The 116,768-nt window shown below is 32.7% G+C and overlaps 1 protein-coding gene across 8 annotated transcripts; it reads right to left on the bottom strand.

The window, feature by feature from the left end:
• Positions 1 to 30,773: 30,773 nt before the first annotated feature.
• Positions 30,774 to 114,959, bottom strand: LOC114326396 (putative uncharacterized protein DDB_G0286901). Of its 8 annotated transcripts, XM_050648684.1 has the most exons (16): positions 114,553 to 114,959; positions 104,121 to 104,232; positions 94,947 to 95,023; positions 90,370 to 90,484; positions 90,149 to 90,225; positions 86,396 to 86,510; positions 86,174 to 86,250; positions 82,151 to 82,265; positions 73,952 to 74,028; positions 59,355 to 59,448; positions 50,160 to 50,236; positions 49,032 to 49,128; positions 44,938 to 45,014; positions 41,260 to 41,358; positions 34,480 to 34,578; positions 30,850 to 30,891 (listed from the first exon to the last, which is right to left on the bottom strand). In XM_050648684.1, exons 1-13 carry the CDS (start codon positions 114,863 to 114,865, stop codon positions 44,948 to 44,950), a joined length of 1,413 nt encoding a protein of 470 aa, XP_050504641.1. In that variant the 5' UTR covers positions 114,866 to 114,959; the 3' UTR covers positions 30,850 to 30,891; positions 34,480 to 34,578; positions 41,260 to 41,358; positions 44,938 to 44,947. The 8 variants fall into 8 exon arrangements, with proteins under 8 accessions (XP_050504639.1, XP_050504642.1, XP_050504644.1 ...); XM_050648682.1 differs by lacking the exon at positions 34,480 to 34,578 and having other exon boundaries at positions 30,774 to 30,891; positions 41,260 to 41,391; XM_050648685.1 differs by lacking the exon at positions 41,260 to 41,358 and having other exon boundaries at positions 30,774 to 30,891; positions 34,480 to 34,611.
• Positions 114,960 to 116,768: the final 1,809 nt, after the last annotated feature.

The raw sequence follows: 116,768 nt of genomic DNA, 5'->3' as shown, positions 1-116,768 counted from the left end.
TGAAATCGCTATAAAATAAATACACTATTATATAAAGAAGGATTAAATAAATATGTATTCATTTTACATAATAAGGTAAACAATATGTTCTAGTTTTCAAATTAGATTTAGCAGAAATCATTGACAAATATTCTTATACGTGGTGAAATACAAAAGAAAATTACGATTTTCTCGTATTTTTTAAAAATGCACAACACTATATTTTTGTTTTTTTTTTAATATTGCATGTATAATACTTTTTCATTTTTATGAAACATTTCCTATACCTAAACTCATTACTTTCCCAAACATTCTTAGTTTTCTTCAAATTTCGAGAATACCTTTAATTTTTGTGTTAGCCTTGTGTAACAATACAGGGTGTCCCGAAAAGATTGGTCATAAATTATACCACACAGTCTGGGGTCAAAAATAGTTCGATTGAACCTAACTTACCTTAGTACAAATGTGTTCATAAAAAAAGTTACAGCCCTTTAAAGTTACAAAATGAAAATCGATTTTTTTCAATATATCGAAAACTATTAGAGATTCTTTATAGAAAATGAACATGTTGTATTATTCTTATGCCAGGAGTATCTTAAAACAAAATTATAGTGAAATTGTATACCCCATAAAAAATGTATGGGGATTTTGTTCCCTTAAACCCCCCCCCCCCCCAGCTTTTGTGTTCATTCCAATTAATTCATTATTGTGGTACCGTTAGCTAAACACAACGTTTTTAAAACTTTTTGTCTCCTAGTATTTTTTCGCCAGTTTTTATCGAGATGCGGCTTCTTTTTCAATATATTTACGTAAAAATTGTATGGGGGTTTTGTTCCTTTAAACCCCCCAAATGTTTGTATACGTTCCAATTAAACTATTATTGTGGTACCATTAGTTAAACACAATGTTTTTAAAACTTTTGCTTCTTAGTCTTTTTTTCATAAGTCGCCTTTTATTGAGATGTAGCTTCTTTTTCAAAATATACATAAAAATGTAAATTATAAATAAATTTTCAGATTATTAACAGGTCTCTATAATCGTACTTAACCATATACAAATATGTGGTGGATTCGACAAATATTCAAAATATCTCGATAAACACTGGCTTATCGAAGAAGTACTAAGAGGCAAAATTTTTTTAAAAACATTGTGTTTAACTAATGGTGTCACAGTAATAATTTAATTGGAACGTACACAAAAGTATGGGGGGGGGTTTAAGGGAACAAAACCCCCCATAAAATTTTTATGGGGTGCACAAATTTCACTTAAATTTTTTTTAAAATGTTGCTGCCATAAAAATGCCACATGCTCATTTTCAATAAAAATCTCTGAGAGTTTTCGATATATGAAAAAAATCGATTTTCATTTTGTAACTTCAAAGGGCTGTAACTTTTTTTGTGTGCACTACTGTATGTAGGTAAGTGAGATTCAATCAACCTATATTTTTGACCCCAGAATCTGTGGTATAATTTATGACCAATCTTTTAATTGTATAACAAAATTGTTTTTATTTAATAAATAACTTTTTAATTATTACAGATGTAATTTTGTTACATTACTACAGAAGAAAAAGTTATTTCTGCTTATAAAAATTGAAGGTATTCCCGAAATTTGAAAAAAAACTAAAACTATCTCGGAAAATAATGAGTTTAGGTACATGACACGCTTCATAAAAATGAAAGAGTATTTATTCGCGATGAAAAACAAAGTAGCTGACCTCTGGTGGAATAAATTTAAACTACTATAAGTGGTATAAACAAACCAGAAAATTGTTGATTTGAATGGAATTTGGTCACTATTAAAAAATTTTTAGTAAATTTAAGCATTATGAGTACATTAAAATATTTTAAATCAAATCGGTATTGTTCTATTCCTCAATTGAATGTTTGTTTATACCATTTATATCGGCCATTTTCTTGCATTCGACCTGCCCTCTATATTCCGTTTCAATCGCGAATTATAAACGCAATATTTTGAAAAATATTATATAAGGTTGTACATTTAAAGAATACGAGAAAATCGTAATTTTCTTTTGTAGTTCACCCTATATACGAATATTGGCAATGATTTCTGTTTTAAACTTAATTTGAAAACTAGAACATGTTATTTACCTTGTTATATAAAATTTATTTATTCCTTCTTTATATACAGTGTGTTTACATCCTATCAAACCGCATATTGTAAGAATAGCAATTATGGGAGGAATATAAATATGATAAAATACACAGGGTGTCCTATTTAAACAATTATATATTTCCTTTACCACGTAGTTATTAATCACCAATATTTAATTATTGCCAATATTTTTTCTAAATAACTTTTTTTTGGATATTCTGTACCATAATGGAATTGTCGACCAATGTTGCATTAAAAACTGCTCCTTTATGTTGTGAACAATGTTGGGCTTAAACCTTCTCCTTGTCCCAGACCTTCTTTCATTGAAATTGCTACTCATTATTTTTCTGACTGATTAAACGATTGTGATCGTTTTTATAAACGCTTTTCATTGTTTTAATCATTTTATTACTGACTCCCATTTTCTTCAGTATAATCCATAAATAAAAGAATATAAAATGGACTTAAATTGACACACCTAGGGTCACTTGCACTTTTAACTACACGCGCTGGCGTATTTTGCACGCCAGATATAAGAATTCTACTGTAAATATATACTTTTTACTTACTTAAGCCGTCCTCTTGTACCTTACGGTGTCGAGGTAAGTGGAGAAATCAGACGTCTCCATGCCTTTCGGTCAGTATCGTCTTTCTGCTTCTCTCCACCCAATATTCCTTTTTACGCAATCCTTTCGAATATCAGCGTTCCACGTTCTTGCTGGCCTGCCTCTTCTTCGTTTGTTGTCGGATGGCGCTTTCCATACCCTCTTTACAGTTCTACCTTCATTCATTCTCGCTATATGTCCGAACCACGATAACTGTTTCGTTTTAAGTCTGTCTAAGGTCCTTCCAATACCGCACCTTTCACGTACGTCTTCATTTCTTATACGATCACGTCTGGTCACCCCGGATACCGCACGTAAAGATCGCATTTCGCATGCTTGAATTTTACTACGGATGTTGTCATTCACTGTCCACGTTTCAATACCGTAGAGTAGCACCGGCTCGTATACAGTTTGAAACACTTTCATTTTTGTTTTCAGGCTTACGTCTTTCTTCCTAATAAAACTTTTATTTAGTGCATAGTATAATTTTGTTGCACTCATTACCCTGCTGTTTATTTCTGGTTCTATATTTCCTTCTCCATTCATTGTTGATCCTAAATACTTGAAGTCATCTACTTGTGCAATGGTCTCATTATTCAGCTTTAGATTTATATTTTCTTGAGTTTTCGATATTACTAAAGCTTCTGTTTTTTCAATATTTATTTTCATCCCAAATTTCTTAAAGACTTCATTCCAAACATTTACATTCACTTGCAAGTCTTTTTCTGATTTTGCCACAATTACCAGGTCATCGGCATAATATATCAACTCTGACACGTGAACTTGTTGAAGTTTATACACCCCTACCCTAGTTCTTTTTACCTTACCCCTGCATTCTTTTGCAATTTCGTCCATTAGAGTGATGAATAACAAAGGACTCAGAACACCATCTTGTCTTACACCTGTCCTTGTGTAGAATTCTAGAGATGAGCGATTGTTCGTGCTTACATTATTACGTCTACATTTATATATACTCTTTCTTGCTTGGATTAACTTCGGTTTCACAATTCTACGGTTTAATATTTCCCAGATCTTGTTACGTGGCGCCCGATCAAATGCTTTTTCCAAGTCCACAATACATAGAAACAACTTAACGTTATGTTGTAGGGCTTTTTCTGATAACTGTCTCACCGTGAATATGAGATCGGTTTTACCTCGCCCTGGCCTAAAGCCGCATTGGCTGTCATCCAGTGTGGCCTCGATATTTTCTCACAGCTTTTTCTCTAGTATTATTTCGTAGATTTTACTAGCAACTACCAACAATGATATTCTTCTGTAGTTAGAACACTTATGTTTATCACCTTTTTTGTGTAATGGTAGAATAATGGCAAGTGTCCAGTCTCTAGGTATGCATCCGGTATGCCAACAGTTCCTTATGATCTTCCATAGTAATTGTAATCCTTCTCCTTCCATATATTTAATTAGCTCAGCCTTAATATTATCGTGTCCTGCAGCCTTGCCATTTTTTAATTTTAAAATTGCTTTCATATATTCTTCGTATGTTATATCATCATTATCTTTTTTTTTTGAGTGAATTTGATGGCCTTGGCCGAGCCAATTAGCCAGACATTTTGTTGTTTTATCTTGTTGTTGATTTTATCATTATCTTGTTGTTCATTTAAATTGTACTCCTCCCTGTCATTCTCTATTTCGTTGTTGTCTCCCATTAATAATTCCATAAAATGTTCTCGCCATCTTTCGGTAATCTCTTCATTTTTTTTAATAATATGTTACCATCTTTGTCCTCTAAACCTGTTACTCCTTTTGATTTCTTTTGTTTTAGGTTTTTTAGGGTCCTATCTATAGAGCAACGTCGCGTTACCCTTACCACAGTATAAAGAGGCACAGTAGAACCACTCTCCGAAAAATTGGAAGTAAAATATGTAGTCGCGCATGGCGACCGCGCAATGTTGACAGTCGATTTTGCCCCACTCTCGCATTGCTAGTCGCATAGAAACGTACGGATTTTAACAGGGAAAACCCGCATCCACCACTGGTGAATTACCAATTGCGTACCGTCGGTATTACTTCTTGAGATCAAAGCGCCGACAGAGGAGTGATTTTACTGTGGAACCTCTATACAGGGTGAGGCAGATAAAGGGTCTATTAGAAATATCTCGAGAACTAAAGCTAAGAGAATCATGAAAATTGGAATACAAGGGTTTTGAGGTATGAACTATTTAATGAAAATATTTTCTTCTCTTTTCTACTTCCGGTTATAATGGAAGTTGATTGTAACTTCGTTTTTTTTTAATGGGACACCCTGTATATTTTTACATTTTTGGATCCTCCTCGATTTCTTCTTTCTTAAAATATAAGGTTTTGTAATATTATACAGGGTAGGTTAAAAGATAATTACGTTTTCTTATTAATTTCGTAGCAACATTCACACCCTGTAGGATTGTAGTAGTTTGGCATAATAAACTGTATTGATGTTCAAATAATTTTTAATATAGTCTACTATTGTTAAGAGTTATTGGTATAGTTAAATTTTTCATTTTAATATACAGGGTTGGTCGAAACTCGAAATGAGTATTTTCTGAGTTTTCTTAAATGGAACACCCTGTATTTTAGTATTATAATGAAATGTTATTTTATGGTACTTTTTAATTTCTTAAGCATTCCCTATACCTAATTTCTTTAATTTTTGAGTTATTGATGATTCAAACCAAACATTAATTGCAACACAAAATAGGTGAAATTGTATTAGGTTGGCCGTGAAAATATTCAGTCACAAATAATTTTTTGGAAATTAATACATATTAATCTATACTGATACTTAAAATTGCCAATAGTGGTTGAGGTATCAAAATACCATCGAAGTTAAAATTGTTGGTGCGATTAACAATTAAGCACAAACTAAAGCAGTTAGGTAAAGGGAATGCTTAAGAAGTAAAAAGTACCATGAAATATCATTTCATTACAATACTAAAATATAGGATGTTCCATTTAAGAAAACTCAGAAAATACTCATTCCGAGTTTCGACCCACCCTGTATACTAAAATTAAAAATTTAGCTACACTAATAATTGTTAACAATAGTAGTTTATACTAAAAATCATTTGAACATAAATAGAGTTTATTATGTCAAACTACTACAATCCTACAGGGTGTGAATATTGCTACGAAATTAATAAGAAAACGTAATTATCTTTTAACCGACCCTGTATGATCTTACAAAACCTTATATTTTAAGAAAGAAGAAATCGAGGAGAATCCAAAAATGTAAAAATATACAGGGTGTCCCATAAAAAACGAAGTTATAAGCAACTTCCGGTATAACCGGAAGTACCAAATAGATGAAAATATTTTCATTAAATAGATCAGTCTTCAAAACCCCCTTATTCCAATTTTCATAATTCAGTTTTCTTTAGTTCTCGAGATATTTCTAATAGGCCCTTTATCTGCCTCACCCTATATACTGTGCCCTTACTATCACTTTCCATTTTATTTCCAAATTCTTCCCATTGACGATTCTTAGCTTCTTTAATTTTATTTTTAACCATTATTCTCTGTTCCTTATATTCTTGATAATTACCTTCACGTTTATTGCTTATATACTTTTTCCACAATTTTTTATTCTTCGAAACTTCCAATTTTATGTCATTATTCCACCAAGCTGTACCTTTCAGATATCTTCCTTTCGTTACACCACATACTTTACTCCCAGTTGCATACACCAGCTCCTTAAAAATATTCCATAACATTTCTATAAAATCCTCATTATTCCAATTTGTTTTTCGTATTTCTTCATTTAATTTACGACAGTATTCTTTTCTAATATTTTCAGACTTAAGATTGTATACTTTAATACTTGTTGTATAAGTACATCTTTCAAGTGTTTTTTTTAGTCATTGTGGCACAGAATATATTTTCTTTATAAACAATACTTTTTCTCATTTTTTTCTCAAAAAATCACATTTTAAAAATTTTTTATTAGTAATTTTATTTTTCAAGGAATCAGATTCCAGTTAGAAATCCAAATTGACTTACTGAGAAGGAACTCAAAGCATCCGCTGATGCCGTATATGGTTTGTAACAAACAACTAAGTGTTAAAAAAAAATAAACAAAATTGCTATTTTTAAGTGGCGTATAAAGTACGCCACGCGTGTACTTATGTTATAACTTGATGCGCGGGTAGTTAAAGGTTAATGGATGGTGTAACAGAAATAACAACAACTTCTAAACTGCCCTAAGGGAGGAAAACGTAATTCCAGCAGTAAACGTAAGCGGCTATATAATAATCGTTTAGAAATGTTACATTTAAATAGTTTTTATTGGTCAATAATTTTCTGTACAAAAAAGTCTTATTTCACAAAAAAAATTGTATTAATTTTCAAAAAGTTACATGCTATTGTTTTATAGACAATATGATTATTGTAAATCTATAGACGAAAAAATCTCAATATAAACTTATTTTTTTAAGTATACAACTTTTTACAATATAAAAAGTACAAAATTATGTAAACAGTGAATAAATAACATGTAGCGCTAACATAAATAAAATATAGTGATGAGCGCGCTAATAACCGGCAAAATAACACAAATGATGGAAAACACAATACATTGCGAAACAAAAAGAGATGAAACTAGTGGAGCTGGAAATTATCGTTATAAACGTATAAATAATTAACATTACATTACATAGTTTCCCATTTTTAGACGTCTGTGACAGGAGTCTTTTATAAAATTCTACTGTCGCAGTGACAGTTGTCATACTCCTCTGATACGTTTAAAAGTGGGAAACTATGTAATGTAATGTTAATTTATACGTTTATAACGATAATTTCCACCTTTACTAGTTTCATCTCTTTTTGTTTCGCAATGTATTGTGTTTTCCATCGTTTGCGTTATTTTGCCGGTTATTAGCGAGCTTATCACTGTAGGTATAAAGCCAATAATACTAGAAATAAAAAATAAAATACAAATAAAAATTCAAAAAAATATTACACTTAATATTTACATTCAATAGAATTTTTTTATTTTTATTATGTACATGTAAATAGGCACTCACTGCATATAGATCAATAATTGTTGATGAATCGAAAAATAATTAAAAAAAAACGACAGATAGGATAAGAAGATTAGTTCCTGTCAGGTTCCTGCCTGTTTTTTCAGCGAAATATCTGGAGAAGGACAAAACGGTCACAGGGCTCTACAGTCTATTCCATGAATATACGACTGTTTTGGATTATTGCGACAACGAATATTTTAAAATGTAACATAAGACGTACGGAAGTATACTCCGTCTAATATACTTACCGTTGCACGTCATCCGCGTCATAGCCCGTGACGTCACATGATACCAACACAAAATATTTAGGCGGTAGGTATGTTCTTTTTTAGAATGCTTTTGCCGAGTACACTGGAATTACAGCCACTAGAGATATTTTATTATATACGCGCAGAAATAATATTTGAAGATTTCTATTAATGTTAAAGAAATACACAATAATATGTTTCGTTTAATTTGTATAAATGGATTGTAAAGCGTTTTTATGAAGCACATTTGTTCGGAACACACTGTAACTGTAATCGAACGAAGGTGACATTTTGGCATAAATTGGTAACATTTATTTGACAGTTGCGGTATTGACACTTTAGATTTGTTTTTATTCTTTACTCTAAGTATTTGCTTTATTATATTTATTGTTTTTATTATTTACTTTACGGTAAGATTACAACTTAATTCTAATTTTCTATTTCTAATATTTTTATTTATTTACATGAATATTAATTTGTTTTGTTGTATAATCCAAGTTTGCAATAATTATGTGATATATTTGATTTAAAACGGATTCAAGATTTTTTATACTTTGGCAACAATGTCAACTTAGATCTCTGACATAGATAATGACGTTCTGAAGCTATTTCCTTGTGGCATTTTTATAATCAACTATTTTCAATGGGAAATAAGCCACAATTTTAACAAACAATGATTTTATTAACGTTTCAACGCCCAGTCGGGAGTCGTTGTCAAAATACAAAATAATACTGCCGTAAAGTGAGGCTACTTTGTGACACTTTTTTAGGTTTTGTGAGGATATAGTACATACACTTTCGGTTTATTATAATTTTAAAAATATCACCTGAAAGCTCAATATTTCCATGTTCAGTGACAACTAGAATGCGCTATATGTTATAGAAATCAAGAAAATGTCAAAAAAAGTTGTCACAAAGTCGCCCCATGGGTGGGGATTTCTTTGTGACACGTAAGTTTTTCTGCGATATTTATATGGAATTCTAACTGTGGCACAAAGAAACACCGGTACATTTTTTACAAAAAACATTTTAATGTTAAATGGACGTAACATATTGTGTTAAAATATAAATTTATGTACTTTGGTAGAAATATCTTCTAAAAGTTCTTCTTCAAAAGTCAAAGTTTTCACGCTAACCTAAAATCACCTGTTTTGACGATGATCAAATTAGCTGTGGCATTTTTTTTATTTTATTTATTAAACACCAATAAGATGCTTAAGGACATTACAATCTGATCAAATAATGTGATCAATGAGCAACTTATTTCTAACCTAAATTACTACTAAAAAACTTAAGACTAAGGACAAACTCGATAGTACCCCCTAGGTTCTGTTAATATATTGCACAAATTTTAACTTGTAACATCACTTGCACCGTGCAGTATTTTTCACTTAACTAACTCGAAGGGTTTCTTCCTCTTGAGTCTTCTAGCTAGATCCGTGTTGTCGAGGAGCTGGATGGCCTCAACATTGACGTGTTGAAGAAGTCGTTGTTCGTGACTCTTGGCAAATTTTTCTATGGCCTTGTTAACAGTATCCATGTCTAGGTCCCTATGGAGATCACTGTTCCTATAGTACCATGGTGCGTTGACAATGCTCCTTAGCACTTTGTTTTGGAATCGTTGAATGATAATTAAATTTGTATTACTAGCGCAGCCCCATAGTTGGATGCCATATGTCCATATAGGTTTTATAATCTGTTTATACAAAAGTATTTTATTGTAGATCGAGAGAGTGGATTGTCTTCCCAATAGCCAATAAATTTTTTTATACTTCATGTTAAGCTGTTCTCGTTTCTTTTTAACATGGGCCTTCCAGCGCAGCCTAGCGTCTAGTGTAATACCCAAATGCTTTGCGGTGTCGGCATATGGTATCTGAGTATTATTTAAGTTAACAGGAATGTGTTGATTTTTCTTGTTTGTAAAATTTATATGCACTGACTTCATTTCGTTTAATTTAATTCGCCAGCGTTTAGTCCACTCGTTAAGTCTGTTAAGAGATATTTGTAATTTTCTTGCTGCTTCTTCATGGTCTTCACCTACGGCTAAGACGGCAGTGTCATCAGCAAAGGTAGCTATTGTATTATGTTGTACTTCAGGGATATCACTAGTGTATAATAGGTATAGGACCGGTCCTATCACACTACCTTGTGGTACCCCTGCATTGATTTCCTTTAGTTCCGAGTAGGCTTCTTCTTGCTTAACCCTAAAAACTCTCTCTGATATATAAGATTCCAATAATTCTGTGTATTGTCTTGACAAAATCCTGCTTAATTTGTACTTAAGTCCTTCGTGCCATACCTTATCAAAAGCTTGCGCCACGTCGAGGAAGACAGCGGAGCAAACTTTCTTTCCTTCTAGCGACCTCTCTATTATATCCGTTATTCTATGGACTTGGTCGATAGTTGAATGACTTTCTCGAAACCCAAACTGGTGTGATGGAATTAGAGCCTTAGCATCTATGAGAGGTTTCAACCTTTTCAGCAAAAGCTTCTCGTACAGCTTTGAAATTACGGGTAGCAATGAAATCGGTCTGTACGATGATACTGTATTTGGTTGTTTTCCAGGTTTAGGGATCATTATGACCTCAGCCACTTTCCATATCTTGGGAATATATCTTAATCTGAACGAGGCATTTATGAGATATGTCAGTTTTACTATGGCTTTTCTAGGAAGTTGTTTTAAGATTTCCCCAGTAATTAAGTCAAACCCAGGTGCTTTCTTGGGATTGATGTTTGATTTAATTTCGTCGGCCACTTCTTTTGGGGTGACTAGTTTAATTTCACCTTCTTCCTGTGTGGCATTTTCCCATTGCAGTGTGTTATCACCTTCATTTGGCTGGAATGTTTCCTCGAGATATTCAGCAAATTTATTAGCCTTCTCTAAATTGCTTTTTGCCCAGCTTACATCTGTATTTCTTAGTGGGAAATTTTGCATTATCGGTCGTTTTAATTTCTTAGTGGCTCTCCAGAGGGAATAATCAGTTATGCTATCATTTGTCAATTCTCTTAGATAGTTACTAATTGATTCGTTTTTATTTTTTTTAATTTCTCTTTTAAGCTGTTGTGTAGCATTATTTAGTTTTGTTTTATCAGATGGAGCTCTAGAGCGTTGCCAGATCCTTCTGAGTTTTCTTTTCTCTTCGATTAGCTTTCTAATTTCTTTAGGGTAATTATTACCTTTAACTCTGTGAATCAGTTCAGGTGAGTTCTTCCAAGCGGCTTGTTGAACTTGTTTAACAAAACATTCCGTTTCTTCATCAAGTTCATATCTAGTTTTTAGTGGAACTTTGAGATTGATTGTTTCTTCTAAGTGAAGCTGAAAACTCCGCCAATCTGTTAGCCTATTAGTCAGTTTAGGAGGTGGCTGGCTTTGAATAACAGTATCACTAACTGTGAGAAGGATGGGTGAATGATCGGAGTTCATGTCCCAAGCTTCCTCAATATGTAAATAATTAACAGAAATATTTCTAGTTATAAAAAAATCAATCAGGTCTGGAATTTTGTTGGAATCAGTAGGCCAATAAGTCGGTTTACCTGTTGAAAGTGTTTCACATTTTAATTGCTTAACTGCCTGCAAGAGTTCCTTCCCCTTTGTTGTAATTAACCTAGAACCCTAATGGGTGTGCTTGGCATTAAAATCACCACCAATTATAAATCGTTTGCCATGTCTATTCAAAAATTCTAGATATTGATCTTTTTTGAGGTTATGTTTTGGTGGAGAGTAGACAGCAGTAACGATAAGCTCAAAAGACTTTGTTTTAACACATACTGAAGTAGCTTGGAACATTTCTGTTTTGTAGCATATTTCTTGATGATGTCTAATTGTTTCTTTTATTATGATAGCACTACCACCTCTGGCTGTAATATCCGGATGTAAGGTATGGTATACTTTAAATCCTTTAAAATGAATGTAGGTTTCATATGTAAAGTGTGTTTCAGAAATGAGACAAATGTCTATTTTTTCAATGTCTAGGACAGTCTGCAGTTCTTGTTGATGCTGCATACCTGTGGCATGATGAGCGAAGTTGCACTAGGAACTTGGTTATTGTTCCCTAGATAGTGCACATAGTGAAATAAAACATTTTAATTATTCCAGCATTTCTAATGGCTCGGCCAAGTTAATAAGTTTAACTTTAGATACCACTGTCACAAAGTAACCATATGTGTCACAAAGTAGCCTCACTTTACGGTACTAAATAATACTGAATTATTATTTTGTATTTTAATGTTAATAAAATCATTTTTTGGTAATATTGTGGCTTATTTCCCATTGAAAATAGTTGATAGATGAAAATAGTTGATGACGTGCAACGGTAAGTAAATTAGACAAACTATAGATTAAAAAAATATTTTCTTTTAATTGGAATAATTATTAGGACAATTTACTTTCATGCTTCTTATGTTGCACGGTAAAATCTTCGTTGTAGAGATAATCTAAAACAGTCGTATATTCATGGAATAGACTACTATACCGGATTATTGGGCCGCTTATACGCCGAACTGCTGAAAAAACTGCCCCATTTGTCGAAGAAAAAGTCGTCTTCCACCATGACAACGCACCAACAGCGCAACCTGCGCCTTCGTCACGGCCAAATCGGTCGAATTGAGCTACTAAACGCTGCCTCACGCACCCTTTTATACAGATTTTGCCCCGTGTCACTTTGTTTTTGTTTCCAAAGTTGAAAGTCACTCGCCGAGCAGAAATTGAGTCGAATGAGGAGAAGTCGTTCATCGCCACCATGGAGACCTACTTTGCACACCTCGAGAAAACGTATTTCTCAGACTGGTTAAAGAAGCTAGAGCTTCGCTAGGTTAAATATCTTGAGCTAAGAGGAGATTGTTAAGAAATAAATCGGTAGTTTTTTTACATTTATGTTTTTTTTTGTAGTCTAAGGGCTTCTTGACATGCTTTCTAACCAATGAGTCGGCGAATACAATTTCCTGGTTTTTGGTAGTTGCAGTGACAAGAAACGTCGATCTACGACAAGACTTTTATCCACTAAAATTTAAAAAGAATGAATGTTAATTAAAAAACGGAACGTGACACTCTGGGAGTGACAGTGAATGGGAAAGTATATCTTTCTTATCGTCTACGCACGGAGCGGTGGTTTTTATTTTAATTTACTTTATTCTATTTAATTTTATTTCTATTTCATCCATAAAGGCTCCATTAACAAACTTCAAGTCTTTGAAATGTGGTGCATGCGTGAATGCTTAGAATATCATTGACGGACAGTCAGAAATGAGGAAGTGTTAAGAAGAGAAGGCTTCCAGGATAGGAAACTTTTTGATTATTTAAAAAGTAAGAAGACTGCATATGAAACATATTACTAGGAGAGCGATACACTTTTCAGCAACTGGTACTCGAAGGAAAGATAAAGTGTAAGAGATGTCTAAGGCTGCACCTACAGTGGATCCGTATTTCTCTGATCCGATCCGACGTCGGTTTGAAAAACAAATTCAAGGTATTAAAGCGTGGTGCCTACACTGCCGTGGGAAGCCCGATAGACGAAGCAACGAAGCACTAAAAAGCCCAAAACCTAGGAATTTTGTGCAGTAAGATGAATCGTCATGGAACTTTTTGCATTCGATTAGAGAGAATGTCAGGCAACTTTGTGAACTAAATTCATCTAGGGCAAAAAATTTTAAGTGCATCTCGAAGAGGTGAAAATGAAAAATTTAGAACTTGGGAAATATTGACGGAAATGAGTTAAATTTTTATAATCTGGGGTTTTGGGGATCGCTGAGCACGAATTTCATATCAGCGATGGTCTCCAAGGTACCTGGTGCCCACGGTGGAGCTCGTCGCCTAGAGTTTTACGTTATAATCATTAAAAATCACTCAATATCCATTACTCGGGGGTTTTTGGGGTCGCCGGCCACGAATTTAATGTTGGCGATGGCATCCAAGATACCTGGTGCCCAGGGTAGAACTCGCCGCCTAGAGTTTTTAGTTATAATTATCCAAAATCAGCCAAAAACTATTACCCTTGGGGTTTTGGGGATCGCTGAGTACGAATTTCATGTCGGCGATGGTCTCCAAGGTACCTGGTGCCCAGTGTGGGACTCGTCGTCTGGAGTTTTATGTTATAATAATTAAAAATCAGTCAATATCTATTACACGGCGGTTTTTGGAGTCGCTGACCACGAATTTAATGTCGGCGATGGTCTCCAAGATACCTGGTGCCTAAAGTGGAACTCGTCGCCAGGAGTTTTTAGTTATAATTATTCAAAATTAGTCAAAAACTATTACCCTGGTGGTTTAGAGGGTTCCTGAGTACGATTTTCATGTCGGCGATGGTGCCCAAAGTACCTGGTGCCAAGGGTTGGAACTCGTTGCCTTGCGTTTTATGTTATAACCATTCAAAATCAGTCAATAACCATTACTCGGGGGGTTTTTGGAGTCGCTAAAGACAATTTAATGTTGGCAGTGGTCTCCAAGGTACCTGGTTTCCAGGGTGCAACTCGTCGCCTAGAGTTTTATGTCATAATTATTCAAAATCGGTGAAAAACCATTAATCCGGGGGTTTTGGGGGTCGATTAGTACGAATTTCATGTCGGTGATGGTCTCTAACCCGTTGTCCTAGGTGAGCGACGGAAAACGACGCGACGCGATGCGATACGTTGCGATGCGATGCGACCAGTAATTCACGCGATGTGTGGCTTATGTAGCGTCGCATTGCGTCGCTTTCCATCACTCAAACCAGGACAAACGTAACGATGTCAATTATTCATTCCTATTCTTAAGTGTGGGGAAGTATACGGCAGTGTTACTAGAAAATTCATATTTTAAATACTTAGCTAAAAAATTCCATAAACGAAAAAGAAATACAACAAATGTCATATATTTAGAACGAGTTAATTTGGAGAGTTTAATCATTTATATCCGAAATTAATAAAATAATCCACGTTGGTTTAAAGAGTATTGTGGCTTATTCACTTTCGATTATATCATTGCAGCTGTTAAACTCAGTATTAATAACTGAGCTATCAATAACTATCAATAAGTAATTTTCAAAAACCAAATTCTATTGAGGAGAGGCTGTTACTGACTTTAAGGTGTGTTAATGAAAAAACACTGGTACTATATAGTTATTATTAGTTTTTATTTATTTAATAAACTATTGCGTAGCATAATTTGAATTGAAAAAGCAATGGGGCGTCACACTGTGTCGTGTCTCGTCGCGAACAAATCAAGTTCGCACATCGTCGCGTCTTGTCGTAGACTGATTAACCCGAAAACGTAGGCCATACACAAATACAACCATTACTTGATATTTTCGCGTCGCGTCGTGTCGCGTTTGTCGTTCACCTAGGACAACGGGTAAGTTACCTGGTGCCCAGGGTGAAACTCGTCGCCTGGAGTTTTATGTTGTAACCATTCAAAACCAGTCAATAACCGTTACTAGGGGGTTTTTGGGGTCTCTGAGTACAAAGTTCATGTCGGCGATGGTCTCCAAAGTACCTGGTGCCTAGGGTGGAACTCGTCGCCTGCAGTTTTATGTTATATTCATTCAAAATCAGTCAATATCCATAAATTCTGTGTTTTGGGGGTCGCTAAATATATTTTTTTATTGATAATTTTTCTTAAAACACTTTTATATTATATCCTAAAGAATTACCTATTTAAAAATTATTTTAAAATTTTGTCGCTTTTAAAGCAGTTGTCGTTAAATTTTGACACTAATGACATTTATGAAATTTTGACATAATTGGCATTTCAAGGGTAATTGAGTTATATCAGCGATTTTTTGTGTTTTCTGCGGTATTATTTTAATTTTTAGATTTCTAGTCTGCTTTTATATAAAAAAAAAAGTATTAGTATAATATAATGTTGATGGATTACCGTTGAAGGCCGATATGCTCAACCAAAAAAGAAGATGTATATGGTGATTTTTCTATTGACTTTCTTGGGTGTGAATCTGTCTTTTTATTTTACTGCTCCTGGTTTAAAAACAAAGCATAGTATATATGTGAATACCTCCAAGCTACACTTTTATGTAGTGTTGTTCTTTTAAAAATTTTTAATTAATTATAAAAAAACATCTAAAAAGTGATACCGTATTTAAAGCAAAGTAAGTTTTAATGTTGGTGTTTTGAAAAAGTCATATATTTTATACTTATTAGTTTTGTTAATTACAGAATAAATAATATTATAATATCAAGCCGTTTAAGATTGGTATTAAGGGAATTTTCATTATCTACAGTCTATAGCTGCGCTGTTTTATAATTTTGGTTTTCGAAATTGCCTTAAAGACCATCGCCAACATGAAATTGGTGGCCAGCGACACCTAAAACCTTCATAGTAATGGTTATTGACTGATTTTGTATGATTATACCATAAACCTCCAGGCGACGAGTTCCACCCTGGGCACCAGGTACCTTGGAGACCATCACCGTCATGAAATTCATGTTCAGCGACCCCCAAAACTCCCCGAGTAATGGTTTTAAATGATTTGTAATAATTATATCATAAAACACCAGAAGACGGGTTCCACTTTGGGCACCTGGTACCTTGGAGACCATCGAACACATGAAATTATTGTTCAGCGACCCCCAAAATCCTCAGAGTAATGGTTATTGACTGATTTTTAATGATTATAACATAAAACTCCAGGCGACGAGTTCCACCCTGGGCACCAGGTACACAGGAGACCATCGCCGCAAGAGACCCCCAAAACCCCCGCGTAATGGTTTTAAATGATTTGGGATAATTATAAAATAATACTCCAGACGACGAGCTCCACACTGGGCACCAGGTATCTTGGAGACAATCGACCACATGAAACTTTTGTTCAGCGACCCCCAAAACCCTCAGAGTAATGGTTATTGACTGATTTTGAATGATTATAACATAAAACTCCAGGCAACGAGTTCCACCCTGGGCACCAGGTATCTTGGAGACCATCGCCAACACTAAATTCGTGGCCGGCGACCCCAAGAACCCCCGAGTAATGGATATTGACTGATTTTTAATGATTATAACGCAAAACTCTAGGCGACGAGTTCCACCGTGAGCACCAGGTACCTTGGAGACCATCGCCGACATAAAATTCGTGCTCAGCGATCCCCAAAACCCCCGATTATAAAAATTCAACTCATTTCCATCAATATTGCCCGAGTTCTAAATTTTTCATTTTCACCTCTTCGAGATGCACTTTTAAAATGCATTTTCTTATGCACAAAAATTTTTGCCCTAGATGAATATAGTTCACAAAGTTGCCTGACACTCTCTCTAATCGAATGCAAAAAGTTGCATGACGATTCATCTTACTGCACAAAATTCCTAGGTTTAATGCTTCGTTGCTTCGTCTACGATCCGATATCGGGCGATTGATATGAGAAGCTACAGCAGAGAAGAAGATCGGATCGGAGAAACACGGATCCAATGTAGGTGCACACTAAGATGTAAAAAGATGTCATGGCTTGGTTAATATTCGCCAATGGTTTTGTGTTTGCCATTCCGTTTCATTGTGTGCTTTTATTTTTTCACACCTCTGCGCAATCTATTGCACCGATCAATGCATTTCGTGATAAGAAAGCTATGCTTCAAAAAAAATCTTTAAAGGTGCCTTATGAATACTTACAGACGCTAAAACTTTTATTCAGATTGTACCAATTTCTTGCCAATGGTTTAACCACATCTGGTTCAACACCAAATTTTCCACTCACCATAAATATTTTTGATGAGTCAATTAGAACTAAAAATATCGTTTTATTATTAGTAATTTATAAGTGACACTTTTTTTATATTGAATATTATACAAATAATCAAAATTCGTTATAATTAATGGTCTATTCTGATTGTCAAAAAAAAAGTTATAACTTTAAGTACAGATTTTATTTTGTAACCTGTAATCAAGATAACTGATCATTTTCTTAGAATAACTATGAATGAGAAAATATACAGTGATGAGCACGCTAATAACCGGCAAAATAACGCAAAATATGGAAAACATAATACATTGCGAAACAAAAGAGATGAAAATAGTAGAGGTGGGAAATTATCCGTATTAACCCATAGAACATTACCACTTACGATAGTTTCCCACCTTTAGACATTATCTCAGAGCTAGTTGACTTTAGCAAATACATTAGACGATAATACATACAACTCTTGACATTTCCCATTAATATTGTGGAAGAAAACAAAATAGCGCCATCTAGTGGTATGGGTTGTAACCACAAACTATGCAATTAAAAGAAAGGTATTTTTATAGAATTAAATCAAAATACAAATTTAGTTGTGAGATATTTTCTCTAATTTTATATTCTTATTTTTTAATTTACATAATTTTTCCTTTTTACTATCGTTAATTTTATTTACATACGCTTTTATTAAAAGATCAAAATATTTATCTATAACAGTTTTGTGATAATTTGTAGGTACATGCATTTTGGAGAGTTTCTTGTAAGTAACATTTTAATTTTAAATTATATCTAACATTTTCAACACTCTCTTGTATATAATTTTGAAAATACCGTTTAAATATATCATTAATTTTATCTGAAGCTCCCTTTATAAGTTACACCTAAATTTCACACTATCAGGTGTATCCTTAGCCCTAATAATAGAAAATAAATTTCCTATACAGTCTGCGGTTAGCCTTCTTGTAAAAAGAAATTGCAGCTAAACGCCCTCTCATCGGGGTGAATGGAGGCAAAGTAATACAATTTTTACTTAATTTTGTTGCCATCCTAGGTATTTGTTGAGAATCCATTTTACCAAACCTATTTTATAAGACATTTTGTGTAAAAATACAAACACAATTTACCAAGATTAGCCAATTAATTAACCAAAAATTAACAAAATTAAATTTGTATGTTTACGTTGAGAAAACGTAGTTCAACTCAAGCCGGCAGAGGTGCTAGTGGCAACGTGCTTCCAGTTTTTTGTGGGAGTTGGATGTATTATGGTCTAATAATGTATTTGACTTTAGTCGTGTGACGTTAACGTGACATTCATTTTAATATTAAATGATTTTGACGGAGCTGTTAGAACGAATAGAATGAGTGAGTTTGGAAGCAAGGTTGTCCATAAATAAATAAGAAACAAATATTGTAATTAATAAGGTAATAATTTTACTTAATTTTTAAAATCTTTTTATTTAAAAACTAATTTAAGAATTAAACAGACACGGTTTTCCCATTCGCTCAGGCAAAAAATATTCAGTTACTAACTTGTCATATCAAAAAAATAGTTGGAACAAATTGGAAGTATGTTGCACAGGATAGAGATAGATGGAAGGAGTTGGGAGAGGCTAATGGTCCAAGAGCTGTGAGACATTTTTGAGTAGGTATTTTAGGCAATCTGAAAATTTTTCAGGTAATCTTCCATGATAGCCCAATACAAAAATGCCGGTCTGGCTGAAGGGCAGCGGTTATTTTCCCCAAAAATCCCCCCAAAGTTAAAAAAGGGTTATTACAAAAAATATCTTTCAAGTGATTTTAGAGTGAATTTAAATATTCAAATATAAACAAAATAAACAAACCAGGCGATTTTTGAATGATTTTAACTTTGCAAGATGCTTGCATAGGCGCCCAAGGATTATTTTCAGGGGGTGCATCTGAACTTCAGGGGATTGCATCTAAATCTATACATACTATTAACCAGTATAAAATATAAAACTATACATGTATAGCTATGTATGTATGTATAGGGTCGTGATGATCGCCATTGTCCTGAAAGGATGAGGGACACGAAGAAGAAAAAAATTGAATTAATCCAATAAACACATATAACTATTTATAGATGCTATAGAAAAACCCAAGTGTCGAAGGGGGTCCGACGAAAAAGAAGAAGAGAATGAGTATTTTAGCTCAGATGAAGAGTTTGAAGAAGAAGTACAAAATTCGGATACAGAATTAATTTAATTTATATTTTTATACTTTTACATCTTTATATTTATAATAATAAATTTATATTTTTCTATCATATTTGCAAAATTGATTTTGTAGTTCGTATTATCTTTTTTTAATTAATAAAAAGTTATCCGGGAAATCTAAAATATATAATAATTACCTTAAAGGTAGAAAAACCTGTCTTTTTTAGAATATTTATTTTTATTATTAACAAGCTGAAAATGCGAGCATTGTCATAACGAAAACTTTGTATATTTACGTATTTTAATTCAAAATATGGAAATTTTCTATTATGAAAAGTAATTTAGAATTAATAATTATGTTTTAATGTGCAATTATATCATTCTAATTTAAATGTTATGAACTATAAAGGTAGTTTACTTTTGATCGAAATTCATATTTTTTATATACCTCGTATAAAATTAATAAAATTTTATACAAGGTGTCCCAAAAGTAGTGGAACGGTCGAATATTTCGCGAACTGAATATCGGATCGAAAAACTGAAAAATATGTGTTCAATCATTTTCAAAAATCTATCCAATGACACCAAACACCAACCTCCACTACACCCCCTGGAGGTGGGGTGGGGGGTAACTTTAAAATCTCAAATGGAAACCCCTAGATTTTCTTGCAGATTTGGATTCGTTACGTAAAAGTAAGCAACTTTTATTCAAGACATTTTTTCGAACTGTGCATAGATGGCGCTATAATTGGGAAAAACGATTTATCCTGATACCATGGGTAAATTATAGAAACGGTCTAATATCTCGAGAAATACACTTCCAAATGAGAAACCAAACAAATTTTTTTAATACTTTTCGAAAACCTATCGAATAACACTAAACATGACCTTCCAACCCACCCCCTGGAGGTGGGGTGGGGGTAACTTTAAAATATTAAATAGCAACCCCCACTTTTTATTACAGATTCGGATTTGTCATGAAAAACTAAGCAGCATTTATTCGAAACATTTTTTAGAATTGTTGATAGATGGCGCTTTAATTGGAAAAATACGATTTATTAGCGCCATCTATCAGCATTTTTAAAAAATGTTTCGAATAAATGTTGCTTAATTTTTCATGACGAATTCGAATCTACAATAAAAAGTGGGGGTTGCTATTTAAGATTTTAAAGTTACCCCCCACCCCACCTCCAGGGGGTGGGTTGGAGGGTCATGTTTAGTGTTTATCGGTAAGTTTTCGAAAAATATTAAAAACCTGTTTTTTGGTTTCTTATTTGGAAGTGTATTTCTCGAGATATTAGACCGTTTCTATAATTTAACTATGGTATCAGGATAAATCGTTTTTCCCAATTATAGCGCCATCTATCCACAGTTCGAAAAAATGTCTTGCATAAAAGTTGCTTACTTTTACGTAACGAATGCAAATCTGCAAGAAAAACTAGGGGTTTCCATTTAAGATTTTAAAGTTATCCCCCACCCCGCCTCCAGGGGGTGTAGTGGGAGTTGGTGTTTGGTGTCATTGGATAGATTTTTGAAAATGATTGAACACGTATTTTTCAGTTTTTCCATCTGATGTTTAGTTCGCGAAATATTCGACCGTTCCCCTACTTTTGGGACAGGGTTGCATCATAAATCTTAGAACAAGAAGAGCTTTTTATGAAGAATAACTTTTATTTGTCAAATTAAAAATTAAAAAATTATAAATGAAAATGTTTTTGGTATCCATAATTTGAGAAAAATCTTCAAATATTTTTTTCCATTAGAAGGATATACACAGACACAATACTGGCTAGTGATTTTAGTCAATAATTTTGCCAATTCGACAAAAAAATATTTCTAAATAGTTAATAATTATTACTAAATAATTAGTAATTTTGCCAATTTCGGCAAAATTCTCAAAAAACAAAAAAAATTACCTTCTACAATCACTAGCCAGTTGTGTCGAGTTTAGGGAACGACTATAGTTTGTTTTTTAATCAAGAGGAGTGATTCAAATTTACCGCGCTGTATTGCTTGTTTATAATTGGTCCAACCGCAGGCAAGTTTACTCAACTGTTATAAAATTTTGACACTAATGACATTTATCAAATTTTGACACTAGTGACATTTCATAGGTTAATTAAGTTAAATTGGCGATTTTTGTGTTTTCTGTGTTATTCCTTTAATTTTTAGATTGTTAGTCTGCTTTTATGTAAAAAGCAGTTGTTTTTGGAACTTTTTAGCGACGTATTAATTTAATGTAATATTTATAGATTACCGTTGAGGGCCGACTACATCAACCAAAAAAGAAGATTTATTTGGTTATTATTCTAGTGACTTTCTTGGGTGTGAATCTGTCTTTTTAGTTTACTCCTCCTGGTTAAAAAATAAATTATAGGTATACATAATATTTTAATTTTATAGCAAATGAAACAGTCCATTTATCATAAAGGGGATGCCGTATTTATACTGGTATAAACCTTTTTAAAACTGTTAATAAATTATTGCTTTTAAAATATTTATACCCAAATTGTATTTTTGGACATCTTATTTATTTTATATAATAATTAAATTCACTATCAAATGTCATTGATGTTTTATTAATACTTAATTTAAAATTTAGTTTGACATTCACGAAGTGTCAAACTTAAATGTAAATAACCTATGCTTGGCAAATCGAGATTATAAAAAAAAGTAGCCTACTTCCTAATCAACCATTTGAGCTGACGTTTAGTGCGCCTGTAGGAGATAACCGGATTGTGACGTCACATTTTAGACTTTGAGGTCGATTATCTCGAAGACGGTTAGATATATCGAAATGCCGTTTTCAGATTTGGATTCAGAAGGCAAAACTACATAAGAATCCATCGATACACCTGCTCTAAGTATTGCAGGAGCGGCAACGCAATAACACACAGACTTTTGCAAATTTATAAACGAAAAGTTTTCGTTGAAAATACCCTGTTAAAATAGAAATTGCACCCCCTGTCCGGAAAGAAAGTACATAGTTGTGAATGTTATACTTATTAATAGTATGTATAGATTCAGATGCAATCCCCTGAAGTTCAGATGCACCCCCTGAAAATAATCCTGGGCGCCTATGCAAGCATCTTACATAGTTAAAACCACTCGAAAATCGCCTGGCTTGTTTATTTCTTTATATTTGAATATTCAAGTTTAAGTCAGCTCAAAGATATTTTTTGTAATAACAAGTTTTACTTTAATTTTGGGGGGATTTTTGGGAAAAATAACTACAGCTGCATTATATTCTAGTTCAATCAGAGAGTACAGCAAGCACCTGTACCGGTTTCGAAACTTATTAGCCTCTTATCAGGAGGCACATATGCTGCTCTCTCTAACCCAACCAGGACAAACATCGGCGTGCAGTTACGGATTGCAACGAACGTAATGGCAGGGATGCCCTAGCGGCAACTGCTAGCAAAAGAGTTAAGTTTTCAATTTAATAGCAGATAAAATAATACTAAAAATATATTACTTTACATCCCACCAGATTGAAAACAATGGGAACCTTCTCGGCTTACACTTACACCTCCGACGCTTCTAAAATTTGCAAGCCATAACGGATGCTGAGACTAAAGAAGCTGAGGGAATTTTACAATTTATAATTCACGCCCCATCTTCGTGCATCCCATCTTCGTTTGTTATGGCTTGCAAATTTTAGAAGCCTCGGAGGTGTAACCAGAGAAGGTTCCCATTGTTTCCGGTCTGGTGGGATGTACAGTAATATATTTTTAGTATTATTTTATGTGCTATTAGATTGAAAACTTAGTCTTTTAAAAAATACTTGTTCAATATTTTTCAAAAATCTATCGAATGATACCAAACACGACCCCCACGGAAAGGGGGGTAAATTTAAAATTTTAAACAGGAACCCAGCGAAATGAACATCCGATCGAAAAACTGCAACATACACGTATTCAATATTTTTGAAAAATTTAACGAATGACACCAAACACGACCCCACGGAGGTGGGGCGGGGGGTTACTTTAAAATCTTAAATAGGAGCCCCCATTTTGTATTGCAGATTTGGATTCCTTACGTAAAAATAAGTAACTTTTATTCGAGACATTTTTTCGAATTATGTATAGATGGCGTAATAAACGAAAAAAACGATTGTTAGAAATGGAAAATTAAATTAAAAAATGGAAAGTCCCCACTTAAATGGAAAATTTTACTGAACTTTTTTTAGTTTTAGAACCTACTCTTCACAACCCAATAGGTCCCCATAGCGCTCGAGTAACTGCAAATTAGCTCCCCTTAGTATAGTTTCCTTCCCTACTACAAATCGTCAATTACTCACACAATCTTTAAAAACTTTAATGTATTATAAATTGTATTAATTTGTATGTATTAACTCCCAAATACTGCTATAACATCTTGAACGAACTTCTTATGTGAAAAATATTCAATAAATAACAAATGTTTAAAATATCACAATATAATACCAATTTTAAAGTCTAAGGGGACATTCAAGTATTAATTTTCGAGAAGCAAAAGACAGCTATCGAGCACTGTACTTTATTAAATCTTGCCAAGGTCTACTTTCGCTCTTAGAGCATCATCAGGGGCATCTGAAATAAGCCAAAAAAGGCCATTGTAGAAATAGAAAAAAAGTTAGAAAAACTTTGACAAAAACTCGAAGGTGGTATATAATAAAAAATACAATAACGTTGTAGCCTTACTTCGTCAGATGGAAAGATATCCCGGAATGTCGAAGATATTTGTTTAAAATTAATGATAAAATTAAAATATACACAGGACAAAGTAGTCTAGGCGCCAAATAGAGGTCACCGTGTCCTTTTCAATTCTAATGGACAAACTCAACGGTTTCTTATGGATTTTTGGCTGCTGATTACAAATTTCGAGGGTGGATTTCGATCTGAGTGGTCAAAAAATTGCTATAAATATTTTAATTGTTTATAAGGATCTGGCTCATAAACTAAAAGAGTATAAATAATATAACATAAAAACGAATGTTTTAAATAAAATTTGTTCGTTTGTAAAAAACGAAGAAAAAAACGTTTACTAAACCTAAATCCAATAATTAGAACTCAAGATATTGTAAAATTAGTGCACAATGCAAATTGCAAATTACAAAATAAGTATTTTTCGAAGCTTTATCGATCGTAACTCGGTTTCTACGTATGCAAATGAGCCTTAGAATCGCATTTAGATCTCATTTTAAAGCTTAGTAAATAGGCTTCCAAACAAAGTTTGTTAAATTACTTTATCTTTATTTGTTTTAAAGTTATACCCGTTTGAAGTTATAATTTTCTTAAAAAAACTGTGCATTAATTTGTTTATGAGGGTTTCAAGCTAATTTGAGCTATAAACATTTATACTTCAATTAACAATAATGATAGAAGAACTCAAAAGGAACATTTTGAGCTTACGAAAATGTTCGTAAGTTTATTTTTGGCCAAGATATCGATATTTTAATAGCGCGCTCTGAGGCGCAAGATCGCCTCACCGCGTAAAGTTCACGCGCTAACTTCTCGATGCAAATTATAATTTCTATGTACATACCTATACGTTATCTTCATTTTTCATTTTTGAAGATCCTAAATTTTATCATATAATTCTTATAATTAAATCATCATACTGTAACTCGTATCACCTTTCATTATATCTACTTTGCCTTCTATTTTTTGTACTAAATGAGAAAAAAAATTCATTAAAAACTAATATTTCAGAAATATAACTAAAAAGTAAGTTGATATTATTTATTAATACTATTTTTACAAACATTTTCTTTCATGCATCTGCATCGAGATATACAGGGATATATATCTCCTTTTTTACACCTGCATAAGTTCTTAGAGCAATTTTTACAGTTACATGGTGGTACTAAGTCTGTCCTTGTAGGCAGTAAAACTAAAACTTTCTGGGGCTTCAGAGTCTAATTCTATGTGATATCCATATAAAGTGGATCTAGTTCTTTTGCAGCATCACCAAGGCACGTCAATTGTGTGTATGCCGCCACAACATAAATGCTCGTTTTATATGCAATGATGATGCTGCATAAAAACTCGATCCATTTTTATATGGATAGAGTTGCTTATTTTATCTTTGCCGATGCGTCATGATTCATTTTCAAACAAACAAATTAAATCAAAACATAAAGTGAAACGTACGTCTATGTGTATAGTATATAGTATACAGTATACACAATGTATATACACATCGACGTACGTTTCTCCTTATGTTTTGACTTAATTTGTTTGAAAATGAATCGTGACACTTGGGCAAAGATAAAATGGAACAACTGTATCAGATATTGGCTCATTTGCATGCGTAGAAGCCGTGTTACGATCGATAAAGCATCGAAAAATATTTACTTGACTGTGAGCGGATCTTGAGCCTCATAAGGCGCCATTAAAATATCGATATCTTGACCAAAAATAAACTTACGAATATTTTCGTAAGCTTAAATTGTTCCTTTTGAGTTCTTCTATCATTATTGTTAATTAAAGTATAAATTTTTACAGCTCAAAGGGCCTAGCCGAGTAAGATGATGAAAAGTGCCCCCAGCTCGATTCAAATTCCATATAGGTCGCCGTTTAACATATATAGTGAAACTCACTTTCTGAAATTTTTAGCCCCCTAGGTGGTTATGTGACCCACCTAGAGCCTAATTAGGGTTTTTATGTTTTTATTTTTTATCTCAGCGGCATCGAAAACTAGCGAAAAACTTTAAATAAAAAAAGTTGTAAGCTTTAAAAAGTTCTTTCCGAATTTTTTTTTTATTTTTGGCGGGAAATTTAAATTTTAGAACGATTTTAAAATTTTAAATGACTATAAAAAAATAACTAATGCATTCGTTTTCACGAAAAAAAAATATATAACGTGTATTTTTGCATAATATTTCACCCTGAATTTTTTGAAATTTTTAAAATTGGTGAAACGCACCTTTAAAAATAAAAAACCGCATTTTATCGTTTTTTTTTTTCGTTTTTTGATACAATTTTATACATGTTTTTCAAAAAAGGTAACACCGTCACTAGAATAGGTAAAAAACTGAAAAATAATTGGGGTTTGCTTAATAAAAATTTTTTGTAACGCCATCCATTTTCAAGATACAGGGCGTTGAAGAAATCAAAATTTTACACATTTTTTACGATTTTGCCGAAACTACTGGCAACATTGTAATAAAATTTGACGAGTTTTAAGAGGTAGTTGTTCTGCATTTTTTGACATACAATTAAGAATTTTATATTTATCATTGGCTCCCATAGGGGTAATGATCTGAACTTTTTAAAGAAAAAAGATAGTACGCCACTGACATATTTCAAATTAACAATCGTTTTTGAATTCCTCGTTCAATTTGTGACAAAAATCTATGTTCCTATTTTTTCATACGACGCGCCATTTTTATTCAAAAAATAAAACACCTTAACCCTTACAAAGTATTCGAACTTCTAGTAGTTTCTACATCTACATACATAAACTCGTACATCCATTATAAAAACTAATTCGAATACTTTGGAAGCGTTAAGATATTTTATTTTTTGCAGCAAAACGGCGCGTCGTATGAAAAAATGAGAAGATTGTTTTTTTATCGCAAATTGAACGAGGAATTCAAAAATGATTGTTAATTTCAAATATGTCAGTGGCGTACTATCTTTTTTTCTTTGAAAAGTTCAGACCATTACTCCTATGCGCGCCAATGATGAATATCAAATCCTTAATTGTATGTCAAAACATGCACAATAACTACCTCTTAAAACCCGCCAAGTTTTATTACAATGTTGCCAGTAGCTTCGGCAAAATCGTAAAAAATGTGTAAAATTTTGTTTTTTCAACGCCCTGTATCTTAAAAATGGATGGCGTTACAAAAAATTTTTATTAAGCAAACTTGGCGGGTTTTAAGAGGTAGTTATTGTGCATGTTTTGACATACAATTAAGGATTTGATATTCATCATTGGCGCGAATAGGGGTAATGGTCTGAACTTTTCAAAGAAAAAAGATAGTACGCCACTGACATATTTCAAATTAACAATCATTTTTGAATTCCTCGTTCAATTTGCGATAAAAAAACTATCTTCTCATTTTTTCACACGACGCGCCGTTTTGCTGCAAAAAAATAAAATATCTTAACGCTTCCAAAGTATTCGTATTAGTTTTTATAATGGATGTACGAGTTTATGTAGATGTAGAAACCTACTACTAGAAGTTCGAATACTTTGTAAAACTTAAGATGTTTTAATTTTTGAATAAAAATGGAGCGTCGTATGAAAAAATAGGAAGAACAATTTTTTGTCACAAATTGAACGAGGAATTCAAAAACGATTGTTAATTTGAAATATGTCAGTGGCGTACTATCTTTTTTCTTTAAAAAGTTCAGACAATTACCCCTATGCGAGCCAATGATAAATATAAAATTCTTAATTGTATGTCAAAAAATGCACAACAACTACCTCTTAAAACTCGTCAAATTTTATTACAATGTTGCCAGTAGTTTCGGCAAAATCGTAAAAAATGTGTAAAATTTTGTTTTCTTCAACGCCCTGTTTCTTGAAAATGGATGGCGTTACAAAAAATTTTTATTAAGCAAACCCCAATTATTTTTCAGTTTGTTACCTATTCTAGTGACGGTGTTACCTTTTTTGAAAAATATGTATAAAATTGTAATAAAAAAAAGCAAAAAAAAACGAAAAAATGCGGTTTTTTATTTTTAAAGGTGCGTTTCACCAATTTTAAAAATTTGAAAAAATTCAGGGTTAAATATTATGCAAAAATACACGTTATATATTTTTTTCGTGAAAACGAATGTCTTAGTTATTTTTTTATACTCATTTAAAATTTTAAAATCGTTCTAAAATTTAAATTTCCCGCCAAAAATTAAAAAAAAAATTTTCGGACAGAACTTTTAAAGCTTATAACTTTTTTATTTAAAGTTTTTCGCTAGTTCTCGATGTCGCTGAGATAAAAAATAAAAACATAAAAACCCTAATTAGGCTCTAGGTGGGTCACATGACCACCTAGGGGGCTAAAAATTTCAGAAAGTGAGTTTCACTATATATGCTAAACGGCGATCTATATGGAATTCGAATCGAGCTGGGGGCACTTGTCATCATCTTAACCGGCTAGGCCCTTTACTTGAAACCCCTTACAAACAAATTAATGTACAATTTTTTTAAGAAAATTATAACTTAAAACGGGTATAACATAAAAACAAATGAAGATAAAGTAATACAACAAACTTTGTTTGGAATACTATTAATGAAGCTTTACAATGAGACCTTTTAAGGCTCATTTACATGCGTAGAAGCCGAGTTACGATCGATAAAGCTTCGAAAAATACTTATTTTGTAACTTGCAATTTGCATTGTGCACTAATTTTACAATATCTTGAGTTCTAATTATTGGATTTAATAAACGTTTTTCTTCGTTTTTTATTAACGAACAAATTTTATTTGAAACATTATTTTTTATCTCTTTTAGTTTATGAGCCAGAGCCTTATAAACAATTTATAAACAATTAAACTGTTTATAACAATTTTTTGACCAATCGGATCGAAATCCACCCTCGAAATTCGTAATCAGCAGCCAAAAATCCATAAGAAACCGTTGAATTTGTCCATCAGAATTGTAAAGGACACGGTGGCCCTCTGGCGCCTATACTAAAGGACACACAGATTAAAATTTTTAATGCTGCTACTACATTGTTCGAAGTTGGAGGTACAATGAACGTTTCTTATTTGACGGAAATGTTTAAGTGATATTTGACAAATGATATCTGATATGACTTTTACTAATTTTACTACAGAAAATAAGAAAAAAATCACAACCTGACTGAATGATTTTTTTCTCAGTTTGTATATTCATGATCAACTGATATACGAGTATTCACGTTTTAAATAACTCTTTAAATAAAATATTGTATTAACACATTTATATTTACATTTATTTATTATTACATTATACACATTATTATTACATTTATACATACACATTTACATCTAATTTACCTGTGTCATGTGTTTTTCTGTTTCCTTCATCGGTAGTATTAGTGATCTCAGTACTATTGGAGTTATAATTAATACAGGAATCTATAAAACAAATTGTTTATTTGCCATTTAATATTATTATGGAATATATATAAAAAAAAGTAAGATGATTATAAATAAAAAATAAACTGAATTAAAATTGAGACATCTATTTTTGGATTGGGTTTTACCGAAATTTGTGGATTTATATAAATGTTTCCAAAGCGATAAGTAGTTATTACAAATTTGCACAGCAGTGTTGTACAGAAATATCGAAACAATTGATTCTCAAAATATTAAAAAATTTGTCAACATCAATAACATGTATCTAGGAATTGGGGTAACGCAAAATATTAATGATTTTGATGATGAATTGAAATAGGATTTTTACGAAAGATGCAGGCGTTTCTTGATTACAGCTTGTATGGAAGATACACCTTCCATACAAATAAAAGTAGCTTTAAGACTTTTAAGTAGCAAAAGTCTTTTACCATCAATGTCAAAATTATACAAAACATACAAAAGATCTATAATGAATGAGAGGAAACTTAAATAATACCAGAATATTCCAATAAAAATCGAAAATCTGGATGAATTCTATTTTAAAGTGGATCAAATAAAATATTTTGACAGTAATCCCCTGTTTATTAAAAGTTATTGCAATGTCTGTGTTAACTTTACCTCATTCAACTGCAGGTTTAGAGATAAAGATAATTTTCAAAAGTAAATTGGTAAAAGACAATAGATATACAAAAAAGATATAGAGAGAGGAGATAAAACGAGAAAGGAGTTAACAATGAGAAGAAGAAAATTGTTAACAGAATACACTGAGAAGCATTGAGAATACAGGGAATGGCAGGGAAAAAGGAAACGGATGCATATAAAGATCACAAGATATAATATACCGGAGTCATAAAATAGATGTATTGTGAAAGACTCAATACATTGAATTAAAATCACAATTTATAAACTGTTTTACCTGTTTTACGTGGTACTCCTCGTTTTGATCTTTTGTCGTTTAAATCCGTTTTAGAGCTCTCAGCCATTTGCGGGCAATCAAGACGTTTGAATGCAAATTCGTCGTTACTTTGACGTTCCGTAGAACTAGATAATTCTGAAAATGAGATATACTTTTTTCTACTAAATACACTCTGGGCCAAAATTAACGGCCCACCGTAAAAATGGGTCATTTTGATGTCTCGTATTTCCTAAACCTATTGTCCGATTCAAGTGATTTTTTAATATGTTATAGCCTTATTCTTTAGCAACATTGCTCTAATAATATTGTTGCTAAATAGGTAAATCTTCATTTGATTCAGTCAATTTGTACTCTACGAGCTCCCTAGTGGGAAAGTTTTGGGGTAGTTCTGATTTCTTTCATTATATATGGATTTTGGGCTGCTGAATCCGAATATGAGGTTTGCGGACAAAATTTCTTGCCGGAACATTGAAAAAATCGCGAGAAGATCGAAAAAATTCAGCTTTTTTCCGCTTTTTTGCTCAAATCTCGAAAACTATTAACTTTTAGTAAATGGTCTGTTAACAGAAATTAAAGTACTTAAAATTATCTACAAATATCACTATTTACTTTTTTTTCAGACGAACCGTTCGGTCTAAAGTGCAAGTTGAAAATTGTCAATTTTGAACGGTCTTGGCAAAACCCACTTTTTACATTGCAAAACTTTAGTTTTTATTAGAATGCTGTCATTTGATAAATTTCTCCTAGTTTTCTGTACAAATAATAAATGTTAGTTCATAATATGAATATGGTATGTCTCTTCTTACAGCTTCCATGAATCCATTCCATCTTAAAATACCGAGAATGTCTCTGCTTTTCTGTTAGAGCCACAGAAGATCAGGCACAGATGGAGTCACAGTTTCAGTTGGTGTGAACATTCCCTTCGAATCTTGATTTCTGATAAACCTTGAGGTTTTGTCCTCTCAAAATGTATTAGTTGCACAGCTCTCTGACTTGCATAAACCTCAGGTGAGGGTTTAGTTTTTAGCCGAGGAATGGATTGGTTAGGAGCTATTGCATGTTTTGGTGCAATACAAGAAATGCCACCCATGACGTAAAAAGTGTGGTATCCGTCGATTGTATGTCCGTTAACCCTTTCTGTCCCAACGCTGCATATATATGTTTTTGAAAAAGTGGGTCTGTATTCCCAGCCGCCGTATATATACGTTCAAGGTGTTATGGTCTCAATTTACCAAAGCCGAAAATATGCGTTGCTTATAAAATTTTAGACTCATTGGTGTCCCAATGCCGTAGAAATATGTCCGAAAATGTTAGATTATTGTTTCCAAAGCCTCAAAATGTTGGCACCTAAGACAGGTCATGCGGACCCATTGCCGTATATATTTGTTCACATATTTTAGATATATGCTATATTGTAGCACTGGTGGCAACGCTTATAGGTAGCTGCTAGAAGGTGAAGCGTTTGTAGTCACAGAAAAGACCAGAAAAAAAAAAGAAGCGAATCGAGATACATGTGTGCAATATGCGGAGTCGGCCTTTGCGTAATGTCATGTTTTGAGGAGTACCACACAAAAGAAAACTTTTAATGTTAATTTACATTACATTATTTTTTAAGTTAGTTAAATTTTTCAAGTTGGTTTTACTCTCTGATGAGTACTTTTGAAAAGAAAACGTTTAAGTTGGTTAAAAAAACTCATTAAAAAACATGTTTGGGTCATTTATTTGTTTATTTATATGCGACGTATATATAAGGCAATGGGCCACTAAGCATGAAAAAACCTTTGGGATTGAGGGACCAACATGCAAACTAAGGCCTGGCATAGAAAGGGTTAAAATCAGCGTTTTCGTACACCTGTTGTGTAAAGCACGGCTGGTCAATTTTCTGCGGATCGCCTGCGATTGCTGACACTTCCAGATAAGCAACGCGCTTGCTCAAAGTCTAGTAGCGGCAGTAAGGCGCAGATTGTTGGTCTCACCATTCCTTGCAGGGTTGGCCGTTTTCTCTACAAAAAGTACGGCTCAAGAAAATAGGTTGATGTAGTTTCCTCTTTGGGGTTTTGTTCATCCTATACAGAAGCTGTTCGCCTGGAAGTGTCAGCATTCGCAGGCGATCCGCAGAAAATTGACCTGCCGTGCTTTACACAGCAGGTGTACGATAACGCTGATTTTAACGTACATACAATCGACGAATACCACACTTTTCACGTCATATGTGGCATTTCTTGTATTGCACCAAAACACGCAGTAGCTCCTAAGCAATCCATTCCTCGGATAAAAAAGAAACCCACGCCTGAGGTTTATGGAAGTCAGGGAGCTGTTCAACTAATTCATTTTAAAAGGACAAAACCTCAAGATTTATCAGAAATCAAGATAACATATCCGAAGGAAATGTTCACACCAACTGAAACTGTGACTCCATCTGTGCCTGATCTTCTGTGGCTCTAAGGGAAAAGCAGAGACAGTCCCGGCCTCTTTATTAGGACGGAATGGACTCATGGAAGCTGTCACAAGAGACATACCATACCTATAAACTAACATCTTTTTATTTGTACCGAAAACTAGGAGAAATTTATCAAACGACAGCCATCTAATAAAAAATAAAGTTTTGGAATGTAAAAAGTGGGTTTTGCCGAAACCGTTAAAAATTGGCAATTTTCAACTTGTACTTTAGACCGAACGGTTCGTCTGAAAAAAAAGTAAATAGTGATATTTGTAGATGATTTTAAGTACTTTAATTTCTGTTAACAGACCATTTACTAAAAGTTAATAGTTTTCGAGATTTGAGCAAAAAAGCGGAAAAAAGCTGAAATTTTTCGCTTTTTTCGCGATTTTTTCAATGCTCCGGCACGAAATTTTGTCCGCAAACCTCATATTCGGATTCAGCAGCCCAAAATCCATATATAATGAAAGAAATCAGAACTACTCCAAAACTTTCCTAGTCAAAACACAATTTTATTGAATAAATTGTATAGTGGGTGTATGAAACAAAGTGTGTTTTCTTCTCAAATTTCGCATCACTGTGTGGAATATTCTGGCATTTATAAAATACTGAAATCAAAACCCAACTAACTATGGCCTCATGTTTTCTCAACATTCTGTTTTTTATTCATTTGCTTCTGTTGGACCATAAAAAAGTTAGGTACTTTAACAACTAGCCATGTTTTTCATCAATACAGGGTGTTTTTAAATAAGCATGGCAAACTTTAGGGGGTAATTCTGGATGAAAAAATAATGACAGTTTGCTTTATAAATGTATCTCCGCAAATGCTTCGTTTCCGAGATAGTGGAAATTTTTCTGACAAACTGACGATTTATGCATTGCTTTAAAACCGGTTGAGATATGCAAATGAAATTTGGTGGATTTTAAGACGTTATTGCAAATTCCCGCGGGTAGTGCCCGCCTCCGCTAGAGGGTTGATGTAATTTAGTTGAAAACTGGTCTACAAAATGTCCCCCTCACAAATAAATTTGACGAGTTTTTGCATATTTTTAGATTTTATATAGGGACCAAATTATAGGGGGTGGCAACTTTTCAAATTGACACACTGTATAAATATATAGATCCTGACCGGATAGTCTTAATAACTAAGGCCAAACAAATGAATGAAAAAAGAAGGTTACCTACTTATCAGACCACCAGATGTATCTAAGTCGTGAAATAGATGTATTGTGAAAGAACTGATCTATTGAATTAAAATCATAACAAATATACACTACATTTACCTGTTTTACGCGATCTTCCGCGTTTTAATTTAGGTTTAGGTGGCCTTCCGCCTTTTAAGTCGGTTTCAGAGCTGTCCACCATTTTCACACAATCAGGAGCTGTAAAAACAAATTCATCGTTACCTTGATGTTCTGTAAAAGAAAATAATTCTGAAAATGAGATATATTCTCACATTTAACTTCGTAACAAGACTATATAACTACTTATACTCTGACAAGAAATTGTGGAGGGTGACTCAAATGTAACATTATATAGGTTCACAACATTTTGATAGCTCTCCGTACATAATAGTACAACGTTATTGCAAATTCTTTGACATACCGTTAAATATTTAATATTCTTCATTAGCGCGCATACATGGTGGATATTAAATATTTAATTGTATTTCAAAAAATGTGCAATAACAACGTCTTAAAACTCACCAAATTTCATTTGCATATCTCAACTGGTTTTAAAGCAATAAATAAATCGTCAGTTTGTCAGAAAAAATTCAACACCCACTATCTCGGAAACGAAGCATTTGCTGACATACGTTTATAAAGCAAACTGTCATTATTATTTCGTGCAGAATTACCCCTTAAAGTTTGCCATACTTATTTAAAAACACCCTGTATTGATAAAAAACATGACTAGTTGTTAAAGTACCTAACTTTTTTACGGTCCAACATAAGCAAATGAATCAAAAAGCAGAATGCTGGGAAAACATGAGGCTATAGTTGGGTTTTAATTTCAGCACTTTATAAATGCTAGATTATTTCACAGGGTGATGCGAACTTTGAGAAAAAAACACAGTTTGATTCGTACACCCGGTATACAATGAAGATTTACCTATTTAGCAACAATATTATTACAGGAATAATGCTAAAGAATAAAGCTATAACACATTAAAAAAATCACTTAAATCGGACAACAGGTTTAGGAAACACGAGACATCAAAAATGACCCATTTTTAAGATGGGCGGTTAATTTTGGCGTAGAGTGTATTGTATGGTCTACCTACTTATCAGATAGCAAATATTTAGGAGAAAATCCTGTTACAGAATGGTCTTCACTTATCAGACCTAGATGGCCTGATAAGTGAAATAAAAAAAGTTCTTTGTAATAAAAAACATGTTTTTTCAGAAAATTCTTTTATTTTATGCGATATAGTCTTCTTTTAGCTTAATACAACGATTCTAGCATTTTCCAACTTCTTTATGAGGTCCAAATAATACAATTCTTGAACCTCTGCGAAATAGGTGTTTGTTTCGTCAATTACCTCTTCGTTCTAGCTGATTTTTTTATTTATGAGCCATCTCTTCAGATTTGGGAACACATAATAGTCAGAGGGGGCTAAATCAGGAAAATAATATGGATGAGAAGGCAATTCGAAGTCAAACTTATGAATTTTTAACATTGTAATATCGCTTTACCGCTGAGTCGGTACATTGTCTCGGAGAAACAATACTTTTTTGTTCTACATATGGAGCCATTTACTATTGACTACTTACTACAATATTGACTATTCATAGTTTTACCTTTTTTAAGATCATCGATTGAAGTTATGCCTTTGCAATCCCAAAATACAGTAGCCATGAGCTTTCCGACGATTCCAACCCATTGATCAACTCTTATCGGCTTCTGCGCACTTTTGTCAGCTTAAATCCACTGTCGTTCGTGTTCGTTCATTCTGTTCTCTGGTGTGTCGTAGTGAATACAAACACAGCTGAGAAGTGGTCACACGATTATGTTTTCGGTCGATGGTCAGAAAACGCGGCACCCATCGGCAGGATAATTTTTTAATTCAAACCTGCGTTCAAAATATGACTAATGCGCTCTTTTAATTCTTGTGGCCTGTACCAATTCACGCACCTTTACTTTACAATCAGCTAGAACCATTTCGTGGACTTTCTTAAAATTTTCCCATTAGGAGCAGCATTAGTTCCATAATATTTATCCCACTTTTCTTCCGTTGTTGATTTCTCAAATAATATTGTTTAATGAGAGATTGAAAAAAGTTTTTATTTTTCTTCTCCTTCAATTATTGTTGCAGATTCAGGAGCTATGAGAGGTACGGCTCTTGAACAATCAGTATTGGGACCGTGCAAGTTCGGCAAAGCGACACCTGGTTTCTCTGCTCAGCAACTTTCTTCGCACTTGTAATTATATTGGCCAATTATATTAGTCCTGGTTACTGGATAATTGTCAAGGCCATAGTCCAAAAAAATAATAAGAAGACAAAGTAAGATTCATGTTATGTTATTAAAAAGTAAACAATTGTATGTAGTAAATAAAATTAGTTATTAAAATGCAGTACTGCAAGCAAAATACAATTAATTAAATTTACCATTATATAATAATTGCATATCATATCAATATTGTGGAGCAATATATAATTTTTTTTCTTCAATGACAGTAGGTATGAAATGTAAGTCAATTTGACAATTTCAATTGACAATATGAATTATTTAAGAAAGTTGCAATATTTCTCCGCTATTCGCGCACGATCGTTTCTCGTATCCCCTACAAGTACTTGCACATCGCGAATAAATGTAATCTTTGTAGTGACACTGACATTGTCAATTTGCCATTAGAATTTAATATAATTTAAAAGTTCAAAAGACGATTCCAGTTTATATAATAAGAATTGTAAGGCATGAACATTTAATTGTAGATTCTTTGTTTTTAGGTTAGTATTTCATCAGTTGATATTAGTTACGTAAAAATTAAATAAACTTTGTTTTTAGACGAATCACATTGTGTTGTGCTTTAAGACAAATCCAATCTTATAAATCTACAATTCATATACAATGTGATATGTATAAAAATTCGTATACAATGTGATATGTATAAAAACAAAACAAGATTAAATAGAAAATATGGCTTTATGTCGCAATTAGGTCCAGCTACTACACCCTTTCAAATAATGTCACTGGACACAATATGAGCAATATGAGGATTTGGAGGACAAAGATCAACAAAACGATATTTACATCTACTAGTTGACCAGTTTCCTAGATATACATACATAAATATATCCTATGTTCCAAGAATCAATATGCTCGAGACTTCATCAAACTTTTAGAAAAAAATTCCTAAAAAAGAAACAATAGACATCTTGCTCACAGATCAATATCCAGCTTTTAATACGATTGGATTGAAAAATTACCTTAATAATAGAAATATTCAATTAATACTTACAGCGGTAGAGGTAGACTCACCGTTCTCAAACGGTTTAAATGAAAGGCTAAATCAGACGATTGTCAACAAAATAAGATGCAAAATGAATTAATCAAAAGGAAAAATAAATTGGTCAAAAATAGCAGAAGAATGTAGAAATAGATATAATGAAAGAAACCATTCTGTAACAGGATTTTCTCCTAAATATTTGCTATCTGGTGAGTCTACAGACTTGTTACGCCATGAACTAAAAGAAAAACGGTAAAGGTAAAGTTTTCAATCCTAATAGCAACATTAATGATATTGAAAAATATTAAAAATATTACTAAAAGATTTTTAAATTGAAAACTTATTGGTCCATTTTCCTGGTAACACCTCCAAGGCTTCTAAAATTTGCAAGCCAAATGGATGCTGCAGTGAAGACAAAGTGGGGAATTCTAAAAAGTTGCATTCACAACCCCCGTCTGCAGCTTGGTAAAGTTCCAACGGAAAATGGACCTAGTTACTCTATAGGAGCAATACTAATATAAAATAAAATAAAAATGTATACCATTTTTATTCAGTTGCAATGCGAAGGCAAAACAACCTTATTTTTCACTTAGAACAGGGAGCGCAGTCCAGCACTCTGAATCGACGATTTTCGACTCTTATTGGAGTATCCATCGGAGAGGTGTAGGCCTGCTGCTCTCTGCTCGAAGTGACCAAACCATGAAAGTTTATCCCCACACTGCAACTGACGTGTATGGATTAGGGTTGGTCCTAGGAACGCAACTCATCAATATTGGCAATATCATTTTAAAGTCTTCTACTTTAAAATGTATAATACATGCCTGAATTGCCGATATAAATGAGTCAGATTAAATAAATTATTAGAAGAATTTTTTGCTAAGCAACAACATTTTTGTTTAATCTAGTATTATTTTGTATTTTGACAACGACACCCGACTTGGGCGTCGAAACGTTAATAAAATCATTGTTTTGGTAAAATTGTGGCTTATTTCCCATTGAAAATAGTTGATAATATTATTAATGTTGCTATTCTCCTTTTCATGAACATTTTTCAGTGCGTCACAAATTATAGAAAAAAAGGTAAGTCCGTGATAATACACATTTATGACATTTATTCTAACGTGACATTTTAGTTAAATCTGACAGTTGTCAAATTTTATTTTCAATTTGGAATAAAACCAAATCAATTGTGTCTATTGCATTTATAAAATGGTATTTTCTTTCATTTGTATAGTCTTATAAATTGTACAGATTATATTGATAATATTATTATTTTATTTAATAAATAATTCTTTTTTGATTATGGCGCCATCTATCGACAACTAGAATAATCACCGAACTAGAATAATTACCGAAGTATTCCCAGACGTGCCTTTTTTTCTGTCACATACAATTTAATGCGTTAGAGAGAAATCGAAAAACTGTGACGCACTGAAAGATGATCATGAGAAAAAGAATATTAGGATTGAAAACCTAACCTTTCAATTGCCAGATGACGTTAGTCACCTAATCCATACACGTCAGTTGCAGTGTGGTGACAAATTTTCATGGTTTGGTCACTTCCAGCAGAGAGCAGCAGGCCTACGCCTCTCCGAAGATGACTCCAATAAGAGTCGAAAATCATCGATTCAGAGTGCTGGACTGCGCTCCCTGTTCTAAGTGGAAAATAAGATTGTTTTGCCTTCGCATTACACCCGAATAAAAATGTTATGGGCCATTCCACGAACATACGCCTGTTTTGAATTACTTCGACAACGAATACGAAAGTAAATAGCGCTAATAATTATTCCAATAAACAACAATGTAATTTGCAATTTACTTTGGTTCTTCTTATTTTGCACAGTAAAATATTCGTTGTCGAAGTAATCCAAAACAGGCGTATGTTCGTGGAATAGGGTATATACATTTTTATTTTATTTTAAAAGAAAAACATGTATTAACCAACAATTTGAAAGAAGTCAGGAAAATAGCTCTCCAAAGGTCAATAAAATCGCACGAATATAATAAATTTTTATTTGACAAGAACAGAAAACAGTATGATTTTAAAAGAGAAGTTAAGGTATTTGTTGACTATGGAAACAAATTAAATAAAAAGAAAATGCGTGAAATTAGAATTGGTCCCTTTGAAATAGAAGAAAATTTATCGGATTCAGTTTTTAAAATAAATACCAGTCGAGGAACAAGATCAATTGGATTATATCATGTCACAAAGCTCATTCCTATGCTCAGTAACTTTTAATTATAGCGGCTAAATTTTACGAAGAAAATTTGCATTTCGAAGGGGGGTGATGTAAGTTTTGTAGTGACACTGACATTGTCAATTTGTCATTAGAACTGAATTGAATTTAAAAGTGCAAAAGACGATTCCAGTTTATTCACGGTGTGCAAGTACTTGGAGGAGATACGAGAAACGATCGTGCGCGAATAGCGGAGAAATCTTGCAACTTTCTTAAATAATTCATTGTCAATTGAAATTGTCAAATTGACGTATATTTCCTACCTACTGTCATTGAAGTAGAAAAATTATATGTTGCTCCACAATATTGATAAGATATGCAATTATTATAAAAAAGTAAATTTAATCAATTGTATTTTGCTTGCAGTACTGCATTTAATAATTAATTTTATTTACTACATATAATTGTTTACCTTTTAATGACATAATCTCAGTCTTACTTTTTCTCCTTACAATTTTTTTGAGCTATGGCCTTGACAATTACACGTCAAATTTATTTGTGAGGGGACATTTTATAGACCACTTTTCAACTAAATTACATATACCCTCCAACGGGGGCGGACCCAACCCCCAAAATCTTTAATGGAAAAGGGGTTGAGTGATACCTCATTTTAAAGATCGTTCGATTACCTTTTCAAAAATACCTCCTAATTATGTACCTCCGTACATAACCACATACGTTATATTTATTTTCAGTACTTTTGGAAAAATTAAGTGAAACCATACAGATATTAAGTATGGAGTTCATAACCCCAAAACTTTTTTTGGAGTATTGAACTCCAAATTGAATTTTTTTGGGTAATGGAATACTTCTACTGAAAAATCAGTATTTTTTTGGAGTATTTTTGAAAATATCAAGTAAAACCGTAAAGATATTAAGTATCGAGTTCAGAACTCCAAAATTTTTTTAGAGTGTTGAGTCTAAGATTTTTCCAAAAGTACTGAAAAGAAATTTAAGGTATGTGGTATTTTTGAAAAGGTAATTGAATGACCTCTAAAATGAGGTGTCACTCAACCCCCCTTTCCATTAAAGATTTTGGGGGTAGCGCCCGCCTCCGCTAGAGGGTTGATGTAATTTAGTTGAAAACTGGTCTACAAAATGTCCCCCTCACAAATAAATTTGACGAGTTTTTGGATATTTTTAGATTTTATATAGGGACCAAATTATAGGGGGTGGCAACTTTTCAAATTGACACACTGTATAAATATATAGATCCTGACCGGATAGTCTTAATAACTAAGGCCAAACAAATGAATGAAAAAAGAAGGTTACCTACTTATCAGACCACCAGATGTATCTAAGTCGTGAAATAGATGTATTGTGAAAGAACTGATCTATTGAATTAAAATCATAACAAATATACACTACATTTACCTGTTTTACGCGATCTTCCGCGTTTTAATTTAGGTTTAGGTGGCCTTCCGCCTTTTAAGTCGGTTTCAGAGCTGTCCACCATTTTCACACAATCAGGAGCTGTAAAAACAAATTCATCGTTACCTTGATGTTCTGTAAAAGAAAATAATTCTGAAAATGAGATATATTCTCACATTTAACTTCGTAACAAGACTATATAACTACTTATACTCTGACAAGAAATTGTGGAGGGTGACTCAAATGTAACATTATATAGGTTCACAACATTTTGATAGCTCTCCGTACATTTTAATAGGTAATTTAATAGGTAAATGTAAGTTTTAAAAAATCGAGTAGAAATGACCAAGTCGAATTGTAATTATGTACCCGAAATCCGAATGTTTGATATCTATCGCGTCATTTTCGTGTTTGGATTGTCATTCTGTAACTCACATCGTAATCAGTGTAAATCGAAAACATTAACTTATATTTGACGCGCACAGAAGATGGTGGCAACTCCGCACTGAACAGTAAAATTAGTGTTCTGTGACCTGTTTGTTACTGGATCTAAACTTGAAATATGCCACCGTTGCCATATCCTCAATTTTTTCATACTATCACATTACATAAAATTGCCTTTAAAAAATAGTTTTGAAACACCAAAAAAGAAAAGTTTTAAAAAGTAAATAGTAAAATATCAGTGTTACATTACATTGGATACAAAAAACTGAAAAGAGGATAAATGGTTTTAAATCAAAGTTAATTAAAATTTTTATAAAAAAGGAGATAAACTGATAAATAAAAAAGATAAATGAAGATATGATGTATAAATTATTGGTCTAATACTTTTATTTCAAACGTCAAGAATAATTGTGGATCTGACAGGTCAAATCATGGCAACCTGGATTAAGGGCAATATCCAAGACGTAAAATAACGCAAAAGTTTTTCAAATATTGTGACTTTATTATAAGAGATTTTTTTGTGAATTTTTGCACTCATTTGAAAGATAATAATTTTTACTAAAAAGGGGTAGTTCCCAGGGTTGGCTGTATACCATATACTCTAACATGAAATAAAACCACTTCTATGTAATAGGTATATTTAATAAAATCTTAAAAAATCCCAATGGATTGAATAAAATATGTCCATTCAGAACGTTGTTCTGAAGCTATTTTCTTGTGGCATTTTTATGATTGACTATTTATATGGGAAATAAGCCACAATTAAATTGAAAAAAATAATTTTATTAACGTTTCGACGCCCAAATCGGGTGTCGTTGTCAAAATACAAAATACTACTCATATTTTTTTCAATTTAATTGTGGCTTATTTTCCATATAAATAGTTAATCATTCAGAACGTTTTTGGACCTATCAGTGTATCATCCGTGAATTCAAATACTTGCTAAATAGCCCCAGAACCAAAAAATGGTTGTAATTATAATTCAATCTACATTATAATGTTCTAAAATTAAAAAGGCTAAACGCCGATGTTAATAGATATAACCTCCGGGAATGTGGTGAAACTCTAAACGAGAACCTTAACCAACCATCTTGGGTCTACCACTTGGTAGACATCGTTGGCCCAAGATGGTTGGTTGCCCAACGATGTCTACCACTTGGTAGACATCGTTGGCCCAAGATGGTTGGTTAAGGTTCTCGTTTAGAGTTTCACCATGTTCCCAGAGGTTATATCTATTAACATCGGCGTATAGCCTTTTCAATATTACAACATCATACATACACCCTGTATATTTATTTGAACTGTTTATGAAATTGGCGATTACTTGGTAGAAATTCATGTTGAATAATAATAGTACGTTCTTTAACGGTAAAATATTGCAAAACCTCTAAATTTTAAAGAACCGCTTGTATTGACATGCAATTTGGCACACACATAGCTAACACGTCAAAGAAAAAAAGTGATATTGTGCCAATGTGTGCTTTTGCCCTGGGGGTGGTTTTCACCCCCTCTTGGCGGTGAAAAAGTATACGTCCAAAGTAAGTCCGGAAATGGATAAACTGACTAACTTTTGTTCCATAGAGTTTTTTCATTAAGTCAATACTTTTCGAGTTATTTGCCAGTGAATACGTTCATTTTTTCAACAAAATAACCACGCTTTTAGACGGTTTTTCGCAAATAACTCAAAAAGTAAGTATTTTGTCGAAAAAAACATTCTTACCAAAAATATAGCCTGTAAAAAATTTTAAAAAAAAATCGAGTATATACCACGTCTCTATACCTAGTAGAAGCAGAGTTACATCTAATGAAAAATAGGTTCATATTCGTCAAATTCCAAATGGAATACTTTAACGTGAAATAACCAAAAATGAAGCACATTTCGGGGAAAACTCATTACAACCTATTTAAAGTGTTTAAAAAAAGCTTCATTTTTATTTTATAAAAAAAATTTCTAGCGTCAAAAGTAAACAAGTTACGCTCAAAATAAAGCTAGTCCTTTTTTTTTGGTAAAAAAATCGGAAAAATCACCTCCCAATTAGTAGGTATCTCAAATGAACTTAATCGTTACGACTTCACAAGTTTTTTGACCCGTGTATGTATTGTTTATATTTATGATCTGTAGGTTTCATCGGTTCAAAGTCCTTATTTTTGAAAGGGCTGTAGTTAAAAGGGGTTGAACAGTCACTGATCACGATAACGAGTCACTGAAATCTTAATCAATTTTTGTCTCACAGAAAAACAAAAAATACAGGATATTCAGAGAAGCAATGCTGACTTTTGCTCTTACAGATCTTTGGCATCTCTAACAATTTTTAACTTATTTTGAAAAAAAGCATATTTTTCAAAATTAAAATTTTTAAAAATATTACTTTAAAACCAAATTTTTTCAAAAATAAGCACTTTGAATCGATGAAACTTACATATCATATAGACATAACATAAGTAAAATAATTTATGGAGAGGTAACGATTAATTTCATTTGAGATGCTAATTAGGGGGTGGTCTTCCCGATTTTTTTTGCCAAAACAAAAGGGACCAACTTTATTTTGAGCGTAACTTGCTTAAATTTGATGTTAGAAACTTTTTATAAAAACAGAAATAAAGCTTTTTTTAAACACTTTAACAAAGTTATAATTGATTTTCCCCAAAAAGTGGTTAATTTTTTGGATATTTCATGTCGAAATATTCTATTTGAAATTTGGCGAATATGCACCTATTTTTCATTGGCTATAACTCTGGTTCTACGAGGTCCAAACACCTCACGCGTACACCATTTTTTACTTTTTTACAGGCTATATTTTTGCTAAGAATGTTTTTTTCGACAAAATACTACTTTTTGAGTTATTTGCGAAAAACCGTCTAAAAATGTAGTTATTTTGTTGAAAAATGAACATATTCAGTCGCAAATAACTCGAAAAGTGTTGACTTGGCGAAAAAGCTCTATAGAACAAAAGTTACCTAAAATTAGTCAGTTTATCCATTTCCGGACTTATTTTGGACATATATTGTTTCACCCACAAGAGGGGGTGAAAGTCACCCCCAGGGCAAAAGCACACATCAGCATAATATCACTTTTTTTCTTTGACATGTAAGCTATGCGTATGCCAAATTTCATGTCAATCCAAGGGGTTCTTTAAAATTTAGAGCAAAAACCGTGAAAGAATGTACTATAAAGCAAATAGTAAAAACACAATACTTATTTTTAATTCATATTAATGATTAAAATTAGAAACTTACGTGTATTAGGTTAAATCTTTTTCGATGATAGCGATGTTCGATCTAACTCAGTCTCACTCAGATTTCCATTATGTGACCTACAAATGTAATGGATCAGCATGGCCTGAAGAAAATACACTTAAACCACTAATACATTAGTAACATCGTTAAGAGATTACATAGTTCATAAAACTTTGTCAAATAAAAAAGATGAGGCGTCATGGCTCATCTCTAATTATTTACTCTCTATTTGTAGGCTATTGATTATGTTCAAAATAAGAGAGCTAAAAGGAACTACAACGATAACGGGATTTTATTATCTCATATGGTCAATGGACCTCTAAATTTGAAAAAACCGCGGAGTGGTACCTTTTAATTGGGTGCGTTTTTGAGAAAGGGGTGAATTAGTCCCTAGGCACAGGGTGAATTAGGGTGAGTTCTATGCAGTTTTGGTACAAACACGTCTACAGGAAAATTGTTCCAGGTTAAATTTACTAACGAAATATCACATTTTAAAGTCAAAATTATTTTTCTTTACAAAAATATATTAAAAAAAAAGCACGAAAAAAACACGAAAGAAAGCAATTTTGTTCTATGTCCCATAACTTTTTTCCACGGAGATATAGGTATAGGCATTGCTTGAGTGAAAACTAACTTCCATTCTTCCTCCTTAACGAAATTTGGCAAAAGTCTCTAGGATTTACAGTTCCCGAAATAGGATTTTTCAAAATTAGCCGCTCACAGCATTTTTGGGACATTTTCCCCATTATTTCGCAAACATTGTTCTGTAACTCTTTTCTACGCATTTATAGGTATATGCAATGGTACATTTAGTAGAAACAGAAATCCATTACCTTTAATATGGTGTATCGTAAAAGATTATGGCTCTTTTTAAGCAAGTTATGCTTTTTCAAGGTTTTATACTTTTTATAATTTTTGATATTTTTAATGATTATTTTTTAAAGCTATTTTTAAGCAAGATATGGTTGTTCAAACTTTTATACTTTAATGCATTTTGACATACTTTTCGATTATTTTTAAATTTCCCATTAAAACTTCTTTATTGTATATTTAGGTATATAAATTGTACAATAAAAAAGAAAGCTTATTTTCTTTACTTTAGAATGGTGTATTGCAAAAAATTTTAGGACTATTTTTAAACAAGATATCCGTAGGATATCCAAGGGTATCCGTAATTTGAGAAAAGGTTTTATTTTTTTATTTTTTTAATTAAAAGAATATAATTGCATATTATAACATATTTTTTAATTCCAAATAACTTTTTTTGTAACACTTTTCGATATTGTGAAATATAAAGGTATTTTACTCTTGAGCTAAATTCATATTTTTTAACATACCTCAGACACTATTGATAAAATGTTATATCTGATGATTGCATCTTAGGTTTTAGACTATGCAGAGTATTTTATAAAGAATATATTTTTTCATAAAGTTAATAATAAAACAGTTTTTCATATGGTTCCAATTTATTGGGATCTATTGTATGTGTATGTCACATTTTGAAGAAGCATATCTTGCTTAAAAATAGTCCTAGAATTTTTTACAATACACTATTTTAAAGTAAAGAAAATAAGCTTTCTTTTTTATTGTACAATTTATATACCTAAATATACAATAAAAAAAGTTATCAATGGGAAATTTAAAAATAATCGAAAAGTATATCAAAATTCATTAAAGTATAAAAGTTTGAACAACCATATCTTGCTTAAAAATAGCCATCCAGCCTTCTACAATAGACCATTTTAAAGGTAATTGAGTTTTCTTCCTATAAAATGTAACATTTCATATACCTAAAGCTACGTAGAAAAAAGTTACAGGACAATATTTGAGAAGTAACAACGAAAATGGGCTAAAATCGCCGTAAGTGGCGAATTTTGAAAAATTATATTTTGGAACCTGTAAATCATAGAGACGTTTACTAAACGTCATTTTAAAGAGGAGGGATAAACGTTATTTTTCGCTGAAGCAATACCTATACCTATATCCCCATGGAAAAAAGTTATGGGACAAAAAACAAAATTGCTATCTTTTATGTTTTTCTCTTGCTTTTCTTTTGAATACATTTTTGTAAAAAAAAATATTTTTAACTTTAAAATGTGATGTTTCGATAGTAAATTTACCCTGGAACAATTTTCCTGAAGACGTGTTGGTACCAAAAGTGTATAGAACACACCCTAATTCGCCCTGTACCTAGGGACTAATTCAGCCCTTTCTCAAAAACGCACCCCTTTAAATGGTAGCACTCCGCGGATTTTTCATATTTAGAGATCCATTGACTATGAAACAATAAAACTCTGTTAACGTTGTAGTTCCTTTCTGAAATACATAATCAATAGCCTATTGCTAAATAATGGAGCAATTAACTAATGTGAGATATCTGTCAAATACATATAAAAATAGCCTAAAATTTTACATATAGTCCATTGAAATGTTACATTTAGGGTTGCATTTCTTAGAGGAGTCAATTTTATTTTTTTAATGTGTAGGGGGGCTCAGTATAAGCTTAAGTTCAAGTTTTTGGGGTCGCCACCCTTGTCCCCCGGCAGCCATATTGGAAAAAGGGGTGCAAAGGGCTTTCGCGCTGTATCTTCTAAACTAGCAATCCTACAGAAAATTTAATAGCACATAAAATGTAGCAAATTAAATTTTCTACAATTTTATATCTATTACTTTTTATAGTCAAGTGACCAACAAAAAAGTTATAAACAAAAATATGAGAAACTTTTGTAAGAAGTTTCCTTTTAGAGGTTATAACTTTTTTTCTGTTCATTTCACAATAAAATATCATCATAGCGATTTTGTAGAGGATTTTTCAATGAACAATTTTCACTATAAAGTTGTTTAATTTTATTTATTATCTAGGTTTTACAGCGCTCCAATCTTGACCAGATTCTAGAATTCTCTCGAATACACGCTTTATCTTTGGTCGCTGTAAATATTTCCTTTTGAAAATTTTATTGTGTCATCTTTGAAGTATGTAGATAACAATGAAATTTGTCCAAAATGTTTTAACAGATTAAAAAAGGAGTTGTTAGTTTTTAAACATTTTGTCATTATATTTCGTTAGTTTCATGTTTACTTAAAAAAGTTGAGTGACAAACTTTCTAGTTTATAATTTTAACCAACACAACAATAAAATATAATTCATGAAGAAGTTTTTTGGAAAATTTTAAGTCAAAATATACAATAGGAAAAAAGGTATGTTACTTCATAAACAAGCGGCACACCCCAAAAAACGCTTATATCTCGAGATCCTGACCACGGTATGGTGAATGGCTAATTTTGATCATACTTTATGATTTTGATATCAAAAATTCGTTTTTTGCTCTTCTTAAGAATTTTGCATTTTGCGGTTGCGCCATTCTTCTTCTGAACCGGCGAATTTGTCCTCAAACAACTTCTTGCGCCTTTTCTATATTATATGCTTAGGGTTATAAGTTTTATAGTGGGGAGAAAGGTCAAAAACAGATTAATAATAGCATAGGAATGTTAAAATCATAATAAATTGTATGAAAAAAAAATATATATAGATAGAAAATTAAGCCTACCTTTTTTTTATTGTATCCCTATGAGCATTCGAGAATCTGGTCAAATTTGAAGTGATGTAAAACCTATATAATTAAACAACTTTATAGTGGAAATTGTTCGCTGAAAAACCTTCTACAAAATTGCTATAATGTTATTTTATTTTAAAATGAACTGAAAAAAAGTTATAACCTCCAAAAGGAAACTTATCAAAATTTTTTTACATATTTTTGTTTATATCTTTTTTGTTGGTCACTTGACGATAAAAAGTAATAGAAAAAAAATTGTAAAAAAATTTAATTTGCTACATTTTACGTTTAATTAGATTTTCCGTAGGGTTGGCAGTTTACGAGATATAACGCAAAACCCCTTTGCACCCCATTTCCAAGATGGGGGACAAGGGTGGCGACCCCAAAAACTTGAACTTAAGCTTCTACTGATCCCCCCTACACATTAAAGAAATAAAATTGACTCCTCTAACAAATGCAAGGTATGGCTTAAAAAATGTAACATTTTAATGGAGAAATATATTTAAAATATTCTTAACACGATTCATAAATAATAAGTACCGTCTAGACTCCTCCTTATTACCATCAGAATGATTCTCTTTATTTTCCGCTAATTTATTTTCGTCTAATTTTCTTTTGCTCCGTTGTATAACTTTACCTAAAAATTTAAAACAAGGAAAATACAAATATTCTCGTTTGAAAGCTGTATATTTATTTAAACAATGCTATTTAAATGCATTATTTTTTTTTTCGAATCCTGGAAAAACTAATAAGTATTTTTGAAACATTTAAACGCATAACGAAATACATATTACATTATTACCGAGGGTCGAAACTCCCTTATAGGTCTGGATCCCGCGTATGAAAAAAAAGTTGATTAATAGCAAGCTGAAAATTTGTTAATAGCTTAAGGGTGTCTAGTCGGACAAACTTTGATATATGGGAACACTGGAACAGGGGAAGTTTTAATTGTGGAACAGGTTAAAAATTTGGAACGGTCAGACCACGAAAACGGTACATGTATTTTGTCCGACAGAACAGACTTAAACTCTCCGAACAGAGATTAAACTCTCATGCAAAAATGAGACTGCTATTTATCACCAAATTGGCGTTTTAATGAGTGGAACATGTAGAATATGTCAAATGACATATGACAGGTGATAAATAGCAGTCTGATTTTTGCATGAGAGTTTAATCTCTGTTCGGAGAGTTTAAGTCTGTTCTGTCGGACAAAATAAATGTGCCGTTTTCGTGGTCTGACCGTTCCAAATTTTTAACCTGTTCCACAATTAAAACTGCCCCTGTTCCAGTGTTCCCATACATCAAAGTTTATCCGACTAGACACCCTTAAACTATTAACAAATTTTCAGCTTGCTATTAATCAACTTTTTTTCATACGCGGGATCCAGACCTATTAGAATAACCAAAAAGTTTCTTTTGAATGAGATATTTGAAATTAAAAATGACTCAAAATTTTTAATTTTTTTTTGTTCACGTCTGTAACTTATTAAAATAAACATAGAAGTTTTCAGGGACTTTCGGCCCTCGGTAATAATGCAATATTTCATTCTGCATTTATAAATTTTTCAAAGATACCTATTAGTTTTCTCAGAATTCGAAAAAAATGAATGCATTTAAAAAACATTGACACGGAATTTTGTGCCTACGCCCTTAAATATTAAAACTTACCTTTAGTTGGTTCTATTATTTTCGACGATTTATCCCTGTTATTTAATTCGTTCTCAGTTTTTTCGGACGTAGATAGTCTAAAAATTAAATTGAAATATAAAAGTTATAAGTAAGTAAAATTTAATAAAAAATTTTGGTCTTGGTAAAAGGTATATTATTTTAAAAAGCCCTATAGGGCTACAAACATCGAACAGAACGTTTTCGCTCTAAAAAGAGCATCATCAGTGTTGCCTAAAATAAGTATAACCATATTAATTATCAAAATGTTGAACTTAAAGTGATGACCAAGGTAGAATCAAAGTTTGGTTATACTTACAAGAACATGGTGAGCCAACCAAAAAATACGAAGGTCAAAGCCTTTCAAAAATGGACTAAAAAACTTTGAAAGGCTTTGACCTTCGTATTTTTTGGTTGGCTCACCATGTTCTTGTAAGTATAACCAAACTTTGATTCTACCTTGGTCATCACTTTAAGTTCAACATTTTGATAATTAATATGGTTATACTTATTTTAGGCAACACTGATGATGCTCTTTTTAGAGCGAAAACGTTCTGTTCGATGTTTGTAGCCCTATAGGGCTTTTTAAAATAATATACCTTTTACCAAGACCAAAATTTTTTATTAAATTTTACTTGTAATTAATGGTATACAGCCAGCTACAGGAAATTCTTCCTAGTGGATTTTTATAAGTAAGTATCCCGCAAAACTTTATGTACACTTGAGTCCAGGGTTCTTTACCCGTGCGTCATCATTTAAAGCATACGAAATAAGTCGGAAATTTACTAAACGCAACAGCAAGTGTCAGTAAGTAGCTACTGCTCCGATCACGGGTTAAAATTTGACGTTATCAAATAAATAAAATGTCAAATGTAAGTTTTGCTTTAAAATTTTGGTGCAAAATTACAGCTACATTTGAAGTAGCTTAATCAATTCCATTAATATCATTAGTGATTAATAAATAAATAAACAATTTATAAAAAATTCAATGACATATTTTCTTTTTGTCATTTCATTCACTTTAACGGAAACTTAACACAACCTTATATTCTTATTCCTTAACTGCCACTTAACAAAACTTCCTTGACAAAATAAAAGAGACTTACAATAAAATTTCAAACTCCAATATAAAATTAGTTGTGAAAAAAAACTGTTTGTGTAATATAAAAAACTTCAAAATGCAAAAATTAGACAAAAAACATAAAAAAATTCAACAGACTGACAGCCATAAAAGTAAACAAACCAGAAACGTCACAAAGAATCTGAAAACATTCCTAAGCGTGTTTTTTGTACCTATCTCTTTTCAATATACTGAGACTAGAGCGTTCATAAAAATAACATGTGTTTTTACTTAATAACAGGCGGTAGCTGGTTTGTCTTTAGTTTCATGCGTGGAAGAGAATGATGCTAGATAAAAAGTATGTCGCTCTATCTCGCCAGGTATTAATGACGCACCGGTAAAGAAACCTGGACTTAAGTGTATCTGTCATTATAATAAGGCATGATATTGAACCGACTGAACAGACGAGATATAAAAAAAATCACTATAAAAAATTAAAAAGAATGTTCGCAACATTTATTAAACAAATAAATGATTTTTAAATAAAAAATAATTTTTTAAGTTAAATTATGGCTTATTTCCCATTTAGAATAATAAATTACATAAATTTTTTTTTTTTTTTATTATCTCCCTTTATTGACAATCAGATATAAAACAAACATCTATAAGTCAATTTGTTGGTCTTACATTAAATTAAATTATTGTAAATGTGGTGACGTGGAGAGGTAAACATCCAGCGATGTTTCCTCAGTTACCTCTTAGGTCGGAGGGCCAGCTTCTTCTTAGTCTTCTATTGTGGACAGGTTGCAGTAGTGGATGAAGTAGTGGATTAGGATGGTCTTCTAGTTTGTTGTGGTGTTTTCTGTTGTTTTCTCGGATGACTTCGGTTACATATGGAATTTTTAGATCTGTGTGTAGAGTTTGGTTTGATACATACCATGGTGCATTAACTATTGCTCGAAGTATCTTGGATTGCGCTCTCTGGATAATCACAGTATTGGATTTGCTAGCACAGCCCCACAGTTCAATGCCATAAGTCCAGATTGGCTTTATCACTGCTTTATATATTAGCAATTTGTTTTCTATTGAAAGATGGGAATTTCTTCCAATGAGCCAGTAAAGTTCTTTGGTTTTTAGGTCAAGTTGCATTCTTTTCTTTGTTATATGGTGTTTCCAGTTGAGTTTATTGTCAAAGTGTAGCCCTAGATATTTGACTTGATTACTTTGTGGTATTTTTATTTGATTGATGGTTACTGGTGGGCAGGTTCCAGTCCGGAGAGTGAATGTTATATGGGATGATTTTGTTTCGTTTACCTTAAACTTCCACTTCTTCAGCCATATTTCAAGTGAGTTTAGATGCTCTTGGAGATTTTGTGTTGCTGCAATAGGATCGTCATGCTTGGCAAAAATAGCAGTGTCGTCTGCAAATGTCCCGATGGTTGTTTTATCATTTGTAGGCAAGTCATATGTATATAGTATGTACAATAATGGTCCTAGTATGCTCCCTTGTGGTACGCCAGAGTGAATAGGCTTGTATTCCGAGACTTCTTCATTAACTTTTACTTTAAACTGCCGTTCGTGTAGGTAGGCTCTCAGTAGGTTGTAGTAACTTGCTGGAAGAATTCTTTTTATTTTGCATAACAAGCCTGGATGCCAGACTTTGTCAAAAGCCTGACTGATGTCTATAAAGGCTGCTGTGCAGTACTGCTGATTTTCAAGTGACTGGTTAATGGCGTTGACTATGCGATGGCATTGTTGTATCGTTGAATGGCTTTGTCGAAATCCGAACTGATGATCTGGGATCCAATTTTGTGGATTTATTTCTGCATTTATTCTGTTTAAGATAAGTCTTTCAAGCAACTTGGAGATTGTTGGTAATAAGCTGATAGGCCTATATGATGAGACATCTAGAGGGTTTTTGCCAGGCTTTGGTATCATAATTATTTGTCCAATTTTGAGTGCTTTGGGCCAGTAGTCACATCTAAGTATTGCATTGAATATGTGCAGTAGTTTAACTATGCCCTTTTTGGGTATTTCTTTTAACATTTTTGCGGTTATCAGATCTTCGCCTGGTGCCTTCTTTGGGTTTAGGGTGGCAATTACGTCTCTAATTTCTTTTGGAGTAAATAGTTTTATTCGGTCCTGTATCTGTAGTGGTTCTTCTAATATTTGGTTCGCTTCTGGTACTTGGTCGTCATTTAGTGGAGTAAAAACTTCTGCTAAATACTCGGCAAATAGGTCAGCCTTTTCTTTATCACTTTTTGCCCATGGTCCTGGTGGTGTTGAATTTTTACGTATTGGAGGTAATGCTGTTATTGGCTTTCTCTTACTTTTTATGGGCTTCCATATAGAGTTGTCTTGTCTTGAAAGATTGGTGATATAATTCGTAAATGACTCATTTTTGACTTCTTGCAGCTTTGATTTTAATTTGTTGCTGATGCGATTGTATCTTGTTCTGCTGTCTGGTGTGTGTGTTCGTTGCCATGCAGATCTGGCCTTTCTTTTTTCAGCTACCAGTTTTTTTATTTCTAAAGGTATATTACTTATGTTTCTGTTGGGACTACTTTGTGGGGTAGCTGATTTAGCTGCATACTGTAGTATGTTTATAAATTTGTTATAGTCCTCTTCTATTTCTTCCGGTTTTTTCAGCCTCGTTGTTATTTCGATAGTATCGTGAATTATTTGTCGGTAAGTGTCCCAGTTTGTTTTATTGTTGTGCAGGTGGAGTTTTGGTTTTTTAGTGATAACTGTTGTACTTACCGTTGCTATTATTGGGCTATGGTCAGTAGTTAGGTCATAGCTTGGTGTTATATCTGTATAAGTTATACCGATACCGTTTGTTATGAAGAAGTCCAATAAATCTGGTTTTTTGTTGGGATCGGTCGGCCAGTATGTTGGTGTTCCCGTTGAGATAAATGAGTAATTCTTATTTTGTATAACATGTGCCAGTTCTCTGCCTTTTGTTGTTATAAGTCGTGACCCCCACAAGGTATGCTTGCTGTTGTAATCTCCCCCAGCAATGAATTTTGGTCCTAAAGTTTGGAAAAATTCTTCATAGTGTTCTCGTTTTAGATTATGGCGAGGAGGGCAGTACACAGCTGTTACGTTGACATTATATGGAAGTGCTTCAACGCTTACTGTCGTTGCTTGTATGTGTTCTTCTTTGTACTTCAGTAGTTCATGATGTTTAATATTTTTTTTGATGAGTATTGCTGTACCTCCGTGGGCTGTGCCGTCAGGATGCTCAGTATGATATAGTTTATATTTAGGTATGTTAAAATAAGTTCTGTTTGTGAAGTGTGTTTCACTAATTAAAAATATGTCAATTTTATTTATGTCTAGAAATATTTTCACTTCTTCTGTATGGCTTGGAAGGCCGTTGGCATTCCATTGGGCTATTCGAAGAAACTTAGCCATTTATTTCATTTTGTTCATAAGCATGGTAAGCATGTTGAGGACCATGCTATTTTGTTGGATTAGTTGGTTGAATAGATTCTTGAATTCTTCCAAAAACTTGTTTAACACAGTGGTTGTATCTTCTGTTTGGTTGCGTTTAGTTACTTCAGCATAGCTCATGCCCTGGGGCAGTGGATTGGATAGTTGTTGTGTGTTTCTTGTGTATATATCATTTGTGTAGATTGCTGATGGGTTTTGATGCTCTCCATTGTTTTTATTGCTTCCTTTGGTAAGTTTCTTATAGTGATCACATCCCTTGTAATTGGCTGGGTGGCCTCCATTGCATAACGCACATATGGCTGGCGTCTCCTTTGACTTTTTGCACGTGGTGGTATTGTGTGAGCCTCCGCATTTTACACAGACGTATGGTTTATTACAATATGATTTGGAATGTCCATATTGTTGGCATCTCATGCACTGTATTATACTGTTTTTTTGAGTTCGTGGAGGTTCTATGTGTACTACTCTGTTCTGTAGGCCTGTTATATTATAGACATCTTTGTTGTTTTGCGCGGGTTCTAAATCTACAAAGAAGAGATTAAGTGGTTCTTTGGTTTTTTGTTGTTTTACATTAACTATGTTTCTCACTTTGTGCCCTAACTGAGATAGCTCACTTTTTATGTCATCAGTATTGGTTGAGTGATGTAAGTATCTGATCACGATTCTGTAGGCTCGTTCTTCTTTTAGTTGGTACGTGTGATGGTATATATTTTTTTCCTTGAACTCCTTAACCAATTTTCGGTATATTTCTGGTGTTTCACAATTTATTTTGACAACGTTGTTTATTAAACTTTTTGTCTGGTATTCTTCTTTTTTGGCTATTTCCTCTAATTGCTTTGTCATCTCTTTGAAATCCTGTACCCCGTGTACAAATATTGGTGGAGGTTTTGGTATTTTGTTGGTTTCGACGTTTCCAATATTTTCTTCTGTTTCTTTCGACAGCGGTTGGAATCGGTTACCTGTTTCAATTTCGCTTGGATTTGGTTTGTTGTTATGTATTTTCTTTCTTTTATTGCTTCCCATGACTTGCCAAGCGTTTTTACTGTTTGTCTGATTTTCTTCTTCATCTTCGCTGGTTGATGTCATATAGTGAGTTTCTCTGTCTTCGATATTTGCACTATTTTTACTTGATGTCGGCATTTGCTGCTGAACTGGTTGAGAGCTGAACTGGTTGGTATTTACTGTCTGTATAGGAGTTGTATGATACTGTTGTTGCATAGTTGGCATATTCATGTTCATTGCATTTTCTGGTTGCTTCATCATTGTTGGCTGCCACTGTAGTTGGTTATTGGTTGCTTGTGGTATTTGTAAATTTATTGGATCACTCTGTATGTTTTGTTGTTGATAAACTGGTTGTCCATTTCTGAACCCAATAAGATTCCCCGAAGGGAACATATTGTTTTGTTTTTCTCACTTATTGCTAATGGGTTTTTTTTTATTGTTGTTGATAAGATAATTAGAATTCTTAATCACCGGTTTTTCGGAGCGCTTTAACGATGTTTACACCTCGATGGCCCAGCGACGACTCAATTACATAAATGCCACAAATAAATAGCTTCAGAACAATAATTATTAAACAGTGTTCTCGAAATATTACCTTTAGTCCAAGTAATAAAGCTTAAAATAGGACAAAACCTCGCAACTTTTACAGAATAGATCGATTTGCTTGAAAATTTGAGAATAAGTAGTAGATAGTCTAAGGATCAAAATCTGTATGAGGCCGAAAGGCGCTTTTACCATGGGCGTGGTTGCCACCCCATCTCGAGGTGGAAATTTTTTATTTTATTTTGACCGCAAAAGTTGGTAAAAACATTCATTCTAAGCAAAAAACGTTCTATAGATTTTTTTGATAAAATTAATACTTTTCGATTTATTCGCTATCGAAAGTGTTAAAATCGAAAAAATCAATGTTTTTAATCAGTTTTCTGCTAATAACTCAAAAAGTTTTCATTTTATCAAAACAACTTTACCTAACAAAAATGCACCTTTTGAAAAAATAAACAAAACAGTTTTTTTTTATTTTCTTTAAGGCCAATAGTAATCGAGCTATACTTTATTATATGTTAGCTCTTCTTCGTCAAATGCTAAATATTGTAGTTTCAAACTCAAAAGACGGGAAAACTGTGCATTTTTCGAGAGTCAAACTAATTTAAAGTATTTGAAAATATCTATCTATAGAAATAAAAAAAAAGTCTCTAGCTCAAAAATTATGTGACTTATTATGAAAAGAATGTCAGTCCCTATTTTTTTCTGCGAAAAAGTGATCGGAAATTTTCCCCTACTTACCACTCTAATTAAAATTAGTCATTGACCTCATTTGGTCTTCTATATTTATATATTATTAATAGGTTCTAGAGGTTTGACCGACTTAGAATGATTAGTTTCAAAAAAAAATGGAGTTAAAAGAGAATAACGAATTTTTGTAGTTTGGTAAAAAATGCGCTTTTCTTCAGAATAGAAATATTAACATCAGAGATACGAAAAATTATGTAAAAATAAAATTGTAGCTTATTTAATTCTCAAGAACGGGGTTAGCAAAAATTTATTCTATGGCAAAAATTGAGTGAGCTATTGACAACATGCAAAAACCACATTTTCCAACCCTTTTACAGTCACCTGTTTTTGTTACTGAGGATTTTAAAAGGATTTAATATTAATAGCCTTATAGATCTTGTAGAAACCTACAAAATTCTTTTTTTACCAAACTTTCTAGGATAAAAAATAAAAAAAGTTACGGTTAAAAATCAATATATTTTTTTGAAAAAAAAAAGGAGAAATCCAATTGGAAGCATAATAATGTAAGTTAACGGTGTTTTTAGTCATTGGCCTTATTCATGCTTCTATATTTATGTAATAGTAATAGATTCCAGAAGTTTGACTGGCGTAGAATGATTAGTTTTTAAAAAATTGGAGTTAAAAGCGAATAACGAATTTTTGTAGTTTGGTAAAAAATGCCATTTTCTTCAGAATAGAAAGATTAGCATCAGAGATACGAAAAAATGTTTAAATATGAAATTTGTAGGGTATCTAATTCCGAAGAACTTAGTTTGAAAAAAAATTTTCTACGGCGAAAATTGAGTGAATCGTAAATGAGTATATCGAAAAACATTGATTTTTTCGATATAAAACTAACAATTTCGATAGCGAATAAATCGAAAACTATTAATTTTATCAAAAAAAAAACGTATAGAAGATTTTTTGCTTAGAATAAATGTTTTTATCAACTTTTTCGGTCAAAATATAATAAAAACTTTCCACCCACGAGATGGGGTGGCAACCACCCCCATGATAAAAGCGCCTTTCGGCATCATATAGATTTTGGTCCTTGAGTATACAATACATATATTTAAATTTTCAAGCAAATCGATCCATTCTGTAAAAATTGCGAGGTGAAAAGCTTCGGTTCCTGGACTAATAATACAACATAGGCGATGAAATTGGAAGTCACCATCAAAACAATCAGCCAAGAGACCTGTTTCGAAAAATACGATACATAACAATATGCCAGTCCATGAGAGCAAAAACAGGCTATTAATACCTCCGAATTAGAATAGAATGAATAGAAATATACTTTATTGTCATGAAACACTGTACAATTTTATCGACAAAGCTTCTTCTATCCTACTGAATCTATTTTAATGAAAGTTTGGAAATAGCCTCTACTTATCTCCTAATTCAAAGTCTACCTTATGCCGATGTGCGCTTTTATCTTGGGGGTGGTTCATACTCCTTACCGGGAGTGGAATATTTTTTGGTCAAAATAACCATGGAAGTGGTTAGAGAACCTAATACTGCATCAATTTACTTGGTATTTTCACTGTAAATCGGGAATAGCACAAGAAACAAAGTATACCTATGACGCTTTTATTTTTATCTATATCCAATGGCGCTTTTATCTTGGAGGGTGGTTCCCACCCCTTCTTGGGAATGGAAAATTGTTTGGTCAAAATAACCACGGAAGTGGCTAGAGAACCTCATTCTAAGCAAAAACTGTTCTGCAATGGTTAGGTAAAGAAAAGCGGTAAGTGCAAAAGTTAGAGACATAATTTTTAAGGTATTCGCAAAGAACCGTCCGGAAAGGTGTCATTTTTCAAGGAAAATTGCAAATTTTCAACCACGAATAACTCAAAAAGTATTGAGTTTTCAAAAAAAAAATAATAGAACAGTTTTTAAATGATGAAACAGTTGCAAGTGTGAGTCCATAAATGCAATGGTTAGGTAAAGAAAAGGATCAATTTTCACAATATTATCCTTGTTTCTTTAGCTAACCATTGCAGAACAGTTTTTGCTTAGAATAAGGTTCTCTAGCCACTTCCGTGGTTATTTTGACCCAACAACTTTCCATCCCCGAAAAGAGGTGGGAACCACCCCCAAGATAAAAGCGGCATAGGATATAGGGTAGACTTTGTTTCTTGAGCTATTCCCTACTTAGAGTGAAAATATCAAGTAAATTGATGCAGTAGGATGGAATTCGGGGCCAAATACTCTCACTGACTGCACTACAAGGAACTTTAAAACCAGAACATGGGCTGTCAAAGTCCACAGGGAACCCTAAAAACAAATAGAGAGGATATAGCAGAAACCCGCAGATCATACTGCTAGGATCTATACATATAAACAAGACTAACTAACACCCAAAGTAATACAAAGAACGCACCTAATTATAAATGAAAATTACATACCGTCTAGAATCACGTTTTTTTCCACCAAAGAGCGAACTTCCAATAATAAATTTTAGTGATTCGAGTTTTGTTCGCTTGTTTTTCTTATTTGTACCTACAAAAAATATTAAAATAATTACATTATAAATATTAATAATTAATGTACCAGTTTAACAGCAGATTATAAGAATAATAATATGTCATTTTTTATAATTTGCTGTCAATTATTTTTCGTCCGTAAATAAAATACTGAAATAAAAGATTGGATCATGATCAACCCTCTTCCTTGATTCTTTGTGTTTTTTACAAAACAAAGTACATATGTCGTTGTTGGTCTCTTGGTACAATATGCTGAGTACGAATGACGTGATACGGCTGATAACCGTATTTTTTAACACATTTTGAACTAAATTTGAACGCTTTCTCGGATATTTGAGGCACAAATTGTAATATCCTATTTTAAGCGTCCTTGGGTACAACCACTGCCTGCCGGGTAAGGATTAACATATAGTGCGGCAGATTCGTGCAAATATTCTTAGAATTGTGCATTTAATGATAGAAGCATATAATTTGGACCACATATACTAAACATATAAAGGTTCAAAATTAGATACGAGGCCATCTCAGATTTTACCTTTTCCAAAAATGGCAGACATTCAAAATGGCGACGATACATATGTGACTAATAGCACAATAACTTTTAAACGAAAAGTCCGACTTCAACTAAATTTGGTGTATGGGTTCTTTTTTTGATGTATAAGATCGAGCTCCTGAACCGGAAGACTCGGTTTACCAGAAGTTGTGTTTTTTCTGATTTTTTATGGAAAAATGTGTTGTTTTTTTTTCCAATTCTTTCACCTTGCATATATTAATTTTTCAAAAAGGAATGCGGGCATTGAAAAGAGCGTGAAAATATTTTTTAGAAAATATTTTGAAGTTTTTAGTTATGTTAATTACCATGTAATAAATGCATAACTTATCTTCACATGTACCTATGTGCGGCAGATTCGTGCCAATATTTTAAGAATTATTGTGCATTTAATGGTAGAAGCATATAATTTGGAATACATATACTACACATACAAAAGCTCAAATTTAGATATGAGGCCATCTCAGATTTTGCCTTTTACAAAAAAGGCGGGCATTCAAAATGGCGACTATACATATGTGACCAACAGCACGATAACTTTTGAACGAAAAGTCCGATTTCAACCAATATTGGTATATAGGTTCTTTTTTTGATGTATAAGATCGAGCTCTTGAACTGCAAGAATCGGTTTACCAGAAGTTGTGTTTTTCCTGATTTTTTTGTAAAAATATGTTGTTTATTTTTTCAATTCTTTCACCATGTATATATTAATTTTTCTAAGAGGTGATACCCGCGTTGAAAAAAGCGTAAAAATATTTTTTAAGAAATATTTTGAATTTTTTAGTTATATTAATTACCATTTAATGAATGCATAACGTATCTTCACATGACAATGTAGGTACCTATGTGCGGCTGATTCGTGCAAATAGCAATATAAGAATTATTGTGCTGGTAGAAGCATATAATTTGGATCACACATACTATACATACCAAGATTCAAATTTAGATATGAGGCCATCTCAGATTTTGTCTTTTACAAAAATGGCGGGCATTCATAATGAATCTGCCGCCCATAGGTAAATGTGAACATACGTTATGCATTTATTAAATGGTAATTAACATAACTAAAAATTTCAAAATATTTCCTAAAAATATTTTACACTCTTTTCAATAGCGGTATTAACTTTTTGAAAAATTTACAATATAAAGGGTGAAAGAATTGAAAAAGAAACAACATATTTTTACATAAAAAAAAAACAGTAAAAACACAACTTCTGGTAAACCGATTCTTCCGATTCAAGACCTCGATCTAAATCATAAAAAAAATAACATATATCAAATTTGGTTGAAATCTGACGTCTCGTTCAAAAGTTATCGTGCTATTAGTCATGTACGTATAGTCACCATTTTGAATGCCCGCCATTTTTGTAAAAGGAACAAAACTGAGATGTCCTCATATATCAATTTGAACCTTTTTATGTGTAGTATATGTGGTGCAAATTATATGCTTCTACCGTTAAATGCACAACAATTCTTATAATATTTGCACGAATCTGCCGCACATAGGTACATGTGAATATAACAACGTGGAATGAAGTAAACACTTCAGTTGTATGTAGGCAGATGCCTACATACAACAGAAGTGTTTACTTCATTCCACGTTGTTATATTGAAGGTATACAGCCAACTACAGGGTTTACCCCCTTTTTAAAGTTTTATGTGAACATAGGTTATACATTTATTAAATGGTAATATAACTAAAAAGTTTAAAATATTTCCTAAATAATATTTTTACGCTCTCTTCGATGGCGGTATTAACTTTTTGAAAAATTAATACATACAGGGTGAAAGAATTGAAAAAAAAAACAACATGTTTTTACAAAAAAAAAAACAGGAAAAACACAACTTCTGGCAAACCGATTCTTCAGGATCAAGTCCTCGGTCTTATACATCAAAAAAAGAATCTGTGTACCACATTTGATTAAAATCTGACGTCTCGTTCAAAAGTTATGCTGCTATTATAGTATGGTATAGTTAGACCCAAACCCAGACATCCAAAGTGAAAGTTATCCTCCAACACCAAATTGTTCTATATGGTCCACATAAAGTTCAGAAAAAAGTCACACCATTTTGAGCGTCGGGTTTGGGGGGGAGAGGGGGAAGAAATCTGCAAATTCGTAGTTTTTTACGTTTTTCGTCAATATTTCTAAAACTAAGCGGTTTAGCATGAACAACCCCCTACACAAAATTGTTCTACATTAAATTTGAAATGAAAAAGGCCCTATGCATAACGCTTCTAAAATGAACGGTTCCAAAGTTACGGAGGTAGTATAGTATAATTGGTCCAAAAAAAGGCCTAACCCAGACATCCAAAGTAAAAGTTTTCCTTCAACACCAAATTGTTCTATATGGTCCACATATTGTTCAGTAAAAAGTCACACCATTTTGAGCGTCCGGTTTGGGGGGGAGATGGGGGAGAAGTCGGTAAATTAGTAGTTTTTTTACGTTTTTCGTCAATATTTCTAAAACTATGCTTTAGCATAAGGAATATTCTATAGAAAAATGTTCTAAATAAAATTTAAAACAAGAAAGGTTCTATACATAATTGTTATAAAATCAATGGTTCCAGAGTTACGGAGGGTGAAAAGTGGAGGTTTTCGATACTTTTTATATTTACCGATTTCTCCCCCCTCTCCCCCCCCAAACCCGACGCTCAAAATGGGGTGACTTTTTTCTGAGCATTATGTGGACCATATAGAACAATTTGGTGTTGGAGGATAACTTTCACTTTGGATGTCTGGGTTTTTGGTATAGTTATATCGTTGACTGATAAATTTACTGGAAGATACGAAACTAAATGAGCGTTTATGTACGACACCAGTGGTTTTAGAAATAGATGGCGTTAGCAGCTTTCTAGGTACGAGATTGAATTTACCTGAGACAACGATGAGACGTATTCAGGTAGCTTTGGTTATCGGAATTTGGGGTCGGTCGGGTCGAACGGATTATAATAAAAATTATTTATTTCTTTTGATGCATTTAAATTTGAGTTTTCATTCAACGATAACAATGGCAATCTTTAAAATAATTATTGGAGTGTACCTATGTATTACTTTCTAAAAACTCGTTTTTAAATTAGCAAGAATAATTGTGGTTGTAATTTGTCTTTTAATTTGAATTCTTGAAACAAATCATTGAATATTCTAAAGTTTATTTAATAATTTTATATAATATATATAATAATATAATTTATTTAATAAAAAATTTATTTAACGAGAAAAATACTCACTGGGTGATTTTAGATATTGTAAATTTCTTATTTGCCTCATAATCTTGATACAAAATTAGGTAGTTATTTTCGTTAATTACAGTCTCTTCTGATTATTGTATATTTTGTTTGGAGATATTGCAACCGTATTTACTTAAATGAAATTGACTTAATAACCCGCTCGGCCACTTTAAACTCTTCGAGAGAAAAATGGTAAGGACTCGTAAATTGTTGCAATCGCGATTTCCTACAATTTCTTCCAAGTTTTTTCGTGCGGTCGATATTTTCCGAGTTAGGGGGAAAATAGTGACTAACATAAGTATAATTATTGAATTATTTATTATTAACTTTACTTCTTAAAGGCGCCGCCACAGTGTTCAAAATTGAAGGAAACGTGATCGAAAGTCAAAAAAATAAATAAATCTGAGAATGCCGAAATTAAGGGGTTTGTTTGTACTACTCATGATGCAACTTTTCAGCAAAAATTGATTTTTTAAGTTTGTTAGGGCCAGATGTATTAATGATCAAAAGTACAAAATTCAATATAATTTTATACATCAAATTTAAATCCTCAGAATATGCCTTTTACTTTGATTACTACTTCATTTATGTGGATAGCTAATGTAAAAGTAATTATTGGAGATAAAAATACATACTTTAAAGATTAAAATGATATAGTTAGCTTCACGGAAAGGTGATTATAATTTTGATATAATCGGCTGTCTAAAAACCTATACAATTTTTGCTAAAATTAATGTTTGACAGCGTATTACGTTTATTGTGCCATCTTGTGCCACGTTAAATCCTTCACTAGATGAAAGATTACAATGTAAGGAATAAAAAAATATATAACACAAACTGCGGAAAACTGCGCAACTGAGTACATGGCGCATTGCATCGAGCGCTGCGCGCGTTTAGTCTGAATTAATTGCATTCGTACGTATTGTTTACATGTAGGTATGTCAAACACATGATATTTGTTGGGGTTGCGAAAAGAGATTTTAGTTTTGATGAAGTAGTGTTTTTGCTTAATAGAGAATATATTGTATACATTAGTTTTATAAATAGCTATATTAACAATTTATTGAAGTTATATTTCTTTAGGCGCGATGGGAAAAATGTTGGGATTTGGAGTAAATGTAAATGTGCGCGAATTCATCAAAAATTGTTAGCTCTACGCGCAGATACGTTATAGGGTTTTTCAACGCTTCTCATTTGTTTCGAACTTCCGTCATAATCTGTCGCATAATCCGTGTAGATTAATACACTAAGCAGCAAAATTAACGCACCACCTGTAAAATGGGACATTTTTGATGTCTCGAATTTTCTAAACCTCTTGTCCGATTTAAGTTATTTAATATGTTATAGCCTTATTCTTTAACAATATTTCCGTAATAATATTGTTGCTAGACGGGTAAGATGTCATTGTATACCGGGTGTACCAATAATACTATGTTTTTTCTAAAAGTATTGAGTATTTCTTACCGCTCAACACTGTTAAAAATATATATACAGGGTGTTTCATTAAGAATGTCCAACGTCTGAGTTGTAGATTCTAGACCTCGAAATATTAAGATTTAACCAAAATCACTTAAATAAAATATGGCTCCTTACAGAGTTACAGAGTGTGTTATTTAAAAATTTAAAAACTATGCTCAGTATTTTAAAACCATTCTACGTATCCTTCTCATACTTGACAGACAGTGTAGGTACTATACACCCTATGAAATTATGTTAAATATACGTTTCTAGTTAGTCCCAGAGGCGTACGAGATAGGGGACAGTGAGGGGTTGACCCTTTCCAATTCCTACTCCACTGGCGGAATTTCCATTTTAGCGCAATTTTTCGATTCTCCAATACTCGCTATGTAAATAACATACTCCTCACACCTAACGATAAAATTATTCGTTTTCGAGATATTTGAACTTAAACAAGTAACGACACAGATATTTTGAATAATGTATTGTGTCGCTTAATTTTAAAATATCTCGAGAAAACTTATGATTTTATCATTAATAACGATAATATAATGATAATATACTCTTCAGTCTTAAGGATAAAATCATTGGTAATACAGATACTTGAAGTTTAAAATTAAGCGGCACAATACATTAATTAAATATCCGTGCCGTTACATGTTTAACTTCAAATATCTCTAAAACTGATGACTTTATCGTTGCGAATGAAGTGTATGTTATTTACATAGATAGTATTGTAGAATCGAAAAATTGTGCTAAAATGGCATTTCCGCCAGTAGCGTAGAATTTGGGAAGGCTCAACCATTCACTGTCCCCTGTCGTACGCCTCTGGTAATAGGCAGAAACGATTGTTTAACATAATTTTATAGGGTGTACAGTACCCACACTTTTTGCCAAGTATGAAAAGGATACGTCAAATAGTTTTAAACCAATGAGCAAAAATATTTTTTAAATTTTTAAATAAAACACCCTGTAACTCTGTAACGAGCCACATTTTATTTAAGTGATTTGGGTTAAATCTTAATATTTTTAGGTCTAGAATCTACAAATCAAATTGGACATTCTTAATGAAACACCCTGTATAACGATATTTTTTAAGTAATTCATCCCCTAATGAAGGGATGAAAACTAAAAAAACGACCCCTGTTATAATATACTCGTTATACGGTATATTACCTCAAATATTCCAAGTTTTCAGCCGGATCACTTTTACAGTTTAAACAAATTTAGTTTCGATCACGTTTTGACCAATTTTGAACACTGTGTGCCGTGTATTTCTGCGTAGGCGTCCACCGTGCGTTGTATTGTCAGGTGAGATATTAGATAGTCACGATTACATTATTCTATTAAGAGTAATTTCATTAATATCATTTGGCGAATATTACCCAGCCATGACATCTTTTTCTAGACCTCTCTTACCCTCTATGTTTCCTTCGAGTTCCAGTTGCCGACAAGTATATCGTTCTCCTCACAATATGTCCCTAAGTATGTCCATGATATTTTAAGCATTCGGTGCAGGCACCTCATTTCAAAGACTTCAAGCCTGTTAGGACCTGGCCTTTATTATCCATGCTTTCATTCCATACAAGAGAACAAGCCAAACGTAATACTTTAGCGTATTGTTTGTATCTCAGGTTTAAACCCAACTTTCAGTGAACAGTCATAAGAGTTTGGAAGTGGGCATCCCATTGTTTATGAGAGATATTTTTCATTAAGTTGAGCCCGTTTGAACTGACTGTCGGAGTGAGTGTATATTGTCTTACCAAGATAGACGATTATCCAGTTTTATTCCCAAGAAGTTAATCAATTCTGAATAATTTATTGTAAACTCTTTAGGAACCACTTATTGGATCAACAAAAATATACATTCAAAAGACCACACAGATCCGATATTGATTATATATTGATTATATATTGATTATATATTGATTATATATTGATTATATATACAAGACCACACAGATCCGATATTGATTATATATTGAAAAACAGAAACATCCATCATTCTCAAGTACTAGACATAAGATGTTTAAGTGCAGCTAATATCGGAAGTGATCACAACCTAGTACTTGGAAAAATCAGAATACATCTACAAAAAAACAGGAAAAAAGACCCTATTAAATGTGAGACAAGAATAAAGGTAGAACAGCTACAAGACTTGTCAACACGAGATCTATACCAGAAAAGACTGCAAAAAGTACTGAACGAAAACTACATAACACCAGATGAAGACATAGAAGAAAGTTGAAGAAAGATTAGAGATAATATCAAAATGGCAGTAACGGACGCACTTGGAGAACGTAAGATAAGTAAACATATACGAAAGAAAAGGAGAACACCATGGATCTGTGAAGAAATAAAAATAAAATGCCAAGAAAAAAAGAAAATCTAGCTAGAATACAAATTCAAAAGAACGAGACAAACATATGAAGAATATAAAAGAGTTTGAAATGAGTTAAACTCAATAGTAAGAAGGAAGAAAACAGAACATTGGTAAGCATTTTCAAAAGAGATGGAGCACGACTTATACGGGATGCAAAACGAAATGTGGAAAATGATAAGAGGTCAAACAGCAGAGATGAAGGAATTGATAGAAGTAAAACATATTGATACAAATACATGGACAACTTACCTAGAAAACCTGTATCAAACAGCTAATCATGAAGAACTGGAAAACCAGGATTAGAATCGGATGAGCAAACAGAAATTAAAGAGGAAGATATAACAAACGCCTTAAAACAGATGAAAAATCGAAAAGCACCAGGGAAAGATTGAATAGCTAATGAACTTTTAAAATACGGACGAGAGAGACTTCACAAAGAACTGAATATCCTGATAAGTAAAATAATAAATACAGGAAGAATTCCAGAAGAATGGAGTACCACTCAGATGATAGCGTTATTTAAGAAAAGTGATAGGGCAGACCCCAGTAGAGCACTATACTGAAACTCACAACAAAAATACTGATGAAGAAAATAATGGCGTGCATAAATATATCGGTTTAACAACAAGGATTTGGAAGTGGAAGATCATAACGATGCAGTTTTTGTGATAAGAGAAATAGCGGAAAAATCATTAGAATATAACAAGCGCGGGTTTTTCTGTTTTATATACCTAGAGAAAGCGTTTGATAGAATACAATTAAAAGATGTGATACACCTACTATATGAAAAAAATTTACCACTGGATATTATAAAACTGATAGAAAACATTTAAGTACGAAATAAAATAGGAATGAAAGTCAATGGAATAATAACAGAACCCATATAGAAGCAAACACAGGAATCCAGCAAGGAGATTCACTAAGCCCTCTACTGTTTAACATAACGCTGGATGCAATAATAGAACAAGTGAAGAAAAAAAGAGGGTAAAAAATAGGCGATAAAGAGATAAAAATACTCTGTTACGCTGATGACACCGTGTTAGTAGAAGAGTACGAAGACGACCTACAAAGATTACTGCACGAATTCAACATTAGCGCAAAAGAAATGAATATGAAAATATCAGCCCAAAAAACAAAAAGCTTAGTAATATCCAAAAAACCAATAAGATGCAAATTGGACTAAGACAATAAAAGTAAATACCTGGGAATTAATCTATCAGCCGACAATAATATCGAAGAAGAGGTTAAAGACTAATAATTAAAGTCAGTAGAACGGCCGGATGCCTAAACGACACAATTTGGAAAAACAAACATCTTAGAGTGGAAACAAAGGACCGAATATATAAGTCATTTGACTGAAGTTATTAGACCAGTTATGACTTACACTGCCGAAACAAGACCAGATGCAAGCAAAATACAAAGACGTCTGGAGACCAACGAAATGAAGATCTTAAGAAGGATTGCTGGAAAAGGACTATGGGATAGGGTAAGAAGTCAGGAAATCAGATGCATATGTGGGGTAGGCAATATAAATACCTGGGTAAAGAATAGAAAAGAAGAGTGGAATGAACACATAAGCAGGATGTCTGAATCAAAGATAGTAAGAATAGCCAGGGACAAGTCACCGTTAGGCAGAAGAAGTATAGGACGCCCAAGGAAAAGATGGAATGACAACTTAGGGGCAGAATGAAAGGCACCATTGAAGAAAAACAGGCAGTACTACCTATATAAAAAAGAAGAAGAAGAAGAAATTCTTTAGGTAGATTTTTGGTAGTATAATGTGCTTCTTTCGAGTTTTACTAAAGATTATTGTTTTCGTTTTAGTGGGAGAAAATTCTAGGCCAGTAGTGTTCGACCAATTCTCTAATTTATAAATGACTAGTGGGTTAAGTGATTTAGCGATGTCATTGATGGCAATAAGGAAAAGTGCAACGAGTAGACCATTGAGGAATGTCGTTTAATTGGATTTTTGAGTCTAAAAGAACGTTATCTATTCGAATAAGTTTCATCTATATAGGAAATTACTAATAAATTTTATATTTCCTGGAATTGACCAACTTAATAGAATTCTTACATCTAATCCCCAAATGGCACGCATTATAAAATATAATAAAAGATAGCCATAAGCCAAACATACTTGATGACATCCAAATGACCCATGAATTACAGATTCAATATCCACTAGGTTGTCTAATGTAGATGTGGACTTTCTAAACCCACTTTGTATAAGGCTAGGTAGCTATAATAACAATAAGTCTAATACTATCTAGTATCTATCAAGTGGATAAACTGATTATATTGTAGCAAGTTTTGTTCTATTGAGTTTTTTCACTAAGCTAATACTTTTCGAGTTATTTGCGAGTGAATATGTTCGTTTTTTAACAAAAAAAAAATACGTTTTTAGATGGTTTTACGCAAATAACACAATAACTAAGTATTTTATCGAAAAAAGTATTCAATAAAAATATAGTTTATAAAAAATCTAAAAAAAATGTCTGTATCAAGTCTTTATACTCAGTAGAAGCAGAGTTGTAGCTAATGAAAAGTAAGTTCTTATTCGTCAAATCCAAATCGAATATTTCAACGTGAAATAACCAAAAAATAAAGCACATTTCTGGGAAAACTCATCGCAACTTTTTTAAAGTGTTTAAAAAAGCTTTGTTTTTGTTTTTAAAAAAGTTTCTAGCATTAAAGTAAGCACGTTACGCTGAAAATAAAGTTGGTCCTTTTTTGTAAAAGATAGTTTTAAAAAAGCGTGAAAAAGCATTTTTTTACAAAAAAAAGGGATCAACTTTATTTTATGCGCAACTTGTTTACTTCTGATACTAGAAACTAAAAAAAAATAAAGCTGTTTTTAAACTTTTTAAAAAAGTTATGATGAGTTTTCCCCGAAAAGTTCTTAATTTTTTGGTTATTTTATGTAGAAATATTCAATTTTGAATTTGACAAATAATAAGAACCCACTTTTCATTAGCTACAACTCTGCTTTTACTGGGTCTACGACTTCATATGTCATATTTATATAAAACATATTTTTTCCCTTTTTGATAAGCTGTATTTTTGCTATGAATGCTTTTTTTTGGTGAAATACTTCCTTTTTAAGTTATTTGCGAAAATCCGTCTAAAAACGTACTATTTTTTGAGAAATGAATATATTCACTCGCAAATAACTCGAAATTAACTTATTTACTTGTGAGGTCAAGACTAGTGAAAAAAAAAACTCTATAGTCAATTTATATTTTCAACATTTTTGCAGAAACAAAAACAAAAAAAAAATAATACAAATTAATATGATAGTGACTGCTGCGTTAAAATTTTGAATACGGGCCACGCAAAATAACCGCGTGTTCTTGGCTAGTTCCTTGAGTAGGGAGAATTTTACACTTCCCTCTAAGGCTAGTTCCAACAAATTTAAGCTAGGCGCGCCACTATGCGGGCATCTTTCCGTATTTATCAATCAACGGTTATATCATAAATATTGTAAAAAATATCGAAAACCTCGACTTTTCACCCTCCGTAACTCTGGAACCGTTGATTTTATAACAATTATGTATACAACATTTTTTGTTTTAAATTTCATGTAGAACATTTTTGTATATAAAATTGTTTACGTTAAAGCATAGTTTTAAAAATATTGACGAAAAACTTAAAAAAAACTACTAATTTACCGGCTTCTCTCCCATCTCCCTCCCAAACCGGACGCTCAAAATGGTGTAACTTTTTACTGAACAATATGTAGACCATATAGAACATTTTAATGTTGGAGGAAAACTTTTACTTTGGATGTTTGGGTTAGGCCTTTTTTTGGACCAGTTATACTATACTACCTCCGTAACTTTGGAACCATTCATTTTAGAAAGATTATGCATAGGGCCTTTTTTATTTCAAATTTAATGTAGAACAATTTTGTATAGAAGGTTGTTCATGCTAAACCGCATAGTTTTAGAAATATTGGCGAAAAACTTAAAAAACTACGAATTTACCGATTTCTCCCCACTCTCCCCCCAAACCCGACGCTCAAAATGGTGTGACTTTTTTCTGGACATTGTGTGGACCATATAGAACAATTTTGTGTTGAAGGATAACTTTCACTTTGGATGTCTGGGTTATGCCATCTTTTGGATCAACTATACTATACTATTAGTCACATATGTATAGTCGCCATTTTGAATGCCCGCCATTTTTGTAAAAGGCAAAATCTGAGATGGCCTCATATCTAAATTTGAACCTTTATATGTGTAGTATATGTGGTCCAAATTATATGCTTCTATCATTAAATGCACAATTGTTTCACACATCGGCTACACTAATAGCCGAGTTCTTGGAATTATATTTATTACTATTTAACTATTTTTTACGGCAGTAAATATGTAGGCGTAGGCCTCTTGTGGTAAGACAATCAAAACGAAAGTCTAGTCTGTCACGGTTTTCTCACCAATATGTCATGGAATAAAGGGTATACAGTGCTAGTCAAAACTCTGGGCCTCGGAGGTAAACTACACTATGTCATTTCGAGCAACTGCACAGTAGAGCACTTTGAAAAGGCAATTCGAAGCCCAACTCACGAATTTTTGCAACTGTCATAACGCTTTTGTGAGTGGGTTCATTTTCTTGGATCAACAACAATTTGTGCTTCTGCATACGCAGCCGCTTCTCACCGAGTCTCTGCTTGAGTTTGTCCAATAATACATAAAAATAATGGCTATTGATCAGTGGCGACGCGTGACTTTCTAAAGTGTTACCAAAACCAGATGCAAAAAATAATATTTAAAAAAATGAAGATATGGCTAGATGTATATATAGCTTCAATAATATTTTGTATATCACTTTAAACTCTCGAAAAAACAGTTGATGTTTCTAGATGTTGGCAAAATTTTTAATCTTTTTTGGCAACTAATGTTAACAATTCCCTGTAATTGCCTCGACTGTCAGAGTCGTCGCCCTCAAAATGAGCACCAAAGCCAAAAAACATGCGGTATCTATTATTAGTGTGCTAAGGATATACCTATCTACTTTTTTTAACAAACTCATTATGTTTAGCAATATTTGCTTTGAAAGCTTGGTTAAGAGAACTTTCGATTCTCGTTTTGCCAAACTGAATCAAATTGGGTATACATCTTACATGTAGGTAACGGAGAAATTTCATGTCTCCTTTTTAAAACTCTAAAACTATTTAAATCGTGAACCTGATCCACCCATTTTTCTGTAGAAACCAGAAGACATGGCCAAAAATACCGTCTATTTTTCTTGCAACCACATAACCAAGGTTTTTTACTGTACCAATTAAATTTAAAATATCGAACTACTTTTTCTGATTCCTTTTTTAAATTGTTTAAAATAGGTCTTTCATTTTCAATAATCTCATTTTTTTCTCCAAAATTATACAAGGAGAATTACTTTTCAAGTAGTTGATCGATTACGCAGCGACACTAATCCATGGTTTAACTAAATTCGCTCTACCGAGATTCACTTTGACACATTCGGAATAGGAAACATACAACACAAAAATTCCTACCTCACACTATTAACTGCTAAAATCAACTTAATCTTTCATTAAAAAAAGAAGAATTATTAGAAATAGTGGGAGTGTCTACTAATCTCATAAAATTTTGTGGAGTTTATTTCTACAAAATATTTTTATTTTGTACAATAAATAATTTTCTCATTTGTTATCAATACATAAATACATAATAATGGTGTAAATAAATAATTATTGATTGGCGTAAGGTTTATGTTATTTTTATGCTTTTTCTCATGAGGATCTTTCAGTGCGTCACAGTTTTTCGATTTCTTTCTAACGCATTAAATTGTATGTGACAGAAAAAAACGCACGTCGGTGATTACATTTCGTCGGTGACATTTATAACATTTATTCCAGTTGTCAATAGATGACGCTATAATCGAAAATAAAATAATTTGCGAATTATATAATATATCTACGAATATAATCTGAACAATTTGAAAGACTATACAAATCAAAGAAAATACCATTTTATAAATGCAATAAACACAATTGATTTGTTTTTATGCCAAATTGCAAATAAAATTTGACAACTGTCAGATTTAACTAAAATGTCATGTCACTAAAATGTATATTATTACGGACTTACCTTTTTTTCTATCATTTGTGACGCACTGAAAAATGCTCATGAAAAGAAGCATATGTCTGTTTACTATTAATAATATTGGCTATGAGCAGGTGCGTTGGTTGTGTAGTAATTTCCAGTCACTTCTGACAACTGAACTTTCCAAAACAGAAATTACTAACGTCAGTGTCAAAGTGAATCTCGATAGAGCAAATTTAGTATAACTGCACGCACACTTTTATAGGTACTGCAACCAAATTTAAATCTGGTAACAGGGCTACTGATATACACAGCCCGCTTACGTTGTCGCTCCTTCAAAATTTTCAGACACTAGCCGGTCCCAAGCGATAGCGAGGATATATACACAGCGCGCTTACGTCGTCGCTCCTTCAAAATTTTCAGACACTAGCCGGTCCCAAGCGATAGCGAGGATATAACCATTGTAACCACAAATGAGATTGGTAACAGAGTATAATAAAGTGCAACTGAGTCACATAAACTGGCCAATATTTTCGTGTGTCTACGAGTAGTTGGCTATTTACTGAATTAGGTACTATTAACACATAATATAATAATATATTTCTATTGGTAAAAATATTGGTAAATGGAATTATTCATCGTCATAAAATATTTATTTGCAAGATTTTTAACTGTTACCAATGGTAACAGTGGTTACATGGACGCTTCGCCAGTGCTATTGATAGTTTTACCTAGGTAATTTTACTGTTCGCTCGGTAAAAACACAACTAGATTAAACTTTCATCCATTGATTGAATTAAAAATATTTCAACTAAATATTAAAATATAACTTACTCGGAATTCGTTCTACATTTTGTGTCGAAATTTCTTCCTCATCTGATTCAGATACACATCCAACGTTAAATTTTGATCTAAAACATGAATCAAAAGGCATATTATATTCATCGTTGAAAGACTGATAAATTTGTACACACTTGAATGAATAAAGGAAGTGAAAAATAGTATATCAAAGTGTGTAAGAAGTAATCTGAGTGCCTTCGACATAAACGTCATCATACGAGCTAATGGTCTTTAAAAAAAACACTACTTGAGGCATATGCGTGACCATCTTGACGATATTAATCTGCCTTACAATGTATGCAATCATGCATGCTATTGAGTTGTTTTGTCCTCCATACAACATCCAAACAGAAAAAACGGCCATATAAACGTTACAAACACAAAGTTTTTCATGGTGTGGGTATATCACCGAACCATCTTGGCCTAGGAGAGACAATTCCGGTCAGTCAGCTGTCTTTCCTAGGCCAAAATGCTTGGGTGATACACCCAGACCATGAAAAAAGACTATTATGTGTTTGTAACGTTCATGTGGCCGTTTTTTTCCGTTTGGGGGTTGTACAGAGTACAAAACAACTCAATAGCATATACAGTGCGCTGGAATAAGTGTTACCCCCCTTATTAACTTATTTATTTTTAGCACATAAGCAAAATGCTCGGATGGGTCGATTTTTAAAATAATCATAGTATAGCATCAATGTTTCGAACTTTACGCGATCCCTCTTCAGGTGACAGGCATAACTTTGATATTTTTAAATGCGAAAGTACATCACGTGACACCTCATTTAAAAGCTTTTGAAATACTGATTACAAAAATGTATAATACTTTAATCCTATTTGAGAGCGTAGGCGCAAAATTTCGGTCGAATTATTTTTAAATTCATTCTTTTTTTTTCGAATCCTGAGAAAACGAATAAGTATTTTTGAAAAATTTAATCGCAGAATGAAATATTACAGTATTATCGAGGGTTGAGAGTCCCTGAGAACTTCTATAATGTTTATTTTAATAAGTCACAGGGGTGAAAAAAAAAGAGAAAATTTAGTCTGATTTTTAATTTCAAATATATCATTTAAAAGAAACTTTTTGTTGAGTTTAAGAGACGTTCTGCCCTCCGTAATAATGTAATCTTTCATTCTGCGTTTAAAAATAATTCGACCGAAATTTTGCGCCTACGCTCTCAAACAGGAGTAAAGTCCTATACATTTTTAAAATCAGAGTTTTAAAAGCTTTTAAATGAGGTGTCACATGATGTACTTTCCTATTTAAAAAAATCTAAGCCATGCCTGTCACCTGAAGAGGAAACGCGTAAAGTTCGAAACGTTGATGCTATAATATACTATGATTATTTTAAAAATCGACCTGTCCGAGCGTTTTGCTTATGTGCTAAAAATAAATAAGTTAATAAGGGGGGGGGGGACACTTATTCCCAGTGTTGCCAATCGGCGGATAATTATCCGATTTGCGTACCTTTTTGAGAGTTGTCGTATCTTCTTCGTATCTTTAAATAAATCGGATATTTGCGGATATTTTTCAGTGTATCTACCATCGACTAAAACGTTCTCATCCATATATTCCCAACAACAACAACACATTAATTTTGTTCGGTTCCACCCAAATTTTTTTAAATAGCCTCTACTGGATGAATGTTAGTGATATCCGATACTTTTCATCTTTTGACAAAAGGGACATGTGCCGATTCTTTTGTTTAGAATTTAAATGCACAAGTGCATCCACTTAAGGCATACTAATCCAATTCAAATTTCAAAAACCGTCTGCCGTCCGATGTTATTTATGAGTTTTCAGTTTTTAGTCTTCAAACTTATGAAAGCTAATTCACGTACGATTTAGTTTTATTTTCATTTTATGTAGTGCAGTGCTAGTGCTTAAGTAAACGTCTCGTCTGTTGAAATAAGTTTTGGTTTGTGAAATTTTGCGCCTATGCTATTAATGTAGCTGCAGTTTATTTTGTATTGATTTATTTTTCCAGTATCTAGTTTTAGGTAGTTATTACGTTTTAATAAAATAAAATTTAAAAGTGTTTTTTTTTTTACTTAAATAATTATAATAAATTAATATAACGATCCAAATAATGAAATATTTAGATTTATTAATTTATTTAAAATTTAACACTTATGATAATACAAAATACGAATAATATAATAATAGTAAGTAAATAGTATGTCTGTATTTACATACATGAATTAGGTAATAATCAGCTAGGATACGAGATTTTCATCTATAAACGAAAATTTTTAACCTGTGAAATAGAGAATCCAGTAGATTAAAGGGCCGGTTTTTCTAACGCTAATCAGAAACGGAATCAACTGATCATTATCAAATATTTAATTACTGTCAATGTCAACTTTGACTGGGATGCTGAAAACATAATTGATTACAATTATGAGATTAATCGATAATTAATCAATTATGTTAATAATTGTTACGTTAATTAATAATTAATAATTAATTAATCAATCAATTATGTTAATTATCATAATGGTAATTGATTACAATCAACGGATTTTGTTATTTGATGGTTGTTAAGGGGACTAAAAGAATAACATTGGCAACATTGATTTAAATAACAGAATAATTTTTGACCTAGCGTACCTTTTCGTGACAAATCGGATATTTTTCGAGCGATCATCGGATAATCTAGAGAAATGCGATTGGCAACACTGCTTATTCCAGCGCACTGTATGATTGTACTACATGGTAATCATCATCAGTAGCTCGACAACTCTTTTTGGGTCCTGGCTTGTTCTGGGATTTTCCGCCATTCTGTTCTGTTTCTTGCTTTGTTCTTCCAGTGGGTAATCTCAAGTGTTTTCAGATCTTGTTCCACTTGCTCCATGTATCTAAGTTTGGGTCTTCCCTTTGACCTTCTCCCTACTGGTGTTTGCCACATTATATGTTTTGGTGTTTCGGCCTCCAACATCCGTTCAACAGGGCCCATCCAGCGCAGACGTCCGATCTTTATGGATGTTATGACGTCGGGTTCGTTGTATGCTGCGCATAGTTCAAAATTATATCTTCTGCGCCATACGTCATTTTCTTTCACCCCCTTATATGTGTCTAAGGATTTTTTTCGTTCAAACGTACCTAATAAGTTCTTATCGCTTTTCGACACTGTCCATGTCTCTGATCCATATATAAGGACCGGTTTTATCAGGGTTTTGTATATTTTGCATTTGGTTTTTCTCGTGTAGGGGAGTGCAATTAGAACGAAAACATGCATTGTTCCGGAAAAATCCAAACAAGCTTATATTTTTCTAAAACTTTTTTTGTTAGTTTATATACATGTTAAGGTAAAAAGTTCTACTCGCAGATTTGGCCGCTAATTGTTTATTAATTGTTTAAACAATAATAATTGTTTTGTATAAATAATTTTAAAAATATCGTTAAATTCATCATTTTACTTTGATCAAATATGTTTCTATTTTCTTTTTCATTATGTTGAATCCGAATATGGCATTGCAATTTGAAAATTCTTATACAGAAGCTCTTATACAGTGTGTCTGCGTAGCTAGGAACCACATGGAAAACTTTTGTATTATCAGTTTTACGAAAAAAAGTTATTCTTAATAAAATGCTCTGGATACTTAAAAATCTAAAACTCAACCATCAGATATCAAATTTTATCAATTTTATACGAGTTATGTCAAAAATATGAATTTCGTTAAAGAGTAAAGTACCTTTATATTCCAGAATATCAAAAAATGCTATTACGAAAAGTTGTTTGAAATTAGAAACTATGTCTAAATATACAATTACATCATTCTAACCGAAAAAAAAATTTCAATTTTTTCTCAAATTACGGATACTCATCATCATTTTATTACAATTATGATAACTATTTTATTATCACTTTTACGAAAAAAAGTTATTCTTCATAAAATGCTCTCCCTGGTCTAAAATCTAAGATACAACCATCAGATATCAAACTTTTTTAATTTTATACCAGGTATGTAAAAATATGAGTTTTTCTTAAGAGTTCAGTGCCTTTATTATTCACAATATTTTAATTAGAAGGATGTAATTGAACACTAAAACAAATTTTTTAATTCCAAACAACTTTTCTTAATAACAATTTTTGATATTGTGAAATGTAAAGGTACTTTACTCTTGAGTGAAATTCATATTTTTTGACATACCTCGTATAACATTAATTAAATTTGATATTTGATGATTGTATCTTAGATTATATACGATGCAGAGTATTTTATAAAGAATAACTTTTTTTCGTAAAACTAACAATAAAAAAGTTATCAATAGGTTCCAAGTTACGCAGACATACTGTATAAGAGTTAAAAAAATTTTTTGCTTAACCCGCGAGTAGTCGCGCCGTTAGATAGAATCTCACATTTTATCCTTTTTCGCGATAACTTGATGAAAAATTTTGCAATTTTGAAAAAATTTCGTAAGTGCCTCGAGGAAGAGTGTAGTAATGCGTAGGATTTTTTTTTATTTTTTTTCTTCTTCTTCTTCTTCTTTTTGTAGAATTTATGGCTTTGGGGAGAGTAAATTAGCTTTAATAATTGTTAGAAATAATATTTCTAACATAACAAGTAAATAAAAATAATATAAAATAAAAATTTGTTGTAAATTCTTATTTAAATTCGTATTGTAAGATAGAATCTAACACGCGACTATTCACGTTACAGAAGTGAGCGCGACTACTCCCGGGTTAACATTTATTATTGTTGAAGCTTATTATTAAATGTATTTTAGGTAAGTTTTACAGAAAAAAGTTTTGATCACTTTGTATAAACATTTTTTTAGCTGGTAATTTTCGGTTTTTGTATTACATTTTTGTTATCTTTCTTAATTTTCCTAAAAAGAAATAGTTTATTTCATTTCTGAAGTAAAATAATTTAGTGAATTTTAAAGATTACATCCTAAGCTTTAAAAAAGCACTTATAAAACTGTAACACATCTGTTCAAACTTGAGTAATACCGTCTTGTGGTAATTCTATAAAACTACGAAGATTTCAAAAATTACATTTTTGTGACGTCATATCATTTGAATTAAATTCTTGAGATTTTTTTTTGGATGAAACATCATTTAGTAAGATGCTTGAAAGGTAAGTTGTGCAAAATTAAGAGTTTTATTATAAGAAAAATTGTATTAGTTACACATTTTTAAATCATTTTTAAACAAAATTCATGTAAGGCTCACTTTCAGCCCACACCGTACTTATGCCCATACATTTTATTTCTTTCTATTATAACCATAAGATAGCTTAATTATTCTTCTTTCATGTTCAATTTGTAAAATTTCATTTGATCCATTAGTTAAAGAATTACATTAAAATAACTCAACCGCGCACTTCGCCGTACGTTAGTTTACAGTGCGCCAATGTTTGTGAGAAGGGTGACTTTAGCGTTATAAATAAAAAATTATAGAATATACAGATTTAATTTTAGAAAATTCTTTACATAAGGTTTTTTTTGTAAAATTTTCTAAATTTTTCAATGGTCAAGACAGTTTTTTTCTAAAATTTATATTTTCGGAGTTATTTAAAAAAACATCTAATTTCGTAGTTCATTTGTTTAATAAAAAATGAAGCACCCACTTCTCGAGTAGAACTTTTTGATATGTTGTTTATTAAACATTTCTTAACGAAATTACAAAAAGTTCTATCTTGTTTGATTTTTTCCGAAGTGAAAATCTATATGCACTCCCCTAGTGATGTTGTTAGATCTTAGATGTTTAATTAGTCCATTATATGTTTTATTAGCAATATGTATTCTTCTCTTAAGGGGATGGGTACGTATTTTCGGCTGCAATGCTATTCAAAGGGGGATTCATTTTTTTCGAATCCTGAGAAAACTAAAAAGTATTTTTGAAAAATTTAAACCAAGAATGAAAGATTACGTTCTTACCGAGGGCCGAAAATCCCTGAAAATTTCTATAATTTTTATTTTAATAAATTACAGGGGTGAAAAAGTAAGAGAAAATGTAGTGTGATTTTTAATTTCAAATATCTCATTCAAAAGAAACTTTTTATTTATTTTAAGGGACTTTCGGCCCTCGATAATAATTTAGTCTTTCATTCTGCGTTTAAATTTTTAAAAAATAATTATTAGTTTTTTCAGGATTCGAAAAAAATGGACATAACGTCCGTGGTGATATTTTCCAAATCGAACTTTAGCTATCTTTGTCATACAACGCACTGAGTAAAATAGAATATAATGACAAGACAGTGACAGTTTTAAATATATGACATGGCATCGAGAATATTTTGAGTTGTTGATTAAATAACATTGATAGTGTATTTGATAAATAATTGATTTAAGACGTGAACTTAATAACAAGTTATTTATTGTTTATTATTTATGAAAGATCCAAGCAGAGAATACATCAGGATATATTCTGCGATCCAAATATTTTTTTGTTAAAGATGTTCAAAATTGTAAGCGTTCCATAGTAACAATATGTTATTAAAAAATCACTTTAACACTTTTCTTCTTTTCTCGATTGAGTATTAGTTTTTGTTGTACATATAAATTATTACAATCACAGAATACATAGTTAGTGAAAAAATTATCACATTATACAGTATGTCCCTGTAAGTTATATCCATATGGAAAACTTTTTTATTATTAATTTTACGAAAAAAAGTTATTCTTTATAAAAAGCTCTGCATGGTCCAAAACCTAAGATTTAACCATCAAATATCAAAATTTTTGAATATTATACGAGGTATGTCAAAAAGTTTGAATTTCACTCAAGAGTAAAGTAGCTTTATTTTTCGTAATATTGGAAATTGCCATTATGAAAAGTTGTTTGGAATTAAAAACTATATTCTAATATGCAATTACATCCTTCTAATTGAAAAAAAATTTTTTTCTGAAAAATTAAGAATATTATTATTTTTTCAGTTATTTCAAATCTCATAACTCTTTTATTATTAATTTTACGAAAAAAAGTGATTCTCAATAAAAAGTTCTGGATAGTCTAAAACTTAAAATACAACCATCTTATATCAAATTTTATCAATTTTATACGAGATATGTCAAAAAAGATAAATTTAGATCAAAAGTAAAGTACCTTTATAGTTCAGAATATTTCAATTAGAAGGATGTAATTACATACTGAAACATAGTTTTTAATTCTAAATAACTTTTCATAATAACAATTTTCGATATTGTGAAAAACAAACGTATTTTACTCTTGAGCGAAATTCATATTTTTTGACATACCTCGTATATAATTGATAAAATTTGACATAAGATGGTTGTATTTTAGATTTTAGACTATGCAGAACTTTTTATTAAGAATCACTTTTTTTCGTAAAATTATTAATAAAAGAGTTATCTGAATTAAAATAACTGTAAATAATGTTAGTTATCCATAATTTTTCAAAAAAAAATTTTCAATTAAAAGGATGTAATTGCATAGTAGAATACAGTTTTTAATTCCAAACAACTTTTCATAATAGCAATTTTCAATATTGTGAAAAATAAAGCTACTTTACTCTTGAGTGAAATTCAAACTTTTTGACATACCTCGTATAATATTCAAAAAATTTTATATTTGATGGTTAAATCTTAGGTTTTGGACCATGCAGAGCTTTTTATAAAGAATAACTTTTTTTCGTAAAATTAATAATAAAAAAGTTTTCCATATGGATACAACTTACAGGGACATACTGTATATAGTAAATTTTATTAACTGAATTAATAATTTGCAATTACACAAATAACAGTTATCCAAGAACATTCAAAAGCCATCTCTTTAAAGTTAATGATGACATTTTCAAGTAGAATGACATTCTAGTAATCTTTACATATCCATACCAGTGTTAATTTTACTACACGTAATTTGCCGTGTAAAGACAGAAAAGGTAGGGATAGCCGTAAAATATTTGCGAATTACATATGTACCGATGGCCTTAACTTCTTCACATTGCACATTGTAATGCAAATTAATATGGTCAAGGTCCTCAAGTAGGGGTACTTTTTTTCTGATTCACCATTAGCTCGGATGATGATGTTTATGTTGAAAGCGCTCAGCTAAAGAAATAAATTATTTACACATTTTGATATACTATTTTTGATATAATATTCATTGTCAGTGCTGGAACTGGAATACTTGTCAGAAGGAGCAAAGATAAGTCTGTCGCCCCCTTAGCTATTTATCCATTTTCATTACTTATTGCTTTTTATTACTTATTACAAAAAGCACATACCGTTTAGACTTTTCGTGTTTATTGCCATTAGAATCGCTTTCCACTTCAATCGCAGAATTTTTAGTACTTAATCTTTTTTGGTTCGATTTTTTATTGTTTTGTTCTTTATTTGTACCTACAAAATTGGAACACACTTTAAATAGTCATAATTAACTTAATAATTACACAGAATGCATATACGAAAAAAAAGAAAATGAATATATGCGTCAAACTTTCTAACTGGTTACCAACAATGACAGAGCACTACATTGCTCTTTAATAAGTTGTCATGTAATAACTATTGGTATATGACTTATTCTGATTATATAAGGTTTGTTCCAACGGTTCCAACACAACGAAGAAGAACCGTTATGTAACGATCACGTTATTACTATATTATTAACGTGCCATGGGTTCCATGGTAACGAAATAATACGTTCCATGTTACTGCGCAGGACGGTGATCGTTACATGGACGGTTTCTTGTTGTGTTGGAACAAACTTATAGTAATATTTGTGAAAAGTCAAAGACTGTCATGGCTGGGACATGTTCAGCCACAAGAAGACACGAAAATGACAAAGAAGATATTACAGTGTAAGCCGGTAGGAAGGTGAAAAAAGGAAGGCCCAGGACGAGATGGTTGAATGACGTGGAAGACGACCTGAAAACCATGAATATAAGGCAATGGAGGAGAAGGGCACAAGAGAGACCTGAATGGAGAGACACAACCAGACAGGTAAAGACCATCCAGGGTTATGATGCCAAAAGAAGAAGAAGGAGAAGAAGATATGACTTTTGAAATTGCTGATTACGAATACAACTTCATTTTGAAGTATAATATTCAGAACCTATTACTTTAGTCCAAGCAATAAAGCACTGAACCTCCGAAAAAAAAGGACAAGGCGGATTTTAATAATTCTTTTTGCATTCGATTTGTGAATGCGCCAGGAAACTTTGTGAACCGGAGCCATGATATAATATTGAAAAATTGCATACAAAAATGCATTCTTAAAGTGCATCTCAAACAGACAATAAAAAATATTCAGAACTCGTCAATTATCGGCGGAAATGAGTTCAATTTTGTTACTGGGTTTTTGGGATCGCTGAAAACGAATATAACGTCAAAAGTGATCTCCGGAGTACCTGGTGCCCAAGGTACCTACTGTGTACCTTGTCTTGTGGAGTTTTCGGCAAATTCATTAAAAATTAGTCAAAAATCATTACTCGGGGGTTTTTGGGGCCGGTAATGACGAATATGACATCGGAAGTAATTTCCGGAGTACCTGGTGCCCAGGGTACCTACTGTTTACCTCGTCTTGTAAATTTTTCGGCAAAAAATGTATTAAAAAATTAGTCAAAAATAATTACTCGGGGGTTTTTGGGGTCGCTACCGACGAATATGACATCGGAAGCGATCTCCGGAATACCTGATGCGCAGGGTACCTACTTCTTATGGAGTTTTTGGCAAATTCATTAAAAAAATAGCCAAAAATAATTACTCGGGGGTTTTTGTTTCGCTGACGACGAATATGACATCGGAAGTGCTCTACGGGGTACTTGGTACCCAGGGTACCTACTGTTTACCTCGTTTTATGGAGTTTTTGGCAAATTCATTAAAAAAATTAGTCAAAATTCATTACTCAGGGGTTTTTGGGGTCTTTGACGACGAATATGACATCGGAAGTGATCTCCGGTGTACCTGGTGCCCAGGGTACCTACTGCTTATCTCGTGACTAATGATTTTTGACTAATTTCTTAATGAATTTGTCGAAAACTCCAGAAAACGAGGTAAACAGTAGGTACCCTGGGTACCAGGTAGTTCGTAGATCACTTCCGATGTCATATTCGTCGTCAGCGACCCAAAAACCCCTGAGTAATGATTTTTGGCTAATTCTTCAATGAAATTGCCGAAAACTCCATAAGAAGTAGGTACCCTGGGCACCAGGTATTCCGGAGATCGCTTCCGATGTCATATTCGTAGTTACCGACCCCAAAAACCCCCGAGTAATTATTTTTAATTAATTTTTTAATAGATTTTTTGCCGAAAACTCCACAAGAGAGGTAAACAGTAGGTACCCTGGGCACCAGGTACTCCCAAAAATCACTTCCGACGTCATTTTCGTCGTTAGCGGCCCCAAAACCCCCCGAGTAATGATTTTTGACTAATTTTTAATGAATTTGCCGAAAGCTTCACAAGACGAGGTAAACAGTAGGTACCCTGGGCACCAGGTACTCCGGAGAGCACTTTTGACGTCATATTCGTTTTCAACGATCCCAAAAACCCCCGACTAACAAAATTGAACTCCTTTCCGCCGATAATTGACGAGTTCTGAATATTTTTTATTGTCTGTTTGAGATGCACTTTAAGAATGCATTTTTGTATGCAGTTTTTCAATATTATATCATGGCTCGGGGTCACAAAGTTTCCTGGCGCATTCACGAATCGAATGCAATAAGAATTATTAAGACCCGTATTGTCCTTTTTTTCGGAGGTAAGGCCGATTTTAGTGCTTTATTGCGTCGTCTGCTTATGTATTCTTTTTCTCATGATCATCTTTCAGTGCTTCACAGTTTTTCGATTTCTTTCTAACGCATTAAATTGTATGTGACAGAAAAAAGGCACGTCCGTGATTACAGACATTTACAACATTTATTCTAGTTATTCTAGTTGTCGATAGATGGCGCCATAATAAAAAAATAATTTTTTTTTAATTAGATAATAATATTACAAATATAATCTGTATAATTTATAAGACTATACAAATCAAAGAAAATACCATTTTATAAATGCAAGAAACACATTTGATTTGTTTTTATTCCAAATTGCAAATAAAATGTGACAACTGTCAGATTTAACTAAAATGTCATGTTAGAATAAATGTCATAAATGTGTATTATCACGGACTTACCCTTTTTCCTATCATTTGTTACGCACTGAAAAATGCTCATAAAAAGGACAATACAACCGTCAATACCTACTCAACAACCGCCAGAATCATCTAATATGCGTCATTTCACACCTTTTTATTCAAACACTGCCAGAAATGCAAAGGCAGTTAAAGGTAGATAAACCAACGTGATTTTGGTGATTTTGAATCTTCTTGCTATATATTTTGAGAATATAAACGTTAGTTGCAGAACTATGCAGAACTTTGTATTTTTTGAATGTCTCTTTACAAAATTTTGATTATTTCAAGTATATTTTTACTGTTCATTAACAAATTGTATGCATTTATTGTTATCAAATTTTAAGTCAACTTATATTTTACATTGATACATACTTGAAAAATACGAATTTGCTTTACAGCTATAGAATTGATAAACTACAAAATGTTTTACAGAGATTTCAATATACGCGTTCTTTCTCACTTTCACTGCCAGCCAAAATAACGTCGTACATGGTTCACTTGTCCCTGAGCTATGAATAAGAATACATTCGGTCTGATTCTTATACCTGCGGATTACGACTCTACGAAAGTATGAGAAAACAACTGTAAACATGACAATCCCTAGATAGGGAGTTTTTTTTACTTCATGACCACGTTTTCCACATTTGGAAGCACTGTGCGCCGGTAAGTAGTTCCAAATACTATAGATAATACTGTAATGCATACAACTCTTGACATTTCCCATTCATTTTGAGGAAGCAAAAAAATAGCGCTATCTAGCGGTATGAGTAGGATAACCAGAGCAATCTAACCTTACATTTATAAAATTGCTTTATTATTGTTTTTGTATAAGTGTTTGAACTATTTTTATTTTAATTTAATTTAGTAAAATTAGCTCGTTATTCAAAAATTTATAAAATTTGAATGTTTACGTCAAATTTTACGTTGTCAAAACGTAGTTCAACTCAAGCCGACAGCGGCGCTAGTGGCAACGTGCTTCCAGATTTCTGTGCGAGTTGGATGTCTTACAGTCAATAGTATTTGGTAGTTCTTTCTTTTTATGTCTCTCAAAAGGTTCTCAACGAAAAAACCAAATTAGAATTTAAGTAAGTAGCTATAAATTAACAATTATATCAAGTACATATTCATAACTTACTCTTATTTGGTTTCAAATTGTCCGTTGAAATATCTTCCTCATTTGTTTCAGATATAACTCCAAGGTTGCCATTCGACCTAAAACATTAAATTTAAATGAATCAAAAAGCATATATTCATCATCAGGGCGGAAACTATGATACTCGTTAGAAGGAACAAAAGTAAGTTTGCCGCCCCCTTTGCTATTTGTCCATTTTCATTACTTATTACAAAAAGTACATACCGTTTAGACTTTTCCTGTTTATTGCCATTGAAATCGCTTTCCTCTTCAAATGCAGAATTTTTAGTACTTAATCTTTTTTGGTTCGGTTTTCTATTATTTTCTTCTTTATTTCTACCTACAAAATTTTAACCCACTTTAAATAGTCATAATTAGCTTAATAATTACACAGAATGCATATACGAAAAAAAAAAAGAAAAAGAATATATGCGTCAAACCACGTCAAACTTTCTAACTCGTTGTTCCGGAAACGCGTATTTAAAATCTAAATTAAATATTAGCGCGCCATACATTGAAATTGTCGATTCGTTGTTCCATTTTTATTGGCCTGACGGGCGAGAAATTGTCCTCGTCTCGTCAACTCGCTAAAAAATGTATCGCCAGTACCCTGACTCAATCAGAGTTGTACACATATTATGTGTGGTTAAAAATTTGTAGACCATACGTAAAAATTGTATTTTGTTGTTTTGAATAAGTGTTTTTAATCATTTATTGTTTCTTAACTCCTTTATTTTATACATGAGTAAATACAAAATTTCACCTAACTGTTCAGTTTGTAGTAGACTATATTGGAGTCTACTTATTGTATTTGTGATTTTATTACCGCCAAATTCAGCGAAGAACTATCAGATTTGTGGTGTTTGGGCTAAGTTTGAGCCGTGGCCGTTCGAGACCAGCAGATTACTTCGACCAGCAGAAGTTCCTTGATTTGAAACCAGCCACCGGGAAGTGCAATAATGGGACTATGGTAGCTATACAGAACTTTTTGAGTAAACATTTTCAAATAAATTTACATTCATAGACATTTTGAATTTTGACTCCATATTCAATACACGTTTAGATTGGTTCTTTTTTTAATTTAATTATTGTTTTATTTTGTAACCTTTTTTTGTCTAGGATAATTAAACCTTTACTTTCTCAACTCGCTTTATTAAATTAATCTTAGTTAAAGGATTAGATATAACCTTTTACCACCTCTTTATGGGGTGTGATTTTTGAACCAAAGCGTTGGTAACTAACATACAGTCCACAGAGGTCATTGGGACCTTATTTAGTCAATAACAAATTGTGAATTTAACCCCTAGTTTGTCCACTGGTTACCAACAATGACAGAGGAATACATTGCTCTTTGATAAGTTGTCATGTAATAACTATTGGTATATGACTTATTCTGATGATATAAGGTTTGTTCCAACGGTTCCAACACAACGAAGAACCGTCATGTAACGATCACGTCAAAGAATACATATCTATCACGTAGGTAGGTATTCTTTGATCACGTTATTATATTATTAACGTTCCATGGGTTCCTTGGTAAAGAAATAATACGTTCCATGTTACTGCGCAGGACGGTGATCGTTACATGGATGGTTTCTTGTTGTGTTGGAACAAACCTATAGTAAGATTTGTGAAAAGTCAAAGTCTGTCATGGCTGGGACATGTTCAGCGACAAGAAGACACGAAAACGACAAAGAAGATTGTAACGTTACAAACGTCATATCTTTGATATTTTATTTTTAAATAATTATTTTACTTTATTTTCTTTAATATTTCATTAACAATAATTTTCTTCTATTTGTTTTACCAGTTTTCTTCGTTAAAAACTCGTTGGCGCCCTCTTTTATTATCCTCTTTTATTATCTTCTTTTATTATCTTCTATTTACTATATCTCATTTCATCTAACATCTAAATCAACATACTGAACATACGCCGTACATTGTTACTCTGTAAGTGTCTGTTTTTCAATACGGAACATGCCCGCCACTGCCTATGTCGCACTGTCATGAAAGTGACACTTCATCCCTACTCGCTGTCATTTTATTTCTTCAAATGGCGGTGGTAATCTTATAAAAGGCATGTAATGTGAAAAATAAATCATTTTTATTCCAAATCAAATCTCCTCTTGGGGTGAGTTTTCATACAGTTTTTTTAATAATTTCTTACAGTCATTATATTCCATCTATACCTAGCTTCTTATAACATTTTTTCTAATATTTTTTATATCTAACCTCCAATGTCAAGCCATGTGTTCTGATATTTTAGTTTTAAATATATTATCTTTTAATTTACATATATGCACGTTTAATAATCAAAATTTTAACTATTCTCCTCATCTAAATTCCATTTAATTTACCCTTGCCATCTACTATTTTTGGATACTATTTGGCAAAGGTACAATTTGGTTATTAACTTCTTGATTGTTGATATGTGTGTTTTTATCTTATAGTTTTTGGGAATAGAATAAACCTTTCTCCCTCCGGGAGCCTCCAACATCAATCCATCCACACCGGTGATGGAACTAGGACTATACAACAACGATTGACCATGACATCCAGACTACAGCACCCAACATCTACAGCTGCAGGGGCTTAGGGCCGAAGATCCGTCCAGGCCTACAAGAAGTCTACAGCAGTGCCATACGACATCAAGAAGTTACCACCAGATACCAAAAGCCATAAGTATAATCCAGAATTGTTAGTTTTTGGCAAGAATTTGAATATATTTGTTAATGCAATTTACTAAGTCATATTTTTATTATATCTTTATGAACAATAAACATGATTAGTTAAAAATACTGTTTTGTTTGCTTCCATTCTAAATTTTCAGAGTTCATTTCTAAGATTAGGACAAGACGAACACACACCTGAGTGACTGAGCTAAGCTGTGGGTGTAACGATGGCTATCTTGGATGATTGGGGTAATATTTTTGGATATTATTTCAATTAGCTGGGGTAGTCCATCGCCTTATTTCGTTTCAAGATATTACAGTATAAGGCGGTAGGACGGTGAAAAAAAGGAAGGCCCAGGACGAGATGGTTGGATGACGTGAAAGACGACCTGAAAACCATGAATATAAGACAATGGAGGAGAAGGACACAAGAGAGATCTGAATGGAGAGACATGCAAAGATCCATCCATGGTTATGATGCCAAAAGACGAAGAAGAAGAAGAAGATATGACTTTTGGAATTGCTGATTACAAATACAACTTCTTTTTGAAGTATAATATTCAGAACCTATTACTTATGTACAACCGTCAATACATACTCAACAACCGCCAGAATCATCTAACATGCGTCATTTCACACTTTTTTTATTTAGACAACTGCCAGAAATGCAAAGGCAGTTAAAGGTAGCTAAACCAATGTGATTTTGAATCTTCTTGCTGTATATTTTGAGAATATAAACGTTAGTTGCAGAACTATGCAGAACTTTGTATTTTTTGAATGTCTCTACAAAATTTTGATTATTTCAAGTATATTTTTACTGTTCATTCATTAACAAATTGTAGGCATTTATTGTTATCAAATTTTAAGTGAACTTATATTTTACATTGATACATACTTGAAAAATACGAATTTGCTTTACAGCTATAGAATTGATAAACTACAAAATGTTTTACAGCGATTTCAATATACGCGTTCTTTCTCACTTTCACTGCCAGCCAAAATAACGTCGTACATGGTTCACTTGTCCCTGAGCTATGAATAAGAATACATTCGGTCTGATTCTTATACCTGCGGATTACGACTCTACGAAAGTATGAGAAAACAACAGTAAACATGACAATCCCTAGATAGGGAGTTTTTTTACTTCATGACCACGTTTTCAACATTTGGAACCACTGTGCGCCGGTAAGTAGTTCTTTCTTTTTAGTCTTTTATGTCTCTCAAAAGGTTCTCAACGAAAAAAACCAAATTAGAATTTAACTTAGTAGCTATAAATTAACAAATATATCAAGTATTCATAACTTACTCTTATTTGGTTTCAAATTGTCCGTTGAAATATCTTTCTCATTTGTTTCAGATATAACTCCAAGGTTGCCATTCGACCTAAAACATTATATTTAAATGAATCAAAAAGCATATATTCATCATCAGGGCGGAAACTAGGATACTCGTTAGAAGGAACAAAGGTAAGTTTGCCGCCCCCTTTGCTATTTGTCCATTTTCATTATTATTACAAAAAGCACATACCGTTTAGACTTTTTCTGTTTATTGCCATTGGAATCGCTTTCCTCTTCAAATGCAGAATTTTTAGTACTTAATCTTTTTTGGTTCGATTTTATATTATTTTCTTCTTTATTTCTACCTACAAAATTGTAACACGCTTTAAATAGTCATAATTAACTTAATTACACAAAATGCATATAAAAAAGAATATATGTTACTTTCTAATTGGTTACTAACAATGACTGATGACTACATTGCTATCTTTAATAAGTTGGCATGTCAAAGTGTATTGGTAATAGGTCTGGATCCCGCGTATGAAAAAAAGTTGATTAATAGCAAGCTGAAAATTTGTTAATAGTTTAAGGGTGTCTAGTCGGACAAACTTTGATATATGGGAACACTGGAACAGGAGAAGTTTTAATTGTGGAACAGGTTAAAAATTTGGAACGATCAGACCACGAAAACGTCACATGTATTTTGTCTGACAGAACTTCCCATTGATTTGTTACCCTTTCATTAAGCTCTCATGCAAAAATCAGACTGCTTAGACGGAGAGGCAGCGCTGAAAAATCTCTTTGAATTTACTAAGGCTAAATTTTTCACAGTTCATTACTGTGATTGTGTAGAGAAACATACTGCGGTCGGTCAAGCGAAACGTAGAACAGGGGTTACTGAGAGGGTATCAAAGTTGCTTGCCTACGAAGGTAATTAAATCCATTTACTAAGGCTGAAAATCAGTACACACATTCTAAATTGAATATAAATAAAAGTTATTATAGTCGGTCAGCTGTATGACGGGACAGAGCCGGTCGGTCGGCCCCAATGAATGTACACTTATTATTAGAGGATTATTCACTATATTTTGACCCCCTTGTAAACTGCTTTATTTACAGAATTAGAAAAAAATGTAAAATACAAAAGTTATTCGATTTTTTAATTATGATTTTTTGACATATATATCGTACTAGTGACGTCATCTATCTGGGCGTGTTGACGTAATCGACTATTTTTTTAAATGAGAATAGGGGTCGTGTGCTAGCTCATTTGTAAGGTTATTCAATTCTCTATACAGTACTATAAACATTAAGATCATTATTTATACAGGGTGTCCAAAACATTTTTTTGAATTATTAATTAAACAATTAATTTAATTAAAAAAATGTTTTTTGGGCACCCTGTATAATTAATCATGTTAATGTTTATATTACTGAATAGGGAATTGAATAACCTTTCGAATGAGCTAGCACTCGACCCCTATTCCCATTTAAAAAATAGTCGATTACGTCATCACGCCCAAATGGATGAGGTCACTAGTACGATATATATGTCAAAAAATCTTAATTTAAAAATCGAATAACTTTTGTATTTTACATTTTTTTCTAATTCTGTAAATAAAGCAGTTTACAAGGGGGTCAAAATATAATGAATAACCCTGTACATTCACTGGGGCCGATCGATCGGCTCTGTCCCGTCATACAGCTGACCGACTAAGTAGTAAGTAATAAGAAAAGACAAACGTATTTTACTCTATTTTTGTCATACAATACAGTAAAAATAACAAAGCAATGAAATATTCGCAAGCAGCGCTGCATGCTGAATATCTAGCTTTCGTACCGTACGCGGATCGATAAGCCATGATCGTATTTCTACGTTGGTATTCGGAGTTATGTCGGCAGATAATCTGATTTCAAATTTGCTTCTCCTCAGCCAATGTAAAAATCACCGGGGTTACACGCAGAGTGGCGAGTTCAAATTTCGGGCATATCTACCGCTTATAAGCAATTTTGTCAACTGCATACAAGGAGCTGTTTTCGTGAATGTGGGGTTACCAGCATTTGACAATGACGGGCTTCGTTGACTGATTTTGTGGAATTATGAAGATTGTTTTTATTTAATTATTTATATAAATAAATATATACCGGGTGGTGAATCGTCAAACAGGCCATAGGAAACTCAATGTAAAATTCTAAACTGTTGAATTACTGCTTCCCTAATTATTTTACATCAAGTCATGAGGAACTATTTGTAGAGGATTGAAATCTGTATTAAAAACAAAAGTTAAAATTGTTCTACGATTTAAACACATTCCAAAATTTTGAAAAATATAATACATTTTCCACAGTAGGTATGTGTGTAAAAGTGTGCCACACGTTACCATTTAACTGACAGTGCGCTCACTATTGACTGAATAAAACATCTTTATTATTAATACTTTTTCCTCAGCTGAGAGTATCTTATAAAATTTACTGTCTTTTAAACAATAAACGATAAAATAAAAATTTTGACAGTTCAAATATGGTTAATTATAATAATTTCATTGTGACCGAAGGCAACCGTTACATACATTATTGCACTGTGTGAAGGCTAACTGTGGCGTTATATTCTAAAAATGAATTACATTTTTACAAAATTTTGGAATATGTTTAATTCGTAGAACAATTTTAACAGTTGTTTTCAATACAAATTTCAATCCTCTGCAAATAGTTTCTCATTACTTTTGATGTAAAATAATTAGGGAAGCAGGAATTAAACAGTTTAGAATTTTACATTGAGTTTCCTATGGCTCGTTTTCCAATTCACCACCCGGTATATAATTATTTATATTAAAAATATTAAATATTTATATAAATATATATGTATTAGGGTTTTGGAGAATGGCGAAAATGTGAAAAGTGGGATACAGAAACCATAAATAGCTCGAGAGGATTTTTGAAGTTTTTTTTTAACTTTGCTTTTTTCAGAAATATTTACATTCTCAGATAATTTATTTAATGTATTGCAATGCAATATAAACGAGATTGGTTTCTGTGTAAAAAAATTAGCGAATTTAAAGATGTTATTAACAAAAAGAGAGATATGACTTTGAGAAATGCTGAAATAATATGATGGCAAGAAGTTTTGAGCCTAAAAGGAAACGCATACGCACTGATAATGTTGGAGATGTCCAATTGTGCTACCGCCGACTATACTATCAGATTTTAGATGAAATATGCCAACGAATGGAAAATACGTTTAAGAATTTTGATGACCGAGACTTTCGTTCAGGTAGAAGAATTGAATTACATTATAAATAGGTGTTGTTAGGTGTTATTTTTTTGCTTCCCCTGTTTCAAATTTCACCGCACGCCCCTGGGTACAACCCGAACTCAGACCATCTAGTATAACCCGAAAAAACTTATAATATAACCTGCCAGTATGTTGGCAGGCTCTTGTGGTCCAATACAGATGTACCTATTGCATTTCAACTAGGAACACATGCAGTTCCCAGATAGTTTTATCCACTATCATCTACTTCAAGTCGTTTAATTTAATACTTTTAAGCATGTATCCACAATTTAAACCCAACCACTGTTTGGTTCTGCGGTTATTAGTGCAAGTACTTCAAATGGGTCTGGATCCCGCATACCAAAAAAAGTTTGTTAATAGCAAGTCCAACACGTAGAACATGTCAAATGACAGGAATTACACTTAAGTCCAGGATTCTTTACCCGTGCGTCATTAATACCTGGCGAGATAAAACACATACTTTTTATCTAGCATCATTCTCTTCCACGCATGAAACTAAAGACAAACCAGCTACCGCCTGTTATTACGTAAAATCATGTGTTTTCACATTTTAATTACAATTTGTGACGTTTCCTGTTTGTTTACTTTTGTGGCTGTCAGTCTGTTGAATTTTTTGCTGTTTTCTTTGTCGAATTTTTGCATTTTTGAAGTTTTTGATATTACACAAACAGTCGTTTTCATAACTAATTTTATATTGGAGTTTGAAATTTTATGGTAAGTTTTGCCATTAATTTTTACAACATACAAAGCTAACCTTATTTACACAGTTAAGAAATGGCCATGCTTAAGTTTCCGCCAAAGTGAATAAAATTACAAAAAGAAAATATTTTATTGAATTTTTTGATTGATATTGAATTTTGATGGTTCGTTTCAGCCCAAAAGAAAGGCTGTACCATTAAGAGATGAGCGGTACCAAAGTTGACCCTTCGAAAGGTAGAAAAAAGAGGTTGCACCCTCGTGGCTAGTGGTACGTGTTGACCGTTCGACCGGCTGATGAAAAAGAGGAAGATTTCTTCTGTCGCGAATCCAATTATAATTGGCTGTCTGTATGGTTAGGAGAGAGGGTAAGAAATAGGAGGGATGAAATGGTACTATTGAACAGGGTTGGCTTTGTAATTATTTAAAGTTAAGGGTTGTAATAAGAGATTAAACACAGTAAAAAATATAATAATATATTTGACATGTGAAAATTGAACACCAGTGTTCCCATACATCAAAGACTAGACACCGTTAAGCTAGTAACAAATTGTCACCTTGCTATTAATAAACTTTTTTTGATACGCGGGATCCAGACCTAAAAGTTCACTGAAGATAGATTGATAAATTCGAAAACGTTCGTTCTGAACAACTATTGTAATCCATTTGATTTTTAATTTAATTTTTACTTACATCCTTAAACCTAAATACCAATCAGAACAGAAGTTTTTTACTTCGTTGTTAAAGTTTTTTAAATATAAGGTTATCAACGAAAAAACCAAATTAGAATTAACTCGGTAACTATAAATTAAAAAGTATATTAAGTATTCCTAACTTACTATTAATTGATTTCAAATTGTTCACTGAAATCTCTTCCTCTTCTTTTTCAGAAAAAACTTTAAGGTTTTCACTAGACCTAAAACATTATAAGTATACATATTATGTATTTAAATGATTCAGTATGATTCAAAGACAAGTAATTGCTTGTAATTAAGGCATGTCGGTTCTTCATATATCTGTTAATATACAAGGTCTTTCAATAGAGCCTACCGAACTTTGACAGTTGGTACCGACCATATTGTTAAAGCTACATCTGCCAAGTTGATTGTCATTTATACAATATGTTTTGCAAAATCACCATGGATGGATACGAGGTCTGTACGCCACCAATAAAACCTTCTGACACAAATGTAACCTCAATCTGTTGACATCAATCAAGAGCTTCATTGTGCTACAAGTCGTGTAGATACAGTGAATTTTTGAAATTGGCAAGTCGGTCGAAAAATGGATCTTAGCCGAGAACATTTTCGAGCAATAATTTTTTACAATTTTCGGAGAGTTATCCCAACAGCAATGTCACGCTGAAATGGTTTCTGTGTTTGGAAATGAAGCATTACACCAGATTAGAATAGAATAGAAATATGCTTTATTGTCACTGAAAATTATAAAGATTTTATGGAGAAAGCTTAACACAAAGTCAGAAAAAAGAATAAATAATAACAATAACAAATACAATTTTCTGAAATTTGATAAATCGTCAATATAAAAAAATACAAGTTAATAAAGTAAGGCCCGGTCTTTTCACCCCGAATAAATATGCCCTTATCTGGCAGTTAGCTATCTGGAGGATAAATATTTATTCGCCAGATAAAATGTATCCGTCTTTTCACGTCAATTTATGTTCCAGTTAGTTATCCGGTAGATAAGCTTAAAAGTAAGTTTGGATTCGGAACACACCTGATTTTTGTGTTTATTTTTATATCAGCTTTAACTCATGGCTTTAACTTAACCTAACATAATTAGATTCACACCACATAATCAAGATGATTTTATCGATTTTATTTGCATTTTGGAAGAAGGAAATGTAAGTAAATCAAAGAATTACAACTTAAAAAAATAAGTATATAAAGTCATAGTCATAAGGTTTAGAAATACATTTCCATATTTTAATCAGACAACAATATTGTTTTAGAAAGAAAACATTGATTATGGTGAAAAAGTTTACTGGAGAACTTGAACAAGAGGTAAATCAATTTTAAATTAGTGGAAAACTGTTGATTTGTATCTAAAGAAGACAAGTTTAAATAAAGACAAGCTAGCTAATGAAACAGATGCAGTGGTAATTTTGTTTACATAATTATAACATATTATATTATTAATATCTATCAACTGTTCAATGATGTAAAAATTTGTTAATGTGGGTAAAACTTTTATTTAAATTCAATACTATATTTCGTAGTGGTAAGGCAAAACTTGATATTACGTCTGATTTTAGCCAGAATGAGATTATTTGCTTGATATGCTATTTAGTAACATTTCTTCAAGGTGGTAGAGTTTGGTAAGTGTATGATGAAGGTAAAACCCCCTTTGTTCTACATATCTTTTATATAAAAGATATGTCCCCTTTTAACTTACAGTAGAACCCCTATTATCTGGGTGGGCTTTCTATTACTCAAGTTGCATTTTTGAGGTTTTATCAAAATAGCGTCATCGTAAATCGCTTGACTCTATATGACGAAAGAGAAACTCATAATGAAAGATTTATTTTTTCTGTTATCTCCTTGTAGTAGGTACATAATAATATATATGTATACACATACATATTATGTATGTGTATACGTATGTATTATACATATGAAATACATGTTCGGATTATGCGTGCTTTTCAATTATCAGTGCCACCTTCGGTCCCGAGGAGCACGGATAATCGGGGTTCTACTGTATTAGGTAGCCCAGAACTTGATATATTACTTGATTTATGTTGATTACTTTTCGTTTTTGGGTTGGCAAAACATGATTCAAACTTTCAAAATGCTCTCCTGAAAAATTAGGCTAGATGGACATAGCAATCATTGTCAAAACGCTACAGATTTATAATCCATCCAACTGGTATATTGAATAGTAAACTAGGGAAATAACCAACTATGTATATCAAAACACAATATTTTTAAAGATTGGATAATTTACATGGTAAATTGAAGAATCCCAATAACAAGAATAAAACCTAATTTTAATATTTGTTAGTAGATACCTTTCACTTTTCTAAATAAAAAATTAGTTACAGATATGACAAACATCTAGAAGATGGAATCCTGCGTTCTTAAAGAAAAAAGCTAGTTCCAGAAGTAAGCTACCAATAATAAACTAGAGAATGTATTACAAGAAAGAACAACGCTAATATTCAACATAACTCAATTGCTTCAGATATAAAAAGAGGAGGAAAGGGTACAACACAAGCGTGCCAGAGAAAATGAAAGGGCAGAAGAGAGACACAAAAATTCATTGATTTATTAAATTTAAAAATTAAATTATACAAAGGACAATTAAATAAAGAATAAAAAAATGATACATGTATATTAATGATCCTTCTATTTCCCCATAAAGCTTGTTACTGACCAGGAGGTATACTATAATAGATATATTACATCTCATATTGCTCACTATAATAATGAGTGAGCCTGCATAAACGGAACCATAATATACATTATAGTTCCATGTATGCAGCCTCACTCATTACTATAGTGAGTGATATGAGATATATTTTAGTATAGCTCCCCGTGCATGACAAGCTTAACACAAAAATTTTTATAAGGTTATCAAACATCTTCAGTAAATTCAATAATTTAGCTTATTCCTGGTCTATACTTAGCAATTCGTTTTTAAAATTGTCTTCATTTTCATCTCTCTCTATGTTATAAATATATTGTTTCAGTGTAAGATAGGACAATTGAATCAATTTAATTGTTTTGTTTTCTGCCATATACAAAAAGGGATGTATTTCTGGACTCATTAAAAATGGCTTCAGTGGACAATCAGAATCTCGCAAGTAACAACCCACTGCTATGATCTAAATTTAAACAGCAATAATACAGAATTATTTATATTTGGCACAAAAAATATTACGCTACCTACATTCAATACCACGTATGAGGATTTTTAGGCGAAACGAGTTAGAGGTTGATTCTTAGTATATTGCGCACACTCTACTGAATGATTCTAATCACAAGTACGAGAAATAATGTTTTCTCGTACTTGGGATTAGAATCATTCAGTAGAGCCTGTGCAATACACTCAGAATCAACCTCTAACTCGTTTCACCTAAAAATCCTCATACGTGGTATTAGAATGTAGGTAGCGATTAGTAATAAGGTACCTATTTAAAACATATCCAGAGAGTATTACGAAATTGTCAGAATATAAAATCAGTCTTCCTATATTCTATAGATTTATTGAAAATTTTGAGAATTTCATGATACACCCAGTATGTTTTGGATACTTAACTCTGCAGCTTTTTTTTAAGGTAGGTATCTACTGTTTTGGAGCATACTTATGTGCATACTTAATTCTAGTTACTATATCAATACCTTTCATTTTGGAATCGTAAAATATTTGGCAATTCAAAGAAATCATTATTTTAAAAATGAGAAAACTAAACAATTTTTTAACAAAACTAGAGGTAAAACTTTTACCAATTTCATGTTTCACAGATTATTCTGGTGGGTAACTTTAAGATAGATACTTATGCAAGCAGATGGGATGAGAAACTATGGGATGGGATAAAAATCTATCCTCAGAAAATCTCAAGAGCATCAGATTAAGGCAGTGTAAGTTAAATAAAAGAAGACCAGTGCATATTTCAATAATCTGACGATTTGAGTGGGGCATAAAATAATGGTCGCGTCACAAAGTTGTAAAAAAATATGTCTCCTTGAAATACTCGAGCGCGATTGATTTTTTTTTTATTTTGAAGAAAATCCTTTTAGGATTACGGAAAAAATATAATCTGACGATTTTTATAGGGCGATGTAGATAAAACAATATATATAGGATGTGGCAAAAGTAGTGGGACTGTCGAATATTTCGCAAAATGAACTTCAGATCTAAAAACTGAAAAATATGTTTTCAATATTTTTTAACCTTTGTCGAGCGGCATAATTTTACACCGGTAACAGACAACATATGTACAACTGCACCTATTACATATTTTCTTAAAAATTCCTTAATCTAAAGAGAAATATTTGTTAGTTTTAAAACAATATTATCTATTGCTAGCATAACTGGTAAAATATTGCAATAAATAAATAATAATATTCGGTAATTTGTTCTTATATGGATTTACAAACAAAGATTGGAAGCCGCTTTTAAGTGATCCCTGTTATCTATCGTAAATTATTGAAATTACTGCAACAATAAACTTTTGCAAATAGTGGTCGTAAAAAATTCTAGGAAGAGTAGCATTTTATTGTATTTCAACTGGAAACATAAATTTAATCCACATTTATTTGTTTTGTGTTTGTCAATATGTGCATACCTGAAAATTATCATTAGTATTAATGATTCTACATCTAGTTTACCAAAATGCCGATAAAAGAGGTGTAAATAGAATCAACGAGGAAAACTCGTGTGAGATGGGGAATATGGAGTCTCTGCGACTCATACGTGCAGCTATGTCTCGTGATAATATCTCAAGACTATGCTAATATTTCTCTTCTGAAGAACAGGAGTTACCGATGTAACTCCTCGAATTGCCACCCTGCAATGGAACTGGGCCGGACACGTCGGCCGAGTCAGTGATGGGAGGTGGACGAAGAGATTACTTGCGTGGAGGCCGAGATTAGACAAAAGAAGTAGAGGAAGATCACCTACTCGTTGGACTGACGATCTCAAGAAAATGTCAAGAAATTGGATGCAAAGTGCTCAAAATAGAGCACAATGGACAAAAATGAGGGAGGCATATGTCCAGCAGTGGACGCAAAGGGCTGGAGGATGATGATGATGATGCTAATATTTATAAGATTTGACAACGAAAATACCCGCCAATAACGCAAAAAAGCCGATAAGGCTGCACTCATACGAGATATCTGTACAATGCTGAATAAAAATGTGCAACAAGACTACAAACCATCCAATGCATAACCATAGATGAACAATTGTTTCCGTTTAGAGACCATACCTACAAAATGTACACAATATATATCTTTCAAACACACTAAACATGGTATTTTGGATTTGTAATGCATCAAACACCTTATCCCATACAAATTCATCTTTATATTTGAAAAACAGAATGGTTCCCGACAAGTTAACGTTGGCAAACGCACAGTTTTGGATCTGGTCACGTCTTATAAAGGTTTTGGGCGAAAGGTTACCACAGATAATTTTTTACCAGTTTTGAACTCAATAAAGTCCAGAATTCGTGTCACATGACGTTAGTGGGCTCATTTAGAAAAAAATAAGAGGTTTCTGCTCACCACTATGAAAGCAAGCAAGGAAGTAAAGAGCTGTTTTTCCATAAATTTGGCAAACAATCCTGATGCTACCGTATTCTCTTATTTGCTAAAGAAAAACAAACCAGTAGTGTTACTCTCGTCCATGCATATGACAGGACAAGTAGCCTAAAATTATTAAGTATTAGAGTAAAACTAAAGGGAGGTTGATACGATGGATAAAATGCTGGGTGAATGTACACTCAAGCGTCGAACATTGAGTTGGTACTTGACCTTTTTTATAATATGATTGACGTCACTGGCTTAGCATCCTACATTATATCGAGACCACAATCCATTACAACAAAAGGACCAACGCAAGAAGTTTTTGAAGGATCTTTCTAAAGATCTTTGTCTTGCTGTAGATACTCCTCCTCAAGTATCTCACAGCATTCGTGGATCTACTTCAGTAACCGGGAGTTAAGATGTTTGTCGAAACGAAAGGAAAAAACAGAGAAAAAATTTTGTAGTATGTTTTCTACCTGTGTGTGACGAACATTCTTTGTCTAAAACGACATGTATGTTGCGAAAATCCACACTAACATTCATTTTTGAATTTAGGTTGAAATAAACTATCATTTAAATACAAAAATTAATTGATTTTTTTATAAAATTTATTTAAAAAAAATACAAGGTACAAATGTACCTATGCCGTCGTTTATGGGGGTAGGAACAATTTAAACCCCCTGCTGGGAACTGAATGAAGATTTCTTTGTTATATTTGGCTCACATAATCTACTGGATAAATGTAGAGGTGTCACAAAAGTTCAAGTATCTATCTCTTTAATAAAAAAAGTTATCACAATTTAAAAACTCAAAAGTTACAATTGTACCTATGCCGCCCGACGAAGGTTAAAAATCTGTCGAATTACACTCCCCATTCTGGGGGGTCCTATTTGGGGTAGCTTTAAAACTTTAAATTAAACCTAAGGAACCCTCATTTTTTATTGAAGATTTGAATTGCTTACATAAAAATAAGCACTTTATTCCAGACATTTTTTCGAATTGTGGATAGATGGTGTTATAATCGGAAAAATAATTTTTGAAAATTTGTACCAGCTCACTCTCCCACAAAAATGGAAAATTTAATATTATTATTTTTTTTTAGTTTTAGGACCTAATATTCACAACCCAATAGGTTCCCATGATGCCTTAGTAACTGTAAATTTAGCATCATATGCTCCCCTACTATGTTCTCAAATTAAACCTTGTAATTTGTAATCTAACATTAATCTTAACTTCCTAATTTCTCCTATATAATTATTGTAATATATATCTATACTTTAGTTTAATTACTAGGTTATTTACCTTCCGGTAAAATTAGACCAATCGGTAAATGTTGTGGCAATAATTGCATAGTATGAATATGTTCAATTTTTTTTAAGAATTTGTGATTAATTGTTTTATTTATGAGCTTATAAATTGGAGTTGAACCCTTTTTTAGTGAAGTTAGAATAAATTTTACCACCACTTCTAAAAGATTCTTTAGAAGACACCACTTAATATCAATAAAAAATATTCATTAGCATAGTAAACTAAAAGTCCAACAATTAGGAATGCATGTCATAGATTTAATGACATCATAACCCACCGGTACAAACTTGATGGCAAAAAAAATTATTAAATTTTTCCTCACATATTAATTTCTTCGCTACCGTCAAGTTAAACAGGAAAGCGCTGTTGATAAATAAAAAAACATAAATCAAAGCAGCTACCGGCTACACTGTTTTTCTTTGTCTTTAAGAGTGTGAAACAAGGATAACTATCTGTAGAGATAAACATTGACATTATATTTAACCTCCAATGTTATGACAAACTTCTTCTACGGCACTACAGCCCAAATTGAGCCTTGGCCTCCTTTATTTCTTGCCTCCACTCTTGCCTGTCTGTGGCTGCTCTTCTCCATACACGGACTCCTAAAAGGGCTTGTGCGTCGCTGTTTACTATGTCTTCCCAGCGCTTTCTTGGCTTTCCAACCGGTCTCTTTCCCTGCATTCTAGCATTCAGTGCTCTTTTTGGTAGCCTATCCTCTCCCATTCTTATCACATGCCCGGCCCATTGCAATCTTTGTATTCTAATGAAGTCTGACAGGGGTGTTTCCTTATAGAGTTGATAAAGCTCGTTATTGTATTTCTGAAGATTCCGTTTTCCATCACAGGTCCTAGTATTTTCCTCAGTACTTTCCTTTCGAATGTGTCGAGTTTGTTTTTGGATGTTTCAGACCCAGGCTTCACTGCCATAGCATGTTATTGGTCGAATCAAGGTTTTATAGATTCTCATCTTTGTATTTCGGTGGACACTTTTAGACCGAAATATATGGGAGAGGGCAAAATAAGCTCTGTTTGCCTGCGTTATTCTCTTCTGTATTTCTCCATCTTCTAATCCGTCGGCATATATTTCTACTCCCAGGTATGTAAACTTTCCAGCCGTTTCAATGTCATCTTCATGTATAACGTTTTGTGGGGCTATATTTCTTCTCGTCTGAGTCATTATTTTTGTTTTTTCTGTGTTAATTTCCACACCTAGCATTTTTGTTTGTGTTTTTAACTCTGCATATTACATTTCCCGTGCTCCTGTTGATGTTCTACTTATAATATTAATATCATCGGCATAAGCGGTCAATTGAACCGTTCGGTTGGTCAGTAGGTTTCCTCGTCCAGTTTGCATTTGCCTAACCGCATACTCCAGCGCCAGGTTAAACAATGTTGGGGCCAGCCCATCTCCCTGCTTTAGCCCCTGCGAAATTTTGAAAAAGTCTGTCCGGTGGTTTTGTATTCGTACACATGCCTGAGTTTCGTCCATTGTTGCCTTAATGAGTCTTATTAGCTTGTGTGGTATTGCCAATTCAGCCAATATAGTATAGTTTGTTCCTTTTGACTGAGTCATATGCCTGTTTAAGTCTACAAACACGTTGTGAACATCAATATCATGTTCCCATGATTTGCACAAGATTCGTTTGACTGTAAATATTTGATCCAGTGTCGATCTTCCCCGTCGGAAGCCCGTCTGATACTCTCCAATAATATTTTCTGCTAGTGGTTGAAGCCGCTGGTTTATAATATACGTTATGACAAACGTCAGTTACCATTTACAATTACACCAAATATAATAATGATGTCATATAAATTTGTCACTAATTGCAGCCAATGAAATGCTCGCTGTAGTGGAATGGCATGAAAAAAAATGTTTATTCCCTATATATTTTTTCAAATTTAGAATTGGGACCGTGCAAGTTCGGCAAAGCGACCCCTATTTCTACGCTCTGTACTTTTATTCGCACTTTTAATTATATTGGCCAATTATATTAGTAATGGTTACTGGATAATTGTCAAGGCCATAGTCCAAAAAAATAATAAGAAGAAAAAATAAGATGCAGGTTATGTTATGCAAACGTAAACAATTGTATGTAGTAAATAAAATTAGTTATTAAAATGCAGTACTGCAAGCAAAATACAATTAATTAAATTTACCTTTATATAATAATTGCATATCATATCGATATTGTGGAGCAATATATAATTTTTCTGCTTCAATGACAGAAGGTATGAAATATACGTCAATTTGACAATTTCAATTGACAATATGAATTATTTAACATAGTTGCAATATTTCTCCGCGACTCGCGCACGGTCGTTTCTCGTTTCCCTTCCAAGTACTTGCACACCGCGAATATGGCAACAAGGGGAAAATTATGTGCATTCCTTATTGTTTCACTTTTCCTATAAATAACAATAAAAAAGCGCTTACCTTTCTGCATCTGAATTTGTGTCACAATGGTAAGGATCACTCGTTATAAAGTATCTGTCATTAACTAATTCTTTACAGAGAAGTACAAGTTGTTTATATCTACCTACTGTATCTAGAAATAACAAACATATCAAGAAATTATTTTTAACAAGAATGGTTTTATTAGAATTATATTACAACTACACTGGCGGGCAAAAAATTTAGGTCACTAGATGAATTATACACGTTTGATGCCTCGAATTTCCTAAACCTGTTGTCCGATTTGAATGATTTTTTAGTATGTTTTAGCTTTATTATTTAAGAATCTCAATGTATTAATATTGTTGTTAGACAGGTAAATGTCATTTTATACCGAGTGTAACACTTATACTGTGTCTTTCCTTAAAGTTTGGAACACTCTGTGGAATATTATAGCATAGATAAAATATTGAAATTAAAACTCAATTGTAGCCTTAGACATTCTTAACATTATCTTTTTTTATTCATTTGCATATGTTGGATAATAAAAAAGTTAGGTACTTTAACAACTAGCCATGTTCTTCATCAATACAGGGTGTTTCTTAATAGGTGCGACAAACTTTATGGGGTAATTCTGCATGAAAAAATAATGACTGTTTGCTTTATAAAGATATGTCCACAAATGCTTCGTTTCCGAGATACGGGATGTTGAATTTTTTCTTACAAACTGACAGTTTATTTGTTGTTCTAAATCAGTATGCACGCCAATGGTGAATATAAAATTCTTAATTGTATGTCAAAAAATGCGCAATAACTACCTCTTAAAACCTACCAAATTTCATTTGCATATCACCCGTATGCACGCCAATGGTGAATATAAAATTCTTATTTGTATGTCAAAAAATGCGCAATAAAACCACCAACCACTCTTAAAACCTACCAAATTTCATTTGCATATCTCAACCGGTTTTAGAGCAACAAATAAACGGTTAGTTTGTAAGAAAAAATTCAACATCCCGTATCTCGAAAATGAAGCGTTTGTGGACATATGCTTATAAAGCAAACAGTCATTATTTTTTCATCCAGAATCACCCCTTAGGCTGATGCCGCAGTGCAGGAAGTTTGCTAGGATGGTGGATGGTAGATACCCGCCTAGCGACCATCCAGCTACTTATACCACGAATAATACAACGACGGTAGCCGCAGTGGACTCCCACTACCATCTACCCACCCGGTGGTCCGCCAGGCGTCTATCCAACCATATCAGTCGTGTTTGATAATCCATCCGGGTAGCCTCGCTATGAATGAAAGCGTAATAAGTGCTGTGTATAAAAGAAGGGCCATTTGGGACCCAGCAGACCCACTATGTGACGAAACATGGCTTAAAATATCTGTTTTATTTATTCTTTGCAGTTGCATTAAAAAAATCCAATATTCAAGTCAGGTGAATTTAAAAAACAATTTTTGCCTTTAAGTCGATTTTTCTCCACTTTCTGAAAAGTTTAGTGAGTGAGTTTTACCTCTTATACATATGACGATATGCTAAAAAAACAAACCAAATGTAACGTAACAAATGAAACAAACGATTCCTCAGCAGTCAGTTGGATACTGACTTCTGACTTCATTTCACTCTTTCACTGCGTCCAGGATGCAGCGACCCTCCACCATCCACCCTCCAAGCCACCATCTAGCATCCTGCAGTGCGGCATCGGCTTTAAAGTTTGTCGCACTTATTTAGAAACACCCTCTATTGATGAAGAACGTGGCTAGTTGTTAAAGTACCTAACTTTTTTATTATCCAACATAAGCAAATGAATCAAAAAAGAAAATGTTAAGAAAGCCTAGGGCTACAACTGAGTTTTAATTTCAATATTTTATCTATGCTATAATATTCCACAGAGTGTTCCGAACTTTAAGAAAAAAACACAGTATGATTGTTACACTAGGTATAAAATGACACTTCCTGTCTAGCAACAATATTAACATATTGAGATTCTTAAATAATAAAGCTATAACATACTAAAAAAATCACTCAAATTGGACAACAGGTTTAGAAATTCGAGGCATCAAATGTGTACAATTCATCTAGTGACCTAAATTTTTTGCCCGCCAATGTATTTGTATAGACACTATTTGTAATACTTTATACCTATAACCTGCCCAATAAATTCACTTCACCAAGACATTAACACGCCAACTATGCGGCTGTAATTTTTAATATTTTGTCGAGATATTTGGCACACATTTTCGTAATATAATAAAGAATGGCAATACAGAGCCCAATTTGAGAAATATGTTAGTATGTGGAAATTACTGTATAACTAAATACTGTACCGCCATTAAGAAGAACAAAAAAATACACTTTTTTTTTATTTATTTTTTTTTATTTACGGGAAACCCCCATTAACAGTACAAAAACATATGTTAAATTTTTAAGACAGGTTAGATCTTATAACTAGGTATATCCAAGTTAAAAAAATTCAAAGTAATTATAATTGTATCAGACTTAATGAATCTAGATCATTGAGATAACTAGTACATAGGCTATTATAAAACTAATAATTTTAAACTATTAAAACAAAAACATTTAAAACAAACCTAATACTATGTAATACAAGATAGGTACCTCTTTAGTTGGTTCAAACTGTATTTAAATAAGTCGATCTGCAGATTATTGGCCAAAGACATGCATCTGTCAAGAGGATTATTCACACCATAAGTTGTTCTAAGAAAAAGAATTCGAAAAGTTGGTTGTTGCCTTAAATCACGACGTGGTATGTGGAAAGTAACATATTCTAAGATATTAGGACAGTCTAACAGACCATTAACCAACTTAAATAAGAATATTAGTGAAAATCCATCTCTATGGATGCTTAGTGGAGTCAATGAAATGTGTTGCTTAATCTCCATGTAATTATGATTAGCTATAGTAATTCCACATTTAAAAGCACACACTCTTAAGAATCTATGTTGTACTCTTTCCAAATAAATCATGTGATTTTGAAAATAAGGAGACCAAATTATTGAACAGTATTCCAAAATTGATCTGACCAAACAACAATAAACAACCCTGACAGTATGAACTGAAAAGTATGGGCAATTTCTTAGCACAAAACCAACCATTTTACTACTCTTTACAGCTATTGAATTAATATGATTTATAAAAGTTAATTTCTCATCAAATATGATTCCCAAGTCTTTGATAGTAGTAACATATTTAAGTGGTTGATTATCAATGACATATGAAGACTGGTATTTGATTATTTTACGTGTAAAACTAATAAAACAACATTTTTTAACATTGAGATCCAGCTTATTAACCCGACACCAACAGTGTAATTGGACTTTCTTCAAATAAAATTTTTTATCCCATGCCTAGATTTTGTATCACATTGAATCTACTAAAAATCGATTTTCTATAACAAGAAATTAAATGTGACTGAGTATAAAAATTGTTTTTGATAGTATAATGTCACTGTCAGTGTAGAATTACCAACGCACTGTTGCCTCACTGTTATCCCTCCGTTACTCGCACACGGTGTATAAGACCGGCCCTCTAAATAACTTCCGATAACTCTGATTATAGTGGAGATTTTGAATTGCTGCTGCATATACCTATTCAGTCATCAGTCAACTGTGGGTGAAGTTAACATGCAGTGTAAAAAAGAGTATTGTAGTTTTATTATTAAGCAACACGGTGCGGTACACCGGGTGTGAGTATTTGTGCACAAATTTTTGTGGTTAAATCAGACATCAATAGTTTTATTTAGTAAGGTAATTTAAGATATCTTTCTTATTTTCAATGTTTATATATTTGTTTATTTATATTTAGATATGGATTACGAGAAACAGAAACAAAGATTATTAAAATTATTTGAGGAAGTATCGACTGACGAGGAAACGTATGAAGCTGATGATGAACAAAGTTACTTTTTATTAAAGTAATACAGGGTGTCTGCGTAATTTGGAACCATATGGGAAACTTTTTTAATATCAATTTTACGAAAAAAAGTCATTCTTTATAAAGTGCTCTGCATAGTCTAAAACCTAACATGCAATCATCAGATATCAAATTTTATCAACAGTATACGAGGTATGTCAAAAAATATGAATTTCGCTCAAGAGCAAACTACCTTTATATTTCAAAATATCAAAAAATTGTATTATGAAAAGTTATTTGTAATTAAAAACCATATTCAAATATGCAATAACAGCCTTCTACTTGAAAAAAAAAATTTCTGAAATTTTCCTAAATTACCGATTCCGAACATCATTTTTATTTATTAGACATGTAATACTCTATTAGACTCTTTTATTAATAATTTTAGGAAAAAAGTTATTCTTCATAAAAATCTGTGCATGGTCTAAACCTCAAGATGCAACCATCAGTTATCCAAGTTTTTTAATTTTATACGAGGTGTGTCAAATAATATGAATTTAGAAAGAATTCTAGAATATTATTTGACACAACTCGTATAAAATTAACAAACTTGGATAACTGATGGTTGCATCTTGAGGTTTAGACCATGCACAGATTTTTATGAAGAATAACTTTTTTCCCTAAAATATAAAAGAGTTATTACATGTCCAATAAATAAAAATGATGTTCGAAATCGATAATTTAGGAAAATTTCAGAATTTTTTTTTTTCAAGTAGAAGGCTGTTATTGCGTATTTGAATATGGTTTTTAATTACAAATAACTTTTCATAATAAAATTTTTTGATATTTTGAAATATAAAGATAGTTTGCTCTTGAGCGAAATTCATATTTTTTGACATACCTCGTATACTGTTGACAAAATTCTCTATTCTAAACAGCAGTTTACATCATGCTAGTTATGAGTGTAGTTTAAGAAATATTCACAAAAAACAGGTAGACGACAGCCTCTTCTGCCAGGATCTGTACTATGATTTCAATAACGCCAATTATGTGGGTTTAAATAATTTTTTAGCTTTAATTAACTGGGAGCAGTGTTTGTCTCGTCTTGATTTAGATTTAGCTGTTGATTACTTCTATGAAATTTTAGCTTTTGGTATTGCTTCATTTGTACCTGTGAAAAAATACCAAACCAGCACTTATCCTAGGTGGTTTTCAAAGGAACTAAGACAGCTTATTTCTCAAAAAAGGAGAGCACACTACACCTATATTCAGTCCAGATCTCAGGCTGACCTCAATATTTTTACTAGACTGCGTTCAGAATGCAAAAAAGTTCGGGAGGTTTGTTGGTCTCAGTATATCTCATTGATGGATATAGAATTCAAATCAAATCCTAGATACTTTTGGAGGTACATAAAGGACTTAAAAACCAACCATTCTCTTCCCCAAACAATAATATATGGCGAGGATAAAGCAAATGATGGGCAAGAGATTGTTGATTTGTTCAAAAAGTACTTCCAAACAGTGTACACCCCAAGTAACCCAGAGAACAAACTAGACCTTGGAACACCCACAAATATTTACCAAAACTATAAGTTTTCGGATATTTCTACAAAAGAAATATACGAAAAAATATCTCTTTTACCTAGTAAAAATACCCTTGGTCCCGACGGTGTTCCAAGTAGCCTGTTAAAATATTGTGTATATACCCTTGTGGTTCCACTAAGTTTATTATTGAATAAGTCTTTAAGATCCTCAATTTTTCCTGAAAAATGGAAGGATAGTTTTATCACGCCCATCTTTAAAAGTGGGAACAAAAACGATGTTACGAACTACAGGAGTGTATGCATTCAATCATCACTTCCAAAATTGTCTGACAGTATTATCAGCGACCAATTAAACTGGATGTGTCGTGGGCTAATAAATAAGAATCAGCATGGCTTCTGTTCAGGTCGTTCAACTCTAACTAATCTGTTACCATATCAATCAAAAATAATTAAAGCTTTGGAAGAATTCAAGCAAGTTGATGCAGTTTACACAGATTTTTCAAAGGCTTTCGATCAAGTAGACCATAATATTTTTCTCAGGAGATTATTTGATATAGGGTTTGATGTTTCGGCTGTAGGTTGGATCAAAAGTTTATTGTCAGAGCGTAGACAGATGGTCAAAATACAGTGTAATTCCTCTTAACCGGCTTCGCATTAACCGGTCGACGGATTAACCGGCCTGTTTACAACAGCCGCACGCCAAGAAATTCACCGGCGCGGCGAGGCGATTCGGCTTCCCCGGACGGTAACCGACGGCAAACATGAAAGAGCAGTCAATCGACTTTAGTGTGTGGACATGTTTTTCGCCACGTTCGATAAACTGTGTCGTTTTGATCACTGATCAGTTTGGTTTGTTTCTGCTGTGGGTACGCACGTATATAACATACTTTCCCAATGAGTGCAAAGCGTAAACGAATTGTAGTTTCGATGGCACGTTTAAAAGTGCTAAAGCGGATTGATAAAGATGAATCCGTGGCGAAAATATGTGCAAAATTTAATGTTGGAAAAAGCACTGTAAATGACTGGCGAAGCGATAGACGGTGCATTGAGGAGTTTTGCTCGAAAATGAAATCTGATAAATATCTGGGTAGCCGTTGTACGAGAAAAAAAAAACAATTTGCGAGGTCGTCGATGAAGCTTTGTCGATCTGGTTTCTTCAGGAACGTCAAAGAGGTACACCGATTGGCGGCCCAATTTTGAAAGAAAAAGCTTTGGCTATCCACCAGAAGATTAATAATGGAGGCGAATTTGTGGCAAGTGATGGTTGGCTTAATCGATGGAAGAAGCGACACGGAATTCATTTCACACACGTAAGTGGAGAAAAACTGTCTGCTGATTCTTATGGTGCGACAGAATTCAAGACTAAGTTTGGTGAAATGATTGAAACAGAGAAATTATCTCCAGAACAAGTTTATAATATGGACGAAACCAGGGTAAACATTAAAATGTTACCAGAAACAACTTTTCTAGGCAGTCATGAACAGTTTGCTTCTGGCTTTAAAAATAACAAAGAACTTATTACAGTGGCCGTTTGTTCGAATGCAACAGGGACTCACAAAATTCCTCTTTTCGTTATTGGCAAGTCTGCTAAACCACGGGCATTCAAAAACTTGAATCCATCTTCCCTTCCGGTCTATTATAAGTCACAAAAATCAGCGTGGATGAATTCAGACTTGTTTAAAGAGTGGTTTAATTTAGAGTTTGTTAAAAAAGTTACAAAACATTTAAAAAGTGTAAACTTGCCTATCAAAGCAGTTCTAGTGGTAGACAATGCTCCAACCCATCCTCATGACTGCGATGTAGATGACATAAAATTAGTTTTTCTTCCTCCTAATGTGACAAGCTTAGTGCAACCGATGGACCAAGGAGTGATCGAAAGCTTAAAGAGACGATACAGGCGTAAACTTGTTTCTGAAATTCTGCAACATTCGGAGAGTGAAGACAAAGGTCTTTTAAAAGTCATTAAAAATATCAATACCAAGGACGTTATCTATATTATGTTAGCTACAGCATTTCAAGGTTTGAGGAAACGGTTTCTCACGAAGAAGCCAAAAATGCAATGGAAATTGCATTAAAATACATTGAGCAGCAACATGAGTCAACAGCATTAGACGTTTTGGTGATTAGAAAATGTCGATACAGAAATTCCATCCATCCAATGGCACTACAGCCCAAATCGAGCCTTGGCCTCCTTCAATAAGCTTCTCCAATCATTTCGATTTACCGCTGTTCTTTTCCATGAACGCGTTCCCAGAAAGTTCCTGGCATCCCCATCGACTTCGTCTTCCCATCTCTTTTTAGGTCTTCCAACAGGTCTTTTTCCCTGCATTCTTGCATTCAGCAATTTTCTGGGGATTCTACTCTCATGCATGCGGACCACGTGCCCTGCCCACCGTAATCTCTGCAGTTTAGTGTGTTGTGCTAGAGTTGGTTCGCTATATTGCTCGTATATTTCTCTATTATACCTAATTCGCCAGTTGTTATTTTCACTTATTGGGCCCAGTATCCTACGTAATACTTTTCTTTCAAACACATCTAATGCATTGGCAGATTTTTGTGTCACCACCCATGTTTCGCAGCCATAACTTACTATGGGCCTGATTATTGTTTTATATACCCGGAGTTTTGTTTTCCGGTGTACGTCTCGCGATTTGAATATGTGGCCCGTTGCAAAATAGGCTTTATTTGCCAGCACAAGCCTTCTATTTATTTCCGGTTCTTCTTCATTGCTTGCAACCAGATCCATTCCTAGGTACGTGAATCTATTCACATGTTCTATATCGTCAATAAAGTGTTGTTGCGCTGGTCTATTTGATCTGGTTTGTATGAATAGTTTTGTTTTATTTGTGTTTATTGCTAGCCCTACTGCTTCTGCACTCTGTTTCAACTCAATGTAGGTTTCTTCCGCTGCATTCATGATACAGAAATTCACTGAAGGTTAAAAAGCAGAAGAAAATTACAGACTTTTTTAAAAAATAATTACTTTTTAAACTTGTACATATTTGTTGATGTATGTATGTAGCACATTAATGTATGTAAATAAATATGTAAAATAAATATGTATGTAAATAAATATGTAAAAAATACTTCTTAATTTTTTTATTTGTACATATGTATGAAAGTAAAGTACACTTCGGATTAACCGGCCAAAACGGCAACCGGCCAGGTATGAAGTCCCGAGGTGACCGGTTAAGAGGAATTGCACTGTAGGTGCTTTTAAATCGGATGAAATATGTGTAACTTCTGGTGTTCCCCAAGGGGGGCACTGTTCCCCAATGTTTTTCAATCTGTTTGTGGACTCAATTTTTGATTGTTTTGAAAACAGTGAAGGTCTCGCTTTTGCTGATGATTTCAAAGCCTACAGAATAATGAATTGCTAAACTGATCAACAACTGCTGCAGGACGATCTTGACAGATTAACGCAGTGGTGTCACATTAATAAATTACACCTAAATATATCAAAATGTTGTCTAATTAGTTTTTTTAAGGGTTCCAGAAAATATGACACTTCTTACGAACTGTGTGGGCAACCATTAAAAACTGTATCAAAAATAAAAGACTTGGGAGTAATTTTCGACAAAAATTTAACATTTGTCGATCATATTAACTCAGTCACAATAGTCATCCAAAATGTTGGGTTTCATCGTGAGAAATTGTAGACATTTTTCTGTCGACACTGTCAGAAGCCTTTACTCTTCATTAGTCAGATCTAAACTTGAGTATGGATCAGTGGTGTGGTCTCCTTACCAAGCTGTCCATAAATATACTGTAGAAAAGGTTCAGCATAAGTTTCTACGATTTTGTGGATTCAAATTATATATTGGGATCTCTGATCATAATTATTCAATTTTGGAAAAACAACTGAATTTGAAAACACTTTCAGAAAGGAGAATCTGTGCTGGATTAAATTTTTTGCATAAAATTGTTACAGGGAAAATTGATAGTGCTGAATTGTTGGAGTAGGTTAACATTGAGATTGTCACATGAAATAGGAGACATAACTACTCTTCTTTTCATATACCCTATCATCGAACAAATTATGGTATGAATTTGCCTGTAGAAAGATACTCGAGATATGTTAACCAACTTCATTTGGAAATATTTGATATGTCCGAAAGTGGGTTCAGGGCTCAATTTAATAGAATCAATTTCATAGAATAATTAATACTTAATTTAGTGTAAAACTTTAATTAGAAATTTAGGGTTGTAATGTTAATTATTGGTGGTTTGAACATTGTTGCAGGTTGAATTATTTTTGTTGTTTTTTGATTATATTTTTTTCTCAATCTATTACATACATCTTACATTTTACTATTTGTTAATTGTAACTGTTAATGGGGTTTTCCCGTAATATTAATAAATAAAAAAAAATGATATCTGATGATTGCATCTTTGGTTTTAGACTATCCAGAGTACTTTATAAAAAATGACTTTTTTTCGTAAAATTGATATTAGAAAAGTTTCCCATATGGTTCCAAGTTACGCAGACACCCTGTATAATGTTGACACAAACGCATATCTACAAAATTATATGATCATATATTTATTAAATAATATAACTGTACACAATTTTGCAAAAAAAAATTTTTAAAATATTGCTGACCAATATTTTTAGACCCGGTCTTCTGCACCATACGTGAGTATTCGACTACAAAAAATTGGCGCGAGTAACGAAAGGTTAAAGTTCGCAGAACTTTCAAAAAAGAAAAATATTGATGATGCACTACTGTTTACTCTTAAGAAGAGCAAATACTGAGAGAGAATTGCTCAACTTCATCAAGGCACGAAAAATTGGATACCTGGGCCATATCATGAGAGGGAAAATATGCAATCCCTGAACTAATCATCCAAGGAAAGATTGAAGTCAAGAGAGAAGGTCAGAAGGAAAGAGAAGGTCGCAAAGAAATGTGGCTGCGAAATATAAGAAACTGGACAGGCATAACTAACACTGGCGAACTTTGGCAGGTTGCAAAAGACAGACGTCTGATCTTAAAATAATTCGCCAACGCACTATAGGTGCATGGCACCACAAAAAGAATGAAGAACTTACTCGGATCCAATTCTGCACATTTTGTGACAAAGGCATCTAAGGATTTTTCAATAGTTAGAATGTCACACTGTACTTCCACATTACAATTCTTCCGTACGGGCTTTGTTATATATATGTATTCACCATATACTGGTTCCTTTCCTCTTATATTGAAAAAATCTTCATCAGAATCTGAATAATCAGGCTCTTCGTCCAAAAAATACATACTTGAAGTAATCTTTTTAGCCTTTCCATTTGATGTTTGTGGTCTAACTTGAAGATCTTGTAGTATGTTAATACTTTGTGAGCTACTATTTTTTGAAGTTCGAGGCATTTTAATAAATGTACACTCGATAAATTATGTTAAAAATAGCTTTTTTAACTTTATCTCAAAGAAACGGCAGAAACATGATTTTGAAACAATTTGACAGTTGTTTAACAAACAATTCAAATATGTCATCATGTCAATGTCAAATCCACAATCCTGATTCGTGATTGGCAGACCAGCGTCCAGGTCAGTGATGTGGGAGGGAGCTCCCTCCCACATCACTGGTCCAGGTAAATAGGCAACACATATTGCAACATTCATGGGAGCTATGCCAGTGGCGCATGTACTAGGGAGTAAATAGGGGAAATTTTCCCCCCTAAGAAGGTCTAAAATTATTTATATAATAAGTTTATTTATGTATTTTATGTGTTTGGGATTAACTTTTTTATGTCTTTAGGTTGGTGTTTCATTGAAAGTCTCAAAGTCCCCCCCTCCCCAGTAGAAATCAAGTTTAGGTGTTATAGCCTTTGTTAAGATTTTCATAAAGAGTTTGTACATATGTGTCAAGAGGCTGATGGATATATTCATATAATTTTCTAATTTAGTAATATCACTAACAGTACTAAGCGTCGTTTCACATACTAAGAATTTTGAACGTGCGATGGTTGAAACGTATATAGTGGCTCGAGCAATCATATAGAATTTTTCTCTTCACCGAACGTTTCAATCGGTGAAGGGAGGAAGATTCCACCGTTGGCACATATACCGTGCCCATACCGTGCCTTAAATACTCCTGTCACGGACGTCTTAAGGTGGGAAACTATGCAAGGTAATGTTAATTAATACGTTTATAAGGATAATTTCCACCTCCAATAGTTTCATCTCTTTTTGGTTCGCAATGTATTATGTTTTCTATCTTTTAAGCTATTATGCCGGTTATTAGTGCGCTCATCACTGTATATGTATAGTATTTGTGTTATTATTAAATAATAAGACAAATAATACACATTTTATCTTATACCGGGTGGTGAATCGTAAAACGGGGCATAGGAAACTCAATGTAAAATTCTAAACTGTTGAATTCCTGCTTCCCTAATAATTTTACATCAAAAGTCATGAAAGAATATTTGTAGAGAATTGAAATCTGTATTAAAATCAAAAGTTAAAATTGTTCTACGATTTAAACTTCCAAAATTTTGAAAAATATAATACATTTGCCACAGTAGGTAACAAGAATCTACAGGTCGAGCAAGTCTCGTAAATTTCACGATTGCGAGCCACGCGTCACGCAACCGTGTTTGCGTACTTGTGTTTCAAGTTGCGTGGTCGTACGGAGTTATATTTACCAAATTTAAATATAATCGTTTTCAAAATTAAATCAATATGTCAATATGGCTACTGGGTGTAAAAGATAAATCTTATTCTGTCTGTTCTTAATGAGTTTTAGATAATTTTAGTTGTATTTCTTTGTAATTTTGTGTTGTACAAAGATTAATTTAACATTTTCTCTGGAAGTATTAATTTAGAAAGATAATATGCTTCATTGGTGTTGTGTTTTGAAGTGTGAAATGTGATAAAGTCAAGATAAAGTTCACTTTTAAACTGAACTAAATAAGGTATCTGAGAGACAACAATGGTTAAATGCAATACAATGTACAGGTTTTACTAGCGAAATGAAAATTTTCCTGTCCTGTCTGCTGTAATCATTTTATATCTGGTAAGTTACAATTACAACAGTAACGATTTTTGAAGATGTTAACATTTTAATCTTATAGGAAAACCAGCCGACTTAATAGATAATAACAATCTCCAGATTGGGTTCCTTCAATAAATATGGTCTATAAACACAATGAAATAAGTTCCCCAAAATCTAAAATGGAGTGGTATCAAAGGAGAATTAAAGGGAAAAATATTCATATTGAAATTATTTATAAGGCACTGGACTGTCTTAAATTCTACAATAATACTA

The sequence above is a fragment of the Diabrotica virgifera genome, chromosome 4, assembly GCF_917563875.1.
Source record: "Diabrotica virgifera virgifera chromosome 4, PGI_DIABVI_V3a".
In the NCBI taxonomy this organism is placed as follows: Eukaryota; Metazoa; Arthropoda; class Insecta; order Coleoptera; family Chrysomelidae; genus Diabrotica; species Diabrotica virgifera.
This window is presented reverse-complemented; position numbering and strand designations above follow the sequence as displayed.

Bases quoted from the DNA above. Each gene is read 5' to 3' on its own strand.
- LOC114326396 (XM_050648682.1), bottom strand. From the start codon at position 114,865: ATGCCTCGAACTTCAAAAAATAGTAGCTCACAAAGTATTAACATACTA. The intron at 90,485-94,946 runs GTAAGTTAGGAA...ACAATTTTGTAG, and splicing joins CAATTTGAAATCAATTAATA to GTAGAAATAAAGAAGAAAAT. The intron at 82,266-86,173 runs GTAAGTTATGAA...CCAATTTTGTAG, and splicing joins CAATTTGAAACCAAATAAGA to GTACAAATAAAGAACAAAAC.